The following is a 144,179-nucleotide window of genomic DNA, read 5'->3' as shown; positions in this document are numbered from 1 at the left end:
TGTAATTGGAGTGGTTGGTGCTTTATGTTGGGTACCTGTTTCTCCTTGTTGTTTATTAATTGATATACCCAATTAGCACATTCCATTCCCTGATTATACAGATGTCATTTATAGGATGGTGCTTATCCTCTTGGTTGGTTTAATCACATAGTGTTCACACATATCCAATAAGCTGATCAATAATATACACTTTATTTCAGATTGTATAAAAACAGTTAGGCCATAAGCCTTGTGTCGGCCATTACCACTTATAACCACAGGAGGCATCTCTTGTGCCTGCTACTACCACTTACAACCATAAGGGGCATCTAGATATCCCTATCTAAAAATAAAGGGTGAGGTAATGTTATAAAAAGAACATGACTTCATGTAAAATCCCCTACCCCGACGCCATATTGGAAAAATTACAATAAAAAGGCCTGGCAGGCTAGCACATTGGAGCATCAAGCCTGAAACTCTACTGAGACGATTGAGGCCTAGCAAGAGACTACCTTCCATTGTGATTCTGAAACCCAAGAGAGGTAATTTGCAATTATTCTGGGTGAATTCTTTGACAATTAGTCTATGCAAACGTTAAAGACTTGTCTTTTTAAACTTCAGCAGTTTTTTGAGTTTTTAGAGAACTTTTTTCTATGCTATAAGTTTTACTTATTATAAGTTTTACTATTCAAATGCAATTGCAAGCTTAGAAGCAATTAACAAGCTTTGAAGGATTAAGATATATCTACTTTAAGTTCTTCATATAAGAATAGAACTTCATATATAAATTTTTAAGGATAAAGATATATTGTGTGTACTATACACTGTTCAATCTCGAGACAACAACAATCGGTGAAGGATAAAAGCTACAGCAGAATATTTGCTATATTGAAATGGACTCTTTTAACTAAAGGAACTTTGAAAATGTATTTTTGGATAAAAATGTATTTTTATGATGATTGACAACAACTGGAGAGATGTATATTCCTGTATATAAACGCTTTATCTATTTTTCTTAACAAGATCATTTTATAAAATTCAACAGCTGAGTGTTGCGTTTTTCTTTCAGAGGTAAAACTGTTAACCTATAAATATTCTGTTTATAGTGAGCACGCACCCACTTCTGTCTAATTTTGGTTATGACGCTTTAAAGGCTGGTCCTTTACTGAGTTGGTAATCATTTTAAGCAGATATCGATCAGATATTTGACAGCCAGGTCCTGGGAGTGGGGATGTCATCAGCTCTGAGGAGGAGGAGGATGCATCTGCGGGCCTTGCTAGAAGGATCAGCATCGCAGGCATGGGCAGGATCACAAGTGGGCGTGGTATGCAGGCCACACAGCGTGCTGATCAGGAGATGAGTTCTGCCAGTGCCAACACCAGCCGCACCAAGAACCCCCCCCCCCCCCCCAACCACCACAGGGAGACCAGCGGCAGCAGCACCTTCCAGCCGAAGGGGCAACTTCACCTTCCCAATGTGGAATTTTTTCACCCTTCCATATTTGGAGTGCAAGTATGCCACCTGCAACCAGTGCCGCAAGCAGCTCAGCAGAGGGAAGGAGCCCTCTGCGTTTGGCACCACCTCTCTGGTCAACCACCTTGCAGGGAAACACTTTCACGAGCATGAGGAGTTCGTGAAGTTGAAGGAAGCTGGCAGTGGCAGTGGCAGACCCGCCACCACTGCGAAGCCGTCGGCAGCAGGAGTGCGTCAGCAACGCAGTGCTCCTCCTCCCTCTGCAACTCCTGCCGCCGACACTGAGCCCTGTTCTGGCAGCCAGTCCTCAGTGGCCTCCTCTGCTCCCTCCACTGCTTCCCGTGCCAGCAAAAGACCTCGCCAGACCCTGCTCAGCGACACCTTTCAGGGGGTGGTCAGGGTTCTGCCTCCCAGCAGCCGTCGCGTGCGTCAGCTGAACGGCTTGCTGGCATGGGCCATGTGCTCCCAACTCCTGCTTTATTCCCTTGTGCAGGAGGGGAGCGACATGCGTGCGCTCCTGATGTGTGCAGCCCCCGATTGGCCAATCCCCAGCCGACATTATATTGCACGCACGGCCATCCCTGCACTTCACCGCTCTGTGATGGCCAATGTCGGGAGAGGGCTGGAGCACGCGTTGGGTCAACGGGTCCACGTCACCATGGACTCATGGAGCAGCCGGTTTGGGACAGGCCGCTATCTGTCCTTCACCACGCATTGGGTCAGCTTGGTGGAAGGGGGTGAGGAGGGGGGAGCAGCATCGGGCACTGTCAGAGCAGCAGCAGCACCAACAACGCAGTGGGTGGTGCCACCATGCAGGGTCAGCAGGACAGCAGCAGGTTCCTCTGCTCCGCTTCCATCCTCCGCCACACCAGCCCAAACCCCCCGCCTCAGCAGCAGCGTGAAGCCCCGCCACTGCCAAGCGCTGCTGTAATTGGTCAGCCTGGGGAAGACCAAACTGACGGCGAACCACGTCCTGGCCAAAATCCGAGAGCAGGAGAGGAATTGGCTGACCCCCAGAGGCCTCAGAGTCGGAGAGGTGGTGTCCGACAATGGGGCAAACCTGGTTGCTGCCATCAGCAGGGGAGACCTGACCCACATCCCCTGCCTGGCGCACGTCCTGAACCTGGTAGTCCAAAAGTTCCTGCGAACCTACCAGGTGATGAACCGACTCCTTGAGGCGGCAAGGAAGGTTGTGCGTCACTTCCGGCACTCGCCTGCAGCCGTGGCAAGCCTGGAAGAGGTGCAGAAGGAGCTGCACCTGCCACAGCACCGGCTCATGCTCGATGTTCCAACTCGCTGGAACTCCACCCTGGCGATGTTGGAGCGTCTGGTTGAACAGAGGCAGGCTGTCAGCCAGTATGTCGCACGAGCAACAGTTGCCTCCCTCACTGCAACTGGGCGTGCCGCCACCAACCTCCCATCCATCATCTCCACGGAGGACTGGGGGCACATGCAGCAGGTGTGCTCAGTCCTGGCACCCTTCCTGCAGGCCACCAACATGGTGAGCAGGGACCATGCAATGGTGTGCGAGTGGGTCCCCTTGGTGTGTGTGCTGGACAGGGCCCTGTATGCACTGGTGGAAGAGGGAGCGGCAGCCTTGGACCAGCAGGAGCTGCAGGCAGCTTCACAGGCCACCTCTGAGGAGGAGGGCTAGGAGTTGGTGGAGGTCCCTGACCTTGCTGCTGATGAGGGGGAGCAGCAGAGCGCAGCTGGACTGGTGCGGGGGTGGAGAGAGGATGAGGTGGAGGAGGCAGAGGAGGACAGCAATTTCGGCTCTGGGGCTGCCGATGATGTGCCAACAGACGTGGCCAGACTGTTCCCAATGGCAGCACACATGCTGAGGTGCCTGCGCAAGGACCCAAGGGTGATCCAGATGAAGCAGAGGGAGGACATCTGGATGTGCATGATGCTGGACCCACGTCTGAAGGAGAAGCTCAGCCAGTTCCTGCCTGCAGGAGGAGACCGTGCGCAACAAATGAGGGATTTGCAGCTGTCCCTTGTTGAGCGTTTGGAAGAAGCCTTCCCTCAGACATCCACCCCCACTGTCCAGCCAGCACAGAGGCAGCAGCAGGTGCCTGCATCCACCAGCAGCAAGCGCTCGCGCACCACAGACCTGCTGTCTCTGACCCAAGAGCTCTACATGAGTAGAGCTGCCAAGGACTAGAGAGGAGGTGCCTGCAGCAGCATCCTTCTCCAGTCACAGGCAGCGCTTGACCCACATGGTGGCTGACTACATGGGGTCCTTCAGCGGGCTTGACAGAGTGGCCCCTGTTGATCCCATGGAGTATTGGGTCAAGCACCTGCCGATCTGGAGCGAGCTTGCGCAGTACGCCCTGGAAGTGCTCTCCTGCCCCCCTTCCAGCGTACTGTCAGAGCGTTGCTTCAGTGCAGCCGGTGGAGTCATCACTGAGAAGTGATCTCGTCTGTCTCACAAGTCTGTGGACAGACTGACGTTTCTCAAAATGAACCAGGCTTGGGTGGAAGGCGAATTCATGGCCCCTGTTGTCGGCGAGAGGGGTACATGAAGTGACAACTGGCACACACACACACACACCTGCTGCTGCTGCTGCTGTTATATTTCATCCTGCTGTCTGTGTCTCCACTGCCAGGGAACACATTACAAGGTGCTGCTGCCCAAGCGCCACCAGCTATTACGCTCAACAATAGCTGGCTGCATTAATTTGGAAAAAAAAAATTGTAATTATTTTAGAGGTGTCCGGGTTGAAAACTGTGCTGTCCCAATTGTGTATTGGACACAATGTGGGCTTCACGACCGCTGTCTGGAACCTCATGCTGTGTATTTACGGCCCTGGAACCACCGCTAGGACCCAGGGCCTACTATGTCTCGCTGCCTGCCCTCCTGCCTGCTGCCAAATGCCAGTCTGCCACACACACCTATCCTCCTCACGCTGCCTGCTGTTATATTTCCTCCTGCTTTCTGTGTCTCCTCTCCACTGCCAGGGAACACGTTACAAGGTGCTGCTGCCCAAGCGCCACCAGCTATTATGCTCAACAATAGCTGGCTGCATTAATTTGAAAAAAAAAAATTGTAATTATTTTAGAGGTGTCCGGGTTGAAAACTGTGCTGTCCCAATTGTGTATTGGACACAATGTGGGCTTCACGACCGCTGTCTGGAATCTCATGCTGTTCATTTACGGCCCTGGAACCACCGCTAGGACCCAGGGCCTATTATGTCAGTCACATCACACTGCCTGACACACATTACTCCTCCTCCTGTAGCTGCATTGAGCTTCTGCTGTCTGTGTGCTGCTACCACTGCCAGGGAGAACAGAAGAACTATTTTCTACTGCCACCTGCCCACCCACTCTCCTACCGAGTACCGACCGACTATTACCACACACTACAAATAGCTGCAAGCCTGCAACTACTTCCTCCTCCTGCTGAAGTCTGTGTTTTACCACCGCCAGGGTACACAGAAAAAGGTGCTGTGGCTTGCAATGTGCCACTACCTACCTATTATGCCATCAACACAAATATAACTATGGTGTTATTAAAATAAAATATTTCCACAAATGAAGTAAAAAAAAAATATTACAAAACAAAGGAAAACAAAGACACATAATATAATGATAGAGAAGAAGAAGAAGAAGAAGAAGAAGATGAAGAAGAAAAGATATAGAAGAAGAAGATATAGAAGAAGATGAAGAAGATGAAGAAGATATAGAAGAAGAAGATATAGAAGATGAAGAAGATATAGAATAAGAAGATATAGAAGAAGAAGAAGAAGAAGAAGAAGAAGAAGAAGAAGAAGAAGAAGAAGAAGAAGAAGAAGAAGAAGAAGAAGAAGAAGAAGAAGAAGAAGAAGAAGAAGAAGAAGAAGAAGAAGAAGAAGAAGAAGAAGAAGAAGAAGATATAGAAGAAGATATAGAAGAAGAAGAAGAAGATATAGAAGAAGAAGATATAGAAGAAGAAGAAGAAGATATAGAAGAAGAAGATATAGAAGAAGAAGAAGAAGAAGATATAGAAGAAGAAGAAGACGAAGAAGAAGAAGAAGAAGAAGAAGAAGACGAAGAAGAAGAAGAAGAAGAAGAAGATGAAGAAGATATAGAAGAAGATGATGAAGTAGAAGAAGAAGAAGGAGATATAGAAGAAGAAGACGAAGAAGATATAGAAGAAGAAGAGGATATAGAAGAAGAAGATATAGAAGAAGAAAATATAGAAAAAGAAGATATAGAAGAAGAAGATATAGAAGAAGAAGAAGATATAGAAGAAGAAGAAGATATAGAAGAAGAAGAAGATATAGAAGAAGAAGATATAGAAGAAGAAGAAGAAGATATAGAAGAAGAAGAAGATATAGAAGAAGAAGAAGAAGAAGATATAGAAGAAGAAGATATAGAAGAAGAAGATATAGAAGAAGAAGATGAAGACGACGTAAATGAAGACTTCCAACAACCATTTTGGACACACCTTCTCATGCAAACACTTTTCATGAAGTTAATTTACTTTTTTTGAGACCTTTTTATAACTACTACATCACCACATAATCACTTGATGTTTTTCTTCATAAAAAGGTGGTTTCATGCATCATTGACCTCCAATACAAGTTTTACAAGCTATTTAAGGCCAGCTCGAATATTTTACTCGACTACAGACTCGGATAGTGACGTCGGATATCCGAGGTCGAATCGGATATTCGATTACATCGGATATTGAACTTCGAGTGAATTCAGATAGTTTACTATCCGAATTCGACCAAACTCGAATAGGATAATGAGGTATCCGAGCAACACTGGTAGACAGTAGAATTCATGGTTCCATCTATCACAGCAAGCCTTCCAGGTCCTGAAGCAGCAAAACAACCCCAGACCATCACACTACCACCACCATATTTTACTGTTGGTATGATGTTCTTTTGCTGAAATGCTGTGTTACTTCTACGCCAGATGTAACGGGACACGTACCTTCGAAAAAGTTCAACCTTTGTCTCGTCGGTCCACAAGGTATTTTCCCAAAAGTCTTGGCAATCATTGAGATGTTTTTTTAGCAAAATTGAGACGAGTCTTAATGTTCTGTTTGCTTAAAAGTGGTTTGTGCCTTGTATATCTGCCATGCAGGCTGTTTTTGCCCAGTCTCTTTCTTATGGTGGAGTCATGAACACTGACCCCAATTGAGGCAAGTGAGGCCTACAGTTCTTTAGATGTTGTCCTGGGGTCTTTTGTGGCCTCTCGGATGAGTTTTCTCTGCGCTCTTGGAGTAATTTTGGTCGGCCAGCCACTCCTGGGAAGGTTCATCACTGTTCCATGTTTTTGCCATTTGTGGATAATGGCTCTCACTGTGGTCCGCTGAAGTCCCAAAGCTTTAGAAATGGCTTTATAACCTTTACCAGACTGATAGATCTCAATTACAGTACTTTTGTTTTCATTTGTTCCTGAATTTCTTTGGATCTTGGCATGATGTCTAGCTTTTGAGGTGCTTTTGGTCTACTTCTCTGTCAGATAGCTCCTATTTAAGCGATTTCTTGATTGAAACAGGTGTGGCAGTAATCAGGCCTGGGGGTGACTACAGAAATTGAACTCAGGTGTGATAAAGTTATTTTTTAACAAGGGGGGCAATCACTTTTTCACACAGGGCCATGCAGATTTGGAGTTTTTTTTCTCACTAAATAATAAAAACCATCATTTAAAACTGCATTTTGTGTTCAATTATGTTATCTTTGACTAATAGTTAATGGTTTTTGATGAGCAGAAACATTTAAGTGTGACAAACATGCAAAGGAATAAGAAATCAGGAAGGGGGCAAATAGTTTTTCACACCACTGTATATTTTTTTGTAACTTGAATTTTATTGAGTTTTGAAAGTTTAAACAAACAGAGTTACAGACATAACAACTTAGATTAGCTGATACAAGCATCTGTTGAAAAAATCGTATGATACATAACTGTAACTTGTAATCTTAAATGAAGATAAAATTAAAAAATAAGTACAAAATAAAAGAAAAAGAGAACCAAATGAACAGCAAAAAAAAGATAACAGCATATAGAATTTGAGTTACCAACCTACCGGTATATGTTTCATATCAGAATGGTGTACCAGAGGTGGCATCTGTATTAAAAAAGAACTATGTCTAGAGAAAAGGAGACCTACAGATATGTTGTGGAGGATATTACCAGGGATGCTCGGATGTGCCTCATCCACGAATTCGGAAATCCGCGTGGTTGCAAAAAAAAATCCGCATTCGGCCCCGCCGCATGCGGATTTTCGTCCGCGTCCACGCAACCACGCGGATTTTCTGCCGTGAATAGCGTAATCACGCGTGGATTCCCGCCCGGAGGCGGATTTTCTTTAAACGTTAATAACAAAGCCCCCATACATGCTACAATCCCCCAAATTGCATGGATTATCAAGGCGATAAGGGGCAACATAACTTCAACATAAAAAATTCCAAAAAAAATTTTTTTCTAGAGAAAATGGATTTTAAAGTGAAATCAACACTTTAAATGGGGCTATTAATTGGTAATAAGTGGTTTTAAAAAGGGATTTACGCGTTAAGCAGTCAAAGAGCTGAAGGCGAGTTCCAGTGGCACTTGGCGGCGAAGGTACCACTGGAGGAGGATGAGTTGCTGACGCCAAAAAGGCCCCAGAGAGGTTTTTGTAATTTTTTTTTTTTTTGCAGCAATTAGCAATGACATCGCAGCAGAGTTGTCAGTGGACACGGGCAGTGTGAACGCAAAGTGCAGTGGTGGTAGCGACTGAGTCAGGAGAAGGACTATGCGGGCGGTCAGTTCAGCAGCGCAGAAGGACCACGGCAACATACTGGTAGTAGTAGTAGCAGCACAGCGTCATAGTGCTGGCCAAAAAATTAAATGCACCCGGTGACCCGGGCAGTGTGAACGCAGACAGAGTACATTGGTGGAAGCGAGTGAGTCAGAAGGAGGAGGACAATGCCGGCGGTCAATTCAGCAGCACAGAAGGACCATGGCAACATACTGGTGGTGGTAGTAGTAGCACAGCGTCAAAATGTCCATGAGTACGTCAGGTTCCATTTGCTCAACCACCACACGGGGACCAGAAACTTTAAAATATTTGGACAATGGCGTCCGCTGACTCGGCCCAGGCTTTGCTGCCCCCCTTTCTGCTGCATCACGACCACGTACAGCTGGGCGTCCTCTCCTTGGACGTGGAGCAGTCCCAGAAGTGGCTGAGGCAATTGAACTCCCTTTCCTCTTACCCCGCGAAACCCTGCCAGACATGTTGCTAGTAATGAATCACTGGATGCAGTGGGCACAGCAGTGGGCACTGAATATACAACTAGGTCACTGAAGGATGCAGTGGGCACAGTACAAGGTCACTGAAGGACGCAGTGGGCACAGCAGTGGGCACTGGATATACAACTAGGTCACTGAAGGATGCAGTGGGCACACAAGGATGTCACACTGTGTAATGAGATGCTCATATGCCAGCGAGCGAGCAGTGGGCACTGGGCACGGCACAAGGTCAGACAGAATGAATGAACAGCGCTGGCAGAGAGTGGCGGCGCCGGCGGTGTGACCAGTGCTGGGCCGAAATTACGCATTAGCGTAATTACGCATCGTAATTCACTACAAATGCACCGTAAGCGTTACGTGTAAGGTTACGGTATTACGCGTAATTAATTACGCGTAGACCGTGGGTTACGTTGTTACGCGTAACAAATTACGCGTAAGACAGTAAACTCCCATTGAAATTACACAGTCTGCCGTAATCGCGTAATATTACGCTCCCGTATAATATAAAAAAGCCGCCGACTTTAAGGGTTAATAGCAAAGCCCCCTTAAGTGCTAAGAGCCTCAAATTTGGAGAATATATTAAGGAGATCAGAAGGAATAAGAGGAAAATTTTTTTTTCAAAAAGACCTTATAGTTTTTGAGAAAATCGATGTTAAAGTTTCAAAGGAAAAATATATACATTTAAAAACCCGCCGACTTTAACGGTTAATAGCAAAGCCTGCTTAAAATTTAGGAACACCAAATTCACAGGGTATATTAAGGGGATCAGTGGGGATAAGAGGAAATTTTTTTTTTTCAAAAAGACCTTATAGTTTTTGAGAAAATCGATTTTTAAGTTTCAAGGGCAAAAATGTCTTTTTAATGCGGAAAATGTCAGTTTTTTTTGCACAGGTAACAATAGTGTTTTATTTTCATAGATTCCCCCAAGTGGGAAGAGTTTTACTTACTTCGTTCTGAGTGTGGGAAATATTAAAAAAAAACGACGTGGGGTTCCCCCTCCCAGACCTCTTTAACCCCTTGTCCCCCATGCAGACTGGGATAGCCAGAATGCGGAGCACCGGCCGCGTGGGGCTCCGCACCCTGACTATACCAGCCCGCATGGTCCATGGATTGGGGGGTCTCGGAAGGGGAGGGGCAGCCAAGCTTTCCCCTCCCCCTCCGAGCCCTTGTCCAATACAAGGACAAGGGGCTCTTCTCCACCTCCGATGGGCGGTGGAGGTGGAGGCCGCGATTTCCTGGGGGGGGGGGTTTCATGGTGGCATCGGGGAGTCCCCTTTAAAAAGGGGTCCCCCAGATGCCCACCCCCCCTCCCAGGAGAAATGAGTATAGAGGTACTTGTACCCCTTACCCATTTCCTTTAAGAGTTAAAAGTAAATAAACACACAAACACATAGAAAAAGTATTTTAATTGAACAAAAAACATAACCACGAAAAAAGTCCTTTAATATTTTTAATTAACCATTAATACTTACCTGTCCCTTTAAAAGCCATTTCCCACGCAATATCCTCGGAAATATACTAATCAGTTACAATGTAACAAAGTTTTTACTGTTATTTGTTATTATTTGTTACTTTGTAACTCCACCGCACCCGACGTCACTCGCCGCTCACCCGCCGGCCCCGCATACACTAACGCTAAGTCCCCGCCGGCTCCAGCCGTCCACTCCGCCCACACCTGTCACCCATATACATGCTGGCACCCATGGGTGCCAGCATGTATATAGGTGACATGTGGGAGAGGCGGGGAGGGCAGCGGAGCCGGCGGGGACTTAGCGTCCTGAACCCGACAGAGCTCTGAGCTATATAGCTCAGAGCTCTCGAAAGCATCTTTGTATTTGGGCTCCAAGGAGCCCCATTGGTCCTTAGCAGACCAATGGGGTTCCTTCTGATTTGACAGACAGAGCTGGGGCACTCTGATTGGCCTGCAATGTGTCACTTCCGCATAGTTTGACGCATTTCCGCAAACCACGACTTCAGCACCGGGTTTCACGAGCGTGAATGCGGATTTCTGTCCGCATTCACGCAAAGCCGAAGTAGATTTTCGTGGTTGAAAATCTATTCACGGATTTTCGTGTCCGAGGCGGAATGCATCAAAATGGTCGTGAATCCACGCGTAAGCGTGATCACGACCTGGCGGTGAGCACCAATAGATATTACCAGAGAGGGGAACTAGTTATAGACCCTAATGGACTCCTACATAGGTAGGGTTAGGGACAATCATGTTCCTGGGCTGATCATTGTTAGCTGTATAACCTGGGGGTTTGGACCATTTAATATTAGTTAGATAAGGAGACTTTTCCCCATACTTCTTTTATTTGAGAGATCTTTCTGCTCTACACAGACTTTTTTCAAAGTACATCTGGAAAAACAAGGCAGTAAGAATATCTTATAAAAAAATCACAAGGGATAAAAAATATGGGGGGCTGGCTGCACCGGACCTCTTTAAATACTACCAAGCTATACTATTAGGTAGAATGTTGGAGTGGAGGCAAGGAAAATGTAATAAAATATGGGTTATGATGGAATATGAGAGCGTGAATATGCAAGACGTATTGTCCTGGGACAAAATACGAATTAGGCGAGCAGTAAAGAGGACAGACCATTTATTACTTCCACTCTGAAAGCAATTTTAAATGATATTAAAAACAAAATCGCAGACCCCCCCCCCCCATTAGTGTTAATTCAAAATAGTTCAGAATTTGCCCCGGCAAGAGAACCAGGCAGGTTAAAAAAGAATAAATTAGAAGAAGACACAAGAATAATTGACCTAGTACAAGGAATAGCGCCAGCCACTAATTTTGGAAAGCTACAAATACAAAATTTTCTTGCAAGACTAAAAAAAATGCTGGATCAATAAGAGACAAATTGAATAAATTAGAATTTTTTTTTTTAGAGAAAGCGGTCCCTGAGAATATGCTATACTGGTTATATGACCATCTGGGGTCAATAAGGTATGAATACAGGACAATGTGGTACTGTGATAAATGGGAAAAGGAGCTTGGAGATAAATTAGATGATCTTGAATGGGATAAGATTATCTCATACATCTGGTTACCTAGAAACACTAGCATTCAGCTACTACAATTTAAAATCGTAACCAGATGGTACTTCACTCCTGAGAAACTATATCAAAGAAAATTAAAAGAAAACAACCACTGTTGGAAATGTGACGCTGAGATGGGGAATCTATCACACATGCTATGGCACTGCCCAATAATACGATCTTTTTGGGCAGTAGTAGAGCTATTTATAAAAAAAATATATTGTCTCAGATGGTGTTATAAATGCCATGGTAGCAATTTTCAGACTTACCGTATATACTCGCAAGCAAGCCGAATTTTGGACCCACAAAAAGTGGGTCAAAAGTTGGGGGGTCGGCTTGCTTGCGAGTGATGTGCCTAAGGGTCGTCGTCGCACCCCCCGCCCTCTCCCACCCGCTCTCCCCGCGGCCACTGCTATTACCTTAGCTCCGCGGCTTCCTATTCCCCTGTCCTGCTCTTAATTAAACAGCAGCTCGCCCCACGGTGGCTGCTGCGTGATGATGGAGGAAGTGCAGAGAGAGGTTCCCATAGTAACCAGTAAGCCGCTTTCTGCGACTTCCTCCATCATCACGCAGCAGCCACCGTGGCCGTGGGGCGAGCTGCTGTTTAAGAGCAGGACAGGGGAATAGGAAGCCGTGGAGCTAAGGTAATAGCAGCGGCCGCGGGGGGAGCGGGGGGGGGGACGCTAAACTCTCTATCCTGGGCATGATACTAGCTATCCTGGGTACAATACTAGCTATCCTGGGCACGATACTAGCTATCCTGGGCACTATACTAGCTATCCTGGGCACTATGCTAGCTATACTGGGCACTATACTAGCTATACTGGGCACTATACTAGCTATACTGGGCACGATACTAGCTATCCTGGGCACTATACTAGCTATCCTGGGCACTATACTAGCTATCCTGGGCACGATACTAGCTATACTGGGCACTATACTAGCTATACTGGGCATGATACTAGCTATCCTGGGCACTATTATAGCTATCCAGGGCACTATACTAGCTATCCTGGGCACTATCCTGGGCACGATACTAGCTATCCTGGGCACGATACTAGCTATCCTGGGCACTATACTAGCTATCTTGGGCACAATACTAGCTATCCTGGGCACTTTACTAGCTATACTGGGCACTATACTAGCTATCCTGGGCACTATACTGGGCACTATACTAGCTATACTGGGCACGATACTAGCTATCCTGGGCACTATACTAGCTATACTGGGCACTATACTAGCTATCCTGGGCACGATACTAGCGATCCTGGGCACTATACTAGCTATCCTGGGCACTATACTAGCTATCCTGGGCACTAGCACTATACTAGCTATCCTGGGCACTATCCTGGGCACGATACTAGCTATCCTGGGCACGATACTAGCTATCCTGGGCACTATACTAGCTATCCTGGTCACTATACTAGCTATCCTGGGCACTTTACTAACTATACTGAGGCACTACCTTCCCATACTGGGCACTATACTGGGACACACTGGGGGGGATCACGCGGCCAGCATTTCCTACCCCCGGCTTATATGAGGGTCAATCATTTTTTCCTGGTTTTTCAGGCAAAAGTTGGGGGGTCGGCTTATATGCGGGTCGGCTTGCTTACAAGTATATACGGTAGTCAAAAAGGGAAAAACAAGACAGTGGAAATTTATTATACAGTATATTCTTTCACTAGCATCAAAAACCATTATAGTAAGGAACTGGAAATCCACAAACAAACCCTTCAAAAAAGAATGGATACATTTATCATCACATTTGCTACTGACAGAGTCAGGGGAGGAGAGAGAATCGGAGGGTGAGCCATATAAAAACTTTCGGATAGCTAGAGAATTGTGGGAAAAGGCAAGGGAAAAATATAATGAGAGAGAGGAAAGAATAAAAAATATGGGATAGTAGGGCAGTCTTCGGTTGACCTGGCTGGCCCTCTGTTTTTTTTTTTTTCTGTTGCTTTTGGCCGTGGCCCCTGGGCGGATGTAGGGGGGGATCGGGTGTCTTTGACGTCGGATTTGATGGGATTGGATACATGGTTGCTTGGGCGAAGATTGGGAGAGAGAAAATGAATTGAAAGGAAGCGAATGGATGTAAGTAATGAATGGTTAGTGTGCAAGTCTAGGAGTTTGAATGAAACTTGGAGTACATCATTTGAAAGGTGTAATATGAATCTAGAGACTGGGGCCATTTCGACCCTTTGTCTCTTCTGTCTTTTTCCTTTGTTTTTATATACGATCAAGAATTAATAAATTATCAAATCATGATGCAAAATAAACCCAACACAAGAGAGCTTCGGTGAAGCACAATTATTCTAGTTGGGTACAGTACAAATATGTACGCTTCATTAATTCTAAGGAAGAAATAGCATTAATTCTTCCAAGTGTCTATTTCATATTGTCACATCTTTCATGTATTGTTTAGGGAGCTGAACAATACTAGGATTTGTGCAATAAAGGAGGAATTGTTTTATCCAGGGGCATAACTACAGGGGAACATCTCCTGCAGCCGCAGGGGGGCCCAGAGCTGCTAGGGACCCCAACTCTAAATTTTCTCCCTCTGACAAAGGAGTCCATCTTCCAGACAAGGTGTATTTGTAGCTACGCTTGTTATGGGTGTGAAGATCACAATGTTCATACTTTTTATGACCCTTGCAAGATGGGCCCCAGGTTTTGAGGGTCACCAGGGGTTAGCAATGGAATAGTGTTGGGCGAACAGTGTTCGCCACTGTTCGGGTTCTGCAGAACATCACCCTGTTCGGGTGATGTTCGAGTTCGGCCGAACACCTGACGGTGCTCGGCCAAACCGTTCGGCCACATGGCCGAACTAAGAGCGCATGGCCGAACGTTCCCCGAACTTTCGGCTAGCGCTGTGATTGGCCGAACGGGTCACGTGGTTCGGGCCCGAACGCGCTCTGATTGGCCGAACGGTCACGTGGTTCGGGTAAATAAATACCCAAACCACGTCATATCTCCGCCATTTGTCTGTGGGTTTAGCTTTGGGTAGGCAGGCAGGGTAGTTCGCTCTCCAGCCACGCTAGCCAGGGTCCCTGCCAGTCATTGTGTGTCGCTGCTGGGAACAGTAGTACACCGCTCGCTCAGCCACACTATATATAGCATTGTTTACTGCCACTGTGTACCTCGCTCAGCCACGCTATATATAGCATTGTGTTTTCTGACACTCTGTGTACACGGCTTAGCCTGGCTATATAGCATTGTGTGTACTGCCACTGTGCACCTCGCTCAGCTACGCTATATATAGCATTGTGTTTTCTGACACTCTGTGTACACGGCTTAGCCTGACTATATAGCATTGTGTGTACTGCCACTGTGTACCTCGCTCAGCCACGCTATATATAGCATTGTGTTTACTGCCACTCTGTGTACACGGCTCAGCCAGACTATATAGCATTGTGTGTACTGCCACTGTGCACCTCGCTCAGCCACGCTATATATAGCATTGTGTTTTCTGACACTCTGTGTACACGGCTTAGCCTGACTATATAGCATTGTGTGTACTGCCACTGTGCACCTCGCTCAGCTACGCTATATATAGCATTGTGTTTACTGCCACTCTGTGTACACCGCTCAGCCAGACTATATACCATTGTTTACTGACACTCTGTGTACACCGCTCAGCCAGACTATATAGCATTGTGTGTACTGCCACTGTGTACCTCGCTCAGCCACGCTATATATAGCATTGTTTACTGACACTCTGTGTACACGGCTCAGCCAGACTATATAGCATTGTGTGTACTGCCACTCTGTGTACACGGCTCAGCCAGACTATATAGCATTGTGTGTACTGCCACTCTGTGTACACCGCTCAGCCAGACTATATAGCATTGTGTGTACTGCCACTCTGTGTACACGGCTCAGCCAGACTATATAGCATTGTGTGTACTGCCACTCTGTGTACACCGCTCAGCCAGACTATATAGCATTGCGTACTCTGCCAGTCAGTGTGTATATTGCTGGGATCAGTAATACTCCACTCACCGCCAACCACTATATGAGCTCACCATGAGTTCCTCAGAGACCTCCGCTGTGAGCAGCACTCCCAACAACAGCAACAGCCAACGCCCCACGCAAGCTATAACATCCACCCCAGCAGCCAGTGGTCAGCAGCAGCCCTCTCCGGAGGAGAATGTTGTGTCCATCGGTCCGTCGCCAGAACGATTAATGAGGGCTGCCATTGAGGAGATGATGGGGCCTGATGTGCAGGAGGAGGTCTGGCTCAGGCCAGCATCCCAAGTTAATGTTGAGGACGATGAGGGGTCTGTGTCTGGGGATGTTGGGGTGGCAGAGGTGGTGGGTGGGTCAGACTCGGGAGAAGAGTTGTATGATGAGGATGATGATCGGGACCATCTGTATGTGCCTCAGAGTCCGACCCCGGAAAACATGTTGTATCGTGTGTTTAGGTACTAAAATCTGCGTTCCCACATCCCAGTACTGCCCGCAGTGCCCGGGTCCACGGATCCATATAATTTTTTGGGCAGCACTATCAAACTGTGGTACTATGAGTGAGTTGCCATGGTCCTTCTGTGCTGCCTGTCACACTCACATCTGCCTGCAGATGGATTGTTCAACACAGCTACGCCATCTGACATGTAGTCCTGGACCTTGACCATCTTCTCCAGGCGATTGGTGTTGGAGGACGTGGAACTGCCCGATTGCTGTTCTGTGGGCTGCTGCATGGGTGTCAGAAAATGTTCCCACTCCAAGGACACTGCCAATACCATTCCCTTTTCGGCACTAGCAGCAGCTTGTGTTCTTTGCTGCCCTCCTGGTCCTCCTGGGTTTGCTGAAGTCAGTCTGTCGGCGTACAACTGGCTAGAGAAGGAGGAGGATGTCAATCTCCTCTCTAAAGTCTCCATCCTCAAGGGCCTGCTGGAATTGTTCCATTTTTGACCTGTCTGACACTTTGACACTTTCTTCAATCAGTTTTTTAACATTGTGTTTGTATAAACTGGGTATAAACCCAGTAATTGGTGTTGTCCAGATTCCAGAATAATGAATAATAATGAATAGTGAATAATGCACGAGCCGCGTTCAATGCAGTCTAGCATGAATTGAGCCATGTGTGCCAGAGAGTCCTGCCAGACTCCTCTGTCTTCATGTTCTTGTAAGCGTTGTGATTGTTGTGATGCACCATATTCGTCACCAGCATCACTTTCTTCCTCTTCTGCTGTCCTTTCCCGCTAAATTGTGGAAGTCCAACGTGCACCGCTCTGTCCCTCGGCAGTGGGGGCATCCAATTCCTGCTCCAACTCCAGCTGTTCCTCGTCCTGTTCTTTGTCATAGCTGGGACCAGCGTTTCCTGAGGCAGGTTGCCTGATGTTGGTATCATCACGCTGATCGTTTTCATCTTCAGAATCCCCCACTTGCATCATGCCAGCGGTTTCCATCTTCAACATTGATTTCTTCAGTAAACACAGCAGTGGTATTGTAATGCTGACTGTAGAGTTGTCACTGCTCAGTCACGCAACGTGGATTGCTCAAAATTTTGGAGGACTTGGCAGAGATCCAACATGGTGGCCCAATCAGATCCACAGAAGCTTGGTAGCTACTAGCTGCTGGAATGCGCCTCGGCACTGCGCAAAAGCGTGCTAGCATGTGCAGCGTAGAATTCCAGCGCGTAGGCAGGGACATCACCCAGCGAGCGATGGTGCGCTAGATTGAAGCGCTCCTGCATCTCTTGGTGAGTCCTTCAGAAGCGGTACTGGACTTTTAACAATGTTTTTTTTTTTTTCCTTCAACAGAAGATCTGCCACGTTGGAGTGAGGAGGACGCCGCCGACCCCGACACCAAGCTGAACCCCGGCGAACTCCAAGCAGAGGATCTTCAGGAACCCTCAAGGCTTTGAGCAAGCTGAGGAGGATCAGCAGTCCCGACGAGACCTCTCCTCATATGCGACTGAGTGCAGTGGAGCTCCCCAGAACAACCTCTCAGTTGTCACTTTGTCACTGGTCACTTTGTCACTTTGTCACTTTGTCATTTTGTCAGTTGTCACTTTGTCACTGGTCACTTTGTCACTTGTCACTTTGTCATTTTGTCACTTGTCACTTTGTCACTTGTCACTTCTCACTTTGTCACTTGTCACTTTGTCATTTTGTCACTTGTCACTTTGTCACTTGTCACTTCTAACTTTGTCACTTGTCACTTTGTCATTTTGTGACTTGTCACTTTGTCACTTGTCACTTTGTCATTTTGTCACTTTGTCATTTTGTCACTTTGTCACTGGTCACTTTGTCACTTGTCACTTGGTCACTTGTCCAGATGATCTCGGTACACCTCCTGAGATTCAAATTCCTGCACACATTGCTCTGGGATTTGGGTGTGATGAATGATGCATCTAACTGGCCACCGGAGGCAATTAAGGCCTTCAAAACATTGAAAGCAGCTTTCTGTTCCGCCCCCATTTTGCGTCATGTTGAGTTGTTGACGTCATGTTCATCCTCGGCCTCGCCTTGCATTTCAGTGTGAGGTGCATTTTCCACAGAAAAAGGTTGTGAATCCGGGCACAACATTTGTGGCTGTTCCATTGACCTTTCACAGGTAGAAGATTGTGGGGGTGGGAATAGCTCCTCCGAATAGCCCATTGTGTCCTGAAAACTACTCATTGCATTGCTTTGCGCACACATTTTTTTGTCCTCATGCAAGGCCTGAGTTGCACCTGAAAGCGTGGCCTTCTCCTCCTGCGCCTCCTCCTGTTCCATCACGTCTGCTGCTGCTGGGTTAGCGTTGACGCCCGGTCCCTGTTTATTGAACCTCTTATCTTTATTACATTTATGACTGCATGGCGGTAAAAAGCATGCTATCCGCACGCTTCTTGTCCTCATGCAAGGCCTGGGTTGTTGTGTCTCAAAAAGCATGGCCTTCTCCTCCTGCGCCTGCTCCTGTTCCATCACGTGTGCTGCTGCTGCTGGGTTAGCGTTACCGGTCCCTTTTCCTGGAACCTCTTCTCTGTATTACATTTATGACTGCATGGCGACAAAAAGCATGTTACCTGTGCAAAGAAACATGACATTTTCCACATTTAAAAGACAGTTTTTCCTTTGAAACTTTACAATCAATTTTCTCAAAAACTATAAGCTCTTTTTCAAATATTTTTTTTCCTCTTGTACCCACTCCCAAGGTGCACATACCCTGCTAATTTGGGGTATGTAGCATGTAAGGAAGCTTTACAAAGCACGAAAGTTCGGGTCCCCATTGACTTCCATTATGTTCGGAGTTCGGCGCGAACACCCGAACATCGCGGCGATGTTCGGCGAACGTTCGCGAACCCGAACATATAGGTGTTTGCCCAACACTACAATGGAAGGGGTGGGAACATTGGGTGCCCATCACAGTTGTGCTGGAGGTGCCTATGATTCATAGTTACACCTGCGGTTTGGCCTGTTACATGTTTACACAAATAAATTTGGGGTTTATGGTTCCTAAAATGTTTCAACAAGTTCTCATCTGTTTATATTTCATTAACACAGATGAAAATGTTGCCCTGAAAGGTCAAGCAGCTCAGTCCTCTACCTACAATATTGACAATGCTGCCAATAAAGCTATTGATGGAAACTTGGACTCCAACTTTCTTTCTGGTTCTTGCGCCTGCACCAACAATGATGTCTCCCCCTGGTGGAGGGTGGACTTACTGCAGCCCTGCAAAATCTCCAAAGTCATAATCACCAACAGAGGAGACTGCTGCTGGGATCGGCTGGCCGGTGCCAGTATCCTTATCGGGAACTCTACAGAAAACAATGGAAATAATAATCCAAGGTAATGTTTACTATTTGTGTAACTTTTATTTTACATAAGGATAAAGCAGGTGTGTATCTACAAACTGTGGTGCTTCACTTACTTAACCTCCTTAGCGGTAATCCCGATTTTAGCCCGGGGTAAGCCAGCCACGGAGGATTTCTCAGCCCCTGGTTGGCTCCATGCCAATTCACTGCTACCTGCCGCGTTAGAGGCCCCCCCAGAGACCCCTTGCGCAGCCTGGCCAATCACTGCCAGGCTTTGCTAAGGGTGGTTTGAGACTCCACCAGACACCATGACATGGATGACGTCATCCCGATCGTCGCCATGGGAACGGGTAAGCCAAACAGGAAATCCCATTCTGAACAGGATTTCCTGTTTGCTCTGATCGACGGAGGCAATCGGAAGGGGTGGGAGGATGCCGCTGCACAGCGGCTATCATGTAGCTAGCGCTAGGCTAGCTTCATGATTTAAAAAAAAAAAAAAATTAAAAAGTGCTGCGCCGCCACCCTGGTGGATTTAATAGAACGCCAGGGGGTTAAGGCCCCAGGTAAAATGTATTATTGATATTAGTAATAAAAGAAGTTTTATGTTGCTGCATTCTGTAGTCTCAGAGGCTCGGGAAAAGAGGTGGGTTTTTAGCTTATTCTGAACCCCTCTGTGACTGCCTAACGCAGGATGGCGACCACAGAGTGGCTCCATTGTTCCTCGATCATGCGCCAGCAAGGGATATCGTGATGCGGAAGATTTAAAGGGGATAACGGTCAGATGCTGTATTGTTGTGTGATGGGACAATAAAAGTGCAAGTTCCTTAACCTGGTCTGTGTGCGGAATTTTCTTCATGATCTATTAACTATCAAGGGACCCCAACAACCCATCCCTGTGTTAGGTAGCCTGATGTGTGTCCCAGAATTACTAATGAAGATGAGTCCCCAAGTAATATTAGATAGCCAGAGGTAGTGACAAGTATTATATAGCCAGATGTGCCCCTCAATATTAGGGAGCCAGATGTGCCCGCAGTAATTGGACACAAAGGTGCCCCCTAGTATCACGTAGCCTGAAGTGCAACCCAGTATTAGGTAGGCTGAGGCGCACCCCAGTATTATCTAATCAGATGTGGTCTCTAGCATTTGGTAGCCACATATGCACCTAGTGTTAGGTAGCCAGACATGCCCCAAGTATTGGGTAGCCAAAGATGCCCCCAGTATCACGTGGCCTAAGATACAACCCAATATTAGGTAGCCCAAAGTGCACCCAAGTATTATGTAGCCAGATGTGCCCCCAGTATTAGGTATCCAGGTGTGCTCTCCAGTTTTAGGTAGCCAGATGTGCCCCGCAGTATTACGCAGCCTGTGGGGCACTCTAGTTTTAGGTAGCCAGATGTGCCCCGCAGTATTATGTAGCCTGTGGTGCATGCTAGTATTAGGTAGCCAGATGTGCCCCGCAGTATTATGTAGCCTGTGGTGCATGCTAGTATTAGGTAGCCAGATGTGCCCCGCAGTATTATGTAGCCTGTGGTGCATGCTAGTTTTAGGTAGCCAGATGTGCCCCGCAGTATTACGCAGCCTGTGGGACACTCTAGTTTTAGGTAGCCAGATGTGCCCCGCAGTATTATGTAGCCTGTGGTGCATGCTAGTATTAGGTAGCCAGATGTGCCCCACAGTATTATGTAGCCTGTGGTGCACTCTAGTATTAGGTAGCCAGATGTGCCCCGAAGTATTATGTAGCCTGTGGTGCATGCTAGTATTAGGTAGCCAGATGTGCCCCGCAGTATTATGTAGCCTGTGGGACACTCTAGTATTAGGTAGCCAGATGTGCCCCGCAGTATTATGTAGCCTGTGGGACACTCTAGTATTAGGTAGCCAGATGTGCCCCGCAGTATTATGTAGCCTGTGGGGCACTCTAGTATTAGGTAGCCAGATGTGCCCCGCAGTATTACGTAGCCTGTGGGGCACTCTAGTATTAGGTAACCAGAGGCAGCACCTAAGGAGGTCACATTGGCAACCCTATCTGCACTTACTACACATCCTTTTATTGTCTTCCCTTTGCTATGTTGTTACAGCTGTGCAGTGATCTCCTACATACAGAACAGTGGCGCTCTGACCTTCCAGTGTAACAATATGGTTGGACAATATGTGAACATCGTCATCTTTGGGCAGCACCAATTCCTCCAGCTGTGTGAAGTTCAGGTGTTTGGGGTGCCGGCTGGTAAGTTGTGTTCGTCCTCGGATAATAATGGACCTATAGCTTCTGGAAGTGGCTAATTAAATACCGTACATTATATTCAATGCATGGTAAAAATCATTTTTTTTTTTTGTAACATGAATTTTATTGAGTTTTGAACGTTTAAACAAATCATTGACACAGAGACTTAGATCAACGAATGGGAACAGCGTTCTATATATTAATCTGTCCTCTAACAGGCCACAACGAGTACCCGTGCAGGAATGAGTGGCACCAGTACACGGCAGTGGACACATATTTACGCCCCTGTGCAGAAACTGAAGTCCTGTGGGGCGTAGATATACTGCCACAAACTGATGTAATTGTTCACTGCCACTAATGATTTATAGCCAGGCAGTCACGTCAGTAGCTTTCCCTTTCCGACGCCAATGCAGGACTATACCATTGTATAGTAGGGAGGCATCTGTTATTGATGGTAAGAGCTGCCGTTATTTGAATCCCCTCTGGGCAGCTTATTTACCTTTCTCCGCCTTGTAACTGCACTAATGTGCAGTTACTCTGCTCACAGCAGCTGCCGTACAGCGTAGAACGCAGCCTCCTCCGTACAGCGCTGGCTGTGTGCGCTGTGTGGTGATTCGATGCCCAGCCGCCAAGGACCCCTTTCACTAAGCTGGCAATGAAACGGACACCTATTGTTGTCTGTTTCTATGGCAACCCGATCGGCTTCTGCACTGCGTAGTCCTTGGTGGCCGGGCAGTGAATCACCACACAGCGCACACAGCCAACGATGTACGGAGGAGGCTGTGTCCTAAGCTTTATGGCAGCTGCTGTGAGCAGAGTAACTGCACATTAGTGCAGTTACAAGGCGGAGAAAGGTAAATAAGCTTCCCAGAGGGGATTCAAATAACGGCAGCTCTTACCATCAATAACAGATGCCTCCCTACTATACAATGGTATAGTCCTGCATTGGCGTCGGAAAGGGAAAGCTACTGACGTGACTGCCTGGCTATAAATCATTAGTGGCAGTGAACAATTACATTTATATTGGACTATATACTGTGCCATAACATTACTACAAAGAGACATATGTATGTTAAAGGGTCTGAAAAAGATCAAATTAGCAATAGTGCCCCTTTAATGCCGCCCAGTATTTCAGTGGCAGCAGGATGAGCCGTTATTCAGCTCTCCCCGCGCCCAGCTGACTGAGTGATGGGATAATGTTATAACATACACATGGGCATACGCATGGGGTGTTTTTCACATTCTTGCTATGCTATAGTAACTTGCAGTAGTTTGCATTACATAGTTTGCATTACATACACAGATTTGAGGGTTTTTGTATCTATTTAACCACCACAAATCCTATTTTAAAATTTGAAATGAACAACTGCTGATATAAGTTATAGCCACATGCTTGCTTCCCGGCAGTCTAAGCAGAGAGACACAACTAACATTAACATTTAATCTGGGATAGAAGGAAGACGCTCGCATTGCATTTCTAAGAAAGTTATATAGCATTCATTTTTTCCAAGTTTCTTTTTCTATACTGCCAGAAATCATGGGGCCCCCTTGTGAAAATTTGGATGACCCCCACCAGGGGCCCACTCGGGTCCATTTAGGGGGGCAGGAGGGATCACAGCATGAGGGGAGAGCATGGCCACCTACATCAGCGGGGATGGGGGACCACTCCCCCTCACCTCGGGCTCTCCTCTCAGTGCCCCTTCCAGCATCAATCACTGGCAGCAGCAGAGGGCAGGAACACATACCTCCATGTGCTTCACCGCGGAGGTCCGATTTCTAAGTGCATCACGCTACTTCCTGATAAACAGGAAGTAGTGTGAGACACTTTGAGAGCGGAACCTGCGCCGGTGCGCAGAGAGGCCCCAGAGCCCCCCGCGGGTGCAGGGGCTTCAGCCACTATTGTTATGTCACTGTATACTGCCCATATTTTCATATATAGAAAGTGCCCAACTTATGAAAACATGCCAATACGGACGACTCGCCAACCCGTCACTATGACATCATCTTGGCACCTGCTCCCTGTCCTGCGCTCTCCCAGGCCAGGTTATACTGCAGTATGTGCAGCGGAAGCACCGCTTCTCTCACCTGCTCCAGGCACCTCTAGTGATGAGCGACCTCCTCTCACCCTGTAGTGCTGGCCCTTCCTCCTGTATGTCATGTATAATTACACAACACAGGAGAAGATGGCACTAGGATAGGCATTCAAGGTGTGAAGAAGTCTCTCATCACTGGAGATGCCCAGAGCAGGTGAGAGAAGGGGTGCGTCTGCTAAGCATAGTCTCCACTGCAGTATAACCTGGGCTGGGGGAGCATAGGAGGGGAGGACAAAAGGAGGCAAAAAAGGGGGACCGGAGGACAGAGGTAGCACAACACAGAGGAGGGGCATAGGTGGAACATATGGGGACACTGAGGGCATAGGGGAGTGGAAAGAGGCACAGGGATAAAGAGGTGACACAATGGGGGGCAGAAGTGACAAAGAGGAGCATATAAAAAAAGACGGCCTAAAAATGTGGGTGCTCAGGAAAGGAGATAGTAGAATATTGGTAAATTTACCAATATTCTACTGTTTTCTAGAAAAAGATGAAAGTAAGATGTCAGTAATTAATACTGATATTTTACTACAGTTAAACGTAACCCTAATCTTACACTGAGCACACTCACTACCGATGCCTAACCTTAACCAGCCCCCTACAGCTTACCTTAACCACCGCCCACATGGCTGACCTTAACCACCCACAGCTAACTTTAACCACCGCCCACATGGCTGACCTTGACCATCCCCAACAGCTAACCTTAACACCACATAACTTGGCTAACCTTAACTAACCCCGCCCCCCAAGGCTAACTTTAACCAATCCCCCATCAGAGCTAACCTTTACCAACACCCCCCCCCCCAAATAACATTGACCAACCCCCCACTGATATTTAAAATGGGGCTTATGGCTGCGCCCTATCCTTCAGCCTTCCAGATGGAAAATGGAAAGAGGAACAGAGATGACAAAGAGGGGGACAATGGAGGCATGGGGGCAACAGAGGTGGCACAAAGGTAGACACTGGAGATGCAGGGGGCAAAGAGGATGTACAGTGAAGAGAGAAAACCCAATGTTTTGACTTATGGACAGATTCAAGATGTAAGCAAACCTACAGTCCCATCTTGTTTATCCAGGGCTACCGATATTATGTTGGGTGCTGAACACAACTGCTAGGATTTGTGCTATGAAGGTGGTATAGTTTGCCCTGTTACATGTTTACACAAATAAAGTTGGGGTTTTTGGTTTCCAAAAAATATTTATTTTTCACCTGCTTATTTTATTAATGTAGGTGGAAATGTTGCCCTCAAAGGTCAAGCAGTACAGTCCTCTACCTACAATGCTGTAAGTACTGCCAATAAAGCCATTGATGGAAACTTGGACTCCAACTTCGCTTCTGGCACCTGTGCCTGCACCAACAATGATGTCTCCCCCTGGTGGAGAGTGGACTTACTGCAGCCCCATAAAATCTCCAAAGTCGTCATCACCAACAGAGCGGACTGCTGCTGGGATCGGCTGGCCGGTGCCAGTATCCTTATCGGGAACTCTTTAGAAAACAATGGAAATAATAATCCAAGGTAATGTTTACTATTTGTGTAATGTTTTTTACTTAAAGAGAACCCGAGGTGGGTTTGAAGAATATTATCTGCATACAGAGGCTGAAACTGCCTATACAGCCCAGCCTCTGTTGCTATCCCAAACCCCCCTAAGGTCCCCCTGCACTCTGCAATCCCTCATAAATCACAGCCACGCTGCTGACAAACAGCTTGTCAGAGCTGGCTGTGTTTATCTCTATAGTGTCAGTCTGCTGCTCTCCCCGCCTCCTGCAGAACTCCAGTCCCCGCCTGCATCCCTTCCCTCCATGCTGATTGGAGGGAAGGGACGGGGGCAGGGACCGGAGCTATGCAGGAGGCAGGGGAGCAGCTGAGACTGACACTACAGATGTAAACACAGCCTCACAGCACGGCTGTGATTTATGAGGGATTGCAGAGTGCAGACGGACCTTAGTGGGGTTTGGGATAGCAACAGAGGCTGGGCTGTATAGGCAGATCCAGCCTCTGTATGCAGATAACATTCTTTAAACACACCTCGGGTTCTCTTTAAGGATAAAGCAGGTATGTATCTACAAACTATAGGGCCTTACTTGCCTAAGGCCCCAGTTAATCCATATTAATGATAGTACTAATAAGAAAAGTATTTTTATGTCACTTTTCTTCCTGCGTTCTGTAGTCTCAAAGGTTCGGGGAAATAGGTTAAGCCCCTGCAGCCCCAGAGGGACCAGAGCGATCAGGGAAGCCCAACTGCTAAACTTCCCTTCCACCAATACAGGGTCCATCCTTTAGGTCAGGTGTTTTGTGGCTACACTTTTATGGGTGTGAAGATAATGATGGCCACACTTGTTTTATGGCCCTGGCAAGATAGGCACCAGGCTGTGAGGGTCACCAAGGAGAGGCCAGGGAAAGAATGTGAACATTAGGGGGCACCATCAAAGCTTTGCTGGGGGGGGGGGCATGATGTGCAGTTACACCACGGGGAGGGAGTATGGGAAAGGAATAGACCGAAGTCCTAATTGAGCCCATAAAAACCATTTAGGTGCACCTCAAATAGTATTAGATAGAAAGTGAAGCCCCCCATATTAGGTAACCAGATGTGCCCCTTAAGGTAGCCAGAGGTGCACCCCCAAATAGTATTAGATAGACAGAGGAAGACCCCAGTATTAGGTAAACAAATGTGGTCTCCAGTAAAAACAACTCAAGGTGCATCCCAGTGTTCCCAACTCAAGGTGCCCACAGTATGATGTAGCCAGATGTGCCCCAAAATAGTATTAGGGAGACAGATGCTGCCCCTAGTATTATAGAGCCTGAAATATGCCTAAGTATTCAGCATGTGGTGACACATATTATGTACCCCTCAGTATCAGGTATCCAGGTGTGGTCTCCAGTTTTAGGTAGCCAGATGTGCCCCGCAGTATTATGTAGCCTGTGGTGCACTCTAGTATTAGGTAGCCAGATGTGCCCTGCAGTATTATGTAGCCTGTGGTGCATGCTAGTATTAGGTAGCCAGATGTGCCCCGCAGCATTATGTAGCCTGTGGTGCACTCTAGTATTAGGTAGCCAGATGTGCCCTGCAGTATTATGTAGCCTGTGGTGCATGCTAGTATTAGGTAGCCAGATGTGCCCCGCAGCATTATGTAGCCTGTGGTGCATGCTAGTATTAGGTAGCCAGATGTGCCCCGCAGCATTATGTAGCCTGTGGTGCATGCTAGTATTAGGTAGCCAGATGTGCCCCGCAGTATTATGTAGCCTGTGGGGCACTCTAGTATTAGGTAGCCAGATGTGCCCTGCAGTATTATGTAGCCTGTGGTGCATGCTAGTATTAGGTAGCCAGATGTGCCCCGCAGCATTATGTAGCCTGTGGGGCACTCTAGTATTAGGTAGCCAGATGTGCTCCGCAGTATTACGTAGCCTGTGGTGCATGCTAGTATTAGGTAGCCAGATGTGCCCCGCAGTATTATGTAGCCTGTGGGGCACTCTAGTATTAGGTAGCCAGATGTGCCCTGCAGTATTATGTAGCCTGTGGTGCATGCTAGTATTAGGTAGCCAGATGTGCCCCGCAGCATTATGTAGCCTGTGGGGCACTCTAGTATTAGGTAGCCAGATGTGCTCCGCAGTATTACGTAGCCTGTGGTGCATGCTAGTATTAGGTAGCCAGATGTGCCCCGCAGTATTATGTAGCCTGTGGGGCACTCTAGTATTAGGTAGCCAGATGTGCCCCGCAGAATTACGTAGCCTGTGGGGCACTCTAGTATTAGGTAGCCAGAGGCAGCCCCTAAGGAGGTCACATTGGCAACCCTATCTGCACTTACTACACATCCTTTTATTGTCTTCCCTTTGCTATGTTGTTACAGCTGTGCAGTGATCTCCTCCATACAGAACAGTAGCGCTCTGACCTTCCAGTGTAACTATATGGTTGGACAATATGTGAACATCATCATCTTTGGGCAGCACCAATTCCTCCAGCTGTGTGAAGTTCAGGTGTTTGGGGTGCCCTATGGTAAGTTGTGTTCGTCCTCGGATAATAATGGACCTATAGCTGCTGGAAGTGGCTAATTAAATATTGTACAATACATTATATTCAATGCATGGTAAAAATATATATTTTTTTGTAACTTGAATTTTATTGAGTTTTGAAAGTTGATATGTTTCATATCGGAATGGTGTACCAGAGGTGGCATCAGTATTAAAAAAGAACTATGTCTAGAGAAAAGGAGACCTACAGATATGTTGTGGAGGATATTACCAGAGAGGGGAACTAGTCATAGACCCTAATGGACTCCTACATGGGTAGGGTTAGGGACAATCATGTTCCTGGGCTGATCATTGTTAGCTGTATAACCTGGGGGTTTGGACCATTTAATATTAGTTAGATAAGGAGACTTTTCCCCATACTTCTTTTATTTAGGGGATCTTTCTGCTCTACACAGACTTTTTTCAAAGCACATCTGGAAAAACAAGGCAGTAAGAATATCTTATAAAAAAATCACAAGGGATACAAAATATGGGGGGCTGGACCTCTTTAAATACCACCAAGATATACTATTAGGTAAAATGTTGGAGTGGAGGCAAGGAAAATGTAATAAAATATGGGTTATGATGGAATATGAGAGTGTGAATATGCAAGACGTATTGTTCTGGGACAAAATACGAATCAGGCGAGCAGTAAAGAGGACAGACCATTTATTACTCCCACTCTGAAAGCAATTTTAAATTATATTAAAAACAAAATTGCAGACACCCCTCCCCCCCCCCCCCCATTAGTGTTAATTCAAAATAATTCAGAATTTGCCCCGGCAAGAGAACCAGGCTGGTTAAAAAAGAATAAATTAGAAGAAGACACAAGAATAATTGACCTAGTACAAGGAATAACGCCAGCCACTAATTTTGGAAAGCTACAAATACAAAACTTTCTTGCAAGACTAAAAAAAATGCTGGATCAATAAGAGACAAATTGAATAAATTCGAATTTTTTGTTTAGAGAAAGCGGTCCCTGAGAATATGCTATATAGAGATGTCGCAAACGGTTCCAGGCGAACTTTGGGGGTTCGCGTTCGCCTGCATTAGGCGAACTCTTGCGGAAGTTCGATTCGCCCCATAATGCTCTATTGAGCAAAACTTTCACCCTCCATATCACTGTCAGCAGACATGTTATTGCCAAACACACTGCTCTCAGTGCTGGAGGACCTTCCCACCTCCAAGCTAGGTCCTTATACCATTTGACTCAGTTGTCTGCCTACACTAATTAATTATGGGACAGCTGGTACACACTCTGCTAGGGAGATTTTAATTGCCCTCCTCCGTCCTACCGGAGGGAGGAGGGTCTCTTCTGCCAGGGAATTATACTATTTAGGGATGGTCGGAAATGCCAATTTCCGATTCCGCGGTAAATCCGCATTCCGCCATTGCCAAATACCGATTCCGCTTTCCGCTACCAATTTCCGCATTCCAATGCGGAATTTCCGCCGGAAATCGCGGAAATTCCGCCCGACTTTAACATCGATTTTCTCAAAAACTATAAGGTGTTTTTGAAAACTTTTTTTTGCATCTTGTTCAGGAGATTCTGCTTAATAAACCCTGAAAATTTGGTGTTTCTAGGACTTACGGGTGCTTTGCTATTAACCGCTAAGGGTGGCGGATTTTTACTGAAATGTAAAAGCAGAAAATAGGCAGATGCGGATTTTCTGCATTTTTACATTACAGTAAAAATCCGCTGACTTTAGCAGTTAATAGCAAATCCCCCTTAAGTCCTAGAAACACTAAATTTTCAGGGTTTATTAAGCAGAATCTCCTGAACAAGATGCAAAAAAAAGTTTTCAAAAAGACCTTATAGTTTTTGAGAAAATCGATGTTAAAGTCGGGCGGAATTTCCGCGATTTCCGGCGGAAATTTCCGCGATTTCGGGCGGAAATCCGCCTAACACACTTGCATTACCGATTTCCGCATTCCGATGCGGAAATGCAATTTCCGATCGGAATTTCGGAAATTGCATTTCCGTGGAATCCGAATGAGCATCCCTAATACTATTTTAAAAACCAGTATACATCATACCGTAGCTGGGAATCGAACCCAGATCTCACTGTGTGGTGGGCAAGCCACCCTAACCACTGTACCACTACAGTAGTAAGTGAAGCTTGCCTAAAATTTACCATTTATGCTCAATGCAATAGAAACAGGTTGCTTACAGGGAACCTTAACTGAGAGTGATATGGATGTTTCCTGTAAACAATACCAGTTGCCTGGCAGTCCAGCTGATCTTTGTGACTGCAATAGTGGCTGAATCACACCCTGAAACAAGCATGCAGCTAATCCAGTCTGACTTCAGTCAGAGCACCTGATCTGCATGCTTGTTCAGGGGCTGTGGCTAAAAGTATTAGAGACACAGGATCAGCAGGCGATTCAGGCAACTGGTATTATTTTAAAAGGAAAAATCCATATACTTCTCCGTTTAGGTTCCCTTTAAGGATTTGTAGCATAAAAGCCAACTCACATTGGCTGGGATTTAAACCTGGGTCTCACTGTGTGGTGGGCAAGCATACTAACCACTGTACCAACAGAAGCTGGTCTCTGCTTGCAAACTTTGTTTTTTAGCAACCACTAGACTACTACAATCCTTGCCTCTGCTTCGCAACTATTAGTAACTACTAGTCTACTAGCTACTATCAGTGAACTCCTTACGTCTGCGTAAACTTTTTAAACACCGCTGTACTCTGCCTGTGTGCAAGATGCCAATGTATGAAACTTTTTAAATACCGCAACTTTTTTAAATACCGCTGTACTCTGCTTGTTTGTAAGATGCCAATGTATGAAACTTTTTTAATACCACTGTACCCTGCTTGTTTGAATAGATGCCACTGTATGATACCTGCACTGTATGGTACTACCACCTATTGTAGATCCGAAACACTGCTGCGAGTTTTCCGTGCTGTTTCAGGACCGTACCTACTCTTACTTGTCTTGTGACGTAATTTGGCACCTATTGCCAAATTACTACTACTGCCGCACTGCAAACTATCACTCTGCTGCACCCCCCCCCCCCCCCTGCAATCTACCACCCTGCCGCACCCCCACCCACCCCCCCTGCACCTCCGCCAGGCCTCCCCCCACCCCCCCACGATGCAGGCCCAATCCCCCCCCCCCACCCACCGCACAATCCTCAGCAGAGCTGAACTTGCACACTGGGAGCACACATCGAGCAATGCATTCCCTGAGGCTACTAACCTAGAGAAGGCGATCTGGGAGCATGTTGACCTCCTCATGTGGAAATATGCGCTAGGTCACAGGAGAAAGTGCCACAGGGGGAAGCGGGCAGGAGTACAGGTGAAACTGAAAAAGAAAGGGTTGCGGTCACCCATTCCATCCATCCTCCTTGCCAACGTCCGCTCCCTCCCAAATAAGCTAGATGAAATTCAGTTACTGAGCCACAAGCCCTCGGTCGAAAAGAACACCCCTGTTCTGTGCTTTACAGAGACGTGGCTAAACGTCAGCATCCCGGATGATTCTCTGCACCTGCCAGGCTTCAACCTCCTTCGTGCGGACAGAGACCCCACCGCATCTGGGAAAAAGAGGGGCGGAGGGGTCTGCTTCTATATCAGCTCCAAGTGGTGCCGAGACTTGACCATCCTGACCAAAAGCTGCTCTCCAGACCTTGAAGTCCTCCTAATCAACTGCAGGCCATACTACTCGCCGAGGGAATTTGCCTCTTTCGTACTCGCCGGGGTCTACATCCCCCCCGACGCGAACGTCAAGTGTGCCACACGTACCCTAAGTGACATCATCGCGAAATGGGAAACGACCCTGCCGGACTCCCTCTTCATCATCATGGGGGACTTCAACCAAGCCAACCTCCACACAGAGATGCCACGCTACGTTCAGCATATCACATGCCCAACCAGGAACCAGAACACTTTGGATCATTGCTATACCATCCTCAGGGGCGCTTACAAGGCTGTCTCTCGAGCAGCCCTCGGCAACTCGGACCATTGCCTCATCCAACTGATCCCTACCTACAAAAGGCGACTTGAGAACTCAAAACCAACCCTCAAGTCAACCAAGAAGTGGACGACGGAAGCAAAGCTAAAACTACAGGCCTGCTTTGACTGCACCGACTGGTCAGCCCTTGCCCCACCGACCGGTGACCTAGATGAATGGACAGATAGCGTCACATCCTATATCAACTTCTGCGAAGACATGTGCATCCCGTCAAGGTCCTACAGGGTGTACCCCAACAATAAACCCTGGTTCAACAACAAGCTTCGTCTGCTACGAAGAGCCAAGGAGGGAGCCCACAAGAGTGGCAACCTTGAGGAATTCAGGAAGGCCAAAAACACCCTCAACAAAGAACTGAGAGCGGAAAAGAGAAGGTTCTCGGATAAACTGCGGCTGAGTCTCTGCTCCAACAACTCGCGCGAAGTCTGGAAAGGTCTCAAGGTGGCCACAAACTTCAAGACCCCCCCTCACCACATGACTCCCAGCGCTAAGCTAGCGGAAGACCTGAATAGGTTTTACTGTAGATTTGAAGACTCCAAAGTAGATGTACCCCACGACCGGGTGCCACCGGTCAGGACCTCCCAGGTCCATACTAGCCCAGGTCCAGCCGCACTGATGGTTTCTGAGGCCGAGGTTCTGAGACACCTTAAGCTACTCAATCCTAGGAAAGCTTCGGGCCCAGACGGTGTGTCAAACCTCTGCCTGATAACCTGTGCAGACCAACTGGCCCCAGTCCTCACTTCTCTGTTCTCACAATCCTTAAAGGAACACAGGGTTCCCTCTTGCCTAAAAATCTCCACAATCATCCCCATCCCAAAGAAAGCAGGCGCCACTGACCTAAATAATTTCAGACCGGTCGCACTAACCTCAAACATCATGAAGGTCTTCGAGAGGCTGGTCCTTTCCCACCTGAAACTCATCACCAAGGAGCTGATGGATCCCTATCAGTTTGCCTACAGGGCCAACAGGTCTGTGGAGGATGCCATCAATATCAGCCTGGAGCACGTTCTGAGTCACCTAGACAGACCAAACACCTATGTCAGGATCCTCCTCCTGGACTTCAGCTCCGCCTTCAATACTATCAGCCCCGACATCCTCTCGGACAGGCTAGCTCTCCTCAATGTGCATCCCAGCCTCTGTCACTGGCTGAAGGACTTTCTCTCAAACAGGACTCAAGCAGTCAAGCTGGGCACCTTCTCCTCGCAGATGCGAGTCACCAACACGGGTGCCCCCCAGGGCTGCGTCCTGTCCCCTATGCTGTTCTCGCTGTACACAAACTTCTGCATCTCAACGGACAGCTCGGTCCAGGTCATCAAGTTCGCGGATGATACCACCATCCTTGGTCTCATAGAAGGAAGCGACGAACGAGCCTATCGCCAACAGATTGCGGATATCTGCAACTGGTGCAAGGCAAACAAGCTTGTACTGAACACAGCCAAAACCGCAGAACTGATCATTGATTTCAGAAAAGGCCGTCCCGAACTCCCCCCGGTCCTCATTGAAGGCACGGAGGTGGCCACGGTCCCGCACGCACGTTTCCTAGGCACCACCATATCCAGCAATCTAAGGTGGGAGGCAAACGCCACAATGGTACAGAAGAAAGCGCAACAACGGCTGTTTTTCCTACGACAGCTGAAAAAGTTTGGAATGTCGCAAGACATCATGACCTGCTTCTACACTGCTGCCATTGAATCAATAATTGGCTCTTCCATCATCGTGTGGTATGCAGGGGCCTCTGTGAACGACAGGTACAGGCTACAAAGAGTCATAAAGTCTGCCGAAAGGATCATCGGTACTCCCCTCCCACCACTCAACACTCTCTACTCGTCCAGACTACGCTCAAGGGCCGCTAGGATAGCAAGTGACCCCACCCACCCTGGAAACCGCTATTTCAGTCTCCTCCCCTTGGGCCGCCGCTACAGGTCCTTACCCACCAGGACCACCAGACACAGGAACACCTTCTTTCCACAAGCCATCGACCTCCTCAACGGTCCCCCCCTAGCCCCATTGCTTACACCCGGGAAGTAGCCCGCCCATGGCACATCACCTTAACAAACCTAGAGCTATCCAACTACGCTACTGCCCTCCTGTACTAATACTGTTTTAAATTGTATATCTGTTTATGGTAAATGCATATCTGTATATCTGTATTACTTGTCTTGTGTATATCTGTTTAAATGTGTATCTGTATATCTGTAATTACCTGTCTTGTGTATGACTCGAGCCCTGCCTGTGCCAAAAACAATTCCAGGTGCAACCCCTGCACTTGGCCAATAAACTTGATTCTGATTCTGATTCTGATTCTGATTCTGAAAATTTACCATTTATGCTCAATACAAGAGAAAAAGTAGACAAGACAAATAACGTTTATAAGACAGAGCTAAGATTTGAACTCTGGTCTCCTGTGTCAGAGGCAGAGCCCTTGACCATTACACCATGCAGCCACTGCTTACAGATATGTAGCGAGACATGGCCTTGTCTTTTGTGTTCAACAGTTGTCAAGAGAAAAATTAGAAAAGATAGCAGTGTTAGGAAGACTTGCCTAAGGTCTCCTACTGAATAGGTGCTGGCTTTCTATACAGACAGAGCTGAGATTTGAACTCTGGTCTCCTGTGTCAGAGGCAGAGCCCTTGACCATTACACCATGCAGCCACTGCTTACAGATATGTAGCGAGACATGGCCTTGTCTTTTGTGTTCAACAGTTGTCAAGAGAAAAATTAGTCAAGATAGCAGTGTTAGGAAGACTTGCCTAAGGTCTCCTACTGAATAGGTGCTGGCTTACTGAACAGACAGAGCTGAGATTTGAACTCTGGTCTCCTTTGTCAGAAGCAGCGCCCTTATCCATTACACCATGCAGCCACTGCTTACAGATATGTAGCCAGACATGGCCTTCTCTTTTGTGTTCAACAGTTGTCCAAAGAGAACCCCAGATAGCCAGGTAGATTCATATCTCTCTCTCTTCCTAACACTGCTACTGCCTATAGAGCATGCCCTAGTGGCTGCAGCTCTGGTGCTTTGAGTCCGCCAGGAGAAAAGTGTGATATAAATGTTATTTGTCTTGTCTACTTTTTCTCTTGTATTGAGCATAAATGGTAAATTTTAGGCCAGCTTCAGTTGGTACAGTGGTTAGTGTGCTTGCCCACCACACAGTGAGACCCAGGTTTAAATCCCAGCCAATGTGAGTTTGCTTTTATGCTACAAATCCTTAAAGGGAACCTAAACGGAGAAGGATATGGATTTTTCCTTTTAAAATAATACCAGTTGCCTGAATCGCCTGCTGATCCTGTGTCTCTAATACTTTTAACCACAGCCCCTGAACAAGCATGCAGATCAGGTGCTCTGACTGAAGTCAGACTGGATTAGCTGCATGCTTGTTTCAGGGTGTGATTCAGCCACTATTACAGTCACAAAGATCAGCTGGACTGCCAGGCAACTGGTATTGTTTACAGGAAACATCCATATCACTCTCAGTTAAAGAGAAACTCCAACCAAGAATTGAACTTTTTCCCAATCAGTAGCTGATACCCCATTTTACATGAGAAAGACAATGATTTTCACAAACAGACCATCAGGGGGCGCTGTGTGACTGATTTTGTGCTGAAACCCCTCCCACAAGAGGCTCTGAATACCGCGGTACTGCTGGCAAACTGCCACAATGTAACAATGTTCAGAGACAGGAAATAGCTGTTATTAGCTGTCTAACAGACAGAGCAGCTAGAAACAGCTAAATAACCTGCCCACAGTAACAATGTCACCATGTAATACATGTCAGAATGTGAATCTGGGAGAGGAAAGATTTTACAATGAGCAAACACTGACTAAATCATTTATACATAATTATGGTAAAAAATGAAGCACTTTTTTTACTACATTATTTTCACTGGAGTTCCTCTTTAAGGTTCCCTGTAAGCAACCTGTTTCTATTGCATTGAGCATAAAGGGTAAATTTTAGGCCAGTTTCACTTACTACTGTAGTGGTACAGTGGTTAGGGTGACTTGCCCACCACACAGTGAGATCTGGGTTCAATTCCCAGCTACGGTATGATGTATACTGGTTTTTAAAATAGTATAATTCCCTGGCAGAAGAGACCCTCCTCCCTCTGGTAGGAGGGAGGAGGGAATAGGTAGAAGGGGAGGAGGCCGAGGCCAATTAAAATCTCCCTAGCAGAGTGTGTAGCAGCTGTCCCATAACTAATTAGTGTAGGCAGACAACTAAGACAAATGGTATAAAGGACCTTGCTTGGAGGAGGGAGGGTGGGCGAGTCCTCCAGCAGTGATGTATATTTCACTCAATCAGGTGTGCCTCCAGGTATTAGAGCTCTTGAAACACTTTTTCTAGCTGGTAGAATTTTTTCAAATTTTCAAAGTTCGCCTCCCCATTGAAGTCTATTGCGGTTCGCGAACTTTTTCGCGAACCGAACCTTTCGCGGAGGTTCGCGAACAGCGTTCGCGGAAGTTCGCGAACAGAGTTCGCGAACCGAAAATCAGAGGTTCGCGACATCTCTAATGCTATACTGGTTATATGACCATCTGGGGTCAATAAGGTATGAATACAGGACAATTTGGTACTGTGATAAATGGGAAAAGGAGCTTGGAGAGAAATTAGATGATCTTGAATGGGATAAGATTATCTCATACATCTGGTTACCTAGAAACACTAGCATTCAGCTACTACAATTTAAAATCATTACCAGATGGTACTTCACTCCTGAGAAACTATATCAAAGAAAATTAAAAGAAAACAACCACTGTTGGAAATGTGACACTGAGATGGGGAATCTATCACACATGTTATGGCACTGCCCAATAATACGATCTTTTTGGGCAGTAATAGAGCTATTTATAAAAAAATATATTTTCTCAGATGGTGTTATAAATGCCATGGTAGCAATTTTCGGACTTAGTCAAAAAGGGAAAAACAAGACGGTGGAACTTTTACTATATATTCTTTCACTAGCAGCAAAAACCATCATAGTAAGGAACTGGAAATCCACAAACAAACCCTTCAAAAAAGAATGGATGAATTTATCATCACATTTGCTACTGACAGAATCAGGGGAGGAGGGAGAGCCATATAAAAACTTTCGTATAGCTAGAGAATTGTGGGAAAGGCAAGGGAAAAATATAATGAGAGAGAGGAAAGAATAAAAAATATGGGATAGTAGGGCAGTCTTCGGTTGACCTGGCTGGCCCTCTGTTTTTTTTTTCTGTTGCTTTTGGCCGTGGCCCCTGGGCGGATGTAGGGGGGATCGGGTGTCTTTGATGTCAGATTTGATGGGATTGGATACATGGTTGCTTGGGCGGAGATTGGGAGAGAGAGAATGTATTAGAAGGAAGTGAATGGATGTAAGTAATGAATGGTTACTGTGCAAGTCTAGGAGTTTGAATTAAACTTGGAGTACATAATTTGAAAGGTGTAATATGAATCTAGAGACTGGGGCCATTTTGACCCTTGGGGCTTGATTCACAAAATGGTGCTGTAACGATCGGTGTCAGCACACAGAGAGAATCTGATTATTGGTGATCTGCAGTATCACCAAGAATACAGATATATACCCGATTATTGATGATCTGCAGAATCACCGATAATCCAAGTATAACTAACCTCTGGACACCTATATAGTGTGAGTGTTTGGTGCAACAGTAATGACTTTGAGTGGGACCACCCGAGGAGCAGGTGGTCTTTGGCAGTATGGGCGATACCGCCCTCTGGGAAGTGCAAAAACCTTCCAGCAGCCTGAGACGTCCAAAGAGGTGGAGCCCCAGGCTGAAAGTAGGAAGGACCTGTGAGTGAGTGACACCTGAAAGGTGGATGTCACTAGCAGGTCTGGAGACTATCTCTAATGGAGAGAGATAGCTCTCAAGGTCGGGCAAGCCAGGTCGGCAACACACGGACAGACAAGGTACAGAGACAGAAGGCTGATTCGGTATCCAAAGGGTTGGCAACAGATAATCAGATATGCGTAGGTACCAAATCAGAAAGCAGAGGGATAGTCAGAAATGCAATAGGTCATAACAGATATCAAAACAATGCTGTAACGATCGGTGAAGCACAGAGAGGATCTGATTACCGGTGATCCGCAGTATCACTGGGAATACAGATATATACCACATTATAAGTGATCTGCAGTATCACCGATAATCCGATATACCAGCTAACCTCTAGTTCACCTGAGTAGAGTGTAGTGTTTGGTGTAACAGTAACACTTAGAGGACTAGGCCTCAGTGCAGTGCACAGATTCCTTCCGAAGACCTGAACTCTCCAAGGCGGGGGGAGTCAGGTCGAGAGTAGGAAGGATTATCTGAAAGTGACTCTCAGGAGGAAGTGTCACTAACAGGACGGGGAACCACCTCCAATAGTGAGGTCGGTTCTCGAGGTCGGACAAGCCAGGTCGTAAACACACGGACAGATAAAGTACAGATTCAGAAGGCAGAGGCAGTGTCTAGGTACAGGGAGGGTTCAGCAACAGGGTATCAGAAATATTGAGGCACAAGATCAGGAGGCAGAAGCAGAGTCTAAGGACAAGCCGGGGTTCGGCAACAGAGTATCAGAATGGCAAGGTACAAGCTCAGAGTTCAGGAGGATAGTCAGGCAGGCAAAGGGTCATAACAGATAATCACAATCAAACTAGTACTTTAAGCTATCAAGAGAATCTAGCTAAAGGTCCGTACACACGCCGGACTGGAGGCAACGATGGGTCCATCGCTGCCTCCCGCTGGGTGGGCGTGCCAATGACAGTCCGGCGCGTGTACGCACTGTCGGCGCACTGATACGGCTGTTTCTGAGCGATCCGCCGGGCGGATCGCTCAGAAACAGCCGTATCAGTCCACCGACAGTGCGTACACATGCCGGACTGTCGTTGGCACGCCCACCCAGCGGGAGGCAGCGACGGACCCATCGTTGCCTACAGTCGGGCGTGTGTACGGACCTTTAGTGTAGGATTACAGCTCCAGCTGGTCCCGGCACACTTAAGGATCTGACTAAAGGTCTGAGTGCTCCCACGTATGTGATCGCAACGCCAGACAACCAGCAACTGAGCAGCTAGTAGTATATATACACAGAGATCTCTCCAGCACCTCCCTAAGTGCTGGACTAATGAGGAGTGGAGCCAGAGTTAGCTGACCAGCCTGGTCAGCTGACTCACTTCTGGCTGTCATATAATCCATGCCTGAGTGCGTGCGCGCGCGTTACTCTAAACCTAGAGGGACTACGTGTCCCAGCCACACCAGCACCGCTCTGCAGTGTCTCCGCACTGGGGCTATGCGCGCTAACCGCCGCGTCCAACGCGGCGGTTTCTCCGCGCTCCGCCATGCCCTGCACGGAGACAGCCGCCTCACACTGAGAGGAGGCGGCTGGCTCTCCGTGTCCAGCCATACTGTGCGCGGAAAGAGCCGCCTCCCGCTGACTCATGGCGGCGGCTCTTCCGCGCTTCTTCACAGTACCCCCCCGAGAAGTGGACTCCGGACAGCTCCTTCCAGGCTTTTCTGGATGTAAGGCATGAAACTCCTTCCTTGACTTGTCCAGATCAGATCAGATGCGACTCCCCGGAACCCATTGTCTCTCCTCAATGCCGTACCCTCTCCAATGTACCAGATATTGCACCGAGTTCTGTACAATGCGCGAGTCTAATATTTTCTCCACTTCATACTCGGGTTGGTCATCCACCAACACCTCCTGTGTGGGGGAGTGGAACCCACATGGACTGCAGGTTTCAGCAAGGATACGTGAAGAGTTTTTACACCCCCGCATGCGTGCAGGAAGATCAATGGCATAAGTTACGTTGTTGATTTTCTTAGTTACAGAAAATGGACCCACAAACCTGGGGCCCAGTTTGGCAGATGGCTGCTTCAGGGTCAAGTGACGTGTGGACACCCAGACTAAATCCCCTGGCTGAAACTTCCATTCCAAGGAACGTTTCTTGTCCGCTTGACCCTTCTGACTTTAAAACGCTTTCTGCAAATTCTCTTTAACAATTCCCCAATTGTCCCTGGGTGACCTCTGCCAATCCTCCAGTGCTGGAAACGGAGTGGAGGCCACTGGTAATGGGGAGAATTTAGGCAACCTCCCGGTTACTATCTGAAACGGAGAGTACCCCGCGGAGGAACTTTTCAAGTTAGTGTGTGCGAACTCCACGAAAGGCAAAAACTTGACCCAATCGTTCTGCGCCTCCGCAACATAACACCTCAAAAATTGCTCCAAAGACTGGTTGACCCTCTCCGTTTGCCCATTGGTCTGTGGGTGGTAGCCTGATGAGAATGACAGCTCCATGCCCATTTGGTGACAAAATGCCCTCCAAAATCCAGACACAAATTGGACTCCCCTATCTGACACGATGTTTTCCGGAATGCCATGCAGCCGGAAGACGTGAATGATGAACAATTCGGCCAATTCCTGAGCCAAGGGGAGTCCTTTCAGGGGCACAAAATGGGCCATTTTGCTAAAGCGGTCGACTACCACCCAAATGACCGACATGCCTTCAGACCTGGGCAATTCCCCCACAAAATCCATGGACAGGTGGGTCCATGGCTCACTCGGGGTGGGCAAAGGCTGTAACCTTTCCACAGGTGCCAGCCGGGAGGGTTTACTCTTAGCACATACCGCACATTCCCTGACATATTCCTTGCAGTCTGTTGCCATAGAAGGCCACCAAGGACACCTGGCAATCAGATCCTGCGTTCTGGAAGCTCCAGGGTGACCAGCATTCTTATGGGCGTGGAACATTTGTAGAACCTGTAGGCAAAATGGCAGTGGGATAAACAAAACCCCCTCAGGTTTTCCCTCAGGGACATCCTGCTGAAAGGGACCCAGAACCTTTGCCCAATCTTCCCAGGTCTCTGTGGCTGCTAACACTAACCTCTGCGGGATGATGGACTCAGAAGCAGGGGGCTGTGCTGTCTCTTGTTCAAAACATCTGGACAGGGCATCTGCCTTGATGTTTTTGCTGCCTGGAGTGTACGTGATTATAAATCTGAACCTCGTAAAAAATAAAGACCAACGGGCCTGACGGGGGCTTAGTCTCTTAGCCCCCTCGATGTATTCCAAATTCTTATGATCAGTGTAAACTGTGATCGTATGTTCTGCCCCTTCTAACCAATGGCGCCATTCTTCAAATGCCAATTTAATGGCCAGAAGTTCCCGGTTGCCTATATCGTAGTTTCTTTCTGCCGGTGAAAACCTACAGGAAAAATAGGCGCATGGATGTAATCTGCCCTGCAACCCTGACCGTTGAGACAGCACCGCCCCCACCCCAACCTCCGAGGCATCGACCTCCACAATAAAGGGAAAGGACGTGTCTACATGCCTCAAAATAGGCGCTGAGCAAAACAATTTTTTCAGGTGCGAAAAGGCTGCCACAGCCTCAGGGGACCAGTGGTTGGTATCTGTCCCCTTTTTTGTGAGACTGGTAAGGGGGGCAATTATCGTGGAGTACCCCTTTATGAACCTCCTATAGTAGTTCGCAGAACCCAAAAATCTCTGCAGGGCTTTCAACCCCACTGGCTGTGGCCATTCTAAGACAGCTGTGACCTTGGCAGGATCCATTGACAGGCCCGAGGTGGAAATCACATACCCTAGGAACGTGACAGTGGTCACCTTAAAAATACACTTCTCCACCTTGGCATAAAGCATATTTCGTCTTAATTTTTCCAGTACAAATTTAACGTGGACCCTGTGCTCGGAGAGGTTGTTGGAGTAGATTAGTATATCGTCAAGGTATACTAGTACAAATCTACCCAACACCTCCCTGAATACCTCGTTGATTAACTCCTGGAAGACGGCTGGTGCATTACACAACCCGAAGGGCATCACTAAGTACTCGTAATGCCCGTCGGGTGTGTTGAAGGCCGTCTTCCATTCATCGCCCTTTCTAATGCGGATCAGGTTGTATGCACCCCTTAGATCTAATTTTGAGAAGATCTTAGCGTCTGTGACCTGCGTGAATAAATCGTCTATCAATGGTAACGGATAACGATTCTTCACCGTGATTTTATTCAGGCCACGGTAATCAATGCAAGGTCGGAGACCTCCGTCTCTTTTCTTAACAAAAAAGAAACGGGCCCCCGCACGCGACCGGGAGGGGCGAATGAACCCTTTGGCGAGATTGTCACGGATGTACTCCTGCATAGCCACTTTTTCTGGACCAGACAAATACAGGTGACCCCTCGGGGGCATACAACCGGCACGGAGATCGATGGGGCAATCGAAAGGGTGATGAGGAGGTAACTTATCAGCAGCCTTGGGACAGAATACATCCGAGAATTCAGAATATTGCTCGGGAACACCCTCCACATGAATCTTGGTCTGACCTAATGTCACTTTCCCTAGACACTGTTGGGAACAGAAGTCTGACCAACTGGTTAATTGTCCTGCAGCCCAATTAATCAGTGGCGAATGGAGCTGCAGCCAAGGCATACCTAGGACAATTGTGGAGGTAGTCATGTGTAAAACAAAGAAACTTAAACCTTCTTTATGCAGAACCCCAACAATGACTCCCACCTCTGGTGTCTGAGACAGCGGACGGTCCCTTTGTAGCGGGGAGTCGTCCACGGCAGTAACCTGGATAGGTGGTTTTACTGGGGTGAGTGGAATGCCCAACTTCTCTGCAAACTCTGAAAAATTAGCCATGGAGCCTGAATCAACAAAGGCCTCCGTGGCTTCAGATTTGTCCCCCCACGTAATCGTACAAGGAAGGAACAAACGTTTTTCTTTTAGGGGTGTGAGTTGGGCGCCTAGGGTGTCACCCCTTACAACTCCTAGGCGGTAGCGTTTCCCGGCTTATTCTTATTCGGCTTAATGGGACAGTCTCATACCCTATGCCCCCCTCCACCACAGTACAAACATAACTGTTCCGACATTCTCCGTCTTCTCTCCACCTGTGTCAGTTTAGAACGACCGATCTGCATCGGCTCAGGTGGAGGCAAGACCGGAGAAGATGAGACAGAAGGAGATAGAGTTATTAGGGGTTCAGCGGGAGGCGCTGCGTAAGAAGTCAACCTGGCACGATGACTGCCCCTAGTCTGTCTCTGATGGCGTAGCCTACGGTCGATTCGAATGGCCGATGAGATGGCCTCATCGACTGTCTTTGGCTCGGGTTGACTTAACATTAGGTCGGAGACCTCATCCGACAACCCAGACAGGAAGTAATCTAACAGGGCATAGGTGTCAAACCTGGCCGTAACTGACCACCTACGAAATTCGGCCGCGTAATCTTCGACTGGACCCTTGCCTTGCCGTAAAAGCTTGAGCTTCTGCTCAGAGGTCGCAGCAAGGTCTGGGTCATCGTAAATTACTGCCATGGCTTTAAAGAATTCCTCTACTGAGGTCAGAGCTGTGTCTCTAGGGGGCAGGTTATATGCCAAGGTCTGAGAGTCACCGGCCAATAAAGTTTTGATAAACGTGACTCTCTGGACCTCAGTACCAGAGGATTGGGGTCTCAATTCAAAATACGATAACAATCTACTCCTAAAATTGCGGAAGTCAGATCTGTGGCCTGAGAACCTCTCGGGTACGGGCATATGTATGTCCACGCTAGGAGGGGACCGCACCTCATCCACTGATGTCTGGAGGGTTCGTACCGACCCTGACAGGGCCTCAATCAATGCTTTATGTTCACCCAGCACTCGATTGACATTGTCCACCGAAGTGGAAAGTTCCCCCAGAGGACCAGTGCGTGGGTCCATTTTGTTTTTTGGTCTGGCGTTCTGTAACGATCGGTGAAGCACAGAGAGGATCTGATTACTGGTGATCTGCAGTATCACTGGGAATACAGATATATACCAGATTATAAGTGATCTGCAGTATCACCGATAATCCGATATACCAGCTAACCTCTGTTCACCTGAGTAGAGTGTAGTGTTTGGTGTAACAGTAACACTTAGAGGACTAGGCCTCAGTGCAGTGCACAGATTCCTTCCGAAGACCTGAACTCTCCAAGGCGGGGGGAGTCAGGTCGAGAGTAGGAAGGATTCTCTGAAAGTGACTCTCAGGAGGAAGTGTCACTAACAGGACGGGGAACCGCCTCCAATAGTGAGGTCGGTTCTTGAGGTCAAACAAGCCAGGTCGTAAACACACGGACAGATAAAGTACAGATTCAGAAGGCAGAGGCGGAGTCTAGGTACAGGCAGGGATCGGCAACAGGGTATCAGAAATATCGAGGTACAAGATCAGGAGGCAGAAGCAGAGTTTAAGGACAAGCCGGGGTTCGGCAACAGAGTATCAGAATGGCAAGGTACAAGATCAGAGTTCAGGAGGATAGTCAGGCAGGCAAAGGGTCATAACAGATAATCACAATCAAACTAGTACTTTAAGCTATCAAGGGAATCTAGCTAAGTGTAGGATTACAGCTCCAGCTGGTCCCGGCACACTTAAGGATCTGACTAAAGGTCTGAGTGCTCCCACGTATGTGATCGCAATGCCAGACAACCAGCAACTGAGCAGCTAGTAGTATATATACACAGAGATCTCTCCAGCACCTCCCTAAGTGCTGGACCAATGAGGAGTGGAGCCAGAGTCAGCTGACCAGTCTGGTCAGATGACTCACTTCTGGCTGTCATATAATCCCTGCCTGAGTGCGCGCGCGCGCGTTACTCTAAACCTAGAGGGACTACGTGTCTCAGCCACACCAGCACCGCTCTGCGGTGTCTCCGCACTGGGGCCATGCGCGCTAACCGCCGCGTCCAACGCGGCGGTTTCTCCGCGCTCCGCCATGCCCTGCACGGAGACAGCTGCCTCACACTGAGAGGAGGCGGCTGCCTCTCCGTGTCCAGCTATACTGTGCGCGGAAAGAGCCGCCTCCCGCTGACTCATGGCGGCGGCTCTTCCGTGCTTCTTCACAAATGCCTAGTCTTGGGTGTGAGGTCTGTGGTCTCCACACCCTGGAACTAGTCTGGAGTATAATATGATGGAACACAGTATCCCTAGTCTTGGGTGTGAGGTCGTGGTCTCAACACCCTGGAACTAGTCTGAAGTATAACACAAAGATAATACAGAGTCCCTAATCTTGGGTGTGAGGTCCGTGGTCTCAACACCCTGGAACTAGTCTGAAGTATAACACAATGATACACAAAAGTAATCTGGCTCAGTGTGAATTCCCAGGTCCTCCTGGTTCTAACACACTGTAAGATCTAACTAAGGTCTGAGTGCTTCCACGTAAGTGTTCGCAATGGCAGACAACCTGAGACTGACCAGCAGTAACTATATATAGAGCGGCGCTCTCTGGCACCACCCATCAATGATCAACCAATAGTCACTTGCTCTGAGGTCAGCTGACCAACCTGGTCAGCTGATCCCTCCTTGGTTGTCATAAAGGTTCAGCCTCTCAGCGCGCGCGCGCATATTCCTCAATCTGTGTGAACTAACAGACCCAGCCACACCAGACGCACGCTGCTGCGTGCAAACCGCCGCGCTGGAGGCGGAATCAGCCGCCCCGCTGTCAGTACACGCGGCCGATTTTTCCGCGTTCTATCACAGGTGCTAACTGTTAGCACGCCTGTGAAAACCCCCTTAGCACGTCTAAACGAGCTTTTCGCGCGCAAAACTTTACGCACGCAAAACTTTATGCGCGTGTAACGATTGGTGTCAGCAACACAGATTTTTCTGATTATTGGTGATCTGCAGTATCACCAATAATACAGATGCTATACCTGATTACGTGGTGATCTGCAGAATCACCAATAATACTAGTATAGCTAGACACAGGGCACCTAATGTGGTATTGTGTTTGGTGCAACAGTAATTGGAGAAGTTATCTCCTGAGGAGCGGGAGATACAGACAACACTGCAGGCAAGGATCCCCTGAGGGGCAGGGGATTCAGACTGCACTGCAGCCAGTGGACACCTGAGAAGCAGGGACCACTGACGGTGTTTGAGAGTATGATCACCTGAAGAGCAGGGGATCAAGATTAAGCTATAGCCTAGGATCCCCTGAGGAGCAGGGAATGCAGACTGTACTGCAGCCAAGAATTCCCTGAGGAGCAGGGAATTCAGATTGTACTGCAGCCAGTGGACACCTGAGGAGCAGGGACCACTGACTGTGCTGCAATGGTGGTCACAGGTGGAATGAGTGATTAAGACTGTACTGCAGCCAGTGGACCCCTGGGGAGCAGGGACCACTGACTGTGCTGCAAGATGATCTCCTGAGGAGCAGATCAACAGACAGTACAGCAAGGCTGATCACCAAAGGGTTAGGTGTCAGCCCTTAAGAATTCCCTCACTAGTGGCAAGACCCACCAGTGAGGGCAGAAAGGCCAAACAAGCAAGGTCAGCAACGAACGGACAGATATAGTACAGAGGCGGAAGATTGATTCGGTATCAAGGTACAGGCAGTGTCGGCAACAGTTATCAGATAGGCAGAAGTCCTGAATCAGTAAGCAAGAGAGTAGTCAGGAAGGCGAGAGATCATAACAGATAAACAGTAGAAATATAGCAATATCCTAGTCTAGGTGTGAAGTCCTTGGTTTCAACACCTGGGAACTAGACTAACAGATGAACAGTAGCAATATAGCAATATCCTAGTCTAGGTGTGAAGTCCTTGGTTTCAACACCTGGGAACTAGACTAACAGATGAACAGTAACAATATAGCAATATCCTAGTCTAGGTGTGAAGTCCTTGGTTTCAACACCTGGGAACTAGACTAAAGAATGGTACACAAATCTATAATACAATAGTACTTAAAGCTATCAACGGAATCTGACTAAGTGTGAATTCCCAGCTCCGGCTGGTTCTAACACACTGTAAGATCTGACTAGAGTCTGAGTGCTCACATGTAAGCAATCGCAACAACAGACAACTCGCAACTGACAGGCAAGACCTATAAATACCCAGAGCACTCCACCGCGCCACCCCAGTCACTAAGCCAATCCGGAGCATAGCTGGAGTCAGCTGACCGGCTTGATCAGCTGACTCCCCTTTTACTTGCATAAAGGTCCTGTCGTCTGGCACGCGCGCGTGCATAGCTCTTAATCTGTGTGCACTAGAAGGACCAGGCGAACCAGTAGCGTGTAGCTGCACGGCAGAAGCCGCCGGCTGGAACGCGGAGATGGCCGCCATGCCGCTTGCCCATGCGGCGGCATCTCCGCTATTCTTTACAGTACCCGTGAGGAGTGGACCCCGGACACTTCCTGAATCCTACCCAGCTTCTCAGGGTGTAAGTCATGAAACTCTTCCTTTAACTCTTCAGCATGCATGCGACAATCCGGCACCCAAGTTATTTCCCCCAGACCATAACCCTTCCAATGGACCAGATACTGCACTGAATTTCACAGTAATCGAGAATCCAACATCCAAGGCCGGGCCGAGGCATAGGCTGGAGAGGCTCCAGCCTCAGGGCGCAGTGAAGGAGGGGGCGCAGAATTCATTCAGCTGTCTTTCCTAATTGTGTTTGAAGCAGAAAGAAATAAGAAAAGGGGATACATGGCAGTGACTGCAAGCCAGATAACTAGATATTAAGGTGTTGGGGAGGTTGTGGGCCCATGGGGGCCTCTTAGTCTAATAGCAATCAGTGTGTGATGGCTAGGGTGGCAGGGATGGAGGGGCGCACTTTGGTGTCTCAGCCTTGGGTGCTGGAGGACCTTGTCCCGGCTCTGCCAACATCTTCTCAATCTCGTACCCAGGTTGGTCATCAACCACCACGGGGGGGAGAGGAATCCACATGCCCCGCAGGCTTCAACAGGGAAACATGGAATGATCTCACAACTCTCACGCTGGGTGGGAGATCAATCGCATAAGTGACCTCATTAATCTTTCTGGACACAGGATATGGGCCTACAAATTTGGGTCCTAAATTAGGTGATGGTTGTTTTAACGCTAATCGCAGAGTAGATACCCACACCATGTCCCCTGGGGAAAACCTCCACTCCACCGACCGTCTCCTATCCGCCTGTTTCTTCTGAGTCTGGAAGGCTCTCCCCAAATTTCTCTTAGCACAAACTGAGCACTCTCTCACAAACTCTTTACAATCAATTGCCATAGTAGGCCACCATACACATCTGGCCATTAACTCCAGAGTCCGAGCTGCCCCGGGGTGCCCAGCATTCTTATGAGAATGGAATCATTGAAAAAGCTGTAGGCGAAAAGGAAGTGGCACAAACACAACCCCCTCAGGCTTCCCCTTTGGAATATCCTGTTGATAAGGTTACAGAGTAGCCGTCCAGTCCTCCCAGGTTTCGGTAGCTGCCAACACCACCTTTTGAGGTAGGATGGTCTCAGGGGTTGAAGGCTGAACTCTCCCTGACTCAAAACACCTAGATAGAGCGTCTGTTTTGACGTTCTTACTACCTGATGTATACGTTACAGGTGACCGAGAAGGACAGATGGAGCCCTTGCCCAAGTCTTTCTTAACCATCCTGGCGGTCTATTAAAAACCGCCAGGGGGCAGCGCAGCCGTTTTTTTTATTTTTTAATTTTTTAAATCATGTAGCGAGCCTAGGGCTCACTACATGATAGCCGCTGCTCAGCGGCATCCCCCCAGCCCGGCCGATCGCCTCCGGCGATAGGCAATCAGGAAATCCCATTCAAAGAATGGCATTTCCTGGAGGGCTTCCCCCGTCGCCATGGCGACGGGGCGGGATGACGTCACCGACGTCATGGACGTCGTTATGTCTAAGGGAGACCAGATCCACCCCTTAGGGTTACCGCCAGGAAGGTTAATGGATTCCCGCATTACCAGTCTCCCAGGTCCCGACAGACTATGAAGAGGACCTCTAGGAGGCATACAACCAGATCCCAACTCCACGGGACAATCAAAACTCTGGAGAGGCGAGAGCTTATCTGCAGACTCCGGACAGGACACGTCAGCGAATTCTGTACACTGCATTGACACCCCTTTGACCTGTATTTTGATAGCGCAAACGGCAACTCTCTCCAAACAATGCTGATGACAATGGGTTGACCAGCTCTGTAGCTGACCTGAAGCCCAGTCAATCCGAGAAGAGTGGAGCTGCAACCAGGGCATACCAAGAATAATGGTAGAGGTTGCCATTGGCAGAACAAGGAACTGTAACTTCTCTTTATGTAACACCCCTATATTACACAATAATAAGTGGGTTTGGAAAAGAGTCTGTCTACACTGTAATGGCGAGTCATCCACCGCCGTGACCAGAATCTGCCGGTCTAAAGGAAGTAAGGGAATCCCCAATTTTTTTACAAAATTATAATCTATAAAATTGGCTGCAGAGCAAGAGTCCACAAAGGCTTCTGTGGATCTGTTCTGACCCTCCCATGTAATGGAACAAGGAAGGAACAGACGATTATTGTTTAACCTGCTGGGCGGTCTGGACGAGCACAGCTCGTCCAGTACCGCCGGAGGCTGCCGCTCAGGCCCTGCTGGGCCGATTTGGCTGAAATAAAAAGCAGCACACGCAGCCGGCACTTTGCCAGCCGCGTGTGCTGCCTGATCGCCGCCGCTCTGCGGCGATTCGCCGCGAGCAGCGGCGAAAGAGGGCCCCCCTAGCCGCCTGAGCCCTGCGCAGCCGGAACAAAAAGTTCCGGCCAGCGCTAAGGGCTGGATCGGAGGCGGCTGACGTCACGACGTCGGCTGACGTCGATGACGTCACTCCGCTCGTCGCTATGGCGACGATATAAGCAAAACAAGGAAGGCCGCTCATTGCGGCCTTCCTTGTTTATTCTGGGCGCCGGAGGCGATCGGAAGATCGCCTCCGGAGCGCCCTCTAGTGGGCTTTCATGCAGCCAACTTTCAGTTGGCTGCATGAAATAGTTTTTTTTTTATTAAAAAAAAACCCTCCCGCAGCCTGCCTGGCGATCTTAATAGAACGCCAGGCAGGTTAAAGATAAAGACTGCTCGCCTATGGTATGACCTCTGACTACCCCTAGGCGGCAGCATTCTCCCGACTTTTTAGGACACTTCTGGACAACGTGATCCTCCTCAGCACAATATAGACAGAGTCTTTCTGACCTTCGACGATCCTTTTCCACTTGCATCAACTTAGAGTATCCGATCTGCATCGGCTCGTCTGGAAGTGACGAGGGTGGAGAGGAGTCGTATGAGACAGATCTAATAGCATTCCTACCACGAATCTGTTTCTGGTAGCGCAAGCGGCGATCTATCTGCACGGCCAAAGAAATTGCTTCGTCTACAGATTTGGGCTCAGGATGTCCTAACATCAGATCATAGACTGCATCAGACAATCCTGCCAGGAAACAGTCTAATAATGCATATGTTCCCCATCTAGCTGACACGGCCCACTTCCTGAACTCAGCGGCGTAAACCTCAACCGATTTACGACCCTGCCTGAGCATCTTTAGTTTCCTTTCAGCAGTGGAAGCAATATCCGAATCATCATACTGTATATAATGGCCATGGCCTTAAAAAATTCCTGAACTGAGGATAACGCCTCATGGTCTGCATGAAGGCTATATGACCGGGGCCCCAAGGCCAATATGCGATACCTGGAGGGGAGTGCAGGTGGGCCTGAACCTCTCACACCCAGGCTCTGGACCTCTCACATCCAGAAAACCCACCAACACTGCTAAATTCAACACACAAAAGCAATAGAACACAGCAGTACATGCATCCAGCTACATTTAAGTGGTCAGCAGGTGCTCGTCAGCCAATCAGGATGCACTGTCATACACCCTTTACCTGCCATACCACATCTAGCAGCCATTAGCATTCAGGTGGGAGGCTTCAGTTGGACGCCATCGCAAGATTGCGTCGCTAGCAGGACCGCCCCGTGCAGGCATCCCTCCCACAGGGGTCCCTCCCTAACCGCACACCTGTCCGCCATGTCCTAGAGCTGAAAGAAAACGTTTAAAAACACACGATTGGTTCGCACGATGGCCAGAGGCCCCGGGCCTCTCTCACTGGCCGGGGCCCCAAGGCCAATATGCGATACCTGGAGGGGAGTGCAGGTGGGCCTGGACCTCTCACACCCAGGCTCTGGACCTCTCACATCCAGAAAACCCACCAACACTGCCTCCATACTGAATGCTAAATTCAACACACACAAGCAATAGAACACAGCAGTACATGCATGCAGCTACATTTAAGTGGTCAGCAGGTGCTCGTCAGCCAATCAGGATGCACTGTCATACACCCTTTACCTGCCATACCACATCTAGCAGCCATTAGCATTCAGGTGGGAGGCTTCAGTTGGACGCCATCGCAAGATTGCGTCGCTAGCAGGACCACCCGATGCAGGCATCCCTCCCACAGGGGTACCTCCCTAACCGCTCACCTGTCCGCCATGTCCTAGAGCTGAAAGAAAACGTTTAAAAACAAACGATTGGTTCGCACGATGGCCAGGGGCCCCGGGCCTCTCTCACTGGCCGGGGCCCCAAGGCCAATATGCGATACCTGGAGGGGAGTGCAGGTGGGCCTGGACCTCTCACACCCAGGCTCTGGACCTCTCACATCCAGAAAACCCACCAACACTGCCTCCATACTGAATGCTAAATTCAACACACACAAGCAATAGAACACAGCAGTACATGCATCCAGCTACATTTAAGTGGTCAGCAGGTGCTCGTCAGCCAATCAGGATGCACTGTCATACACCCTTTACCTGCCATACCACATCTAGCAGCCATTAGCATTCAGGTGGGAGGCTTCAGTTGGACGCCATCGCAAGATTGCGTCGCTAGCAGGACCGCCCCGTGCAGGCATCCCTCCCACAGGGGTCCCTCCCTAACCGCACACCTGTCCGCCATGTCCTAGAGCTGAAAGAAAACGTTTAAAAACACACGATTGGTTCGCACGATGGCCAGAGGCCCCGGGCCTCTCTCACTGGCTGGGGCCCCAAGGCCAATATGCGATACCTGGAGGGGAGTGCAGGTGGGCCTGGACCTCTCACACCCAGGCTCTGGACCTCTCACATCCAGAAAACCCACCAACACTGCCTCCATACTGAATGCTAAATTCAACACACACAAGCAATAGAACACAGCAGTACATGCATGCAGCTACATTTAAGTGGTCAGCAGGTGCTCGTCAGCCAATCAGGATGCACTGTCATACACCCTTTACCTGCCATACCACATCTAGCAGCCATTAGCATTCAGGTGGGAGGCTTCAGTTGGACGCCATCGCAAGATTGCGTCGCTAGCAGGACCGCCCCATGCAGGCATCCCTCCCACAGGGGTACCTCCCTAACCGCTCACCTGTCCGCCATGTCCTAGAGCTGAAAGAAAATGTTTAAAAACCAACGATTGGTTCGCACGATGGCCAGGGGCCCCGGGCCTCTCTCACTGGCCGGGGCCCCAAGGCCAATATGCGATACCTGGAGGGGAGTGCAGGTGGGCCTGGACCTCTCACACCCAGGCTCTGGACCTCTCACATCCAGAAAACCCACCAACACTGCCTCCATACTGAATGCTAAATTCAACACACACAAGCAATAGAACACAGCAGTACATGCATGCAGCTACATTTAAGTGGTCAGCAGGTGCTCGTCAGCCAATCAGGATGCACTGTCATACACCCTTTACCTGCCATACCACATCTAGCAGCCATTAGCATTCAGGCGGGAGGCTTCAGTTGGACGCCATCGCAAGATTGCGTCGCTAGCAGGACCGCCCCGTGCAGGCATCCCTCCCACAGGGGTCCCTCCCTAACCGCACACCTGTCCGCCATGTCCTAGAGCTGAAAGAAAACATTTAAAAACACATGATTGGTTCGCACGATGGCCAGGGGCCCCGGGCCTCTCTCACTGGCCGGGGCCCCAAGGCCAATATGCGATACCTGGAGGGGAATGCAGGTGGGCCTGGACCTCTCACACCCAGGCTCTGGACCTCTCACATCCAGAAAACCCACCAACACTGCCTTTATACTGAATGCTAAATTCAACACACACAAGCAATAGAACACAGCAGTACATGCATCCAGCTGAAGCCTCCCACCTGAATGCTAACGAGCACCTGCTGACCACTTAACGAGCACCTGCTGACAACTTAAATGTAGCTGGATGCATGGACTGCTGTGTTCTATTGCTTGTGTGTGTTGAATTTAGCATTCAGTATGGAGGCAGTGTTGGTGGGTTTTCTGGATGTGAGAGGACCAGAGCCTGGGTGTGAGAGGTCCAGGCCCACCTGCACTCCCCTTCAGGTATCGCATATTGGCCTTGGGGCCCCGGCCAGTGAGAGAGGCCCGGGGCCCCTGGCCATCGTGCGAACCAATCGTGTGTTTTTAAACGTTTTCTTTCAGCTCTAGGACATGGTGGACAGGTGTGCGGTTAGGGAGGGACCCCTGTGGGAGGGATGCCTGCACAGGGCGGTCCTGCTAGCGACGCAATCTTGCGATGGCGTCCAACTGAAGCCTCCCACCTGAATGCTAATGGCTGATAGATGTGGTATGGCAGGTAAAGGGTGTATGACAGTGCATCCTGATTGGCTGACGAGCACCTACTGACCACTTCAATATAGCTGGATGCATGTACTGCTGTGTTCTACTGCTTGTGTGTGTTGAAGGCTATATGCCCAGGTTTGAGAATCACCTGACAACAGGGTCTTTATGAATGTTACCCTTTGAGACTCAGTTCCTGACAAGGTAGGCCTCAACTCAAAATAAGTCAACACACGATTCCTGAAATTCTGAAAGTCAGATCTATGGCCAGAAAACTTTTCAGGTACGGACATGCAAAGGTCCGTGACTGGAGGGGATCGCACTGTATTTATAGTCAATTGAAGTTCCTGAACAGCCCCAGACAGTTGTGTAATCTGGGTTTGTTGATTAATATTCACCCCGGAAAGACCGTTTACCGCGGTGGTCAGGACTTCAACATGACTACGCAGTGCGTCCATAATGTTTGGTCTGCTGTTCTGTAACGATTGGTGTCAGCAACACAGATTTTTCTGATTATTGGTGATCTGCAGTATCACCAATAATACAGATGCTATACCAGATTATGTGGTGATCTGCAGAATCACCAATAATACTAGTATAGCTAGACACAGGACACCTAATGTGGTATTGTGTTTGGTGCAACAGTAATTGGAGAAGTTATCTCCCGAGGAGCGGGAGATACAGACAATACTGCAGCCAAGGATCCCCTGAGGGGCAGGGGATTCAGACTGCACTGCAGCCAGTGGACACCTGAGGAGCAGGGACCACTGACTGTGCTGCAAGATGATCTCCTGAGGAGCAGGTGATCAACAGACAGTACAGCAAGGCTGATCACCTAAGGGTTAGGTTAAGAATTTCCTCACTAGTTGCAAGACCCACCAGTGAGGGCAGAAAGGCCAAACAAGCAAGGTCAGCAACGAACGGACAGATATAGTACAGAGGCGGAAGACTGATTCTGTATCAAGGTACAGGCAGTGTCGGCAACAGTTATCAGATAGGCAGAAGTACCGAATCAGTAAGCAAGAGAGTAGTCAGGAAGGCGAGAGATCATAACAGTTAAACAGTAGAAATATAGCAATATCCTAGTCTAGGTGTGAAGTCCTTGGTTTCAACACCTGGGAACTAGACTAAAGAATGGTACACAAATCTATAATACAATAGTACTTAAAGCTATCAATGGAATCTGACTAAGTGTGAATTCCCAGCTCTGGCTGGTTCTAACACACTGTAAGATCTGACTAGGGTCTGAGTGCTCACACGTAAGCATTCACAACAGCAGACAACTCGCAACAGACAGGCAAGCCCTATAAATACCCAGAGCACTCCACAGCGCCGCCCCAGTCACTCAGTCAATCCGGAGCATAGCTGGAGTCAGCTGACCGGCTTGATCAGCTGACTCCCCTTTTACTTGCATAAAGGTCCTGTCGTCTGGCACGCGCGCGCGTAGCTCTTAATCTGTGTGCACTAGAAGGACCAGGCGAACAAGTAGCGTGTAGCTGCACGGCAGAAGCCGCCAGCTGGAACGTGGAGATGGCCGCCATGCCACTTGCCCATGCGGCGGCATCTCCGCTATTCTTTACAGCGCATAAAAGTTTACGAGCGCAGGGCGATCCGCGCGAAGTGCCCATTAAAGCCTATAGACTTAGCGCGTGCATAGGACTTGCGCGCACAAAACTTTGCGCGCGGTAGTTAGCGCGTGATCTGATTGACAAAACCGGTACTAACCTATTTAGCACCCTGGTTAGCGCGCCTAAAGACTTTAGACATGCTAAGTAGGTTAGCACCGCATAAAGAATCAAGCCCTTTGTCTCTTCTGTCTTTTTCCTTTGTTTTTATATACAATCAAGAATTAATAAATTATCAAACGATGAAGCAAAATAAACCCAACACAAGAGAGCTTCAGTGAAGCACAATTATTCTAGTTGGGTACAGTACAAATATGTACGCTTCATTAATTCTAAGGAAGAAATAGCATTAATTCTTCCAAGTGTCTATTTCATATTGTCACATCTTTCATGTATTGTTTAGGGAGCTGAACAACACTAGGATTTGTGCAATAAAGGAGGAATAGTTTTCTCCAGGGGCATAACTACAGGGGAAGATCTCCTGCAGCCGCAGGGGGGCTCAGAGCATCTAGGGGACCCCAACTCTTACTTTACTCCATCTGAGAAAGGAGTCCATCTTTCAGACAAAGTGTATTTGTAGCTACGCTTGTTATGGGTGTGAAGATCACCATGTTCATACTTTTTATGACCCTTTCAAGATGGGCCCCAGGTTGTGAGGGTTACCAGGGGTTAGCAAGGGAAGGGGTGGAAACATTGAGGGCCCATCAAAGTTTTGCCGGGAGTCCTCATGATTCATAGGTACACCTGTGGTTTGTCCTGTTACATGTTTACACAAATAAAGTTTGGGGTTTATGGTTCCTAAAATGTTTCAACAAGTTCTCATCTGTTTATATTTCATTAACACAGATGGAAATGTTGCCCTGAAAGGTCAAGCAGCACAGTCCTCTACCTACAATGCTGACAGTGCTGCCAATAAAGCTATTGATGGCAACTTGGACTCCAACTTCCTTTCTGGTTCTTGCGCCTGCACCAACAATGATGTCTCCCCCTGGTGGAGGGTGGACTTACTGCAGCCCTATAAAATCTCCAAAGTCATAATCACCAACAGAGGAGACTGCTGCTGGGATCGGCTGGCCGGTGCCAGTATCCTTATCGGGAACTCTACAGAAAACAATGGAAATAATAATCCAAGGTAATGTTTACTATTTGTGTAACTTTTATTTTACATAAGGATAAAGCAGGTGTGTATCTACAAACTGTGGTGCGTCACTTACTTAAGGCCCCAGGTAAAATGTATTATTGATATTAGTAATAAAAGTAGTTTTATGTTGCTTTTCTACCTGCATTCTGTAGTCTCAGAGGCTCGGGAAAAGAGGTAGGTTTTTAGCTTATTCTTAATCACTCTGCGACTGCCTAACACAGGATGGCGACCACAGAGTGGCTCCCTTGTTCCTCGATCATGCGCCAGCAAGTGATCTCGTGATGCGGAAGATTTAAAGGGGATAACGGCCAGCTGCTGTATTGTTGTGTGATGGGACAATAAAAGTGCAAGTTCCTTAACCTGGCCTGTGTACGGAATTTTCTTCATGATCTATTAATGAACTATCAAGGGACCCCAACAACCCATCCCAGTGTTAGGTAGCCTGATGTGTGTCCCAGAATTACTGATGAAGATGAGCCCCCAAATAACATTAGATAGCCAGAGGTGATGACAAGTATTATATAGCCAGATGTGCCCCTCAATATTAGGGAGCCAGATGTGCCCACAGTAGTTGGACACAAAGGTGCCCCCTAGTATCACATAGCCTGAAGTGCAACCCAGTATTAGGTAGGGCGAGGCGCACCTGAGTATTATCTAATCAGATGTGGTCTCCAGCATTTGGTTGCCACATATGCACCTAGTACTAGGTAGCCAGACATGCCTCAAGTATTGGGTAGCCAAAGATGACCCCAGTATCTTGTGGCCTAAGATACAACCCAATATTAGGTAGCCCAAAGTGCACCCAAGTATTATGTAGCCAGATGTGCCCCCAGTATTAGGTATCCAGGTGTGGTCTCCAGTTTTAGGTAGCCAGATGTGCCCCGCAGTATTACGCAGCCTGTGGGGCACTCTAGTTTTAGGTAGCCAGATGTGCCCCGCAGTATTATGTAGCCTGTGGTGCATGCTAGTATTAGGTAGCCAGATGTGCCCCGCAGTATTATGTAGCCTGTGGTGCATGCTAGTATTAGGTAGCCAGATGTGCCCCGCAGTATTATGTAGCCTGTGGGGCACTCTAGTATTAGGTAGCCAGATGTGCCCCGCAGTATTACGTAGCCTGTGGGACACTCTAGTATTAGGTAGCCAGATGTGCCCCGCAGTATTATGTAGCCTGTGGGGCATGCTAGTATTAGGTAGCCAGATGTGCCCCGCAGTATTATGTAGCCTGTGGGGCACTCTAATATTAGGTAGCCAGAGGCAGCCCCTAAGGAGGTCACATTGGCAACCCTATCTGCACTTACTACACATCCTTTTATTGTCTTCCCTTTGCTATGTTGTTACAGCTGTGCAGTGATCTCCTCCATACAGAACAGTAGCGCTCTGACCTTCCAGTGTAACGATATGGTTGGACAATATGTGAACATCGTCATCTTTGGGCAGCACCAATTCCTCCAGCTGTGTGAAGTTCAGGTGTTTGGGGTGCCGGCTGGTAAGTTGTGTTCGTCCTCGGATAATAATGGACCTATAGCTTCTGGAAGTGGCTAATTGAATACTGTACTTTATATCAGGGATGCTCGGATGTGCCTCATCCACGAATTCGGCAATCCGCGTGGTTGCAAAAAAAAATCCGCATTCGGCCCCGCCGCATGCGGATTTTCGTCCGTGTCCACGCAACCACGCGGATTTTCTTCCGTGAATGGCATAATCACGTGTGGATTCCCGCCCGGAGGCGGATTTTCTTTTAACATTAATAACAAAGCCCCCATACATGCTACAATCCCCCAAATTGCATGGATTATCGAGGTGATAAGGGGCAACATAATGGCTTTTAAAGACAAATCACCACTGTAAATGGGGCTATTAATTGGTAATACGTGGTTTTAAAAAGGGATATACGCGTTAAGCAATCAAAGAGGTGAAGGCGAGTTCCAATGGCACTTGGCGGCGAAGGTACCGCTGGAGGAGGATGAGTGGCTGACGCCAAAAAGGCTCCAGAGAGGTTTTTGTAATTTTTTTTTTTTTTTGCAGCAATTAGCAATGACATCGCAGCAGAGTTGTCAGTGGACACGGGCAGTGTGAACGCAGAGTGCAATGGTGGTAGCGACTGAGTCAGGAGAAGGACTATGCGGGCGGTCAGTTCAGCAGCACAGAAGGACCACGGCAACATACTGGTAGTAGTAGTAGCAGCACAGCGTTATAGTGCTGGCCAAAAAATTAAATGCACCCGGTGACCCGGGCAGTGTGAACGCAGACAGAGTACATTGGTGGAAGCGAGTGAGTCAGGAGGAGGAGGACTATGCGGGCGGTCAATTCAGCAACACAGAAGGACCATGGCAACATACTGGTGGTAGTAGTAGCAGCACAGCGTCATAGTGCTGGCCAAAAAATTAAATGGTCAATTATGGAGAAAAGAAAAGAAAAAAACCGCAGGGGTACCAGGAGCCCTTATGGTGTATTACCTTCAGATAAGGGAATAAAAATTAAGAGTAAATATACTCACAAGTGTAGGTTGCTTAGAGGCAACCACTTGTACAGGCTTGTGGGGAAGTCCCGTCCCCACTCGGTCTTTATAGTGATCGGTCGCTGCTCCTTAGAAAAAGGCTTCACTTCTCGTCGGTCGTGAAGGACCCCACGCGTGGGGTAATACAGGATTGTTTTTCGAAGGGGGTAGGAGGCGCCCGTATAGTGTGTTGAGTGTTCCCTTTGTACAAGGAGACTCCACTTGATAAATGGTTAAGAGGGTTTATTTAGCACAATAGACAACGCGTTTCGCGGTCCAAGCCGCTTCTTCAGGTCAATTACAGGTGCTTTTAAAACAAATAAATGAAATTAAATAAAATTAAATAAAAACAATAAAGGAAGCACAATAAAAGAAAACATAATAAAAACTTACTGGCAGGGCACTTGGAGTAAAATATGCATACTGACATATGATGATATAGACATATATAGACATATATACATATATAAATTGATGATACGTTAAGTTACAACGACAAACTGTTGGGATCCCTAGGATCCGGTAATGAGTAGCAGTAATATACGTTTACAATGAATACAAGTAGTAGTAGTAACGATATCGAGGTTCACAGGTGTACGTTAGCTCGACCGCTTTCTGTTATGTTGATAGGTGGAGGCGGAAGGAGGTATATATGTGGTTTTTTGTGGGATCTACATCAAGGGTAGATTATATATATGCGGTAGTAGATACTGTGGAGGTAGGGATGGTCCTAGAGGGAAGGAGGGAGGGGGGGGGGGGGGAAGAGAGAGATGATTGCTGCGAGTAGAATAGCTGTGAGTGGGACTGCTACGAGTAGGACCTAATATAGGGCATCAGCAACACACTTATGAACACACTTATGAACATAAATTCTATATGAGTTAGAGATATAGTTAAGGTTTACAGATTGTGTATACAAGGAAAGGAATGATCAATTCCCGCAATGTAGTAAATTCAATCCCACCAATAATACTTCATCAGTCCCGAGAATTGTGGGAGCCTGGATGGGAGTAAATTACTAGTATCCTAAACTCTGCTTCTAATCTTCTTATCAGTGGGTGAGGGGGAGGGGAGAGAGAATATTCTCTAATACTATGTGGTAGGTAGGATATTGAGGTATATGATTCCTATTAATGATATAGTGGATGGAGAGTCCGTTCCTCTTCCGGAATAGATACATTCTTAAACGCTCACTCACAGAGCCACCGGCTTGGCGCTCTGGCTCTCCGGGCTCTCTGATAAGGTAAGATACTCTACACACCCACATGGGGCCCCCACTCAAATCCTATAGCCTGTACTTAATGCAGTACAGATTCCGACCCTAAGAGGATCCGTAGTACTAGCCCTTAGACTACCCCCTCTGCTCACTACTATACCCCAAGAGGTGACACATATATATATATATATATATAATAACATATTCCCTGTGACCCCTCCAGCTCTATCTACACCTCCTGGGCTATCCCGTGTGTCTCACTAGGACACACTGGGGTGCCCTCACACATATCCTAGATACCCACTTTGACCTCAATTGGTCTAACCCAGTGTCTCCTTTCCAGCAATATTGGGAAGAATACTCCCCCCACGACCTCATTAAGTATAGGAGGTACCCCAAATCCCGCCCCCCACCCCATCCCCTGTGGACAACGTATATTAGGTCCTACTCGTAGCAGTCCCACTCACAGCTATTCTACTCGCAGCAATCATCTCTCTCTTCCCCCCCCCCCCCCCTCCCTCCTTCCCTCTAGGACCATCCCTACCTCCACAGTATCTACTACCGCATATATATAATCTACCCTTGATGTAGATCCCACAAAAAACCACATATATACCTCCTTCCGCCTCCACCTATCAACATAACAGAAAGCGGTCGAGCTAACGTACACCTGTGAACCTCGATATCGTTACTACTACTACTTGTATTCATTGTAAACGTATATTACTGCTACTCATTACCGGATCCTAGGGATCCCAACAGTTTGTCGTTGTAACTTAACGTATCATCAATTTATATATGTATATATGTCTATATATGTCTATATCATCATATGTCAGTATGCATATTTTACTCCAAGTGCCCTGCCAGTAAGTTTTTATTATGTTTTCTTTTATTGTGCTTCCTTTATTGTTTTTATTTAATTTTATTTAATTTCATTTATTTGTTTTAAAAGCACCTGTAATTGACCTGAAGAAGCGGCTTGGACCGCGAAACGCGTTGTCTATTGTGCTAAATAAACCCTCTTAACCATTTATCAAGTGGAGTCTCCTTGTACAAAGGGAACACTCAACACACTATACGGGCGCCTCCTACCCCCTTCGAAAAAATTAAATGCACCCGGTGACCCGGGCAGTGTGAACGCAGACAGAGTACATTGGTGGAAGCGATTGAGTCAGGAGGAGGAGGACAATGCGGGCGGTCAGTTCAGCAGCACAGAACAGAAGGACCATGGCAACATACTGGTGGTAGTAGTAGCACAGTGTCACAGTGCTGGCCAAAAAATTAAATGCACCCAGTGACCCGGGCAGTGTGAACGCAGAGTGCAGCAGTGGGAAGCGACTGAGTCAGGAGGAGGAGGACAATGTGGGCGGTCAGTTCAGCAGCAGCAGCACAGAAGGACCATGCCAACATACTGGTGGTAGTAGTAGTAGCACAGTGTCATAGTGCTGGCCAAAAAATTAAATGCACCCGGTGACCCGGGCAGTGATAACACAGACAGAGTGCATTGGTGGTACCGTGGTAGCGACTGAGTCAGGAGGAGGAGGAGGACAAAGCGGGCGTTCAGTTCAGCAGCAGCAGCAGCAGCACAGAAGGACCATGGCAACATACTGGTGGTAGTAGTAGCAGCACAGCGTCATAGTGCTGGCCAAAAAATTAAATGCACTCGGTGACCCGGGCAGTGTGAACGCAGAGTGCAGCAGTGGGAAGCGACTGAGTCAGGAGGAGGAGGACAATGCGGGCGGTCAGTTCAGCAGCAGCAGCATAGAAGGACCATGCCAACATACTGGTGGTAGTAGTAGTAGCACAGTGTCATAGTGCTGGCCAAAAAATTAAATGCACTCGGTGACCCGGGCAGTGATAACGCAGACAGAGTGCATTGGTGGTACCGTGGTAGCTAATGAGTCAGGAGGAGGACAAAGCGGGCGTTCAGTTCAGCAGCAGCACAGAAGGACCATGGCAACATACTGGTGGTAGTAGTAGCAGCACAGCGTCATAGTGCTGGCCAAAAAATTAAATGCACCCGGTGACCCGGGCAGTGATAACGCAGACAGAGTGCATTGGTGGTACCGTGGTAGCGACTGAGTCAGGAGGAGGAGGAGGACAAAGTGGGCGTTCAGTTCAGCAGCAGCAGCACAGAAGGACCATGGCAACATACTGGTGGTAGTAGTAGTAGCACAGTGTCATAGTGCTGGCCAAAAAATTAAATGCACCCGGTGACCCGGGCAGTGATAACGCAGACAGAGTGCATTGGTGGTACCGTGGTAGCGACTGAGTCAGGAGGAGGAGGAGGACAAAGCGGGCGTTCAGTTCAGCAGCAGCAGCACAGAAGGACCATGGCAACATACTGGTGGTAGTAGTAGCAGCACAGTGTCATAGTGCTGGCCAAAAAATTAAATGCACCCGGTGACCTGGGCAGTGATAACGCAGACAGAGTGCATTGGTGGTACCGTGGTAGCGACTGAGTCAGGAGGAGGAGGAGGACAAAGCGGGCGTTCAGTTCAGCAGCAGCAGCACAGAAGGACCATGGCAACATACTGGTGGTAGTAGTAGCAGCACAGCGTCATAGTGCTGGCCAAAAAATTAAATGCACTCGGTGACCCGGGCAGTGTGAACGCAGAGTGCAGCAGTGGGAAGCGACTGAGTCAGGAGGAGGAGGACAATGCGGGCGGTCAGTTCAGCAGCAGCAGCATAGAAGGACCATGCCAACATACTGGTGGTAGTAGTAGTAGCACAGTGTCATAGTGCTGGCCAAAAAATTAAATGCACTCGGTGACCCGGGCAGTGATAACGCAGACAGAGTGCATTGGTGGTACCGTGGTAGCTAATGAGTCAGGAGGAGGACAAAGCGGGCGTTCAGTTCAGCAGCAGCACAGAAGGACCATGGCAACATACTGGTGGTAGTAGTAGCAGCACAGCGTCATAGTGCTGGCCAAAAAATTAAATGCACCCGGTGACCCGGGCAGTGATAACGCAGACAGAGTGCATTGGTGGTACCGTGGTAGCGACTGAGTCAGGAGGAGGAGGAGGACAAAGTGGGCGTTCAGTTCAGCAGCAGCAGCACAGAAGGACCATGGCAACATACTGGTGGTAGTAGTAGTAGCACAGTGTCATAGTGCTGGCCAAAAAATTAAATGCACCCGGTGACCCGGGCAGTGATAACGCAGACAGAGTGCATTGGTGGTACCGTGGTAGCGACTGAGTCAGGAGGAGGAGGAGGACAAAGCGGGCGTTCAGTTCAGCAGCAGCAGCACAGAAGGACCATGGCAACATACTGGTGGTAGTAGTAGCAGCACAGTGTCATAGTGCTGGCCAAAAAATTAAATGCACCCGGTGACCTGGGCAGTGATAACGCAGACAGAGTGCATTGGTGGTACCGTGGTAGCGACTGAGTCAGGAGGAGGAGGAGGACAAAGCGGGCGTTCAGTTCAGCAGCAGCAGCACAGAAGGACCATGGCAACATACTGGTGGTAGTAGTAGCAGCACAGCGTCATAGTGCTGGCCAAAAAATTAAATGCACTCGGTGACCCGGGCAGTGTGAACGCAGAGTGCAGCAGTGGGAAGCGACTGAGTCAGGAGGAGGAGGACAATGCGGGCGGTCAGTTCAGCAGCAGCAGCATAGAAGGACCATGCCAACATACTGGTGGTAGTAGTAGTAGCACAGTGTCATAGTGCTGGCCAAAAAATTAAATGCACTCGGTGACCCGGGCAGTGATAACGCAGACAGAGTGCATTGGTGGTACCGTGGTAGCTAATGAGTCAGGAGGAGGACAAAGCGGGCGTTCAGTTCAGCAGCAGCACAGAAGGACCATGGCAACATACTGGTGGTAGTAGTAGCAGCACAGCGTCATAGTGCTGGCCAAAAAATTAAATGCACCCGGTGACCCGGGCAGTGATAACGCAGACAGAGTGCATTGGTGGTACCGTGGTAGCGACTGAGTCAGGAGGAGGAGGAGGACAAAGTGGGCGTTCAGTTCAGCAGCAGCAGCACAGAAGGACCATGGCAACATACTGGTGGTAGTAGTAGTAGCACAGTGTCATAGTGCTGGCCAAAAAATTAAATGCACCCGGTGACCCGGGCAGTGATAACGCAGACAGAGTGCATTGGTGGTACCGTGGTAGCGACTGAGTCAGGAGGAGGAGGAGGACAAAGCGGGCGTTCAGTTCAGCAGCAGCAGCACAGAAGGACCATGGCAACATACTGGTGGTAGTAGTAGCAGCACAGTGTCATAGTGCTGGCCAAAAAATTAAATGCACCCGGTGACCTGGGCAGTGATAACGCAGACAGAGTACATTGGTGGAAGCGACTGAGTCAGGAGGAGGAGGACAATGCGGGTGGTCAGTTCAGCAGCAGCAGCACAGAAGGACCATGGCAACATACTGGTGGTAGTAGTAGTAGCACAGTGTCATAGTGCTGGCCAAAAAATTAAATGCACCCGGTGACCCGGGCAGTGATAACGCAGACAGAGTGCATTGGTGGTACCGTGGTAGCGACTGAGTCAGGAGGAGGAGGAGGACAAAGCGGGCGTTCAGTTCAGCAGCAGCAGCAGCAGCAGCAGCACAGAAGGACCATGGCAACATACTGGTGGTAGTAGTAGTAGCACAGCATCATAGTGCTGGCCAAAAAATTAAATGCACCCAGTGACCCGGGCAGTGTGAACGCAGAGTGTAGTAGCGACTGAGTCAGGAGGACAAAGCGGGCGGTCAGTTCAGCAGCTCAGAAGGAGGACCATGGCAACTTACTGGTAGTAGTACCATAACACCAAAAAATTAACCAAGGTAGGCACTAGGCAGGTAGTAACTGTCTTTATAAAGGCAGGCATAGTTAACAACAGCACATGCAGCAGCCACTTCATGTCCCCCTGTGTCCGACAATAGGGGCCAGGAACTCACCTTCCACCCAAGCCTGGTTGATTTTCAGTAAGGTGAGTTTGTCCACAGAGGCGTGGGAGAGCCGAGAACGCTTCTCTGTGACCACGCCACCGGCCGCACTAAAGCATCTCTCTGAGAGGACACTGGAAGGAGGGCAGGATAGGAGTTCCAGGGCGTACTGGGAAAGCTCGCTCCAGATGTCCAGTCTCTTGACCCAGTACTCCAAGGGGTCCACGGGGCTGTCGGTGTCATTGAGCCCGCTGGATGCAGTGGTGCTCAAATACCCCTTTTTAAAATTCGAGTTTGGTCGAATTCGAATAGTAAATTATTCGAGGTCAGTCGAATATTCGAGTCGAATAATTTTTACTATTCGATTCGACCTCGGACTTCGAGCTGACTATTCGAGTCGGTATTCGAGCTCATTATTCGAGCTGACTATTCGAATTGGCCTTAAATAGCTTCCAACACTTGTTTTGAGGGTGAATGATGCAAGAAACGTCTTTTTTTCCAAGTAACAACAGCAAGTGATTATGTGGGGATGTTCCTTTAAAAAAAAAAAGGTGGAAAGAGAAGTTGTGTCCAGAATTTTGTTCAGTACTGTATATACTTCTTCTTCTTCTTCTTCTTCTTCTTTATCTTCTATATCTTCTTCTTCTATATCTTCTTCTATATCTTCTTCTTCTTCTTCTATATTGTCTTCTTCTTTTTCTTCTTCTTCATCTTCTTCTTCTTCATCTTCTAATCTTCATCTTCTTCTTCTTCTTCATCTTCTTCATCTTCTTCTTCATCTTCTTCACCTTCTTCTTCTTCTTCTTCATCTTCTTCTTCTTCTTCATCTTCTTCTTCTTCATCTTCTTCTTCATCTTCTTCTTCTTCTTCTTCATCTTCTTCTTCTTCATCTTCTTCATCTTCTTCATCTTCTTCTTCTTCATCTTCTTCATCTTCTTCTTCTTCTTCTTCATCTTCTTCATCTTCTTCTTCTTCATCATCTTCTTCTTCTTCTTCTTCATCTTCTTCATCTTCTTCTTCATCTTCTTCATCTTCTTCATCTTCTTCATCTTCTTCTTCTTCTTCTTCTTCTTCTTCTTCTTCTTCTTCTCCTTCTCCTTTTTCTATATCGTCTTCTTCTTCTTCACTTATTTCTCTTTCCATTTTTTTTTTTAAAGAAATGCAGCTATTTTTGAGCGTAACAAATAGCTGGTGGGCGCACGAATGTTGGAAGCGCCATTGTATGTGCTCCCTGGCAGTGGAAACACACAGACAGCAGGAGGTAAATTCAGCAGCAGGAGAAGGAGGATGAGTGTGTGGCAGCAGGCAGTCAATGAGGCAGGCAGCGTGACATAATAGCCCTGGTACCTAGCGGTGATACCAGGGCTGTAAATAAACACAACAGGAGGTCCCAGACAGCGGTCGTGCAGCCCACATCGTGTCCAATACACAACTGGGACAACACAGTTTTCAACCCGGGCACCTCAGAAAAATTAAACCTTTCTTTTTTTAATGGTTTTTTGGTTTTGGTTTTACAACCAATTACACAGATATAGCTATTATTTGACGTAATAGCTGGTGGCAGAGTGGCAGCAGAAGGTAATTCTGTGTACCCTGGCAGTGGGAAACACAGACAGACAGCAGCAGCAGCAGGAGGAGGAATGGAGGAGGAGCAGTGTGAGTGTGGCAGCAGGTAGGCAGCGTGACATAATAGCCCTGGTACCTAGCGGTGATACCAGGGCTGTAAATAAACACAACAGGAGGTCCCAGACAGCGGTCGTGCAGCCCACATCGTGTCCAATACACAACTGGGACAACACAGTTTTCAACCCGGGCACCTCAGAAAAATTAAACCTTTCTTTTTTAATGGTTTTTTGGTTTTGGTTTTACAACCAATTACACAGATATAGCTATTGTTTGACGTAATAGCTGGTGGCAGAGTGGCAGCAGAAGGTAAATCTGTGTACCCTGGCAGTGGGAAACACAGACAGACAGCAGCAGCAGCAGGAGGAGGAATGGAGGAGGAGCAGTGTGAGTGTGGCAGCAGGTAGGCAGCGTGACATAATAGCCCTGGTACCTAGCGGTGATACCAGGGCTGTAAATAAACACAACAGGAGGTCCCAGACAGCGGTCGTGCAGCCCACATCGTGTCCAATACACAACTGGGACAACACAGTTTTCAACCCGGGCACCTCAGAAAAATGAAACCTTTTTTTTTTTAATGGTTTTTTTAGTTTTGGTTTTACAACCAATATAGCTATTGTTTGACGTAATAGCTGGTGGCAGAGTGGCAGCAGAAGGTAATTCTGTGTACCCTGGCAGTGGGAAACACAGACAGACAGCAGCAGCAGCAGGAGGAGGAATGGAGGAGGAGCAGTGTGAGTGTGGCAGCAGGTAGGCAGCGTGACATAATAGCCCTGGTACCTAGCGGTGATACCAGGGCTGTAAATAAACACAACAGGAGGTCCCAGACAGCGGTCGTGCAGCCCACATCGTGTCCAATACACAACTGGGACAACACAGTTTTCAACCCGGGCACCTCAGAAAAATTAAACCTTTTTTTTTTTTAATGGTTTTTTTAGTTTTGGTTTTACAACCAATATAGCTATTGTTTGACGTAATAGCTGGTGGCAGAGTGGCAGCAGAAGGTAATTCTGTGTACCCTGGCAGTGGGAAACACAGACAGACAGCAGAAGGGCAGTACACAGCAGCCCACTGTAGGTGTAAAATGTGTGGCTGCAGGCGACGTAATAGTCAAAGTGAACCAGGCTGGCTTAGTGAGCAGGAGCCAGGAGGTGGTAAAGGGTGGTAAGGCACATTAACGATGGTTCTAAGTTCCGGCAGCCAGTTCTTGTCCCCCTCTCGCCGACAACAGGGGCCAGGAACTCGCCTTCCACCCACGCCTGGTTCATCTTGAGAAACGTCAGTCTGTCCACAGACTTGTGAGACAGACGTGAGCGTTTCTCGGTGACCACGCCACCAGCTGCACTGAAGCAGCGCTCGGACAGCACGCTGGAAGGGGGGCAGGACAGCACTTCCAGGGCGTACTGCGCCAGCTCGCTCCAGATCTCCAGGCGCTTGACCCAATACTCCATGGGATCAACAGGGGCATCGCTGTCAAGCCCGCTGTAGGACCCCATGTAGTCAGCCACCATGCGGGTCAGGCGCTGGCTGTGACCGGAGGAGGATGCTGCTGCATGCACCTCCTCTCTAGTCACTGCTGCCGGAGCCTCCACAGTCCTGTAGAGCTCGTGGCTGAGAGACAGCAGGTCTGTGGGGCGCTTGCTGCTGGATGCAGGCACCTGCTGCTGCCTCTGTGCTGGCTGCTGGACAGTAGGGGTGGAAGGCTGGGGGAAGGCTTCCTCCAAGCGCTCAACAAGGGCCTGCTGCAAGCTCCTTATTTATTGCGCTGGGTCTCCTCCTGCAGGCGGCAGGAACTGGCTCAACTTCCCCTTGAGGCGTGGGTCCAACATCATGCTGATCCAGATGTCCTCCCTCTGCTTCATCTGGATCACCCTGGGGTCCCTGCGCAGGCACCTCAGCATGTGTGCTGCCATTGGGAAGAGGCGGGCCACGTCTGCTGGCACATCGACGGCAGTGCTGCTGTCCTCATCCTCCTCCTCCTCCTCTGCCTCGTCAGCCTCATCCTCTCTCCACCCCCGCACCAACTCAGCTGCACTGTGCTGCTCCCCCTCATCAGCAGCAAGGTCAGGGACCTCCACCAAGTCCTCCTCCTCCTCCCCCTCAGAGGTGGACTGTGCAGCTGCTTGCCGCTCCTGCTGGTCCAAGGCTGCCGCTCCCTGTTCCAGCAAAGCATCGAGGGCCCTGTTCAGCAGACAAACCAGGGGCACCCACTCGCAGACCATAGCATGGTCCCTGCTCACCATGTTAGTGGCCTGCAGAAAGGGAGCCAGCACTAAGCACACCTGCTGCATGTGCCTCCAGTCATCATCGGGGACGATGGACGGGATGTTGCTGGTCTTGTCCCTTCTCTGAGCGGCGGAAACAGTGGCCAGGGCAAGGTACTGGTTGACAGCGTGCTTCTGTTCAACCAGACGCTCCAACATCGCCAGGGTGGAGTTCCAGCGAGTCGGAACGTCAAGGATCAGCCGATGGCGTGGCAGCTCCAGCTCCTTTTGCACGTCTTCCAGGCTCGCACAGGCTGCAGCCGAGCGCCGGAAGTGACGCACAACGTTCCTTGCCGTTTCCAGCAGTTCGCCCATCCCCTGGTAGGTGCGCAAGAACTTTTGCACCACCAGGTTCAGCACGTGGGCAAGACAGGGGATGTGGGTCAGGTTTCCCCTGTCTATTGCGGCAACCAGATTGGCCCCATTGTCGGCCACCACCTCTCCGACTCTGAGGCCTCTGGGGGTCAGCCAAATCCTCTCCTGCTCCTGGAGTTTGGCCAACACATGGGTTGCCGTCAGCTTGGTCTTCCCAAGGCTGACCAAGTGCAGCAGCGCTTGGCAGTGGCGGGCCTTCACGCTGCTGCTGAGGCGGGGGGTTTGGCCAGGTGTGCCGGAGGATGGCAGAGGATCGGAGGAACCTGCTGCAGTTCCCCTGACCCTGCGGGGTGGCACCACCCACTGTGTTGCTGCTGCTGCTGTGCCCGCTGCTGCTCTCCCATCCTCACCCCCTTCCACCAAGCTGACCCAGTGGACAGTGAAGGACAGGTAGCGGCCTGTCCCGAAGCGGCTGCTCCAGGAGTCCATGGTGACGTGGACCCTTTCACCAACCGCGTGCTCCAGCCCTCACTCCACATTGGCCATCACAAAGCGGTGCAGTGCAGGAATGGCCTTGCGGGAGAAAAAGTGTCTGCTGGGGAGCTGCCAGTCTGGGGCTGCGCAAGCAAGCAGCGCACGAATGTCGCTCCCCTCCTGCACGAGCGTGTACGGCAGGAGTTGGGAGCACATGGCCCGTGCCAGCAAGCCGTTCAGCTGCCGCACGCGACGGCTGCTGGGAGGCAGAGCCCTAACCACCCCCTGGAAGGACTCGCTCAAAAGGCTCTGGCGTGGCCTTTTGCTGGCACGGGAATCAGCAGACACAGCGGAGGAGGCCACTGAGGACTGGCTGCCAGAACAGGCCTCAGTGTCGGCGGGAGGAGTTGCAGAGGGGGGAGGAGCAGTGCGTTTCCGCACTCCTGCTGGTGCTGCTGCAGGAGCAGGAGGGCGGGTGGCTGCTGTTGCTGCTGCTGCTGCTGCTGAAGGCTGTGCAGTGATGGGTGTGGTGCCACTGCCAGCACCAGATGCTTTCAGCCTCTGGAACTCCTCATGCTGGTGGAAATGTTTCGCAGCAAGGTGGTTGATGAGCGAGCTGGTGCTGAACTTTAAGGGGTCTGCACCTCTGCTCAACTTCCGCTGACAGTGGTTGCAAGTGGCGTACTTGCTGTACACAGTGGGCATGGTGAAATATCGCCAGATTGGTGACAGAAACATCCCCCTACGGCATGGAAGCGCTGCTGCCTGTCTCCCTGTGGTGGTTGGGGGGGGGGGCTTGGGTGCGGCTGGTGGTGGTACTGGCAGATGCTGCTGCTGCTGAGCCTGAGACACCAGCAGGCTGTGGGACCTGCCTACTGCTGCCAATGCTTGCAATGATGCGCCTCCTTGCAAGGCCCACAAGAGCATCCTCCTCCTCCTCCTCAGAGCTGCTGAGGACGACATCCCCTGGAGGTGGTGGCACCCAGTCTCTGTCTGTCACCGGGTCATCATCATCCTCCCCCTCCTGAAACATGTCCTGCTGGGATGATGACCCCCCAAACTCCTCTCCTGATGCATGGATGGGCTGCTTGACTGTCGCCACAGTCTTGCTGTCCAATCCCTCATCCCCCAAAGTGCCCATCAGCATCTCCTCCTCAAAATCGCCAACAACAGCAGACAATACCCTGATGGTGCCTGGGGTAAAAAGACTGCTGAGTGACAGGTCGGCGACTGACGGTGAACTTGCCTCCTCCCCAGGCCCTGCTGGGCGGCTGCTGCGAACAGGGGTGGTGGTGGTGGTGGTGGTGAGGGTGGAGGCCTCGGATGCAGAGCTGATGGCGGGCTGCTCATCCTCCGTCATCAGTTGCACCACAGTGTCTGCATGCTTTTCCTCAATGGGACGTTTCCAACCCGGCTGGAGGAAAATCGGAGCAGGTGCTACACGCTGCTGCTGCTGTGTCTCTGCAGCGTGAGTTGCAGATGCTCCTGCTGGGCGGCGCCCAAGGCGTCCACGGCCAGTGGCTATGGGAGGAATGTTAGCCACTGACGCTGCTGCTGCAGAACTGTGCATGGTGGCGCGGCCGCGGCCTGCCACAATGCTGCTCCCTCTCCTCCTGATTCCCTTGCTGCCCTTCCCCTTGCCCAAACCGCGCTGGCTGCCACTTCCAGACATCTTCGATGTTTTGGGCGTATAGACAAAAGTTTTTTAAAAGGGCGGGTGAAAAGTGGGGTACTTTAATGGAGTGGGTTGGTGGGTGAGGTGACTGAGTGAGTGTCCCTAGTACAGTAAGTAAGTAGTAACAGTCAGGAAGTACAACTAGCAGTTACAATAATCAGTAGTAATCACAAGTAAATTTAGTGTGTGTACACTACAGACAGTGAGTGCACGCACGCGCAAACACGCGCAGGAGCTAGCCTATGAACAGTGACTGAGTGAGTGTCCCTAGTACAGTAAGTAAGTAGTAACAGTCAGTAAGTACAACTAACTAATTACAATAATCAATCAGTTATCAGAAGGAAATAGAGTGTGTGTAGTGTGTGTACACAGACAGTGAGTGCACACACGCAGGAGCTAGTCGCCTATGAACAGTGACTGAGTGTCCTAGACTCCTAGTACAGTAAGAGTAAGTAGTAACAGTAAGTACAACTAACTAATTACAATAATCAATCAGTTATCAGAAGGAAATAGAGTGTGTGTAGTGTGTGTACACAGACAGTGAGTGCACACACGCAGGAGCTAGTAGCCTATGAACAGTGACTGAGTGTCCTAGACTCCTAGTACAGTAAGAGTAAGTAGTAACAGTAAGTACAACTAACTAATTACAATAAGCAATCAGTTATCAGAAGGAAATAGAGTGTGTGTAGTGTGTGTACACAGACAGTGAGTGCACACACGTAGGAGCTAGTAGCCTATGAACAGTGACTGAGTGTCCTAGACTCCTAGTACAGTAAGAGTAAGTAGTAACAGTAAGTACAACTAACTAATTACAATAATCAATCAGTTATCAGAAGGAAATAGAGTGTGTGTAGTGTGTGTACACAGACAGTAAGTGCACACACGCAGGAGCTAGTAGCCTATGAACAGTGACTGAGTGTCCTAGACTCCTAGTACAGTAAGAGTAAGTAGTAACAGTAAGTACAACTAACTAATTACAATAAGCAATCAGTTATCAGAAGGAAATAGAGTGTGTGTAGTGTGTGTACACAGACAGTGAGTGCACACACGCAGGAGCTAGTAGCCTATGAACAGTGACTGAGTGTCCTAGACTCCTAGTACAGTAAGAGTAAGTAGTAACAGTAAGTACAACTAACTAATTACAATAAGCAATCAGTTATCAGAAGGAAATAGAGTGTGTGTAGTGTGTGTACACAGACAGTGAGTGCACACACGCAGGAGCTAGTAGCCTATGAACAGTGACTGAGTGTCCTAGACTCCTAGTACAGTAAGTAGTAACAGTAAGTACAACTAACTAATTACAATAATCAATCAGTTATCAGAAGGAAATAGAGTGTGTGTAGTGTGTGTACACAGACAGTGAGTGCACACACGCAGGAGCTAGTAGCCTATGAACAGTGACTGAGTGTCCTAGACTCCTAGTACAGTAAGAGTAAGTAGTAACAGTAAGTACAACTAACTAATTACAATAATCAATCAGTTATCAGAAGGAAATAGAGTGTGTGTAGTGTGTGTACACAGACAGTGAGTGCACACACGCAGGAGCTAGTAGCCTATGAACAGTGACTGAGTGTCCTAGACTCCTAGTACAGTAAGAGTAAGTAGTAACAGTAAGTACAACTAACTAATTACAATAATCAATCAGTTATCAGAAGGAAATAGAGTGTGTGTAGTGTGTGTACACAGACAGTGAGTGCACACACGCAGGAGCTAGTAGCCTATGAACAGTGACTGAGTGTCCTAGACTCCTAGTACAGTAAGAGTAAGTAGTAACAGTAAGTACAACTAACTAATTACAATAAGCAATCAGTTATCAGAAGGAAATAGAGTGTGTGTAGTGTGTGTACACACTACACAGACAGTGAGTGCACACACGCAGAAGCTAGTAGACTATGAACAGTGACTGAGTGTCCTAGACTCCTAGTACAGTAAGTAGTAACAGTAAGTACAACTAACTAATTACAATAAGCAATCAGTTATCAGAAGGAAATAGAGTGTGTGTAGTGTGTACACACTACACAGACAGTGAGTGCACACACGCAGGAGCAGCTAGTAGCCTATGAACAGTGACAGTGAGTGTCCTAGTACAGTTACAGTATATAACTACAATACTAATACAATCAGTAGTAAAGGACAGCAGAAATACTGGTATAGATGAGAGAAATAAACAGAGGACAGGAGAGAACAGCTGCCCACACAGGCAGGCCCTGAGGCCTAAAGCTGTAAGCGTGCAGCAGCTGTCTGAGTCTCTCTCTATGTAACACAAAAGCTACTAACTAAAATACAATGTCTAACTAACTAACAACAATATAGGTGTGTATAGGAGGTGTATGTGAGCAAAAACGCTAGGTAAATGACCACAATAGAGCTCTTGCTAAGCCAAAGCACAAAGGAGCAACTCTCTCTCTGTACAAGTCTCAGGCAAGCACGGAGAAACCTAACATGGCGGCCGCTATTTATAGGGTAGGGGCTGGCCAGGGTCCCCCTCTGTGATTGGCTGCCGTCAGAGGGCCTGGGAGCCCTCTGATTGGCTCTAAGGACATCAATCTGGGCTATGACGCTATTCGAGCTCGGTACCGAGCTCGAATAGCGCCGGTTTGCTCGAATAGCTCGAATAGTGAATGGGCTATTCGAGTGTACTCGAATAGCCCATTCGAATAGCTACAGCTATTCGGAGCTCGAATACCGAGCTCGAATAGCTGAAAAAGAGCTCGAATATTCGAGCTACTCGAATATTTGAGCTCTGCTGAGCACCACTGGCTGGATGACCCCATATAGTCAGACACCATGGTGGTCAGTCATTGCTTGTGCTGGTTGGTGGTGGATGCTGTGGCGGGCACCTCTGTTCTGGGCTGCTGCACTGCATACAGGCTCTTGCTTAAGCTCTTCAGGTCTCCGGGGCGCCAGTTGCTGCTGCTGCTGCTGGTGCTGGTGGTTGTTGTTGTGCTGCTAGTGGCAATGGCAGGCACCTCTTGCTGGCTTGGCAGAGCAGTTACAGTGGGGGTGGAAGGCTGGGGGAATGCTTCCAGTAGTCTGCGCACAAGGGCCTCCTTCAACTCCCTTGTGCGTTGCTCGGTGGTGGATGGCGTCATTAAAGAGAAACTCCAACCTAGAATTGAACTTTATCCCAATCAGTAGCTGATACCCCCTTTTACATGAGAAATAGAATGATTTTCACAAACAGACCATCAGGGGGCGCTGTGTGACTGATTTTGTGCTGAAACCACTCCCACTAGAGGCTCTGAATACCGCGGTACTCCTGGCAAACTGCCACAATGTAACAATGTTCACAGACAGGAAATGGCTGTTTAGAGCTGTCTAACAGCCAGAACAGCTAGAAACAGCTATATAACATGCCCACAGTAACAATGTCACCATGTAATACATGTCAGAATGTGAATCTGGGAGAGGAAAGATTTTACAATGAGCAAACACTGACTAAATCATTTATACTTAATTATGGTAAAAAATGAAGCACTTTTTTTACTACATTATTTTCACTGGAGTTCCTCTTTAAGTCTCCCAGCTTCCCCTTCAGACGGGGATCAAGCATCAAGGTAATCCAGATGTCCTCCCTTGAACGCATCTGGATCACCCGGGGGTCCCTGCGAAGGCAGCGCAACATGTGCACAGCCATGGGAAACAAGTGGGCCCTGCCAGCAAGATCTTCCTCGTCCTCGCCATTGTCCCATAACGCATGCCTGTCCTCTTCCTGTGCCATGTCGTTGTCCTCCTCAAACCGCCATCCACGTACAACGCCTGCTGCACTCTGCTCCTCCTCCTCCTCCTCATTCAGGTTAGGGACCTCCAACTCTTCCACTACCTGCTGTGAGCCCTCCTTTGAGCTGGACTGTGCTGCCATCTGCTCCTGTTCTTCCAACTGCCTCAGGGCTTCATCCCCACGCTCAATTAAATTGTCCATTGCCTGCTCCAGTAGACAAACCAAGGGCACCCACTGGCACACAGAGGCCCGCTCCTCACTGACCATCTTGGTTGCCTCCAGGAAGGGACTCAGCACCAGGCATACTTGCTGCATCAGTGTCCACTGAGTGGCAGTAATCATGGGGACTTGCTGGTTGCTGGGGACACTTGGGTCTAGCATGTAGGCCCTAAGAGCCAGCCTGTGCTGACACAGCCGCTCCAACATGGCCAGAGTCGAATTCCAGCGAACTGGCATGTCGTTGATCAGCCGGTGTTGTGGCCTTCCATACTGCTGCTGTAAGGTGGACAAGAGTGCAGAGGCAGTGGCTGACAGGCGGAAAAAGCGTACCACCGCCCAGGCATCCTGCAGCAGCTCGCTCATCCCCTGGTAGGTGCGCAAGAAGCGCTGCACCACAAGATTGAGCATGTGGGCCAAGCAGGGGATGTGCTGGAGGTTTCCCTGCTGCACTGCTGCCACCAGGTTGGCCCTGTTATCGGCTGCCACATAACCCACTTCCAGGCCTCTGGGGGTCAGCCACCTCCGCTCCTGCTTCCTGAGGGCGGCCAGGACTTTGGTGGCCGTAAGCCTCTCCTTCCCCAGATCCCGCATGGTGGCACCACTAGCTGGGCTGATGCGCTCTTGTCCTCCCTCCCTTCCATCAGTGTCACCCAGTGGGCCGTAAAGGACAGGTAGCGACATGTCCCAAATCTGCTATTCCACGAGTCCATGGTCACATGGACCCGCTTGCCCACAGATTAGTCCAGGGAACGGGCCACGTTTTCCACCGCAAACTTGTGGAGTGCTGGGATCGCGCTCCTGCTGAAATAGTGGCGACTGGGGACTTGCCACTCGGGGATGCCAAATTGGAGCAGCGTCCCCATGGCGCTCCCCTCCTGCACCAGGGAGTAGGGAAGCAGCTGTGATGCCATGGCCCGGGCCAGCAAGCCATTTAGTTTGCGGATCCGCCTGTGGCTTGGAGGCAGAGGCTTGGTCAGACCCTGAAAGGTGTCGCTCAGCAGGGTCTGACGACGCTGGGATGCAGGGGAGACAGAGGAGAGAGACGAACACTGGCTGCCAGCCTCAATGTCTGTGTCCTGAGTAGCCGAGGTGGAAAAGCGCTTGCGTGCTACTACTGCTGCTGCTGTGGGGGATTCACGACCCTGAGGGAGGGATGATGCTGCTGCGCTGGTGGGCCTTCTGCTCTCAGGAACCCCTGCCAGCAGTGCCTGCTTCCTCTTAAAGTCCGCATACTCGCGGCAGTGGCGGCTTCTCAGGTGGCCCTGGAGGGATGAGGTACCCATCTTGCTCAGACTTTTCCCACGGCTTAATCTTTTGCTGCATAACTTGCACACCGCATACCTTTTGTCATCAGTACATTCGTCAAAGCAATCCCACACTGGTGACTTTAATTTACTGCAGCCCTCACTAGCAGAGGGTGCAGCGGAACAATGTGTGGTAGTAGTTGCCGGGAGTTGCATGGTGGTGGTGCCGGCTGAAGCAGTGTCCTGTCTACTTCCTCCATGCCCACTGCTGCCGATGCTCCTGCCCCTGCCTGACATATGGCGATATCCTTGCCTAGGCCGAGGTGACTCGTCATCCTGCTCTGACCATTCTTCCACGGACTCAGCAGGCTGCACATAGTTAGGGTCCACAACGTCGTCATCATCAGCAGCATCATCATAATCCAGCTCTTCCTCTGACTCCCCCGCCTCCTCTTCTGTCCCTACATCCCCAGACACAGACCCCTCTTCTTCATCACCAGAACTCAACAACGCTTGTGATTGTGGCCCGATCTCAATCTCTGCCACATCAGTCCCCAGTAAGTCCTGAGCTTCTTGCATCAGCAGGTTCCCAGATGCCGGACTGAGGGACAGAACGCTGTCATCCTGGGAGGGCTGCTGACCAGTGGGTGCTGGGGTGGATGTCACAACAAGCGTGGGACGTTGGCTGCTGCTGCTGCTGCTGCTTGGAGTGGTGCTCACAGTAGAGGTCTGGGAGGAAGTCATGATGTCCATGATTACGTCAGGTTCCATTTGCTCAACCACCACACGGGGACCAGAAACGTTAAAATATTTGGACAATGGCGTCCGCTGACTTGGCCCAGGCTTTGCTGCCCCCCTTTCTGCTGCATCACGACCACGTACAGCTGGGCATCCTCTCCCTGGACGTGGAGCAGTCCCAGAAGTGGCTGAGGCAATTGAACTCCCTTTCCTCTCACCCCGCGAAACCCTGCCAGACATGTTGCTAGTAATGAATCACTGGATGCAGTGGGCACAGTACAAGGTCACTGAAGGATGCAGTGGGCACAGCAGTGGGCACTGGATATACAACTAGGTCACTGAAGGATGCAGTGGGCACAGCAGTGGGCACTGGATATACAACTAGGTCACTGAAGGATGCAGTGGGCACAGTACAAGGTCACTGAAGGATGCAGTGGGCACAGCAGTGGGCACTGGATATACAACTAGGTCACTGAAGGATGCAGTGGGCACAGTAAAAGGTCACTGAAGGATGCAGTGGGCACAGCAGTGGGCACTGGATATACAACTAGGTCACTGAAGGATGCAGTGGGCACAGCAGTGGGCACTGGATATACAACTAGGTCACTGAAGGATGCAGTGGGCACAGTACAAGGTCACTGAAGGATGCAGTGGGCACAGCAGTGGGCACTGGATATACAACTAGGTCATTGAAGAAAGCAGTGGGCACAGTACAAGGTCACTGAAGGATGCAGTGGGCACAGCAGTGGGCACTGGATATACAACTAGGTCACTGAAGGATGCAGTGGGCACAGTACAAGGTCACTGAAGGATGCAGTGGGCACAGCAGTGGGCACTGGATATACAACTAGGTCACTAAAGGATGCAGTGGGCACACAAGGATGTCACACTGTGTAATGAGATGCTTATATGCCAGCGAGCGAGCAGTGGGCACGGCACAAGGTCACTGACAGAACAGCACTTGCTCAAACAACAATGGCCTAGAGATAATCCTCTCAGCACCACAGTCTAGCAAGGACAGAGCTTTTACATCATGGCCGCCGCTTTATATTCAGGAGGGGAGGGCATAGCTCCCCTCCTGTGATTGGTTGCTAGGGCCTGGCTGGGGCCCTCTGATTGGCCTGCAATGTGTCACTTCCGCATAGTTTGACGCATTTCCGCTAACCACGACTTCAGCGCCGGGTTTCACGAGCGTGAATGCGGATTTCTGTCCGCATTCACGCATAGCCGAAGCAGATTTTCGTGGTTGAAAATCTATTCACGGCTTAGCGTGTCCGAGGCGGAATGCGTCAAAATGGTCGTGAATCAACGCGTAAGCGTGATCACGACCTGGCGGTGAGCACCACTGCTTTATATTTAATGCATAGTAAAAATCATATTTTTTTTTGTAACATGAATTTTATTGAGTTTTGAAAGTTTAAACAAATCATTGACACAGGGACTTAGATCAATGAATGGGAACAGCGTTCTATATATTAATCTGCCCTCTAACGGGCCACAACGAGTACCCGTGCAGGAATGAGTGGCACCAGTACACGGCAGTGGACACATATTTACGCCCCTGTGCAGAAACTGAAGTCATGTGGGGCGTATATGTACTGCCACAAACTGCATAGATATACTGGGGCGTAGATATACTGCCACAATAATTTGATAATGCAATAACATAAAATACTCCTTCATGCTTAAAATTTTTCCCACAATCCTTCAGGGCAAAGGTGAGACGTAGCCCCTCCCAGGAACAGGAACAGACAGCACTTCCCCTATAAAAAAGTCACATGGTTAGTCCACCCTCAGTGCTGTTTGTTCCTGCGTCCAGGCAGGTCAGCATCTCCCCTCTGGGTGAAGCCTGTGTGCTGGGCTGCAGGTGGATCCTTCTGGGTGGCTGAGACTGTGGTACTGAGGCAGTCTGGCCATGCGCCCCAGGCTGGATCTTTACTGGGGTTTGCCTACCTTTCTCTCCCGCTACCAGGGAGAGCAAGAGTGGAAGGCGTGGGTTCCCTTTGGCGGCCTTGCGGCAGAGGAGCAGGACGGAGGTAAGCCAGCGGCCATGTGGAGCGCATTGCGGCCATTAGGATGCTTGGCCGCGTCCGGATGCGTAATTTCCGGCGGGTATGCCGGATGTAGCAATTTGTAGAGCTGGTTCATTACTCCTTCTGAACCTCCGGTCCGCCCCTCATCCAATTGCTGCAGGCCGGATATGTTTTAAAGGGGAGGCTGCGCAGGCCTGTTTGCACTGTTGCTCAGAGGGAGTTTGGTCCTGCGCTGGACATGAAAGTTTGGAGACATGTCAGACGCTGAGAGGATTGAGAGCAACCAGGCCACCCAGAAGGTGAGATAATGGCTTCTCTTTCTGGGCTAAATGTGCTAAAGCTGTACAGAGTTACATGCCTTGTTGGTTTTGTTTGTTTGCAGGCCAAAACTGAGGCTGCTGCTAAATCTGCTGAGGCTGCTGCTGCAGATAAGCATAGGCTCCCTCCTAATTATAAGAGATGCCCTTTGTGCAATTTTAAGCTAATGTTGCCCTATGCAAAGACTCTGTCAGTTGTGCATAGAGAGGGTTATGAGGGAGGAGCCCGTTCACTCTGTTCAGAATACATTGAGATCCTTTAGAGAGGAGATTAATGCTTCATTGGAATCAATTAAAGAGAATCTGTATTGTTAAAATCACACAAAAGTAAACATACCAGTGCTTTAGGGGACATCTCCTATTACCCTCTGTCACAATTTCGCCGCTCCCCGCCGCATTAAAAGTGGTTAAAAACAGTTTTAAAAAGTTTGTTTATAAACAAACAAAATGGCCACCAAAACAGGAAGTAGGTTGATGTACAGTATGTCCACACATAGAAAATACATCCATACACAAGCAGGCTGTATACAGCCTTCCTTTTGAATCTCAAGAGATCATTTGTGTGTTTTTCCTTTCCCCTGCATCTCTCATGCACTGAAGTTTCAGGCTGCTCGTTTCTTCCTGCAAACAGCTTTGCCCTTGTTTGTAATTCTTCAGTATGTGAAAGCCCAGCCAGCTCAGAGGACAATTTATCCAGCTTGTAAAAGATAAGAGAGAAGAGAGAAGCTGCCCTAATCTAAATAATACACAGGCAGTGTGTATAGAGGGGCCTGGAAGGGGGAGTTCATAGCAGAACCACAACACTGAAGAACTTGGCAGCCTTCCAGACACAGGCCGACAAGTCTGACAGGGGAAAGATACATTGATTTATTACAGACTGTGATAGCAGAAAGTGCTGCAGTAAGCCAGAACACATTAGAATAGCTTTTTGAACTTGTAGGATGATAAAAAACAGGATGCAATTTTTGTTACAGAGTCTCTTTAAGTCCTCATTATTGAATGCTAATCCATCTACTTCTCAGGTTGCTGTATCTGGAGTATCTGTGACTGAGGTTGATGTTAGTCAGGCTGAGTTTGCAGCTAGTTCTGAGGATTCAGACATTAGAGAAATAAAATATGAGTCTGTTCCAAAGTTTAAATTCCGTATTGAGGATACGGAGGCGTTGATTGCTGCCATTAATTACTCTTTTGGAGTTGAGTAAGGATGTGGTAGCTAATTTGTCTATTCATGATCAATTATACAAAGCTAAAGGATCCACTTGATAAAAAAGTGGATGCTTATTTGAAGAGGTCTTTGGAGGCTAGTGTGGCTATGTTTAGGCCGGCTGTTGCCTCTACATGTATGGTCAGAGCTTTGGAGCTGTGGATTAATCAACTCAGAGCTAATATACTGGCACCTGTTGAGCATTTGTTGAATTCTATTGCGATTCTCATTAAATCTGCTGCATATTTAGCTGATTTCTCGGCTGAGGCAATTAGGTTTACACCCACTGCTGAAATTAATGATCAGCTTTGGAAAGTACATCGAACAAACAGAAATTTTTTTTTTCCTAAAAAGAAAAAAGCTGTTGCAACTAAAGTTTTTTTTTGTGTGATCAAAAAAATGCCTCTAAAGATCAGAGAAAAGGCAGAAAGTGGACTTCTGACAAGTCCGGGAAAAGGGGCTTTAAATATAAAGCTCCGAAGATCCAGTCAAAATCCCAATGACTCGTGTCAGGCGGTGGGGGGAGGCTAAGATGCTTCTCTCTCAGGTGGGCAAAAGGGGCAAAAAGCCTGTTTATTTGCCGAACAATAAAGTTTGGTTACCAAATAGTTTGCACTCCATCCATCGTCAAGATTTGTGGTCTCAAAGGCCCCAGGAGATCCCACTCTGTTTCCAAAAATTTTGAGTATATTGCAAAACATGCTAAAACAGAATGTATTTTATCCTGTGCCGGATCAAACAATCCGAAACAGTCTGTATGCATGTTGGATTATGATGACTCTGTACAAATTAACAAGCTGACACATCATTGCATTCCAGCGGTTCTGGAGGTGTGTGTAGCTGCTAAGGGTAACAATGGTTAATTTGCATATATTCAGCAGTGATGCACTGGGAGACATCTCAAGCTCACTCCAACCTGAATTCTTGTAAATTCTTTCTGTTTTAGGAAAGCAAACTTTTTTGCTTTTCTTAGCATTTTAGTAAGAGGGCTTTTAGGACCATTGTAGCCTCTTACACACTCTGAGTTCTGGGTCACCATGAGCTTGCTGGTTAGTCTGTATCCTGTGCCAGTAAAGGAACAAAAGCAATGCTTCTGTTTCACTATTTTTGTAGTAAAAAAGTCGTCGGGCAAGTTCCGCCTGATTCTGAACCTAAAAAGACTTAACCTGTTGTGAGACAGAAAAAGTTCGGATGGAATCCATTTTTTCAGTAAGGGAGCTACTGTTTCCAGGGGCCTTTATGGCATCTCTTGATCTAAGAGATGCATATTGGCATTCACCAAAAATCGCAAAAATTCTTAAAGTTTGCAGTTGGAGTAAATAGGAGGGTAGAACACTACCAGTATTTTTGCCTTTCATTTTGGGATCACTTCTGCCCCAAGAGTGTTCACAAAGATGCTGGGAGAAGCATTGATTCCGTTAAGAGAGCAGTCGATTTTAATCATTCCGTGTTTAGACGACTTGCTTATTCTCGGAAGTTCAGCAGATCAACTGACAAACCATTTAAATCTGGTATCGGAACATCTCCGATCCCTAGGTTGGATTATCAACCTAGAGAAGTACTCTTTGATTCCAAGTCAGAAAACGCCTTTTCTAGGCATGCTAGTGGATTCATTAAAACAGAGGATTTTCTTTCCTCCGGAAAATATCCTAAAGATAAAATTGGCAGTGAAATCATTACAGAGGGAAGACAAGGGGCTCGATTCACCAAGCGGTGCAAAGTGTTAGCACCGTGGTGAAAAGGCCCTCTTCACGCCTAAAGTCACTTTAGGCATGATAAGAAGGGCTTCGCGCGAAGTTTCCGCGCGTAAAGTTTTGCGCGCGCTCCCGCGTGCGTGCGCGCGAAGCGCCCCGCACTTCGCGCGATGCGCCCATTAAACCCTATGGGACTTTGCGCGCGCGCCTGTGCGGGTGCGCGCGCAAAACTTTGCGCGCGATAACTTCGCGCGAAGTGCAGGCAAAAACGGTGCTAACTCAGTGGTGAAGAGGTCATCACGCCTAAAGTCCTTTAGGCGTGATAACTGGGTTAGCACCGCTTGGTGAATCGAGCCCAAGGTTTTCCTAAGGATGATTTTGTCTTTGCTGGGATTGATGTCATCCACAATGGTGGCAGTACCCTGGGCACTGGCGCACATCAGGAAGTTGCAGAGTTTCCTTCTAGGAAATTGGGACGGTCGTCCATAAACATAAGATTTCAAAGTCACAATTCCTCAAACTGTGGTGTTGTCTCTGCAGTGGTGGTTGGAGGAATCCAACCTTGTGAAGGGAAGACTTTGGAATGAGCCTGTAGACAAGGTAATTACTACGGATGCAAGCGCTTGGGGCTGGAGAGCTCGTATAGCTCACAGAGCCTTTCAAGGGAAGTGGACAGAACTGGAGTCTGAGGTCATCCAACTGGAGGGAATTAAGGGCAGTAAAGCGGGCCTTATTTCAGGCGTGATCGATACTGTCACAGTCCAATGTTCTGATCCACTCTGACAATGTTACGGCAGTAGCGTTTTGTCAACAAACAGGGAGGCACGAGATCCCTGTTGTTGCAAGAAAAAGTAGAGGAGATCTTGTCCTGGGCAGAAAAGAATGTGTTATCCTTGAGAGCTGTTCGTCGACTCTCGAGGGAACACTCAATATAGAGGCAGACAAACTGAGCAGAAGCAGGATTCTGTCATCAGAGTGGTCTCTAAACAGAGAGAGGTGTTCCCAGACATCACAAAACGATGGGGAACACAGTCAATCGATCTGTTCACAACAGAAGACCATGCCCAGATTCAGAGTTTCTTCTCCCTCAATCCAAGAAAGCATATATCTGGGGGTGACTGCATTCATTCAGGAGTGGAATTTTCCACTTCGGTATGCATTTCCTCCTCTCAATTTGATTCCGGCAGTTATCAGCAAGAGGTTGTCAAAATCGGATGATTTTGATTGCACCTTAGGGGACCCTTGGAGACTTCCTTGCAGGCCAGATCTGCTGCTGCAAGGGAACCTGTGGCATCCACATCCAGGCAGATTGAATCTGTCAGTCTGGATCCTTACTCAAAAAATTGGGAGTATCTGACAAGGCAGCCTCTACATTGATTGGTATCCGTAAAGAAGTTACTAGGAAGATCTACTTGAAATACTGGAAAACTTTCCATCTTTGGCTGTCCGGCTTTAAGTTTGATAGCCTGTCAGTTCCAGCAGTCCTGGATTTTCTTCAGGAGGGTTGGGATAAAAATGTTTCTGTAAGTACGCTTAAAGGGACTCCGAGCTCAAGTAAAAAAAGAAAGTTGTACTCACCCGGGGCTTTTTCCAGCCCAGTGCTGGTCGGGAGGTCCCACGACGGCGTCCTGGCTCCTCTCCTAGTCCCCGCTCCGGAATGGCTGACCGGCCGCAGCCCGGGCGACACTCTGCTGAGTGTCGCGCTGTTCCTTCTGCGTATGACGCGGCTGACGTCACACGCCGGCCGCCTCGCGTCATCACGCCAGCCGGCGTGGCTGTACGGCGCATGCACTTTAATTGCGCATGCGCAGTACTTTCACGCCGGCCGCCGTGATGACACGAGGCGGCCGGCGTGTGACGTCAGCCGCGTCATACGCAGAAGGAACAGCCCGACACTCAGCAGAGTGTCGCCCGGGCTGCGGCCGGTCAGCCATTCCGGAGCGGGGACTGGGAGAGGAGCCAGGACGCTGTCGTGGGACCTCCCGACCAGCACTGGGCTGGAAAAAGCCCCGGGTGAGTACAACTTTTTTTTTTACTTGAGCTCGGAGTCCCTTTAAAGTGCAGATTGCTGCTTTATCTGCTTTTTCAGTTATCCCCTTGTCTTCCTCTCCTTTTGATAGTGAGGTTTCTGAAGGCTTTTTCTAGGAAACTGCCAGTTTATAAACCATACGTTTCTCTTGGGATTACCAGGGGTGTTAAAGTGACTGTCTAAAGGTTCCTTAGAGCCTCTTAAAGACAGTTCTTTTATATCTTACATTAAAAACAGTATTTTTTAGTAGTCATCACTACAGCCAGAAGGGTCAGTGAGCTACAAGCTTTGTCTATGAAAAGTCCTTACTTTCAGGATACATTAGGGTTACAGACATATCCAGAGTTTTGTCCGAAGGCTATGTCTAGGTTTCACAGGTCGCATGATATTATTTTGCCTACATTCTGTGTGAATCCAAAGTGTGGAAAAGAGAGGATTTTTCACTCATTAGATGTTAGAATATGTGTTCTGGAATATTTGAACAGAATTTCAGATGTCAGGAAGACAGATTCTTTGTTTTATTTTCAGGAAAAACTGTAGGTCAGAGAGCTTCTAAATCTACTATAGCTAATTGTATTAGGTTAGCTATTATAGAAGATTACAGAGTTATGGAAGTGAGGCTCCTGCTTCATTTAGAGTGCATTCTACTAGAGCCAGGGCAGCTTCTTGGGCTAATAATGCAGGGGCTTCGCCTGAGCAAATATCTAAGGCAGCAACGGGGTCAAGCTTTTCTATGTTCATCCGTCATTACCGAATAGAGTTGGGCCGAACGGTTCACCTGCGAACGGTTCCACGCGAACTTCCGTGGTTCGCGTTCACGTCCCGCAGGCGAACCTTTGCGGAAGTTCGGTTCGCCCCATAATGCACATGGAGGGTCAACTTTGACCCTCTACATCACAGTCAGCAGGCCCAGTGTAGCCAATTAGGCTACACTAGCCCCTGGAGCCCCACCCCCCTTATATAAGGCAGGCAGCGGCGGCCATTACGGTCACTCGTGTGCCTGCGTTAGTGAGAGTAGGGCGAGCTGCTGCAGACTGTCTCTCATAGGGAAAGATTAGTTAGGCTTAGCTTGTTCCTGGCTGCATACCTGTTCTGTGAACCCACCACTGCATACCTGTACTGTGAACCCACCACTGCATACCTGTTCTGTGAACCCACCACTGCATACCTGTTCTGTGAACCCAACACTGCATACCTGTTCTGTGAACCCACCACTGCATACCTGTACTGTGAACCCACCACTGCATACCTGTTCAGTGAACCCACCACTGCATACCTGTTCTGTGAACCCACCACTGCATACCTGTTCTGTGAACCCACCACTGCATACCTGTACTGTGAACCCACCACTGCATACCTGTTCTGTGAACCCACCACTGCATACCTGTTCAGTGAACCCACCACTGCATACCTGTTCAGTGAACCTGCCACTGCATACCTGTTCTGTGAACCCACCACTGCATACCTGTTCTGTGAACCCACCACTGCATACCTGTTCTGTGAACCCACCACTGCATACCTGTTGTGTTCAGTGAACCTGCCACTGCATACCTGTTCTGTTCAGTGGACCCGCCACTGTATACCTGTTCAGTGAACCCACCACTGCATACCTGTTGTGTTCAGTGAACCTGCCACTGCATACCTGTTCTGTGAACCCAACACTGCATACCTGTTCTGTTCAGTGGACCCGCCACTGTATACCTGTTCTGTTCAGTGAACACGCCACTGTATACCTGTTCAGTGAACCCGCCACTGTATACCTGTACTGTTCAGTGAACCCGCCACTGCATACCTGTTCTGTTCAGTGGACCCGCTACTGTATACCTGTTCTGTTCAGTGAACCCGCCACTGTATACCTGTACTGTTCAGTGAACCCGCCACTGCATACCTGTTCTGTTCAGTGGACCCGCTACTGTATACCTGTTCTGTTCAGTGAACCCGCCACTGTATACCTGTACTGTTCAGTGAACCCGCCACTGCATACCTGTTCTGTTCAGTGGAGCCGCTACTGTATACCGGTTCTGTTCAGTGAACCCGCCACTGCATACCTGTTGTGTTCAGTGAACCTGCCACTGTATACCTGTTCAGTGAACCCGACACTATATACCTGTTCAGTGAACCAGCCACTGCATACCTGTTCTGTTCAGTGAACCCGCCATTGCATACCTGTTCTGTTCAGTGGACCCGCCACTGTATACCTGTTCTGTTCAGTGAACACGCCACTGTATACCTGTTCAGTGAACCTGCCACTGCATACCTGTTCTGTTCAGTGAACCTGCCACTGCATACCTGTTCTGTGAACCCGCCACTGTATACCTGTACTGTTCAGTGAACCCGCCACTGCATACCTGTTCTGTTCAGTGGACCCGCTACTGTATACCTGTTTTGTTCAGTGAACCCGCCACTGTATACCTGTACTGTTCAGTGAACCCGCCACTGCATACCTGTTCTGTTCAGTGGAGCCGCTACTGTATACCGGTTCTGTTCAGTGAACCCGCCACTGCATACCTGTTGTGTTCAGTGAACCCGCCACTGTATACCTGTACTGTTCAGTGAACCCGCCACTGCATACCTGTACTGTTCAGTGAACCCGCCACTGCATAACTGTTGTGTTCAGTGAACCCGCCACTGCATACCTGTTCTGTTCAGTGAACCTGCCACTGCATACCTGTTCTGTGAACCCGCCACTGTATACCTGACCTGTTCTGTGAACCCGCCACTACATACCTGTTCTGTTCAGTGAACCTGCCACTGCATACCTGTTCTGTGAACCCGCCACTGTATACCTGTTCTGTTCAGTGAACCCACCGCATCAGTGCGCATACCTGTGCAGTTAAGTGAACCCACCTACCTACGTGAGTGCACGCAGTGTGATATACCACTCCGTGCATCCCCGTTATGGAAAAAACAGGTAGAGGAAGAGGTAGTGCCAGAGCCAGAGGAAGGCCACCCGGCAGGTCTGCGCGAGGTCGTGTAAATGTAATTTCGTGTGGACCTGGCCCACAGTACAGTGCTCGGAAGAAGGCACGTCCCATCACCTCCCAAGATTGTCAGGACGTGGTTGAGTATTTAGCGACACAGAACACCTCATCTTGCTCAGCCACCAGCGCTACTACCAGCACCACTTCCGCTGCATTTGACACTTCGCAAGAATTATTTAGTGTTTTGAAATCACTGATGCACAGCCATTGTTGTTACAGCCAGATGAATGTTCACCAGCTCATATGTCTGAGTTACTCGGCAACACTATGGATGTAACGTGTAAGGAGGATGAAGGACCTACTGATGGTGCATGTTTGGATTTGTCTGAGGCAAGCGAAGCTGGGCAGGATGATTACGATGATGACGATGATAGGGATCCTCTGTATGTTCCCAATAGAGGAGATGAAGAGGGGGACAGTTCAGAGGGGGAGTCAGAGAGTAGTAGGAGGAGAGAAGTTGCTGAAAGAAGCTGGGGCAGCTCTTCGTCAGAAACAGCTGGTGGCAGTGTCCGGCACCATGTATCGCCACCTATGTACAGCCAGCCAACTTGCCCTTCAGCATCAGCTGCTGAGGTCCCCATAGTGCCCACATCCCAGGGTGGCTCAGCGGTGTGGACATTTTTTAATGTGTGTGCCTCAGATCGGAGCAAAGCCATCTGTTCGCTCTGCCAACAAAAATTGAGCCGTGGAAAGGCCAACACTCACGTAGGGACAAGTGCCTTACGAAGGCACCTGGAGAAAAGGCACAAACAGCAATGGGATGGCCACCTGAGCAAAAGCAGCAGCAGCACACAAAAGAAAAGTCACCCTCCTTCTCCTCTTCCTCCTTCAGGTGCATCATCTGCTTCTGCCGCTTTCTCCCTTCCACCTTCACAGGCACCCTCCTCCACTCCGCCTCTGCCCTTGAGCGGTTCCTGCTCCTCTGCCCACAGCAGCAGTCAGGTGTCCGTGAAGGAAATGTTTGAGCGGAAGAAGCCAATTTCGGCCAGTCACCCCCTTGCCCGGCGTCTGACAGCTGGCGTGGCGGAACTGTTAGCTCGCCAGCGGTTACCATACCGGCTGGTGGACTCTGAGGCCTTCCGTAAATTTGTGGCCATCGGAACACCGCAGTGGAAGATGCCAGGCCGCACTTATTTTTCGAGAAAGGCCATACCCCAACTGCACCGTGAAGTTGAGAGGCAAGTGGTGTCATCTCTTGCGAAGAGCGTTGGGTCAAGGGTACACCTGACCACGGATGCCTGGTCTGCCAAGCACGGGCAGGGCCGCTACATTACGTACACAGCCCATTGGGTCAACCTGGTGGTGAACAATGGCAAGCAGGCGCAGCAGACCAAATTGTGACACCTCCACGGCTTGCAGGCAGGCCTCCTGCCACCTCCTCTCCTCCTGCTACATGCTCTTCGCTGTCCTCCTCCTCCTTGGCTGAGTGGCAGTTTTCCTCTCCAGCTACACAGCCCCAGCTCCGCAGGGCCTATGCTGCATGCCAGGTACGACGGTGTCACGCCATCTTAGACATGTCTTGTCTCAAAGCGGAGAGTCACACTGGAGCAGCTCTCCTGGCTGCTCTTAAGAAACAGGTGGATGAGTGGCTGGCCCCGCACCACCTGGAGATAGGCAACGTGGTGTGCGACAACGGCAGCAATCTGCTTGCCGCTTTGCATATGGGGAAGCTGACACACATACCCTGCATGGCACATGTCATGAATCTAGTTGTTCAAAGATTTGTGGCAAAGCACCCTGGCTTAGCGGATGTCCTGAAGCAGGCCAGGAAGGTCTGTGGGCATTTGAGGCGGTCTTACACAGCCATGGCACGCTTTGCGGAAATTCAGCGGAAAAACAACATGCCGGTGAGACGCCTCATTTGCGATAGCCCGACTCGCTGGAATTCGACCCTGCTCATGTTCTCCCGCCTGCTAGAACAGAAGAAAGCCGTCACCCACTACCTCTACAACTACAGTAGAATGAAACAGCCTGGGAAGATGGGGATGTTCTGGCCCGACAACTGGACACTGATGAAAAATGCATGCAGGCTCATGCGGCCGTTTGAGGAGGTGACCAACCTGGTGAGCCGCAGTGAGGGCACCATCAGCGACTTAATTCCCTACGCTTACTTCTTGGAGCGTGCTGTGCGTAGAGTGGCGGATGAAGCTGCGAATGAGCGTGACTAGGAACCATTACGGCAGGAACAGGCATGGGACCAATTTTCATCAGACCCAGCTGTTTCCTCAACACCTGCGGCAGCACAGAGGGGGGAGGAGGAGAAAGAAGAGAAGTCGTGTGCAGAAGATGAGTCAGACTCAGAGGATGATGAGCAAGGTGTTTCTTTGGGGGAGGAGGAGGAGGAGGGGACGGCAGCAGGAGAACACCCGCAGCAGGCGTCGCCGGGGGCTTGTGCTGCTCAACCTTCCCGTGGTATTGTTCGCGGCTGGGGGGAGGAGGTTGACTTACGTGACGTCACTGAGGAAGAGCAAGAGGAGATGGAGGGTACTGGATCTGACTTTGTGCAGATGTCGTCTTTTATGCTGTCCTGCCTGTTGAGGGACCCCCGTATAAAAAACCTCAAGGGGAATGAGCTGTACTGGGTGGCCACACTACTAGACCCTCGGTACAGGCACAAAGTGGCGGACCTGTTACGAACTCACCTGAAGGTGGAAAGGATGCAGCACATGCAGAACCAGCTGTCAACTATGCTTTACAATGCCTTTAAGGGTGATGTGACAGCACAACGCCAGCAAGGTACCACTGCCACTAATCCTCCTCCCGTGTCCACGCAGTCAAAGACAGGACACTCTAGCGATCTCATGGTTATGTCGGACATGCGGACGTTCTTTAGTCCAACGCCTCGCCGTAGCCCTTCCGGACCCTCCACCAACGCCTGGAACGGCAGGTAGCCGACTACCTGGCCTTAAGTGTGGATGTAGACACTGCTGTGAACAGCGATGAGGTACCCTTGAACTATTGGGTGCGCAGGCTTGACCTGTGGCCAGAGCTGTACCAATTTGCCATCCAACTTCTCTCCTGCCCTGCCCCAAGCGTCCTGTCAGAAAGGACCTTCAGCAGCGCTGGAGGCATTGTCACTGAGAAGAGAAGTCGCCTAAGTCACAAAAGTGTTAAGTACCTCACCTTTATCAAAATGAATGAGGCATGGATCCCGGAGGGCTGCTGCTCGCCCCAAGACTAAGTCAGTCCCCGCACACACAGCATCTCTGCCTGCACGCCGTGTGACTGGCTGCCTGGCCTGCCCCAAGAAGACTAAGTCACTCCCAGTCCCTCCACACAGCATGTCTGCCTGCAGGCCGCTTGACTACCTTCTCCGCCACCACCAACAGGGTCCGGGACTCCAGGCGGATTGCTGAATTTTTTAGGCTGCTGCTAGCAGCGGCCGCTGTAATAATTTTTCTGGTGCGTGTACATGACTGCCTAATTTTTCTGGCTGCACTGCGGGCAGCTGCAACAACAAAAGAAAAGGCATGTACATGCGCCCATTCCCCTTCGTGATCATTACCTTGCCGTGGTGAAGGGGCTTGCGTATCACAATGAAGCAATGACCGGCGCCTAGATGAGTGTCTCGGGGGGCACACAAAAGATAATAAGGTCGTTGCTTCATTGTGGTCAGACCAAATTTGATCAGCTGGACAGTAACTGTTCTGTCATTCAGCTACATCAGCCAGGCAACCATATGGGCTGTAAAGCCACCAAAACCTGCACTCTCGCCATGGTGCGCACCAGTCCAGCACGGCCGTCACTACACAAACAGCTGTTTGCGGTGCGTTACACGGTGAGTTTGGTGTGTCAGTGTGAAGCAGTACCTTAATTACACTACCTGATTGATGTATACACATGCAAGATGTTTTAAAGCACTTTAGGCCTGTCATTTAGCATTCAATGTGATTTCTGCCCTTAAAACGCTGCTTTGCGTCAAATCCAGATTTTTCCCCGGGACTTTTGGCATGTATCCCACTCCGCCATGCCCCCCTCCAGGTGTTAGACCCCTTGAAACATCTTTTCCATCACTTTTGTGGCCAGCATAATTTTTTTTTTTTCAAAGTTCGCATCCCCATTGAAGTCTATTGCGGTTCGCGAACTTTAACGCGAACCGAACCTTCCGCGGAAGTTCGCGAACCCGGTTCGCGAACCTAAAATCGGAGGTTCGGCCCAACTCTATTACCGAATTGATGCAATGTCTGCACACGACCAAGCGTTTGGTAGAAAGGTTCTCCAAGCAGTGGTCCCACCCTGAGGTTGTATTACTTGTTAATCGTCTCACCTTTGCCCTGAAGGATTGTGGGAAAAAAGCAAAGTTAGTACCTGCTAACGTTGTTTTGAACAATCCTTCAGGGCAACGATCCCACCTGGGTGTTAATTGTCTGTGTCTGATAGTTGCACGGTTATGGGTTAGTGGAATGTTCACCTGTCGGTACTTGGCTAAACGCACTGAGGGTGGACTAACCATGTGACTTTTTTTATAGGGGAAGTGCTGTCTGTTCCTGTTCCTGGGAGGAGCTACGTCTCACCTTTGCCCTGAAGGATTGTTCAAAACAACGTTAGCAGGTACTAACTTTGCTTTTCAAAGAATTTATGCTGGAGAATTGAATTATCTCAACTGTAGGGAAGTATTTATTGAGTTGTCTTGCAGGATTTTATTTCACCTCTCTTCCTTTCCTAGAGGAACCTGGCACTTAACTGAAGAGCTAACTCTCAGCTGTCTCAAGCTGAGGAGCATTCTTTATAAAGTAGACTCTCTTTATAGTGAACTCCAAGTGACGTTGCAAAGTAGTTTACTATATCAGAAATGTACTATAACAGAAATCGGTGGTGGTGCTTTTGAAATAGTCCATGCAGGCCCAGAGTAGTGTGCAGATAGCGAGCAAGCCAGCCCACCCATCAATTATGGCTCACGGGTCTCTGACTGATGTATGAAGCATGCCCCGCCTACCTTTCACTATAGCGGACACAGAAAACCACAGGGACCCAAAAACAGATTTACTATAACAGAAACTCTATTATATCCAGGTAGTGTTGGGCGAACAGTGTTCGCCACTGTTCGGGTTCTGCAGAACATCACCCTGTTCGGGTGATGTTCGAGTTCGGCCGAACACCTGACGGTGCTCGGCCAAACCGTTCGGCCACATGGCCGAACTAAGAGCGCATGGCCGAACGTTCCCCGAATGTTCGGCTAGCGCTGTGATTGGCCGAACGGTCACGTGGTTCGGGTAAATAAATACCCGAACCACGTCATATCTCCGCCATTTCTCTGTGGGTTTAGCTTTGGGTAGGCAGGCAGGGTAGTTCGCTCTCCAGCCACGCTAGCCAGGGTCCCCCCCAGTCATTGTGTGTCGCTGCTGGGAACAGTAGTACATCGCTCGCTCAGCCACACTATATATATAGCATTGTTTACTGCCACTGTGTACCTCGCTCAGCCACGCTATATATAGCATTGTGTTTTCTGACACTCTGTGTACACGGCTTAGCCTGGCTATATAGCATTGTGTGTACTGCCACTGTGCACCTCGCTCAGCCACGCTATATATAGCATTGTGTTTTCTGACACTCTGTGTACACGGCTTAGCCTGACTATATAGCATTGTGTGTACTGCCACTGTGCACCTCGCTCAGCCACGCTATATATAGCATTGTGTTTTCTGACACTCTGTGTACACCGCTCAGCCAGACTATATACCATTGATTACTGACACTCTGTGTACACCGCTCAGCCAGACTATATACCATTGTTTACTGACACTCTGTGTACACCGCTCAGCCAGACTATATACCATTGTTTACTGACACTCTGTGTACACCGCTCAGCCAGACTATATACCATTGTTTACTGACACTCTGTGTACACCGCTCAGCCAGACTATATACCATTGTTTACTGACACTCTGTGTACACCGCTCAGCCAGACTATATACCATTGTTTACTGACACTCTGTGTACACCGCTCAGCCAGACTATATACCATTGTTTACTGACACTCTGTGTACACCGCTCAGCCAGACTATATACCATTGTTTACGGACACTCTGTGTACACCGCTCAGCCAGACTATATACCATTGTTTACTGACACTCTGTGTACACCGCTCAGCCAGACTATATACCATTGTTTACTGACACTCTGTGTACACCGCTCAGCCAGACTATATACCATTGTTTACTGACACTCTGTGTACACCGCTCAGCCAGACTATATACCATTGTTTACTGACACTCTGTGTACACCGCTCAGCCAGACTATATACCATTGTTTACGGACACTCTGTGTACACCGCTCAGCCAGACTATATACCATTGTTTACTGACACTCTGTGTACACCGCTCAGCCAGACTATATACCATTGTTTACTGACACTCTGTGTACACCGCTCAGCCAGACTATATACCATTGTTTACTGACACTCTGTGTACACCGCTCAGCCAGATTATATAGCATTGTTTACTGACACTCTGTGTACACCGCTCAGCCAGACTATATTGCATTGTTTACTGACACTCTGTGTACACCGCTCAGCCAGACTATATACCATTGTTTACTGACACTCTGTGTACGCCGCTCAGCCAGACTATATACCATTGTTTACAGACACTCTGTGTACACCGCTCAGCCAGATTATATAGCATTGTTTACTGACACTCTGTGTACACCGCTCAGCCAGACTATATTGCATTGTTTACTGACACTCTGTGTACACCGCTCAGCCAGACTATATACCATTGTTTACTGACACTCTGTGTACACCGCTCAGCCAGACTATATACCATTGTTTACTGACACTCTGTGTACACCGCTCAGCCAGACTATATACCATTGTTTACTGACACTCTGTGTACACTGCTCAGCCAGACTATATACCATTGTTTACTGCCACTCTGATTCTGCTGGGAACAGTAGTACACCGCTCGCTCAGCCAGACTATATAGCATTGTGTTTACTGCCACTCTGTGTACACCGCTCAGCCACACTATATAGCATTGCGTACTCTGCCAGTCAGTGTGTATATTGCTGGGATCAGTAATACTCCACTCACCGTCAACCACTATATGAGCTCAACATGAGTTCCCCAGAGACCTCCGCTGTGAGCAGCACTCCCAACAACAGCAACAGCCAACGCCCCACGCAAGCTATAACATCCACCCCAGCAGCCAGTGGTCAGCAGCAGCCCTCCCCGGAGGAGAACGTTGTGTCCATTGGTCTGTCGCCAGAGCGATTAATGAGGGCTGCCATTGAGGAGATGATGGGGCCTGATGTGGAGGAGGAGGTCTGGCTCAGGCCAGCATCCCAAGTTAATGTTGAGGACGATGAGGGGTCTGTGTCTGGGGATGTTGGGGTGGCAGAGGTGGTGGGTGGGTCAGACTCAGGAGAAGAGTTGTATGATGAGGATGATGATCGGGACCATCTGTATGTGCCTCAGAGTCCGACCCTGGAAAACATGTTGTATCGTGTGTTTAGGTCCTAAAATCTGCGTTCCCTCCCAGTAGTGTTGGGCGAACAGTGTTTGCCACTGTTCGGGTTCTGCAGAACATCACCCTGTTAGGGGTGACTATATAGCAGACTATATAGCATTGTGTTTAATGCCACTCTGTGTACACGGCTCAGCCACACTATATAGCATTGTGTTTACTTCCCCTCTGTGTCTGCTGGGAACAGTAGTACACCGCTCACCCGCCACTGTATAGCATTGTGCTCTGTGTCGCTGCTGGCAATAGTGGTACACCGCTCACCCACCACTGTATAGCATTTCTGTACTGCCACTGTACTGCTGCCAGTCAGCGTGTACTTTAAGGATAAGTGAAATGAGGAAGAAATCCGGTGAAAGAGGGAGGGGCAAGGGAAGAGGTGTTTCCCCTGACGGTTCACGTACAGGCCACAGGGGAGCACCCAAGAAAACCCACTCAATACCGCCCATGTTGTCCAGGACAACAACCCTCACAGATCCAAAAGAACAGGACCAGATAATTACTTGGATGACCTCTCAAGCGTCCAGCAGTGGGTTAAGCAGCACCAGCACATCACGCACGAGGTCCGAGTCCTCAGCCAGTTACAAGGAGCCAGTGGGCACAAAGCTGACACAACCGGCAGCGACACCACGCACACAACTGCCAGATAACCAGACGACGTTGGAGTGAGCTGCGCAGAGGTTGTTCTGGGGAGCTCTACTCCACGGCGGCGGCCCCCCACAATGACATATGACGAGTTTGAGGAGATGGAAGAGGAGGGTATGGACAATGTGGACATAGACCCAGATTTTGTTTGTGAACGAGAACATCGCCGTCGTAGCAGCAGCACAGATGAGTCTGTTGAGGAACCCACTGCTGCACGAGTTCGCCTTGTGCCACAAGGTAGGCGGCGCGCAATTTCAGGCACCGCAAGCATGGAAGTTCAAGTGAGAGGCAAAAGAGGCGCAAACAGAAATCGCCAGCAAGGCAGGTGCTCCAAAGTCTGGGCTTTCTTTGAAGACTGCACTGAGGATGTTACCATGGCGATTTGCAAGGTGTGCAAGACCCGCCTGAGCAGGGGGAAAAGTATTAACGACCTCTCCACCACCAGCATGAGCCGCCACATTGTATCCAAACATCCCACTCTGTGGGCAAACGCGGCAGGACAGGGTACCACCAGCAACACTGCCTCCCTTGGGTTCACCAGACTCACCACCAGACCCGCCTCAGCAGCAGCAGTAGCCCAGCCATTGCGTGGTTCACAACATTCACAAACATCAGACGATGCTGACACTGTCACTTTCCGGACTAGTGCTCTTGAGGTCTCCCAGTGTTCATCAAACACAACAACCAACAGCCCTTCGGTGTGCAGCCCTACGGTTGAGTTGTCTGTCTCTGAGATGTTTGAGCGCAAGAGGAAATTGCCAGCAAATGACCCCCGGGCCGTGGCAGTAACAACCAGCCAGCATAGCCAAGGTTCTGGCCTGCGAAATGCTGCCATATCGAGTGGTGGAGACAAACAGCTTCAAGGGCATGATGTCAGTGGCCATCCCACGTTACGTGGTTCCCAGCCGCTACCACTTTGCGCGCTCTGCAGTGCCTGAGTTGCATGAGCACGTGGTCAGCTAAATAACCCGAAGCTTGAAGAATGCCGTTGCCTGCAAGGTTCACCTCACCACTGACACCTGGACGAGTGCGTTCGGCCAGGGTCGATACATCTCCCTTACCGCGCACTGGGTGAACCTTGTGGAGCCTGGCAGCGATTCCTCACCTGCTACGGCGCGGGTGTTGCCCACGCCGCAAACAGCTGCACCGCCGTCCCTCCCACTGGATAACAACAGCAGCACCTACCTCTCTGACTCCTTCTCCTCCAACGCATCTCAAAGCTGTACCTCATCCGAAAACGCTAACCCAGCACCAGCAGCAGTAGGATCGTGGAAGCAGTGCAGCACAGCTGTTGGCATGCGTCAGCAAGCGTTGCTGAAGCTGATCTGCCTTGGGGATAAGCAGCACACAGGGGAGGAAATTTGGAGGGGAATAAAGAAACAGACGGATTTGTGGCTGGCACCGCTGGACCTGAAACCGGGCATGAAGCTAGACACCTGGCACGAACTGGCAATGTACGCAATAGAGGTGCTGGCTTGCCCGGCAGCCAGCGTTATGTCGGAACACTGTTTCAGTGCTGCCGGAGGCATCGTCACAGATCGGCGTATCCGCCTCTCCACAGAAAATGCAGACCGTCTGACTCAAATTAAAATGAATCAATCCTGGATTGGAAACGACTACGCAACACTCCAGGACCCCAACCAAGTAACATGACCAATGAACATCTGGGATGGTTTAGCGTTTCCGGTCCCTGTTTATTGAACCTCTCATCTGTATTACATTTATGACTGCATGGCGGCAAAAAGCATTGCTGCTATATCCGCACGCTTTTTGTCCTCATGCAAGGCCTGGGTTGTTGTGTCTCAAAAAGCATGGCCTTCTTCTCCTCCTGCGCCTGCTCCTGTTCCATCACGTGTGCTGCTGCTGCTGGGTTAGCGTTGCCGCCCGGTCCCTGTTTATTGAACCTCTTATCTTTATTACATTTATGACTGCATGCATGGCGGTAAAAAGCATGCTATCCGCACGCGTTTTGTCCTCATGCAAGACCTGGGTTGTTGTGTCTCACAAAGCGTGGCCTTCTCCTCCTGCGCCTCCTCCTGTTCCATCACGTGTGCTGCTGCTGCTGGGTTAGCGTTGCCGGTCCCTGTTTATGGAACCTCTTATCTTTATTACATTTATGACTGCATGGCGGTACAAAGCATGCTATCCGCACCCTTTTTGTCCTCATGCAAGGCCTGGGTTGTTGTGTCTCACAAAGCGTGGCCTTCTCCTCCTGCGCCTCCTCCTGTTCCATCACGTGTGCTGCTGCTGCTGCTGCTGGGTTAGCGTTGCCGGTCCCTGTTTATGGAACCTCTTATCTTTATTACATTTATGACTGCATGGCGGTACAAAGCATGCTATCCGCACGCTTCTTGTCCTCATGCAAGGCCTGGGTTGTTGTGTCTCACAAAGCGTGGCCTTCTCCTCCTGCGCCTCCTTCTGTTCCATCACGTCTGCTGCTGCTGGGTTAGCGTTGCCGTGTGGTCCCTGTTTATTGAACCACTTATCTTTATTACATTTATGACTGCATGGCGGTACAAAGCATGCTATCCGCACGCTTCTTGTCCTCATGCAAGGACTGGGTTGTTGTGTCTCACAAAGCGTGGCCTTCTCCTCCTGCGCCTCCTCCTGTTCCATCACGTCTGCTGCTGCTGGGTTAGCGTTGCCGCGTGGTCCCTGTTTATTGAACCACTTATCTTTATTACATTTATGACTGCATGGCGGTACAAAGCATGCTATCCGCACGCTTCTTGTCCTCATTGCAAGGCCTGGGTTGTTGTGTCTCAAAGCGTGGCCTTCTCCTCCTGCGCCACCCTCCTCCTGTTCCATCACGTGTGCTGCTGCTGGGTTAGCGTTACCGGTCCCTTTTCCTGGAACCTCTTATATGTATTACATTTATGACTGCATGCCGACAAAAAGCATGTTACCTGTGCAAAGAAAACAGACATTTCCCGCATTTAAAAGACAGTTTTCCCTTTGAAACTTTAAAATCGATTTTCTCAAAAACTATAAGCTCTTTTTGCTAATTTTTTTTTCCTCTTGTACCCACTCCCAAGGTGCACATACCCTGTAAATTTGGGGTATGTAGCATGTAAGGAGGCTTTACAAAGCACAAAAGTTCGGGTCCCCATTGACTTCCATTATGTTCGGAGTTTGGGTCGAACACCCGAACATCGCGGCCATGTTCGGCCTGTTTGGCCCGAACCCGAACATCTAGATGTTCGCCCAACACTATATCCAGGTTTACTATACCAGGAATTACTACCATACACTTATAATGGTGCTTGACCGGGACCTGAACATGGAGTTTACTTTACCCAAAGTGTTACTATGTCATAGTGTACTATAATGAGCTTATACTGTTATACCTTGGGTGAGTCATGTAGAGGCTAATGACATTTCCCTGGTTCTCAAATGGATCCTCTGGACAAAGCAGGCCGTATTGGTGCACTCTACCCCTCGCTGCACCTGACCAATGATGATTGTAATCAGCTAATTACAATTACGCACATTTGTCACTGAAAATTTCCCAATTTCGTCTGTACGTAATTATGATTTATACATTTCATTGATTTCGTATAGTCATTCGTAATTTTGCATAACATTTTGTGCTGACTTTGGCAGTGAATAGCAAAGCCTCCCTACACTCTATTGACACCAAAATTGCTACATATGTTAAGGAGAATAGTGGGTACTAGTCAAACATTTTTTCCCCAAAAAAGACCTTGTAGAAAATGGATTTAAAAAATGCAAAGGAAAAATAGTTTTTAAACTCAGAAAAATGACAGTGTAAAAAGCATTTTTCTTTGCATTTTTAAAATCGATTTTCTCAAAAACGACAAGGTCTATTTAAAAAATTGTTTTTGTACCCACTAATCTCCTTAACACATGTAGCAATTTTGGTAGCAATAGCATGTATGGGGGGCTTTGCTTTTAACCACTCAAGTCGGCACAAAATTATGCGAAAATTACATTAAATATTACGCGAAATTATGATATATCACTATTACATACGAAATTACGATTTCCCCTGAAATTTCGCATTATGATTTTGATGCGTAATTGCAAATTTTGATGTGAAATTTCACATGTGCAAAATTTCGGCACACTGCTGCACCCGACCTTGGTGCTGCCATAGATATAACATTATCACGTCTATCGTGGTAAAGTGGGATTTCAAATTCAATTCAGATGCCGGCAATCACCGGACCCCAAATGGCTTTTCCCTCTGAGTTGCCACGACACGGAGGGGAAATTGTACTTAATGCCGCCCGGTATTTCAGTGGCAGCAGGATGAGCCGTTATTCAGCTCTCCCCGCGCCCAGCTGACCGAGTGACGGGATAATGTTATAACATACGCATGGGCATACGCATGGGGTGTTTTTCACGGAAGCGGGAAAAAAGGGCGCAGGCCGCTAGTGGACAAAAAGGGAGCCGCCATTCACTCTCATAATAAATAACGTTTAATGGGCGCCGAGCAGGAAAAAAGGGCGCAGGACATAAATAACGTTTACAAACGGCGCCAGTAGATTTTTAATGATTTATAAGTGTGCTTGTGGTGATTTACGTTTATAAAATGCACCCGTGCCGAATAACGTTTATAAAAATACTAAACATATTTATCTTATTTAACTAATTAAAACATTATTTAAAGTTTTATCCCTTACTGTTTCTAAAACATTATTATTCACAAAATAAAGCGATCAGTACGTAACGTAAATTGCTAAATATTTTTTGCATCCACAATTAGTAAAACATTATTATCCACATAATAAAGGGGGGTCTTAGGTTTAGGCACCACCAGGGGGGTCTTAGGTTTAGGCACCAACAGGGGGGTTTTAGGTTTAGGCACCAACAGGGGGGTCTTAGGTTTAGGCACCAACAGGGGGGTCTAGGGGTTAGGGGTAGTTACAGGGAGGGTTACTTAGACACCAACAGGGGGGGGGGGGGTCTTAGGTTTAGGCACAAACAGGGGGGTCTTAGGTTTAGGCATCAACAGGGGGGTCTTAGGTTTAGGCACCAACAGGGGGTCTTAGGTTTAGGCACCACCAGGGGGGTCTTAGGTTTAGGCACCAACAGGGGGGTCTTAGGTTTAGGCACCAACAGGGGGGTCTTAGGTTTAGGCACCAACAGGGGGGTCTTAGGTTTAGGCACCAACAGGGGGGTCTTAGGTTTAGGCACCAACAGGGGGGTCTAGGGGTTAGGGGTAGGTACAGGGAGGGTTACTTAGGCATCAACAGGGGGGTCTTAGGTTTAGGCACCAAAAGGGGGGTCTTAGGTTTAGGCACCAACAGGGGGGTCTTAGGTTTAGGCACCAACAGGGGGGTCATAGGTTTAGGCACCAACAGGGGGGTCTTAGGTTTAGGCACCAACAGGGGGGTCTTAGGTTTAGGCAGGAACAGGGGGGGTCTTAGGTTTAGGCACCAACAGGGGGGTCTTAGGTTTAGGCACCACCAGGGGGGTCTTAGGTTTAGGCACCAACAGGGGGGTCTTAGATTTAGGCACCAACAGGGGAGTCTTAGGTTTAGGCACCAACAGGGGGGTCTAGGGGTTAGGTGTAGGTACAGGGAGGGTTACTTAGGCACCAACAGGGGGGGTCTTAGGTTTAGGCACCAACAGGGGGGTCTTAGGTTTAGGCACCAAGAGGGGGGTCTTAGGTTTAGGCACCAACAGGGGGGTCTTAGGTTTAGGCACCAACAGGGGGGTCTAAGGGTTAGGGATAGGTACAGGGAGGGTTCTGTGTAAGAGTAGGCTTAGGTATAGTTTTAGTAAAATTTTAGTAATAATTACTAATGTTTTACAACACTTATTACGAACGTAGTTATATTTATATCATCGTTATAAAGAATATTTTCAGATTTTATTATAAGAACAAACCATAAATGAAGGTTATTCACAATAATATACAATTATAACAATTGAACATATATTATTGTTTTCTTAATAAACGCAATTATAAGTTTAACTTTTGAAACAGGGAAGATTAACGTATTCACAATTTCCGATTTCATAAACATTATTTAATGATTTATAAATTTGTTAAACATTATTTGTAAATGAAATATAGCACACTATTTTTATAAATGCTATTAAAAATTAATTGTTAATTAGCGTTTACACCCCGCGCCCTTTTTGTCCAGGCGCCCTTTTTGTGCGTACGCGTTTTTCACATTCTTGCTATGCTATAGAAACTTGCAGTAGTTTGCATTACATAGTTTGCATTACATACACAGATTTGAGGGTTTTTGTATCTATTTAACCACCACAAATCCTATTTTAAAATTTGAAATGAACGACTGCTGATATAAGTTATAGCCACATGCTTGCTTCCCGGCAGTCTAAGCAGAGAGACACAACTAACATTAGCATTTCATCTGGGATAGAAGGAAGATGCTCGCATTGCATTTCTAAGAAAGTTATTGTAACGATCGGTGAAGCACAGAGAGGATCACACACGGATAGATAAAGTACAGATACAGAAGGCAGAGGCGGAGTCTAAGGTACAGGCAGGGTTCGGCAACAGGGTATCAGATATATCAAAGTACAAGATCAGGAGGCAGAAGCAGAGTCTAAGGACTAGCCAGGGTTCGGCAACAGAGTATCAGAATGGCAAGGTACAAGATCAGAGTTCAGGAGGATAGTCAGGCAGGCAAAGGGTCATAACAGAAAATCACAATCAAACTAGTACTTTAAGCTATCAACAGAATCTAGCTAAGTGTAGGATTACAGCTCCAGCTAGTCCCGGCACACTTAAGGATCTGACTAAGGGTCTGAGTGCTCCCACGTTGTGTTCGCAACGCCAGACAACCAGCAACTGAACATCCTGTAGTATATATACACATAAAGCTTCCCAGCACCTCCCCAAGTGCTGGACCAATGAAAAGTGAAGCCAGCGTCAGCTGACCAGCCTGGTCAGCTGACTCACTTCTGGCTGTCATATAATCCCTGCCTGAGTGCGCGCGCGTCACTCTAAACCTGGAGGGACTATGTATCCCAGCCACACCAGCACCGCTCTGCGGTGCCTCTGCAATGGGGCCATGCGCGCTAACCGCCGCGTCCAATGCGGTGGTTTTTCCGCGCTCCGCCATGCCCTGCACGGGGACAGCCGCTTCAGACTGAGTGGAGGCGGATTCCTCCCCGTGCTCTGCCACGCCGTATGCGGAAAGAGCCGCCTCCCGTTGACTCATGGCGGCGGCTCTTCCGCGTTTCTTAACAGTTATATAGCATTAATTTTTTTTCCAAGTTTCTTTTTCTATACTGCCAGAAATCATGGGGCCCCCTTGTGAAAATTTGGATGACCCCCACCAGGGGCCCACTCTGGTCCATTTTGGGGGGGCAGGAGGGATCACAGCATGAGGGGAGAGCATGGCCACCTACATCAGCGGGGACGGGGGCCACTCCCCCTCACCTTGGGCTCTCCTCTCAGTGCCCCTTCCAGCATCAATCACTGGCAGCAGCAGAGGGCAGGAACACATACCTCCATGTGCTTCACCGCGGAGGTCCGATTTCTAAGTGCCTCACGCTACTTCCTGATAAACAGGAAGTAGCGTGAGACACTTTGAGAGCGGAACCTCCGGCGCAGAGAGGCCCCAGAGCCCCCTGCGGGTGCAGGGGCTGCAGCCACTATTGTTACGTCACTGTATACTGCCCATATTTTCATATATAGAAAGTGCCCAACTTATGAAAACATGCCAATACGGACGACTCGCCAACCCGTCACTATGACATCATCTTGGCACCTGCTCCCTGTCCTGCGCTCTCCCAGGCCAGGTTATACTGCAGTATGTGCAGCGGAAGCACCGCTTCTCTCACCTGCTCCAGGCACCTCTAGTGATGAGCGACCTCCTCTCACCCTGTAGTGCTGGCACTTCCTCCTGTATGTCATGTATAATTACACAACACAGGAGAAGATGGCACTAGAATAGGCATTCAAGGTGTGAAGAAGTCTCTCATCACTGGAGATACCCAGAGCAGGTGAGAGAAGGGGTGCGTCTGCTAAGCATAGTCTCCACTGCAGAATAACCTGGGCTGGGGGAGCGTAGGAGGGGAGTACAAAAGGAGGCAAAAAAGGGGGACCGGAGGACAGAGGTAGCACAACACAGAGGAGGGGCATAGGTGGAACATATGGGGACACTGAGGGCATAGGGGAGTAGAAAGAGGCACAGGGGTAAAGAGGTGACACAATGTGGGGCAGAAGTGACAAAGAGGAGCATATAAAAAAGGGGGCCTAAAAATGTGGGTGCTCAGGAAAGGAGACAGTAGAATATTGGTAAATTTACCAATATTCTACTGTTTTCTAGAAAAAGATGAAAGTAAGATATCAGTAATTAATACTGATATTTTACTACAGTTAAACGTAACCCTAATCTTACACTGAGCATGCCTAACCTTAACCAGCCCCCTACAGCTTACCTTAACCACCACCCACATGGCTGATCTTATCCACCCACAGCTAACTTTAACCACCGCCCACATGGCTGACCTTGACCATCCCCAACAGCTAACCTTAAAGCTAAATCTACACGCAGCGATCCGGCGGCTCGATTAGCCGCCGGATCCCCTCTTCCGCGTCCCCCGGATTCGATACCTGCTCGTCCCCGCGCTGCTTATCTTCCGCTCGATTCCCTGCCATTGTCCCCTCGCGGGGAACGAGCAGGGAATCGGCGGTAGCAAGATCCGACCTGTCAGATCTTATCAATTGAGCCGCATCGGAGGCTCGATTGATAAGTCACATCGCCTCCACATCTCCCCGTGTAGACGGGGCTTAACACCACATAACTTGGCTAACCTTAACTAACCCTACCCCCCCAAGGCTAACTTTAACCAATCCCCCATCAGAGTTAACGTTAACCAACACCCCCCCCCCCCCAAATAACCATAACCAACCCCCACTGATATTTCAAAAGGGGCTTATGACTGATGACTGCGCCCAATCCTTCTGCCTTCCAGACGGAAAAGGCAAAGAGGAACAGAGATGACAAAGAGAGGGACAATGGAGGCATGGGGCAACAGAGGTGGCACTAAGGTAGACACTGGAGATGCAGGGGGCAAAGAGGATGTACAGTGAAGAGAGATAACCCAATGTTTTGACTTATGGACAGATTCAAGATGTAAGCAAAACTACAGTCCCATCTTGTTTATCCAGGGCTACCAATATTATCTTGGGTGCTGAACACAACTGCTAGGATTTGTGCAAGGAAGGTGGTATAGTTTGCCCTGTTACATGTTTTCACAAATAAAGTTGGGGTTTTGGTTTCCAAAAAGTATTTATTTTTCACCTGCTTATTTTATTAATGCAGGTGAAAATGTTGCCCTCAAAGGTCAAGCAGTACAGTCCTCTACCTACAATACTGTAAGTACTGCCAATAAAGCCATTGATGGAAACTTGGACTCCAACTTCGCTTCTGGCACCTGTGCCTGCACCATCGATGATGTCTCCCCCTGGTGGAGGGTGGACTTACTGCAGCCCCATAAAATCTCCAAAGTCGTCATCACCAACAGAGGAGACTGCTGCTGGGATCGGCTGGCCGGTGCCAATATCCTTATCGGGAACTCTTTAGAAAACAATGGAAATAATAATCCAAGGTAACGTTTACTATTTGTGTAATGTTTTTTACTTAAAGGAAAACTTAAGTCTGACATTATATATCTTATAAAGGTATTACCGTGTAGCATTCTTATGGCGCTTCCTTATGGCACAAAAACCGCCGCTGTGCAAGCCTTAGATCGGCTTTTATCCTCTCCATTATGATTTTTAATTTATTCAAAATGGCGCTGCTGGGCGGAATTCCTTCCGGGTCAGCCAGCGCTCCTTCCCTGCTATGTCACTACTCACGCTGGGTGTACTCGCGTGGTAGTTGTACTGCTGGCTCGTGCACATCCAAAGCTGCTATAGTGCACGAGCCGAAAGTTCCCAAAGTGCAGCTCCCGAGGAGGGGAGTCCCGAGTCCCCTGGAGCATGTCCCCTGTCCCAGTCCCCTGGAGCGTGTCTCATATATATATGTGCTCACATTGTTGCTAAATGTGAGCGGACGAGAAAGCGAGCGTGCGCGCGCAACCCGCGCAGCACACCATGCGTGCACGTGCGCTCCCTGCGAGCACGCGCGCGCCCTTAGCCAAGATACTACTGCTCGCGCAGCTCAGGAACTTGGAGCATGGCGGGCGGAATTAGGACCCAGCGCAGGAGGGAGTCTCCTACTGTTTATGATCCTGGGTCATTCGGCGACAGGCGCCGACAGGGGAGACTGACGGGGAGAATTGCCAGACAATGGAGGGCTGCACGAGATAAAAGACACTGCAGTAAGTGTCTTATGATAGTAATCCGTCATTGTGTATGTTAACAGAGGGTTTTTTTTTACTTAAGTGTTTCTTTAAGGATAAAGCAGGTGTGTATCTACAAACTATAGGGCCTTACTTGCCTAAGGCCCCAGTTAATCCATATTAATGATAATACTAATAAAAAAAGTATTTTTATGTCACTTTTCTTCCTGCGTTCTGTAGTCTCAAAGGTTCGGGGAAATAGGTTAAGCCCCTGCAGCCCCAGAGGGACCAGAGCGATCAGGGAAGCCCAACTGCTAAACTTCCCTTCCACCAATACAGGGTCCATCCTTTAGGTCAGGTGTTTTGTGGCTACACTTTTATGGGTGTGAAGATAATGATGGCCACACTTGTTTTATGGCCCTGGCAAGATAGGCACCAGGCTGTGAGGGTCACCAAGGAGAGGCCAGGGAAAGAATGTGAACATTAGGGGGCACCATCAAAGCTTTGCTGGGGGGAGGAGCATGATTTGCAGTTACACCACGGAGAGGGAGTATGGGAAAGGAATAGACCAAAGTCCTAATTGAGTCCATAAAAACCATTTAGGTGCACCTCAAATAGTATTAGATAGAAAGTGATAAGAAATATTAGGTAACCAGATGTGCCCCCTTTAGATAGCCAGAGGTGCACCCCCAAATAGTATTAGATAGACAGAGGAAGACCCCAGTATTAGGTAACCAGATGTGCCCCCTTTAGATAGCCAGAGGTGCACCCCCAAATAGTATTAGATAGACAGAGGAAAACCCCAGTATTAGGTAAACAAATGTGGTCTCCAGTAAAAACAACTCAAGGTGCATCCCAGTGTTCCCAACTCAAGGTGCCCACAGTATGATGTAGCCAGATGTGCCCCAAAATAGTATTAGGGAGACAGATGCTGCCCCTAGTATTATAGAGCCTGTGGGATATGCCTAAGTATTCAGCATGTGGTGACACGTATTATGTACCCCCCCAGTATCAGGTATCCAGGTGTGGTCTCCAGTTTTAGGTGCCCCGCAGTATTATGTAGCCTGTGGTGCACTCTAGTATTAGGTAGCCAGATGTGCCCTGCAGTATTATGTAGCCTGTGGTGCATGCTAGTATTAGGTAGCCAGATGTGCCCCGCAGCATTATGTAGCCTGTGGGGCACTCTAGTATTAGGTAGCCAGATGTGCCCCGCAGTATTATGTAGCCTGTGGGGCACTCTAGTATTAGGTAGCCAAATGTGCCCCGCAGTATTATGTAGCCCGTGGTGCATGCTAGTATTAGGTAGCCAGATGTGCCCCACAGTATTATGTAGCCTGTGGTGCATGCTAGTATTAGGTAGCCAGATGTGCCCCACAGTATTACGTAGCCTATGGTGCATGCTAGTATTAGGTAGCCAGATGTGCCCCGTAGTATTACGCAGCCTGTGGGGCACTCTAGTATTAGGTAGCCAGATGTGCCCCGCAGTATTATGTAGCCTGTGGTGCATGCTAGTATTAGGTAGCCAGATGTGCCCCGCAGTATTATGTAGCCTGTGGGGCACTCTAGTATTAGGTAGCCAGATGTGCCCCGCAGTATTACGTAGCCTGTGGGACACTCTAGTATTAGGTAGCCAGATGTGCCCCGCAGTATTATGTAGCCTGTGGGGCACTCTAGTATTAGGTAGCCAGATGTGCCCCGCAGTATTACGTAGCCTGTGGGACACTCTAGTATTAGGTAGCCAGATGTGCCCTGCAGTATTATGTAGCCTGTGGTGCATGCTAGTATTAGGTAGCCAGATGTGCCCCACAGTATTATGTAGCCTGTGGGGCACTCTAGTATTAGGTAGCCAGATGTGCCCCGCAGTATTATGGGGCCTGTGGTGCATGCTAGTATTAGGTAGCCAGATGTGCCCCGCAGTATTATGTAGCCTGTGGGGCACTCTAGTATTAGGTAGCCAGATGTGCCCCGCAGTATTATGTAGCCTGTGGGGCACTCTAGTATTAGGTAACCAGATGTTCCCCGCAGTATTATGTAGCCTGTGGTGCATGCTAGTATTAGGTAGCCAGATGTGCCCTGCAGTATTATGTAGCCTGTGGGGCACTCTAGTATTAGGTAACCAGATGTGCCCCGCAGTATTATGTAGCCTGTGGGGCACTCTAGTAGTAGGTAACCAGATGTGCCCTGCAGTATTATGTAGCCTGTGGGGCACTCTAGTATTAGGTAGCCAAATGTGCCCCGCAGTATTATGTAGCCCGTGGTGCATGCTAGTATTAGGTAACCAGATGTGCCCCACAGTATTATGTAGCCTGTGGGGCACTCTAGTATTAGGTAGCCAGATGTGCCCCGCAATATTACGCAGCCTGTGGGGCACTCTAGTATTAGGTAGCCAGAGGCAGCCCATAAGGAGGTCACATTGGCAACCCTATCTGCACTTACTACACATCCTTTTATTGTCTTCCCTTTGCTATGTTGTTACAGCTGTGCAGTGATCTCCTCCATACAGAACAGTAGCGCTCTGACCTTCCAGTGTAACGATATGGTTGGACAATATGTGAACATCGTCATCTTTGGGCAGCACCAATTCCTCCAGCTGTGTGAAGTTCAGGTGTTTGGGGTGCCCTATGGTAAGTTGTGTTCCTCTTTGGGAAATAATGGACCTATAGCTGCTGGAAGTGGCTAAATAAATACCGTACATTATATTCAATGCATGGTAAAAATAATGTGATGCTTTATATGCAATAACATACAATATTCCCAAATGCTGGAAACTCCAGATAAAGCTTTTTTTTTTGTGTGATTTGTTTGCATATAAAGGAGATGATCCATGAATCTTACCAGAAAATGTATTACTTTTATTTCATTTATTAATTCTAAGGAAGAAATATCTTTCATTTTTCCAAGTGTCTATTTCATATTGTCACCTCCTTCATGTATTGTTTGGGGAGCTGAACAACACGGGGATTTGTGCAATAAAGGAGGAATAGTTTTCTCCAGGGGCATAACTACAGGGGAACATCTCCTGTGGCCGCAGGGGGGCCCAGAGCTGCTAGGGGACCCCAACTCTTAATTTTCTCTCTCTGAGAAAGGAGTCCATCTTTCAGACAAGGTGTATTTGTGGCTACGCTTGTTATGGGTGTGAAGATCACAATGTTCATACTTTTTATGACCCTTGCAAGATGGGCCCCAGGTTGTGAGGGTTACCAGGGGTTACCAAGGGAAGGGGTGGGAACATTGGGTGCCCATCACAGTTGTGCTGGAGAAGCCTATGATTCATAGGTACACCTGTGGTTTGTCCTGTTACATGTTTACACAAATAAAGTTGGGGTTTATGGTTCCTAAAATGTTTCAACAAGTTCTTATCTGTTTATATTTCATTAACACAGATGAAAATGTTGCCCTGAAAGGTCAAGCAGCACAGTCCTCTACCTACAATGCTGACAGTGCTGCCAATAAAGCTATTGATGGCAACTTGGACTCCAATTTCCTTTCTGGTTCTTGCGCCTGCACCAACAATGATGTCTCCCCCTGGTGGAGGGTGGACTTACTGCAGCCCTATAAGATCTCCAAAGTCATAATCACCAACAGAGGAGACTGCTGCTGGGATCGGCTGGCCGGTGCCAGTATCCTTATCGGGAACTCTACAGAAAACAATGGAAATAATAATCCAAGGTAATGTTTACTATTTGTGTAACTTTTATTTTACATAAGGATAAAGCAGGTGTGTATCTACAAACTGTGGTGCGTCACTTACTTAAGGCCCCAGGTAAAATGTATTATTGATATTAGTAATAAAAGTAGTTTTATGTTGCTTTTCTACCTGCATTCTGTAGTCTCAGCGGCTCGGGAAAAGAGGTAGGTTTTTAGCTTATTCTTAATCACTCTGCGACTGCCTAACGCAGGATGGCGACCACAGAGTGGCTCCCTTGTTCCTCGATCATGCGCCAGCGAGTGATCTCGTGATGCGGAAGATTTAAAGGTGATAACGGCCAGATGCTGTATTGTTGTGTGATGGGACAATAAAAGTGCAAGTTCCTTAACCTGGCCTGTGTGCGGAATTTTCTTCATGATCTATTAATGAACTATCAAGGGACCCCAACAACCCATCCCAGTGTTAGGTAGCCTGGGGTGTGCCCCAGAATTACTGATGAAGATGAGCCCCCAAATAACATTAGATAGCCAGAGGTGATGACAAGTATTATATAGCCAGATGTGCCCCTCAATATTAGGGAGCCAGATGTGCCCGCAGTAGTTGGACACAAAGGTGCCCCCAAATATCACATAGCCTGAAGTGCAACCCAGTATTAGGTAGGCCGAGGCGCACCTCAGTATTATCTAATCAGATGTGGTCTCTAGCATTTGGTAGCCACATATGCACCTAGTATTAGGTAGCCAGACATGCCCCAAGTATTGGGTAGCCAAAGATGCCCCCAGTATCATCTGGCCTAAGATACAACCCAATATTAGGTAGCCCAAAGTGCACCCAAGTATTATGTAGCCAGATGTGCCCCCAGTATTAGGAATCCAGGTGTGGTCTCCAGTTTTAGGTAGCCAGATGTGCCCCGCAGTATTACGCAGCCTGTGGGGCACTCTAGTATTAGGTAGCCAGATGTGCCCCGCAGTATTATGTAGCCTGTGGTGCATGCTAGTATTAGGTAGCCAGATGTGCCCCGCAGTATTACGTAGCCTGTGGTGCATGCTAGTATTAGGTAGCCAGATGTGCCCCGCAGTATTACGGAGCCTGTAGGGCATGCTAGTATTAGGTAGCCAGATGTGCCCCACAGTATTACGCAGCCTGTGGGGCTCTCTAGTATTAGGTAGCCAGATGTGCCCCGCAGTATTATGTAGCCTGTGGTGCATGCTAGTATTAGGTAGCCAGATGTGCCCCGCAGTATTACGTAGCCTGTGGTGCATGCTAGTATTAGGTAGCCAGATGTGCCCCGCAGTATTATGTAGCCTGTGGTGCATGCTAGTATTAGGTAGCCAGATGTGCCCCACAGTATTACGTAGCCTGTGGGGCACTCTAGTATTAGGTAGCCAGATGTGCCCCGCAGTATTATGTAGCCTGTGGGGCACTCTAGTATTAGGTAGCCAGATGTGCCCCGCAGTATTATGTAGCCTGTGGGACACTCTAGTATTAGGTAGCCAGATGTGCCCCGCAGTATTATGTAGCCTGTGGGGCACTCTAGTATTAGGTAGCCAGAGGCAGCCCCTAAGGAGGTCACATTGGCAACCCTATCTGCACTTACTACACATCCTTTTATTGTCTTCCCTTTGCTATGTTGTTACAGCTGTGCAGTGATCTCCTTCATACAGAACAGTGGCGCTCTGACCTTCCAGTGTAACAATATGGTTGGACAATATGTGAACATCGTCATCTTTGGGCAGCACCAATTCCTCCAGCTGTGTGAAGTTCAGGTGTTTGGGGTGCTGGCTGGTAAGTTGTGTTCGTCCTCGGATAATAATGGACCTATAACTTCTGGAAGTGGCTAATTGAATACTGTACTTTATATTTAATGCATGGTAAAAATCATATTTTTTTTTTGTAACTTGAATTTTACTGAGTTTTGAACGTTTAAACAAATCATTGACACAGGGACTTAGATCAACGAATGGGAACAGCGTTCTATATATTAATCTGCCCTCTAACGGGCCACAACGAGTACCCGTGCAGGAATGAGTGGCACCAGTACACGGCAGTGGACACATATTTACGCCCCTGTGCAGAAACTGAAGTCCTGTGGGGCGTAGATATACTGCCACAAACTGCATAGATATACTGGGGCGTAGATATACTGCCACAATCTATATATATAATAGAGTAAGTGCCTCAACCTTCAAGCAAGAAGAAGAAGTAGCGCCCTGCCCCCAGGGCTGGTCCAAGCAAGAAGAAGGGGCTGGTCCAAGCAAGAAGAAGAAGTAGTGCCATATCAAACCAAGGGTGAAAAGGGATAATTTGCATATTTAGTAGCAGTGCATTGTGGGTAACCACAAATGTTCACTTATAGCTGAATTATTGCAGATTTGCTTCTGTTTTAAGAAGGCAAATTACACCAAGCTTTGCTTTTTTTAGTAGGAGGGCTTTTTGGTCCCTTTTATCCCCCTATACATTCTTAGTAGTTTGGGTTATCCTGAGCTGCTTGGTTACTCTGTTGTACTGGTCCAAGCCCTATCTCATACAGCCTTATCAATCCCTGCTATTTACTGATGAGGACCAAAAGTCTGAAATAGGCTGTCACATGTGGGTTTGATATGACTGTGTAAAATTTAAAGCTATAAGGCCATGATTCACAATGCAGTGCAAACTGTTTAGCACAGGTGTGTTAAACATTTAGCACGTGAAGTGCCATTCGCGGACTTTTGCGCGCGCAAAGTGCCACGAATTGCGCGATCCCGGTCTGTTGCGCGCGCAAAGTGTCCCAATAAGCGGCAAATTGCGCGCACAAAAGTCAGCGAACGGCACTTCACGTGCTTAACAGTTTGTGCCGCTTTGGCTATCATTCATGAAAGTGCTGTCGGTATGGAGAATCAGTGCGGGAAAACACCGCTGGCGGTGTTTTAGACTTCTGGGTGGGCATTCATAAAAATGTATCCATGTGCGGTAGCAGTCCGGAGATTCCCCGAACTAGGCTGGTGGTAGGCAGGCGGTAGGCTTGCGGAGACACGGAAGCTGCCGAGTTGATACATTTCTCCGTGTTCCGCTCTGCTGCAGCTGCCTGGGAGGTCTGTGTGTCTCCATTCACTTACATTGGTATCGCCACATCAGAGGGAGCGGTACTTCCCGACCTCACACCGCTTGCGTAAATCTTTATGAATTAACATTTTGTTACATTTGTACCGATAATCACCGCACAAGGCGGTGATTTATCACTCTGCTCGGTAGTGTCATTTTTTCATGCGGAAAGAGGTTTTATGAATGCTGACTTTGCAGAGTGGTCGGTAAAGTCAGCTGTTTTAAGCATTTCCGCATGCGGAAATGCATTATGAATGATAGCCTTTGTGAATCAGGCTTTGTGAATCAAGGCTTGCTTGACTTACCAAGGGTGAAAAGGAATAATTTGCATATTCAGTAGCAGTGCATTGTGGGTAACCACAAATGTTCACTTATAGCTGAATTATTGCAGATTTTCTTCTGTTTTAAGAAGCCAAATTACACCAAGCTTTGATTTTTTTTTAGTAGGAGGTCTTTTTGGTCCCTTTTATCCCCCTATACATTCCGAGTGGTTTGGGTCACCCTGAGCTGCTTGGTTACTCTGTTTTACTGGTCCAAGCCCTATCTCATACAGCCATTTCAATCCTTGCCATGTACAGATGAGGACTAAAAGTCTGAAACAGGCTGTCACATGTGGGTTTGATGTGGATGTGTTAAATTTAAAGCTGTATGCTTGCAATACACCAGTGGTTCTGGATGCTTGCTTGGCTTACCAAGGGGGAAAAGGCATAATTGGCAGTAGCAGTGCATTGTGGGTAACCACAAATGTTCACTTATAGCTGAATTATTGCAGATTTCCTTCTGTTTTAAAAAGACAAATTTCACCAATACAGTGGGCGGCATTGCAGGAAGTGATGACAGTGGAACGCACGATGGAACACGGAAGAGGTGAGGTATCCCCGCCCGCTGCCTCTTACTAATAGTGACGGCTGCTACTGTGCTTAAGCAGGAGGGGGTGCGCACATGGGGGACCCAGGTGAGGGAGGGGGGGTTCCTGCTGAGCTTAAGCTGGAGGGGGAGTGCACATGGGGGACCCAGGTGAGGGGGGGTTCCTGCTGAGCTTAAGCTGGAGGGGGAGTGCACATGGGGGACCCAGGTGAGGGGGGGGGGGGTTCCTGCTGAGCTTAAGCTGGAGGGGGAGTGCACATGGGGGAGCCAGGTGAGGGGGGGGGGTTCCTGCTGAGCTTAAGCTGGAGGGGGAGCACACATGGGGGACCCAGTTGAGGGGGGGTCCGACCCCCCTCCCCGCCACTGTGCCCAATACTCTCTTCCTGCCTGCTACCCCCTTATGCGGCGTATGCTACGCCACGGGTCGGCTAGTAATTTGATAATGCAATAACATAAAATACTCCTTCATGCTGAAAATTTCAAAGAATTTATGCTGAAGAATTGAATTATCTCAACTGTAGGGAAGTATTTATTGAGTTGTCTTGCAGGATGTTATTTCACCTCTCTTCATTTCCTAGAGGAACCTGGCACTTAACTGAAGAGCTAACTCTCTGCTGTCTCAAGCTGAGGAACATTCTTTATAAAGTAGACTCTCTTTATAGTGAACTCCAAGTGACGTTGCAAAGTAGTTTACTATATCAGAAATGAACTATAACAGAAATTGGTGGTGGTGCTTTTGAAGTAGTCCATGCAGGCCCAGAGTAGTGTGCAGATAGCGAGCAAGCCAGCCCACCCATCAATTATGGCTCACGGGTCTCTGACTGATGTATGAAGCATGCTCCGCCTACCTTTCACTATAGCGGACACAGAAAACCACAGGGACCCAAAAACAGATTTACTATAACAGAAACTCTATTATATCCAGGTTTACTATACCAGGAATTACTACCATACACTTATAATGGTGCTTGACCGGGACCTGAACATGGAGTTTACTATACCCAAAGTGTTACTATGTCATAGTGTACTATAATTAGCTCATACTGTTATTCCTTGGGTGAGTCATGTAGAGGCTAATGACATTTCCCTGGTTCTCAAATGGATCCTCTGGACAAAGCAGGCCGTATTGGTGCACTCTACCCCTCGCTGCACCTGACCAATGATGATTGTAATCAGCTAATTATGATTATGCACATTTGTCACTGAAAATTTCCAAATTTCGTCTGTACGTAATTATGATTTATACATTTCATTGATTTCGTATAGTCATTCGTAATTTTGCATAACATTTTGTGCTGACTTTGGCAGTGAATAGCAAAGCCTCCCTACACTCTATTGACACCAAAATTGCTACATATGTTAAGGAGAATAGTGGGTACTAGTCAAACATTTTTTCCCCAAAAAAGACCTTGTAGAAAATGGATTTAAAAAATGCAAAGGAAAAATAGTTTTTAAACTCAGAAAAATGACAGTGTAAAAACCATTTCTCTTTGCATTTTTAAAATCGATTTTCTCAAAAACTACAAGGTCTATTTAAAAAATTGTTTCTTTACCCACTAATCTCCTTAACACATGTAGCAATTTTGGTAGCAATAGCATGTATGGGGGGCTTTGCTTTTAACCACTAAAGTCGGCACAAAATTATGCGCAATTTCACGAAAATTACATTAAATATTACGCGAAATTGTGATATATCACTATTACATACGAAATTACGATTTCCCCTGAAATTTGCATTATGATTTTGATGCGTAATTGCAAATTTTGATGTGAAATTTCGCATGTGCAAAATTTCGGCACACTGCTGCACCGACCTTGGCGCTGCCATAGATATAACATTATCACGTCTATCGTGGTAAAGTGGGATTTCAAATTCAATTCAGATGCCGGCAAGCACCGTGTAACACCTCCGAAATGCTTTACCTGTAAAGAAATCCTCCAGACACCAATCAAGTTCTTTTTAAGAAATATTTGTATTAAATCATAAGTATAAAAAGTTCAGAGACAAAACACATTCATAAGCTTCTCTTTTAGCAGAAAGAGTATAGGTAGGCCTATTATATATCTTCAGCCTGCTAGGATCAGGCCTAGTTCAAGAAACAAATATGCGATACAGTTTATTAGCATTAACTTGCAAGAAATGTTCTCACACAACACTGCATTCTGCCGCTGTCTTTTTAAGGTTTCTTCCCCACTGTCTCCTCAGAATCTTGTCTGCCAGCTGCTGTCACACTATCTCTCCAGACACTACACTGCAGTCTTCACTCTTTCTCTTTAATCCTGTCACTTGTTTCTCTGTCACACTTTTGTATGCATTGCTGTGCTGCTGTCTCTGTGTCACTGTCGTGTCTCTGCTGTTTTCTATTACCTCTCTCTGTTACAGGTAATTTTTACTTTCTCTTCTGGCTTATCTCTCCAGTATCATTGCTCTTTATTGGCCTGTAGTTGTGAGTGGTCGTCGCTCTCCTCTCCTCTAATGTCTGCAGCTTGCTTTCTCTTCCTTGATTTAGTTTTAAGTTGTGCTCCCTTGTCTGTGGCTGTGCCTTGCTCAGTCTGTCTCACAAATCACTGCTCTCTTTTTGTGCCTCTCCTCCATATCATCACACATCAAGCTAATTTCTTGCTGCATCATCAACTCAGTCCCCACGGCTACTTGACTCCTCCCCCTCACCAGCCTTCAACTGCCAAAACCTGTTACATGCTGGGCAGCTTCTTTACAGCAGCACTTTCCACAAAAACGAAATGCATATTTAACTCTTGGTGTGTGTCTGTTGCAATGACACACACACAGGGTTACATTCATCCCCTTTTTTTCAAATTGTAGTCCCTACAATTTTTCTTTTAACCAAGTCACAGTGTCAACATATGATCCGAACTGTTCAGGAAGCGGGGAATGTTGAGTATTTTTCCATTTTGACTCGTGGTCAATTTCTGTTTGTGGAAAAACTCTTTGCTCGTCCTTCTCTGAGTTCTCAAACTCTTTGTCTTGAGCTACCTTAACACTTGTTAGTGGAAGGGTTTCTAATGCTCGCTGAGTCCTTTTATAACGTTTGAGCCGTTGAGGTTGGGGCATCGGTTGCCAATACGATTCAAATTCCTTTCTTCGAGACGTATCTGTTCTATGTTGTAATACTTCCTCTCCTACTAAGAAGTCATTAATCATTACTTTCTGACTAGGTCCTGGTTTTTCTTTATTTATCCGACTACTTTCACAGTCTTCAGCCTTCTGATGGCCTAAATCGTCTGATGCTCTACCCTGAGCATGAATAATAGGTTCATCTGGATTCTTTCTTTTGTTTCCTTCATTAGTTCCAGGTTCCAGAAAGCTTCCAGTATCACTTGTTGTTCTTCTCGGTTGAGGAACAGATGAATCTAGATCACACCTCTGTCTAAATTCTTCATATAAAGTAGGTTGTATAGGGTATTTTGCTCCTCCTTGTTTCTGGCTGTACAAGAAGCTCTCCAAGTGATAATCACCATAGTTTCCCTGAGGATTATATGGTCTCCAACATCTTGCACCCTTGCTACCTTGAACCGGAGTTCCACCAGGACCAGTTAAATTAGCGGCTTCTGTACCTTTCCTTCCTTCCACAATGTCAAATTCAACCAATTCTCCATCTCTTACACTGTGAAAATAATGCCTGCGGTTGTTCTTCTTTATGGCAGACCAGTGCACAAACACATCTTCTTTGGTGTCATTCCGATTTAAAAATCCGTATCCATTTCGCACATGAAACCATTTGACAGTGCCTAGAACTTTGGTTGTGATGACCTTATTTTTTCTCTTTAGCTTATCTTCCTTCCATTTCTCTGAGGCCTTCTTGTTTTGTCCTGCCATGCGGACCACCACTGCAGAATTCCTTGATTTTCTCTGAAAGCCTCTTCCACAGTCTCTCGCAGTGTGATCACTATGGTGACAGATCCAACATCCTGATTCCTCTGTGTTATCTCTATATCTCCACCTTGGATAATCTCTTTTAAATCCATTTTTCTCCATGTATAGTTTCACTTTGGTCAACTCTTCACTTAGTTCTTTGAGTGTTGTTTTTACTTCTCTCAATTCCCCCTCAGTATTCTTGGTTTTGACTTCAACTGCTGAATTCTTATGAGTAATCATAGTGGTGTTTTGTTGCAGTGTTCCCAGCTGATTGGCTTCTTCCTCCTGACTGAGCTTGATAGCTAAGCTTTGAAGTTTCTGGAAATTCAAACTTGGATAATATTCTACTTTCTGTTTTAAGGATCTTTTAATAAAGTTGCTCCTTAATCCCCATATAAACTGATCTCTCAGCCACACAGCAGAATCTGTGGTAGTTTGTCCTCTTTCCTTTTCCTCTTTTATCTGTAGTCCACTCATTATCTCTTGTAAGGCATTGGCGAACTGAGGAATATTTTCGTTATCCTTCTGAATTCTGTCAACAAATCTCTTTCTCCACAAATGCAGGTCTGTAGGATCTCCATATATGTCTTCCAATACCTCGATAATTTGTTTCAGCGATACTGGTGTGGGCAATTTAGCATTAATTACTGTTCGTTGAGCATCTCCCTCCAAAGTTATAACTGCTATTTCCATATGCAGCTCTATGGGCACTTTATAAGCCTGCACAGCACTCTCTATTCTTTCACTCCACTCTCTCAGGGCCATATTATAACCATTGAACCTTGGTAGATACGTAGCTAACATCCCAATAGCAGTCATGGTAAACACTGATGTGTAGCTTGCTGACCATTCTCCTGCAGCCTGAGTAGCTGAAGCATCATTTCTGGTGGGTAGTGTAGGCTGAGACTCCATCTTCCAGTTTTAAGGCACTTAGGTAATATCCTGCCGACTGTACGCCAAATGTAACACCTCCGAAATGCTTTACCTGTAAAGAAATCCTCCAGACACCAATCAAGTTCTTTTTAAGAAATATTTGTATTAAATCATAAGTATAAAAAGTTCAGAGACAAAACACATTCATAAGCTTCTCTTTTAGCAGAAAGAGTATAGGTAGGCCTATTATATATCTTCAGCCTGCTAGGATCAGGCCTAGTTCAAGAAACAAATATGCGATACAGTTTATTAGCATTAACTTGCAAGAAATGTTCTCACACAACACTGCATTCTGCCGCTGTCTTTTTAAGGTTTCTTCCCCACTGTCTCCTCAGAATCTTGTCTGCCAGCTGCTGTCACACTATCTCTCCAGACACTACACTGCAGTCAGTGGCGTAGCTACAAACCTCTGGGCCCCGATGCGGAATCTGGATGTGGGCCCCCCCCCCCGGCAACAACAGCCCCCCCTCCCCCGACAACACCCGACGGATGCACACACATATCAAAATCCCTATAGCCAGCTATAGGTACCCCCAGTATAGGTAGTCAGGCATAGGTAAGCCAGTATAGTTGCCCCCGGTATAGGTGAGATAGGCAGGCGCCGCCGGTATAAGTTAGATAGATAGGTGCCCCCAGTACAGGTTAGCTAGGTGGGTGCCTCTAATATAGGTAGCCAGAATAGTTGCCCCCAGCGTAGGTTAGATAGGTAGGTGCCCCCAGTATAGGTTAGTTAGGTAGGTGCCTCCAATATAGGTAGCCAGTTTAGTTGCCACCTGTATAGGCTAGCTAGGTGCCCCCAATACAGGTTAGATAAGTAAGTGCCCCCAGTATAGGTTAGATTAGGTAGCTGCCCCCCAGTATAGGTTAGATTAGGTAGCTGCCCCCCAGGATAGATTAGGTAGCTGCCCCCAGGATAGATTAGGTAGGTGCCCCCCAGTATAGGTTAGATGAGGTAGCTGCCCCCCAGGATAGATTAGGTAGCTTCCCCCCAGGATAAATTAGGTAGCTGCCCCCCAGGATAGATTGGGTAGCTGCCCCCCAGGATAGATTAGATAGCTGCCCCCCAGGATTAGGTTAGAATAGGTAGGTGCCCCCCAGGATAGATTAGGTAGCTGCCCCCCAGGATTAGGTTAGATTAGGTAGCTGCCCCCCAGGATAGATTAGGTAGCTGCCCCCAGGATAGATTAGGTAGGTGCCTCCCAGTATAGGTTAGATTAGGTAGCTGCCCCCCAGAATAGATTAGGTAGCTGCCCCCAGGATAGATTAGGTAGGTGCCCCCCAGTATAGGTTAGATTAGGTAGCTGCCCCCCAGGATTAGGTTAGATTAGGTAGGTGCCCCCCAGGATAGATTAGGTAGCTGCCCCCAGGATAGATTAGGTAGCTGCCCCCCAGTATAGGTTAGATTAGGTAGCTGCCCCCCAGGATTAGGTTAGATTAGGTAGGTGCCCCCCAGGATAGATTAGGTAGCTGCCCCCAGGATAGATTAGGTAGGTGCCCCCCAGTATAGGTTAGATTAGGTAGCTGCCCCCCAGGATTAGGTTAGATTAGGTAGGTGCCCCCCAGGATAGATTAGGTAGGTGCCCCCCAGGATAGATTAGGTAGCTGCCCCCCAGGATAGATTAGGTAGCTGCCCGTCCCCATAATGGAGGGGGGGGCCGCAGCCGCGGGGAGGGCAGCCCGACCTCTCCCTCCCTTCCTCTCCCCGGGGCCCCCCCTCAGATGCAGAGTAAGCGGCTAACGGAAGCGCTATAGGCAGAACTCACCTCCGTCCCTGGTTCCAATCGCCGCTGATCTCCTCTCTGGCTGGCTCTGCATAGATGCTTACACACGCAGCTTCCTGTTTAGCCGGAAGCTGCGTGTGTAACAACATCTATGCAGAGCCAGCCAGAGAGGAGATCAGCGGCGAGTGGAACGCAGGGAGGTGAGTTCTGCCTATAGCGCTTCCGTTAGCCGCTTACTCTGCATCTGAGGGGGGGGCCCGGGGAGAGGAAGGGAGGAAGAGGTCGGGCTGCCCTCCCCGCGGCTGCGGCTCCCTCCTACCAGCGCGAACGGGCGCATGGCCCTGCAAACGGAGATGGGCCCCCCGGGCCCCTCCCCCGCCTCCTCAGGAGCCGGGCCCGGTCGCCAAGGCGACCGCTGCGACCACGGGCCCTACGCCCTTGCCTGCAGTCTTCACTCTTTCTCTTTAATCCTGTCACTTGTTTCTCTGTCACACTTTTGTATGCATTGCTGTGCTGCTGTCTCTGTGTCACTGTCGTGTCTCTGCTGTTTTCTATTACCTCTCTCTGTTACAGGTAATTTTTACTTTCTCTTCTGGCTTATCTCTCCAGTATCATTGCTCTTTATTGGCCTGTAGTTGTGAGTGGTCGTCGCTCTCCTCTCCTCTAATGTCTGCAGCTTGCTTTCTCTTCCTTGATTTAGTTTTAAGTTGTGCTCCCTTGTCTGTGGCTGTGCCTTGCTCAGTCTGTCTCACAAATCACTGCTCTCTTTTTGTGCCTCTCCTCCATATCATCACACATCAAGCTAATTTCTTGCTGCATCATCAACTCAGTCCCCACGGCTACTTGACTCCTCCCCCTCACCAGCCTTCAACTGCCAAAACCTGTTACATGCTGGGCAGCTTCTTTACAGCAGCACTTTCCACAAAAACGAAATGCATATTTAACTCTTGGTGTGTGTCTGTTGCAATGACACACACACAGGGTTACAACCGGACCCCAAATCGCTTTTCCCTCTGAGTTGCCACGACACGGAGGGGAAATTGTACTTAATGCCGCCCGGTATTTCAGTGGCAGCAGGATGAGCCGTTATTCAGCTCTCCCCGCGCCCAACTGACCGAGTGATGGGATAATGTTATAACATACACATGGGCATACGCATGGGGTGTTTTTCACATTCTTGCTATGCTATAGTAACTTGCAGTAGTTTGCATTACATAGTTTGCATTACATACACAGATTTGAGGGTTTTTGTATCTATTTAACCACCACAAATCCTATTTTAAAATTTGAAATGAACGACTGCTGATATAAGTTATAGCCACATGCTTGCTTCCCGGCACTCTAAGCAGAGAGACACAACTAACATTAACATTTCATCTGGGATAGAAGGAAGACGCTCGCATTGCATTTCTAAGAAAGTTATATAGCATTAATTTTTTCCAAGTTTCTTTTTCTATACTGCCAGAAATCATGGGGCCCCCTTGTGAAAATTTGGATGACCCCCACCAGGGGCCCACTCGGGTCCATTTTGGGGGGCAGGAGGGATCACAGCATGAGGGGAGAGCATGGCCACCTACATCAGTGGGGATGGGGGCCACTCCCCCCTCACCTCGGGTTCTCCTCTCAGTGCCCCTTCCAGCATCAATCACTGGCAGCAGCAGAGGGCAGGAACACATACCTCCATGTCCTTGATAAACAGGAAGTAGCGTGAGACACTTTGAGAGCGGAACCTCCGGCGCAGAGAGGCCCCAGAGCCCCCCGCGGGTGCAGGGGCCGCAGCCATTATTGTTATGTCACTGTATACTGCCCATATTTTCATATATAGAAAGTGCTCAACTTATGAAAACATGCCAATACGGACGACTCGCCAACCCGTCACTATGACATCATCTTGGCACCTACTCCCTGTCCTGCGCTCTCCCAGGCCAGGTTATACTGCAGTATGTGCAGCGGAAGCACCGCTTCTCTCACCTGCTCCAGGCACCTCTAGTGATGAGCGACCTCCTCTCATCCTGTAGTGCTGGCACTTTGTAACCATTGTGGGATATCTCTGTGGTCAGCGCACAAGATGTGCGCTGACACTGCGGAAGTCCTCCACAAGCGTGTCAAGATACTAGAACACAGCTTTTGGTGCAAGCACCAGTAGAGGGGAATTCCCACCGGCAGATGGAGCTGTGGAGTGCAGAGGAATAAACCCTCTGCGCTGCCACAAATGTCAGATGGAAATTGTACGAAGAGAAGCAACACAAGGCAAGATAGCCCCCAAAGAGAGAGAGCATAGAGACAGAATCAATGTGTGTCCACCAAACTAGTCGCCATCCAGCGATGGTGAACACACAACGGTGGAAACGAAGTGGGAACTCAATCGTAAGAATGGCGATTGCCAAATAGTGACACCAGACTGAGCAGGACAGAGCACGAGAGTAGCAAAGGCACAGAAAACAACAATAAAAGATAAGGAAAATAACAAACGCTAACTAAACGCGAACACCGCACTCATTCGCAACAGCGAACATGTTTGCAGCGTGGTCTCCGCACGAAAAGCGCAACAGAGACAAGCACACCACCCTAACTAGCCACAAGTAGTGGTGCTCAAATACCCCTTTTCAAAATTCGAGTTAGGTCGAATTCGAATAGTAAATTATTCGAGATCAGTCGAATATTCGAGTCGAATAATTTTTACTATTCGATTCGACCTCGGAATTCGAGCTCACTATTCGAGTCGGTATTCGAGCTCATTATTCGAGCTGACTATTCGAAATGGCCTTAAATAGCTTCCAACACTTGTTTTGAGGGTGAATGATGCAAGAAACCTCTTTTTTTCCAAGTAACAACAGCAAGTGATTATGTGGGGATGTTCCTTTAAAAAAAAAAGTTGAAAAGAGAAGTTGTGTCCAGAAATTTGTTCAGTACTGTATATACTTCTTCTTCTTCTTCTTTATCTTCTATATCTTCTTCTTCTTCTTCTTCTTCTTCTATATCTTCTTCTTCTATATCTTCTTCTATATCTTCTTCTTCTTCTTTTATATTGTCTTCTTCTTCTTCTTCTTCTTCATCTTCTTCATCATCATCTTCTTTTTCTTCATCTTCTTCATCTTCTTCTTCATCTTCTTCTTCATCTTCTTCTTCATCTTCTTCATCTTCTTCATCTTCTTCTTCTTCTTCTTCTTCATCTTCTTCATCTTCAACTTCTTCATCTTCTTCTTCTTCTTCATCTTCTTCTTCTTCTTCTTCATCATCATCTTCTTCTTCATCTTCTTCATCTTCTTCATCTTCTTCTTCTTCATCATCTTCATCTTCTTCTTCATCTTCTTCTTCTTCATCATCTTCATCTTCTTCTTCTTCATCTTCTTCATCATCTTCATCTTCTTCATCTTCTTCTTCTTCTTCTTCATCTTCTTCTTCTTCATCTTCTTCATCATCTTCATCTTCTTCTTCATCTTCTTCTTCTTCTTCTTCATCATCTTCATCTTCTTCTTCTTCATCTTCTTCTTCTTCATCTTCTTCTTCTTCATCTTCTTCATCTTCATCTTCTTCATCTTCTTCATCTTCTTCTTCTTCATCTTCTTCATCTTCATCTTCTTCTCCTTCTTCTTCTTCTTCATCTTCTTCTTCTTCTTCTTCATCTTCTTCTTCTTCATCTTCTTCATCTTCTTCTATATCGTCTTCTTCTTCAATTATTTCTCTTTTCAAATTTTTTTTTTTAAAGAAATGCAGCTATTTTTGAGCGTAACAAATAGCTGGTGGCGCACGCATGTTGGAAGCGCCATTGTATGTGCTCCCTGGCAGTGGAAACACACAGACAGCAGGAGGTAAATTCAGCAGCAGGAGGAGGAGGATGAGTGTGTGGCAGCAGGCAGTCAATGAGGCAGGCAGCGTGACATAATAGCCCTGGTACCTAGCGGTGATACCAGGGCTGTAAATAAACACAGCAGGCAGGAGGTCCCAGACAGCGGTCGTGCAGCCCACATTGTGTCCAATACACAACTGGGACAACACAGTTTTCAACCCGGGCACCTCAGAAAAATTAAACCTTTTTTTTTTTTTTATGGTTTTGTAGTTTTGTTTTTACAACAAATTACACAGACAGATATAGCTATTTTTTGACGTAATAGCTGGTGGTAGAGTGGCAGCAGAAGGTAAATCTGTGTACCCTGGCGTTGGGAAACACAGACAGACAGACAGCAGCAGCAGCAGCAGGAGGAATGGAGGAGTAATGTGAGCAGCTATTGTTTGACGTAATAGCTGGTGGCAGAGTGGCAGCAGAAGGTAAATCTGTGTACCCTGGCGTTGGGAAACACAGACAGACAGCAGCATCAGCAGGAGGAATGGAGGAGTAGTGTGAGTGTGGCAGCAGGCAGGCAGCGTGACATAATAGCCCTGGTACCTAGCGGTGATACCAGGGCTGTAAATAAACACAGCAGGCAGGAGGTCCCAGACAGCGGTTGTGTAGCCCACATTGTGTCCAATACACAACTGGGACAACACAGTTTTCAACCCGGGCACCTCAGAAAAATTAAACCTTTTTTTTTTTTTTTTATGGTTTTGTAGTTTTGGTTTTACAACCAATTACACAGATATAGCTATTTTTTGATGTAATAGCTGGTGGCAGAGTGGCAGCAGAAGGTAAATCTGTGTATCCTGGCGTTGGGAAACACAGACAGACAGCAGCATCAGCAGGAGGAATGGAGGAGTAGTGTGAGTGTGGCAGCAGGCAGGCAGCGTGACATAATAGCCCTGGTACCTAGCGGTGATACCAGGCCGTAAATGAACACAACAGGAGGTCCCAGACAGCGGTCGTGCAGCCCACATCGTGTCCAATACACAACTGGGACAACACAGTTTTCAACCCTGGCACCTCAGAAAAATTAAACCTTTTTTTTTTTTATGGTTTTTTGGTTTTGTTTGTAAAACAAATTACACAGATATATAGCTATTGTTTGACGTAATAGCTGGTGGCAGAGTGGCAGCAGAAGGTAAATCTGTGTACCCTGGCAGTGGGAAACACAGACAGACAGCAGAAGGGCAGTACGCAGCCCACTGTAGGTGTAAAATGTGTGGCTGCAGGCGACTTAATAGTCAAAGTGAACCAGGCTGGCTTAGTGAGCAGGAGCCAGGAGGTGGTAAAGGGTGGTAAGGCACATTAACGATGGTTCTTAGCCAGTTCATGTCCCCCTCTCGCCGACAACAGGGGCCAGGAACTCGCCTTCCACCCACGCCTGGTTCATCTTGAGAAACGTCAGTCTGTCCACAGACTTGTGAGACAGACGTGAGCGTTTCTCGGTGACCACACCACCAGCTGCACTGAAGCAGCGCTCGGACAGCACGCTGGAAGGGGGGCAGGACAGCACTTCCAGGGCGTACTGCGCCAGCTCGCTCCAGATCTCCAGGCGCTTGACCCAATACTCCATGGGATCAACAGGGGCATCGCTGTCAAGCCCGCTGTAGGACTTAATGTAGTCAGCCACCATGCGGGTCAGGCGCTGGCTGTGACCGGTGGAGGATGCTGCTGCATGCACCTCCTCTCTAGTCACTGCTGCCGGAGCCTCTACAGTCCTGTAGAGCTCGTGGCTGAGAGACAGCAGGTCTGTGGGGCGCTTGCTGCTGGATGCAGGCACCTGCTGCTGCCTCTGTGCTGGCTGCTGGACAGTGGGGGTGGAAGGCTGGGGGAAGGCTTCCTCCAAGCGCTCAACAAGGGCCTGCTGCAAGCTCCTTATTTGTTGCGCTGGGTCTCCTCCTGCAGGCGGCAGGAACTGGCTCAACTTCCCCTTGAGGCGTGGGTCCAACATCATGCTGATCCAGATGTCCTCCCTCTGCTTCATCTGGATCACCCTGGGGTCTCTGCGCAGGCACGTCAGCATGTGCGCTGCCATTGGGAAGAGGCGGGCCACGTCTGCTGGCACATCGACGGCAGTGCTGCTGTCCTCATCCTCCTCCTCTGCCTCGTCAGCCTCATCCTCTCTCCACCCCCGCACCAACTCAGCTGCACTGTGCTGCTCCCCCTCATCAGCAGCAAGGTCAGGGACCTCCACCAAGTCCTCCTCCTCCTCCCCCTCAGAGGTGGACTGTGCAGCTGCTTGCCGCTCCTGCTGGTCCAAGGCTGCCGCTCCCTGTTCCAGCAAAGCATCGAGGGCCCTGTTCAGCAGACAAACCAGGGGCACCCACTCGCAGACCATAGCATGGTCCCTGCTCACCATGTTAGTAGCCTGCAGAAAGGGAGCCAGCACTAAGCACACCTGCTGCATGTGCCTCCAGTCATCATCGGGGACGATGGACGGGATGTTGCTGGTCTTGTCCCTTCTCTGAGCGGCGGAAACAGTGGCCAGGGCAAGGTACTGTTTGACAGCGCGCTTCTGTTCAACCAGACGCTCCAACATCGCCAGGGTGGAGTTCCAGCGAGTCGGAACGTCAAGGATCAGCCGATGGCGTGGCAGATCCAGCTCCTTTTGCACGTCTTCCAGGCTCGCACAGGCTGCAGCCGAGCGCCGGAAGTGACGCACAACGTTCCTTGCCGTTTCCAGCAGTTCGCCCATCCCCTGGTAGGTGCGCAAGAACTTCTGCACTACCAGGTTCAGCACGTGGGCAAGACAAGGGATGTGGGTCAGGTTTCCCCTGTCTATTGCGGCAACCAGATTGGCCCCATTGTCGGCCACCACCTCTCCGACTCTGAGGCCTCTGGGGGTCAGCCAAATCCTCTCCTGCTCCTGAAGTTTGGCCAACACATGGGTTGCCGTCAGCTTGGTCTTCCCAAGGCTGACCAAGTGCAGCAGCACTTGGCAGTGGCGGGCCTTCACGCTGCTGCTGAGGCGGGGGGTTTGGCCAGGTGTGCCGGAGGATGGCAGAGGATCGGAGGAACCTGCTGCAGTTCCCCTGACCCTGCGGGGTGGCACCACCCACTGTGTTGCTGCTGCTGCTGTGCCCGCTGCTGCTCTCCCATCCTCACCCCCTTCCACCAAGCTGACCCAGTGGACAGTGAAGGACAGGTAGCGGCCTGTCCCGAAGCGGCTGCTCCAGGAGTCCATGGTGACGTGGACCCTTTCACCAACCGCGTGTTCCAGCCCTCGCTCCACATTGGCCATCACAAAGCGGTGCAGTGCAGGAATGGCCTTGCGGGAGAAAAAGTGTCTGCTGGGGAGCTGCCAGTCTGGGGCTGCGCAAGCAAGCAGCGCACGAATGTCGCTCCCCTCCTGCACGAGCGTGTACGGCAGGAGTTGGGAGCACATGGCCCGTGCCAGCAAGCCGTTCAGCTGCCGCACGCGACGGCTGCTGGGAGGCAGAGCCCTAACCACCCCCTGGAAGGACTCGCTCAAAAGGCTCTGGCGTGGCCTTTTGCTGGCACGGGAATCAGCAGACACAGCGGAGGAGGCCACTGAGGACTGGCTGCCAGAACAGGCCTCAGTGTCGGCGGCAGGAGTTGCAGAGGGGGGAGGAGCAGTGCGTTTCCGCACTCCTGCTGGTGCTGCTGGAGGAGCAGGAGGGCGGGTGGCTGCTGTTGCTGCTGCTGCTGAAGGCTGTGCAGTGATGGGTGTGGTGCCACTGCCAGCACCAGATGCCTTCAGCCTCTGGAACTCCTGATGCTGGTGGAAATGTTTCGCAGCAAGGTGGTTGATGAGCGAGCTGGTGCAGAACTTTAAGGGGTCTGCACCTCTGACTCAACTTCCGCTGACAGTGGTTGCAAGTGGCGTACTTGCTGTACACTGTGGGCATGGTGAAAAAGCGCCAGATTGGTGACAGAAACATCCCCCTACGGCATGGAAGCGCTGCTGCCTGTCTCCCTGTGGTGGTTGGGGGTGGGGCTTGGGGGGCTTGGGTGCGGCTGGTGGTGGTACTGGCAGATGCTGCTGCTGCTGCTGCTGAGCCTGAGACACCAGCAGGCTGTGGGACCTGCCTACTGCTGCCAATGCTTGCAATGATGCGCCTCCTTGCAAGGCCCACAAGCGCATCCTCCTCCTCCTCCTCAGAGCTGCTGAGGACGACATCCCCTGGAGGTGGTGGCACCCAGTCTCTGTCTGTCACCGGGTCATCAACATCCTCCCCCTCCTGAAACATGTCCTGCTGGGATGAGGACCCCCCAAACTCCTCTCCTGATAAATGGATGGGCTGCTTGACTGTCGCCACAGTCTTGCTGTCCAATCCCTCATCCCCCAAAGTGCCCATCAGCATCTCCTCCTCAAGATCGCCAACAACAGCAGACAATTTACTCATGATGCCTGGGGTCAAAAGACTGCTGAATGACAGGTCGGCGAGTGACGGTGAACTGGCCTCCTCCCCAGACCCTGCTGGGCGGCTGCTGCGAACAGGGGTGGTGGTGGTGGTGGTGAGGGTGGAGGCCTCAGATGCAGAGCTGATGGCGGGCTGCTCATCCTCCGTCATGAGTTGCACCACAGTGTCTGCATGCTTTTCCTCAATGGGACGTTTCCGACCCGGCTGGAGGAAAATCGGAGCAGGTGCTACACGCTGCTGCTGCTGTGTCTCTGCAGCGTGAGTTGCAGATGCTCCTGCTGGGCGGCGCCCAAGGCGTCCACGGCCAGTGGCTATGGGAGGAATGTTAGCCACTGACGCTGCTGCTGCTGCTGCGGAACTGTGCATGGTGGCGCGCCCGCGCCCGCGGCTTGCCACAATGCTGCTCCCTCTCCTCCTGATTCCCTTGCTGCCCTTCCCCTTGCCCAAACCGCGCTGGCTGCCACTTCCAGACATCTTCGATGTTTTGGGCGTATAGACAAAAGTTTTTTAAAAGGGCGGGTGAAAAGTGGGGTACTTTAATGGAGTGGGTTGGTGGGTGAGGTGACTGAGTGAGTGTCCCTAGTACAGTAAGTAAGTAGTAACAGTCAGGAAGTACAACTAGCAGTTACAATAATCAGTAGTAATCACAAGTAAATTTAGTGTGTGTACACTACAGACAGTGAGTGCACGCACGCGCAAACACGCGCAGGAGCTAGCCTATGAACAGTGACTGAGTGAGTGTCCCTAGTACAGTAAGTAAGTAAGTAGTAACAGTCAGTAAGTACAACTAACTAATTACAATAATCAATCAGTTATCAGAAGGAAATAGAGTGTGTGTAGTGTGTACACAGACAGTGAGTGCACACACGCAGGAGCTAGTAGCCTATGAACAGTGACTGAGTGTCCTAGACTCCTAGTACAGTAAGTAGTAACAGTAAGTACAACTAACTAATTACAATAATCAATCAGTTATCAGAAGGAAATAGAGTGTGTGTAGTGTGTACACAGACAGTGAGTGCACACACGCAGGAGCTAGTAGCCTATGAACAGTGACTGAGTGTCCTAGACTCCTAGTACAGTAAGTAGTAACAGTAAGTACAACTAACTAATTACAATAATCAATCAGTTATCAGAAGGAAATAGAGTGTGTGTAGTGTGTACACAGACAGTGAGTGCACACACGCAGGAGCTAGTAGCCTATGAACAGTGACTGAGTGTCCTAGACTCCTAGTACAGTAAGTAGTAACAGTGAGTACAACTAACTAATTACAATATTCAATTACAATAATCAATCAGTTATCAGAACTTGGAAATAGAGTGTGTGTAGTGTGTACACAGACAGTGAGTGCACACACGCAGGAGCAGCTAGTAGCCTATGAACAGTGACAGTGAGTGTCCTAGTACAGTTACAGTATATAACTACAATACTAATACAATCAGTAGTAAAGGACAGCAGAAATACTGGTATAGAATAGAGAGAAATAAACAGAGGACAGGAGGACAGCTGCCCACACAGGCAGGCCCTGAGGCCTAAAGCTGTAAGCCTGCAGCAGCTGGCCTGTCTCTATGTAACACAAAAGCTACTAACTAAAATACAATGTCTAACTAACTAACAACAATATAGGTGTGTATAGGAGGTGTATGTGAGCAAAAACGCTAGGTAAATTACCACAATAAAGCTCTTGCTAAGCCAAAGCACAAAGGAGCAACTCTCTCTCTATGCAAGTCTCAGGCAAGGACGGAGAAACGTAACATGGCGGCCGCTATTTATAGGGTAGGGGCTGGCCAGGGTCCCCCTCTGTGATTGGCTGCCGTCAGAGGGCCTGGGAGCCCTCTGATTGGTTCTAAGGACATCAATCTGGGCTATGACGCTATTCGAGCTCGGTACCGAGCTCGAATAGCGCCGTTTGCTCGAATAGCTCGAATAGTGAATGGGCTATTTGAGTGTACGCGAATAGCCCATTCGAATAGCTACAGCTATTCGGAGCTCGAATACCGAGCTCGAATAGCTGGAAAAGAGCTCGAATATTCGAGCTACTCGAATATTCGAGCTCTGCTGAGCACCACTGGCCACAAGTAACACAAATGAGCACAAACAGACAAGACAGACAAATGAGGTAGCCAGTAGCAACCGCTGCTCCAGCTTACACTCCAGGAACTCAGATCAGAAGGATCCACAGCCGCTACCGCTAGAGGCTAGTGCGATCCAAACAAGACAGAGCGATTCGCTATTAACCGCTGCTGGCGACAGCACAATCGCGACAGACAAGACAGGACAGAATAGGCAGTACAAATATACACAAACTGAATGCACTAACTAGGAATGCAAGGAGCACTCCCCAAGAATTAACTATACTATGATAGCAGTGGCTGACACTCCAGGTGAGTCCAGCAGGAACAAACCTCTATGAGCAGCAAAGGACTCTGGGATCACATGGCATTTATACTGCAAGCCTTCAAAGGAGGCAGCTAGGCTGTTTGCATGACAAGTGTATGCAAATTGCCCAGCAGCAGAGCAGGTCTGAAACTTGCAAAGCACAGGCAGGTCTTTTTTCCAGAGACCTGCAGCCCTCAGACTTAAGGGATGGACAAACAGCCGTCTGCCCGTGCAGACAGCTGAGCAGACCGTTACAGTTAGTGTTGGGCGAACACCTGGATGTTCGGGTTCGGTAAAGTTCGCCGAACATGGCCGCAATGTTCGGCATGTTCGGGCCGAACCCCGAACTCCCCGAACATCCCGCTTTTAGGGGCCCTATGGGGTCGCAGGCATAAGGGGGGAGCATGCCCCGATCGCGGGGGGGGGGGGGTCGGAAATTCCCCCCACCCCCTCCGCTAGCGCTCCCCCCTCTGCCCGCTTCCCCATACAAAAATTTCAAGAAGTACCTGTGTCCGGTGGTAGTGGGTGGCTGGCAGTGGGCGGCACTATGAAGTGACTGACTGAGGAGGAGGAGTCCGGAGAGTGACGCTTTGAGGGAGGCCGGGCAGTGGGCGGATCAGCAGTAGTACGGTACTACTGCTGAACCGCCCGCTGCCCGGCCTCCCTCAACGCGTCACTCTCCGGACTCCTCCTCCTCAGTCAGTCACTTCATAGTGCCGCCCACTGCCAGCCAGGCAGCCACCCACTACCACCGGACACAGGTACTTCTTGAAATTTTTGTATGGGGAAGCGGGCAGAGGGGGGAGCGCTAGCGGAGGGGGTGGGGGGAATTTCCGACCCCCCCCCGCGATCGGGGCATGCTCCCCCCTTATGCCTGCGACCCCATAGGGGGGCAGTATTCGGCCGAACAGGGCCCTGTTCGGCCGAACAGGGGCCCTGTTCGGCCCTGTTCGGCGGCCATTAGAAGTTCGGGTCGAACCCGAACTTAAAAGGCCGAACACCATCAGGTGTTCGGCCGAACTCGAACATCACCCGAACAGGGTGATGTTCTGCAGAACCCGAACAGTGGCGAACACTGTTCGCCCAACACTAGTTACAGTACCCCCCCCCCCCTCTAGGGACGGATTTCAGACGTCTCTCAAAACTGATGTTACCAAAAAAATCTAACTAAAGACTCATGAAGGTCAGGTCAGCCCGACAAAGCCCAATTCCAGAGTCAATCCTCCCAAAACCGACCTAGTCGGAAACAGAAACCACCGAAACATGCCCATCAGTACAAACAAGTCTCAGCGTAACACCCATCAGAACTGTGAATGCCAGAGAACAAGCCATCAACACCCTCCAGGAAATACCCACCACCTTCCAGGGAGCGTCCAAAAATACCAAACCTGCCACAATACCTATTCGAAGTGTCCCTTTCAACAGAGAAGCCACTGTTGATCCCATCCAGGTCACCCAAAAAATTTTTTCCCAGAATCTTCCAGAACACTTTGAAGCTCCGCAGAGATCCCAAGAGGCCAGAACGCTCACCAGGCTCACATGGAGAACTACCAAGAACCCCTATGGAACCTATGATTATTCCGGATTCAGGATTACCAGGACAACCATCAAGATCAGGGCTGTCGGGGACCACTTCTGGGCATGCAGGCAGGCAGGCAACATCAGAGCATGTCTCCACCGGGGAAGCATCTGAGCATGCTGGTAACCGAGGCACACTTGGGCTTTCTGGGTCACAGAGCACACCGGGGTACACTAGCACAGGAGAAACCTCAAGACATGCCGGGGAACTGCCAACCTCAGAGTCCGATATGACAAGACCAAAACCAGGACCGGGCAGAAAATCATCACGAGTAATGGTCACAGGTACTGGTCTTCCAAAAGAAGACTCGGACTCAGACTCAGAAGCGTCCGTGACTATAATTGTATCTAACCAAAACTCATCATTGACCACGCATGACTGAAGCTCCACAAGAGCTGCAAAAGTGGTCAGTATAGCAGCGATGCCTACTGAAATGGGCAATATCTCAGACTGCCCTGCGGGGCAGGAGGCACCTCCTAAAAGTTCTTCACCCTTTGGGAGGAACTCGGAGACCTCCAGAACATAGGATAAAAGCTCAGGAGCATTGTTTCCCAAGTTTTCTGACAAAGAAATCAAGGATTCTGAACTATCCATGTTACAGGGCAAAACATCAAATACTTTTTGCGGACAGAGCAAATGTCCCATGGATGGTTCTACAATCTGCTGAAACTGAGTTTCATCTTCATGAACAGGATGCACAGGAATATCTACTGGAACACACACTGACTCCCTAACTCTAATCTCACTGCACGCAGAATTCTGCATAGCAGTCATACTAGACTGCAATTCAAAAATAGCAGAAAAACAGGTGAGAATAGTAGTGATACCTAGACGAGCCTCTAGGGTCACTGCAGAAGATTTTATGCAAGGCAATATTGACTCATCCAGAGTACTGGGTGGAAAGTCACTACTATCTTCAAAGTAAGAAAGGGACTCACAAATGTCAGTGCAAATGGGCCTCATGTTTTATTCATGGTACAGGGCAGGCTCAGAGAAACCTTCTCTGGACACAGCAAAGATGCTTCAGTATCAGATTCGCAAAACCAAAGTGCTGTCTCATTCTTAGACTCGGCTAACGATTTCGAATCCGAGGAGTCAGAACGCACAATTTGCGAATCCAAGATCACAATCGATTGCAAAACTGGACAATTCAAAGACAGGGATTCTGAGGTCTCCAGGCTGGATTGCTGGATCTCAAAACGTCAGCTGACAATGTGCTTTTATAAACATCAACTGAGTGAAGTACACGTTGTTCATTCAGAATTATTTTCCACATACAAATCAGCGGGCTCACAAAGTCCAATTCACACACCTTTTCTTTTATTAAGAAAAAAATACATATATCCAGGCACATTTGCAAAAAAATACATATATCCAGGAACATTTGCATGCGAGAGTGTGAAGGGTTAATAGATTTTTGCTGTTTTCTAGCCACACTCCCTTCAGCACCTCCCTTTCCTTAATAACTTATATAATGTCCTAACTAGAGGCGATGTGCCTGTATATATGTATTTTTTTCTTGTTACTGACCCCTGTGGCTAGAGTCTAATTCAGTGCACTCCCTCTTTCCCCTGTATGTGTTTGTCAGCATGCACACAGCTTATGCTGGTGTATGTGCATGGTGCACATGGATACATAACGTTAGCTCCCTTGTGCGATTGGTAAGATGCACTATCTGTCCCAGGAGAGGACGTCAGGATGTGTGCTCCTAATCCATTGATAGGTTTGATGCAATGAATGTGTTTGCATGTCTGCACTATGCATGTTACAGGGCCAGAGTTAGGACACCTATGTTTACCTGGGTACTTCTGCGCAATATAGGTGACTAAGCATAAGAATGCATTCTTCTGTGAACTAAGACCCCGGCTTTTAACTTAGCTGTAGGGAAGGGATAACAGTTGTGCCTGGATGAGTGAATCTGTAAATACATTTGTTTGAACATTTGCATACGAGAGTGCGAAGGGTTAATAGACTTTTGCTGTTTTCTAGCCACACCCCTTTCAGCACCTCCCTTTCCTTAATAACTTATTAATGTCCTAACTAGAGGCGATGTGCCTGGATATATGTATTTTTTTCTTGTTACTGACCCCTGTGGCTAGGGTCTAATTCAGTGCACTCCCTCCTTCCCCTGTATGTGTTTGTCAGCATGCACACAGTTTATGCTAGTATATGTGCATGGTGCACATATATACATAACGTTAGCTCCCTTGTGCGATTGGTAAGATGCACTATCTGTCCCAGGAGAGGACGTCAGGATGTGTGCTCCTAATCCATTGATAGGTTTGATGCAATGAATGTGTTTGCATGTCTGCACTATGCATGTTACAGGGCCAGAGTTAGGACACCTATGTTTACCTGGGTACTTCTGCGCAGTATAGGTGACTAAGCATAAGAATGCATTCTTCTGTGAACTAAAACCTTGGTGTGATGATTTGCTCAGCTGCCTGTGCAGGCAGGCAGCCTTTTGACCATTATGTAGGTTTGCATGCTGCAGGACTCTGGAAAGAAGAGCTTCTGTCAGTTTTGCAGCTTGTGCTTGCAGAGGAATTTGCATACGTTGTCATGCAAATTGCCTGGCCACATTCATTGGAGGTGTGTACTATAAGTACTATGTCTTTCCCACAATGCTTCGCTGGTCATAAGGATTTCGTCCTATGTAACACTCCTGGTGGGGTGTCAGCCATGCTCTTGGTTTGAAGATCAGCTTAGAGTAATTCCTGGAAACTGTGCTAGGCAGATTTCCCTAGTGCAGTCAGGATTGTTTATCTGTTTTGTTTGTCTGTTGCGATTGTCCTGTCCCAGCGGTGGTCGATAGGAAGTCGTTCTGATCTCTGTTCTTGGAGCATAGCTGGTGCAGCGGTTGCTACTAGCTATCTCTTCTGTACTACTTCTCTGGATCGTGCTAGCCACTTTTCGCTAGCGCTGTGGACCCTTCTGTTCTGTCTCCTGGGATCGCGCTAGCCACTTTTCGCTAGCGCTGTGGATCCTTCTGTTCTGTCTCCTGGGATCGCGCTAGCCACTTTTCGCTAGCGCTGTGGATCCTTCTGTTCTGTCTCCTGGGATCGCGCTAGCCACTTTACGCTAGTGCTGTGGATCCTTCTGTTCTGCTACTCTGTACCTGGATCACGCTAGCCACTTTTCGCTAGTGCTGTGGATCCTATCTCTCGCTTGTCCCTGTTTTCGTGTGTCTGTCTTGTCTGCTACGACCGCTTGCTGGAGGCTCGGTGAGGTAACCGTTAAGCAAGCGTTTGCATCCCCTGTTTCATGTTTGTCTGTCGATGGTTAGTTAGGCGTGCTTGTCTCTATTGTGCTTATCACGTGGAGACCGCGCATAACCGCGTGCAGTGTTGCGAATAAGTGCGGTGTTCGCGGTTAGCTAGCGTTTGTTATTTTACGCATCTTCTCATTGTATTATTTGCTGTGCCTTTGCTACCCTTGTATTCTATTCTGATCTGCCTTGTGTCCTGTCTGGCGATCGCACCTCTCGCGATCGCGTTCCTATTTCATATCTGCTGTTGTGTGTGCGCGGTCGCGGGGTGGCGACTGGATTGGCGCACACACATACAACCTGTCCCTTTGCTTTTTCTCATTCGCAATCGCCTCTCTTGCGATTGCATTCTGTGCTTCGTACAATTCCTGTCTGGCATTTGTGGAGGTACAGAGGATTGGTTCCTCTGCACTCCCCATCTGCCGACAGGAATTTCCCTTTACGGGTGCGTAGCACCTTTTGCTGGGTGCCTACAATTACACGCTTGTGGAGGATTTCCGCCGGGTCAGCACACGCGTTGTGCGCTGATCATGGAGAAAGTTCCACAATCGTTACAGTATGACCAGCCCAACCCAAAACCCCAGTGTAGACGGAATTTCTGATTTGTACGATTTTGTCGAGTTTGGGTCCTGTGTCTTTAAGAGCTTTAAAAGGCTAAATTCAGAGACCAAGGCGGAATTTCTTTCTGAATGTGTGAGGTTTTGCCTGAATCCCACCTTTCAGATTTCTGATCCGTCCACGTCGGCTCTTCTCTTTTCCTATGTGCTCTTAAAAGACGATTTGTTCACCTGGGCATATGATGTGCTAAAGACCAATTCTTGGAATAATAATCTGTATCAGTTTCTTGCAGTGATATTCTCTCACTGGTTTAAACTGCCTGGCTTACCACCTGCTCTGATTGATTGTGTAGCTGCTGATAAGTCAGCTGATCTTTCCCTTCCATGCAAAACCTTTCAGTATGACAATCAGTTCAATGTGTCAGTTGCCACTTCAGGTTTAAAAAAGCAGCCATCCAAAGCCTCTAAGTCTAAACGTAAAAGATCTAGGAAGGCTTCCCAGCGGAAAGATCCGTTGCCTAGTGTTGGGCGAACACCTGGATGTTCGGGTTCGGGCCGAACAGGCCGAACATGGGCCAGATGTTCGGCATGTTCGGCCCGAACCCCGAACTCAATGGAAGTCAATGGGGACCCGAACATGACGCAATACGGCCCCCCTATGGGGTCGCAGGCATAAGGGGGGAGCATGCCCCGATCGCGGGGGGGGTCGTAAATTCCCCCCACCCCCTCCGCTAGCGCTCCCCCTCTGCCCGCTTCCCCATAACAAAAGTTTGTTGAAAGTTAATACTAGTACCGGTGGCTGGCTGCTGGCAGTGGAGTGAGTGAGGAGGAGGAGTCCGCCTAGGACAGTGACGTGTTGAGGCCGGGCAGCGGGCGGTTCAGCGGTAGTACCCTTGTGGTACTTCCGCCCTTTCTCTGACCTCACGTCCTCTACGTGATGACGCATATGAGGGTACGCGTGACGCGTATCCTCGTATGCTTCATCACGTAGAGGACGTGAGGTCAGAGAAAGGGCGGAAGTACCACAAGGGTACTACCGCTGAACCGCCCGCTGCCCAGCCTCAATGCATCACTCTCCTAGGCGGACTCCTCCTCCTCACTCACTCCACTGCCAGGCCAGCAGCCAGCCACCGGTACTAGTATTAACTTTCAACAAACTTTTGTTATGGGAAGCGGGCAGAGGGGGGAGCGCTAGCGGAGGGGGTGGGGGGAATTTCCGACCCCCCCGCGATTGGGGCATGCTCCCCCCTTATGCCTGCGACCCCATAGGGGGGCCGTATTGCGGCATGTTTGGGCGAACAAGGCCCTGTTCGGCCGAACAGGGGCCCTGTTCGGCCCTGTTCGGCGGGCATTGAATAGTTCGGGCGAACCCGAACTAAAAAGGCCGAACACCATTAGGTGTTCGGCCGAACTCGAACATCACCCGAACAGGGTGATGTTCTGCAGAACCCGAACAGTGGCGAACACTGTTCGCCCAACACTACCGTTGCCCATAGCAACCACAAATAAAGAGGTTATTTCTGTCAAGTCTGAAATGGGCAAAACCATGCAGTATGATAATGATGTTTATAATGCATCTGCTGATCAGTTTCCAGTTTTTATGCCCCAATCCAAAGCTTATGTGGATCCTGCTATAGGTAGGATCGCACACTACATTAAAGCAGTTAAAAAATCTGTTCTTGTTCCTGAACTCCACCCCTATGGAGATTATCTGGATACTGGCCTGTTTGAACCCCCATTTGCTTCCTGGGATGTTGGGGCCTTGCTGGAGGAATTCAATTTTGATTGGAAAGCCTTTTGCGATTTTTACATCGCAAAAAGCGAAAATGTCTTGAATGCTTGTCTTGATTCTATGTACCTTCTGATTTATTCCGATGAATGTGACAAGGATGATGTGGATCTGGTGATCTATGTATGGCAAACGATTTTGGATGAGTTGCACACACACCAACCAATTGATTCCAATAAAGAGACATCGTTGTCGGATGATTGTTTCTGCCTTTCTGGGGTAAAGCATGAGAGTCTTGACTTTGTGCAATCTGAAATGAATGAGTATGCCGCTGTGGTTGATTCCTGTGCGAATCCTGAAGGATTCTCTCCTGACAGTGTGCAGTTTGAATCTGTGCGATCTGATGCCTGTTTCTCGGATGTTCCTGCAGATTGTGATCGGCATGAGTCTGCTGGTTTCCTCAAGGATGTGTGGGATCCTTTGTCATTTAGAAACAGATCTTTGAGATCTTCCATCTGTGACCCTGCTATGGGGAAAGTTTCTCGACTGTGCAGCGTCAAAAGTAAAATTAATGTGTCTAATAAAATTTCTTCTGTTGTTGTCGCCACTTCTTTTGCAAATGAATCTATGCCTTATTCTGTTCACACCTGTGAAGGCCTGTTGCCTAATGACAGTTGCTCCAGTGTTTCTGTCCCAGATGCCTTGCAGTCTGCTACGCAGATCGCAGAGGTTTGCGCTATGGAAGCATCAGTTCCGCAACCTAAAGCGATCTTGGATCCGCAAATTTTGCGTTCTGTCTCCTCGGATTCGACATCGTTAGCCGAGTCTAAGAGTGAGACAGCACTTTGGTTTTACGAATCTGACTCTGAAGCATTTTTGCTGGGTCCAGAGAAGGTTTCTCTGAGCCTGCCCTGTACCATGAATAACAATATGCTGTCCAATCACACTGACATTTGTGAGCCCCTTTCTTGTTTTGAAGAAAGTTCTGACTCTCCACCCTGTACTCTGGATGAGTCAATATTGCCTTGTACAATATCTCCTGCAGTGTCCCTAGAGGCTCGTCTAGGTATTGCTGCTATTTTCACCTGTTTTTCTGCAGTTTTGGAATTGCAAGCTAGTTTGACTGCTACGCAGAATTCTGGGTGCAGTGAGATTAAAGTTAGGGAGTCAGTGTGTGGTCCAGTGAATATGCCTGTACGTTCCACTCATGATGATGAAATTCAGTCTCAGTTTATGGTGGAACCTTCCCTGGGACATCTGTCCTGTTCTCAAAATAAAGTTCCAGTTTTGCCCTGTAACATGGATAGTACAGAATCCTTCTTAGAAAACTTGAAAAATGATGTTCCTGAGGTCTTGTTTGATGTTTTGGAGGTCTCTGAGTTCCTCCCAAAGGGTGCAGAACTTGTAGGAGATGTCTCCTGCCCCCCAAGTCCTTCTGAGGTGTTACCCTCTTCCGTAGGCATTGCTGCCTTGCTGGCTACCTTTTCAGCTCTGATGGAGCTTCACTCATATGTAGTCAATGATGATATTATTGTCACAGAAATTTCTGAATTTGTATCCGAGTCTTCTTTTGAAAGTCCAGTGCCTGTGACCTCCACTCATGATGGTTCTCTGCCCGGTACTGGTTTTGGTCTTGTCGTGCCGGACTCTGAGGTTGGCAGTTCCTCGCCATGTCCTGAGGTTTCTCCTGTGCTGGTGTACCCCAGTGTGCTCTGTGACCCAGAAAGCCCAAGTGTGCCTCGGTTACCAGCGTACTCAGATGCTTCCTCGGTGGAGACATGCTCTGATATGGCCTGCCTGCTTGCATGCCCAGAAGTGGTCCCTGAAAGTCTTGATCTTGATGGGTGTCCTTGTAATTCTGAATCCGGAATTGTCATTGGTTCCATGGGGGTTCTTGGTAATTCTCCATGTGAGCCTGGTGATTGTTCTGCCCTCTTGGGATCTCTGTGGAGCTTCAAAAGGTTCTGGGAGATTCCAGGAGAAATTTTGCTTGGTACCCCGGATAAGATCAACGGTGGCTTTTGTGTTGTAAGGGACACTTCAAACAGGTATTGTGGCAGGTTTGGTATTTTCGGACGCTCATTGGAAGGTGGCGGGTACTGTCTGGAGGGTGTCGATGGCTTCTTCTCTGGCGTTCACAGTCCTGATGGGTGTTATACTGAGACTGGTAGTACTGATGGGCATGGTTCGGTGGCTTCTGTTTCCGATGAGGTCGGTTTCGGGTGGACTGACTCTGGAATTGGACCTTGTCGGGCTGCCCCGACCTTCATGAGTCTTCAGTTTGAGTCTGTTGCTAATTGCAGTTTTGAGGGTCGTCTGGAATTCGAACCTGGAGGGGGGGGGGTACTGGGATGATTTGCTCAGCTGCCTGTGCAGGCAGGCAGCCTTTTGACCATTATGTAGGTTTGCATGCTGCAGGACTCTGGAAAGAAGAGCTTCTGTCAGTTTTGCAGCTTGTGCTTGCAGAGGAATTTGCATACGTTGTCATGCAAATTGCCTGGTCACATTCATTGGAGGCGTGTACTATAAGTACTATGTCTTTCCCACAATGCTTCGCTGGTCATAAGGATTTCGTCCTATGTAACACTCCTGGTGGGGTGTCAGCCATGCTCTTGGTTTGAAGATCAGCTTAGAGTAATTCCTGGAAACTGTGCTAGGCAGATTTCCCTAGTGCAGTCAGGATTGTTTATCTGTTTTGTTTGTCTGTTGCGATTGTCCTGTCCCAGCGGTGGTCGATAGGAAGTCATTCTGATCTCTGTTCTTGGAGCATAGCTGGTGCAGCGGTTGCTACCAGCTATCTCTTCTGTTCTGCTTCTCTGGATCGCGCTAGCCACTTTTCGCTAGCGCTGTGGATCCTTCTGTTCTGTCTCCTGGGATCGCGCTAGCCACTTTTTGCTAGTGCTGTGGATCCTTCTGTTCTGCTACTCTGTACCTGGATCGCGCTAGCCACTTTTCGCTAGTGCTGTGGATCCTATCTCTCGCTTGTCCCTATTTTCGTGTGTCTGTCTTGTCTGCTACGACCGCTTGCTGGAGGCTTGGTGAGGTAACCGTTAAGCAAGCGTTCGCGTCCCCTGTTTCATGTTTGTCTGTCGATGGTTAGTTAGGCGTGCTTGTCTCTATTGTGCTTATCACGTGGAGACCGCGCATAACTGCGTGCACTGTTGCGAATGAGTGCGGTGTTCGCGGTTAGCTAGCGTTTGTTATTTTCCGCATCTTCTCATTGTATTATTTGCTGTGCCTTTGCTACCCTTGTATTCTATTCTGATCTGCCTTGTGTCACGTCTGGCGATCGCACCTCTCGCGATCGCGTTCCTATTTCATATCTGCTGTTGTGTGTGCGCGGTCGCGGGGTGGCGACTGGATTGGCGCACACACATACAACCTGTCCCTTTGCTTGTTCTCATTCGCAATCGCTTCTCTTGCGATTGCGTTCTGCGCTTCGTACAATTCCTGTCTGGCATTTGTGGAGGTACAGAGGATTGGTTCCTCTGCACTCCCCAGCACCATCTGCCGACAGGAATTTCCCTCTACGGGTGCGTAGCACCTTTTGCTGGGTGCCTGCAATTACACGCTTGTGGAGGATTTCCGCCGGGTCAGCGCACACGTTGTGCGCTGATCACGGAGAAAGTTCCACAATCGTTACACCTGGCTTTTAACTTAGCTGTAGGGATAACAGTTGTGCCTGGATGAGTGAATCTGTGAATGCATTTGTTTGAACATTTGCATGCGAGAGTGCGAAGGATTAATAGATTTTTTCTTTTATTAAGGCGGAAGCAGAACTTATGCATGCTCTCATGACAGACTCACTTCTGGCAATGTAGTACTCACAAAAGGACTTTGAATCATTCTCCAATTCGTACACCAGCGCTTCGAGCTGCTTTTTCTGGAATGGGGGCTCCCATTCACACCTGACTAGGTCTGAACATTCATATTGAACAGGATTTGTAGAAGAAGTTGTGACAACACCATGAGAAACTTTATTCATCATATTAACCTTACTTTTGAAACTGCATAGTTTGGGAATTTTCCCCATAGCAAGATCATAGATGGAAGATCTTAAAGTAGTAATGGGAGAAGAAGATCTGTTTTTACATGACAAGGGATCCCACATCTCATTGACAAAACTTACACATTCATGTTAATCACCATCTGCAGGAACATCCGAGAAACAGGCTTTACATCGCATAGATTAAAACTTCACACAATCAGGAGAGAATCTTTCATGATTCGCACAGGAATCAAGCACAGTGGTACACCCATTCATTTCAGGACGAACAATATCCAGACTCACATGCTTTACCCCAGAAAGGCAGGAACAATCATCCGATAACGAAGTCTCTTTAATGAAGGCAATTGATTGGTATGTTTGCAATTCATCCAAAATCGTCTGCCACACACAAATCACCGTATCCACAAAACATTCGTCACACTCATCAGAGTCAATCAAAGCGTACTCCGAATCAAGACAAGCATAAAGAATCTCTGCGCTTTTTGCGATGTAAAAATCGCAAAAAGCCTCCCAACCAAATTCAAATTCCTCCATTAAGGCCCCAATTTCCCATGAGGCAAATGGTGGCTCAAACAATCCTGTATCAAGGTCAGATTCATATGGATCGGGATCAGAAATATGTATAGATTTTCTTACACCTTTAATATACCAAATAATTCTGCCTATCATAGGCTCCACAACGGCTTTTGCTTGGGGCAACAAAACCTGAGACTGAGAAGCCTCTAAGGGTTCATCACATTCAAGTGTGTTCCACATTTCAGACTTTATAGAAATAATATCTTTATTTGTAGTTGCTATGGGCAACGGATTTTCCAGCTGGGAAACCTTCCTAGATTTTTTACGTTTAGACTTAGCAGTTTTGGATGGCTGCTTTTTGGATGAAGGTGAACTGTTAATGCAAATCTTTGCAGGCTGAGAGATTTTGCACAGAGTAGATGGAACAGCTGACTAATTGGCAACTACACATTCATCCAGGGCAGGTGGTAAGCAAGGCAGCTCAAACCAGTAGGAGAAAATAAATGTAAGAAACTGATACAGATTATCATTCCAAGAATTGTCTTGCAAAATCTCATGAGCCCACACAAACAGATCTCCTTGCAACAGCACATAAGCTAATTGGAGAGCAGACATGGACGGATCAGTAGTTTGAAAGGTAGGATTCAGACAAAATTTTACACATTCAAAAAGAAAATCCTCTTTCATCTCTGAATTTAATCTTTTGAAACTTTTAAAGACATAGGAACCATACTCAGCAATATCGTACAAATCGGAAATTCCCTCTACACTGGGAATTTCGGTTGGGCTGCTCATAATGTAACGATTGTGGGATATCTCCGTGGTCAGCGCACAAGATGTGCGCTGACACTGCGGAAGTCCTCCACAAGCGTGTCAAGATACTAGAACACAGCTTTTGGTGCAAGCACCAGTAGAGGGGAATTCCCACCGGCAGATGGAGCTGTGGAGTGCAGAGGAATAAACCCTCTGTGCTGCCACAAATGCCAGATGGAAATTGTACGAAGAGAAGCAACACAAGGCAAGATAGCCCCCAAAGAGAGAGAGCATAGGGACAGAATCAATGTGTGTCCACCAAACTAGTCGCCACCCAGCGATGGTGAACACACAACAGTGGAAACGAAGTGGGAACGCAATCGCAAGAATGGCGATTGCCAAATAGTGACACCAGACTGAGCAGGACAGAGCACGAGAGTAGCAAAGGCACAGCAAACAAGAATAAAAGATAAGGAAAATAACAAACGCAAGCTAAACGCAAACACCGCACTCATTTGCAACAGCGAACGCGTTTACAGCGCAGTCTCCGCACGAAAAGCGCAACAGAGACAAGCACGCCACCCTAACTAGCCACAAGTAACACAAATGAGCACAAACAGACAAGACAGACAGATGAGGTAGCCAGTAGCAACCGCTGCTCAAGCTCACACTCCAGGAACTCAGATCAGAAGGATCCACAGCCGCTACCGCTAGAGGCTAGTGCGATCCAAACAAGACAGACAGATGAGGTAGCCAGTAGCAACCGCTGCTCCAGCTTACACTCCAGGAACTCAGATCAGAAGGATCCACAGCCGCTACCGCTAGAGGCTAGTGCGATCCAAACAAGACAGACAGATGAGGTAGCCAGTAGCAACCGCTGCTCCAGCTTACACTCCAGGAACTCAGATCAGAAGGATCCACAGCCGCTACCGCTAGAGGCTAGTGCGATCCAAACAAGACAGAGCGATTCACTATCAACCGCCGCTGGCGACAGCTAGTGTTGGGCGAACAGTGTTCGCCACTGTTCGGGTTCTGCAGAACATCACCCTGTTCGGGTGATGTTCGAGTTCGGCCGAACACCTAATGGTGTTCGGCCTTTTTAGTTCGGGTTCGCCCGAACTATTCAATGCCCGCCGAACAGGGCCCCTGTTCGGCCGAACAGGGCCCTGTTCGCCCGAACATGCCGCAATACGGCCCCCCTATGGGGTCGCAGGCATAAGGGGGGAGCATGCCCCGATCGCGGGGGGGGGGGGGTCGGAAATTCCCCCCACCCTCCGCTAGCGCTCCCCCCTCTGCCCGCTTCCCCATAACAAAAGTTTGTTGAAAGTTAATACTAGTACCGGTGGCTGGCTGCTGGCAGTGGAGTGAGTGAGGAGGAGGAGTCCGCCTAGGAGAGTGACGCGTTGAGGCTGGGCAGCGGGCGGTTCAGTGGTAGTACCCTTGTGGTACTTCCGCCCTTTCTCTGACCTCACGTCCTCTACGTGATGACGCATATGAGGGTACGCGTGACGCGTATCCTCGTATGCTTCATCACGTAGAGGACGTGAGGTCAGAGAAAGGGCGGAAGTACCACAAGGGTACTACCGCTGAACCGCCCGCTGCCCAGCCTCAACGCGTCACTCTCCTAGGCGGACTCCTCCTCCTCACTCACTCCACTGCCAGCAGCCAGCCACCGGTACTAGTATTAACTTTCAACAAACTTTTGTTATGGGGAAGCGGGCAGAGGGGGGAGCGCTAGCGGAGGGGGTGGGGGGAA

At 48.6% G+C, this 144,179-nt stretch overlaps 2 protein-coding genes across 2 annotated transcripts; one reads left to right on the top strand and one right to left on the bottom strand.

Annotated features, from left to right (window-relative positions):
• The first annotated feature begins 27,677 nt into the window (after positions 1–27,677).
• Positions 27,678–107,964, top strand: LOC137504622 (uncharacterized). Its single transcript, XM_068233204.1, has 5 exons — positions 27,678–27,765; positions 55,521–55,806; positions 57,156–57,301; positions 104,324–104,609; positions 107,763–107,964. Exons 1-5 carry the CDS (start codon positions 27,678–27,680, stop codon positions 107,962–107,964), a joined length of 1,008 nt encoding a protein of 335 aa, XP_068089305.1.
• A 6,871-nt stretch (positions 107,965–114,835) lies between these two features.
• LOC137571165 (uncharacterized) lies at positions 114,836–120,394 on the bottom strand. Its single transcript, XM_068279961.1, has 2 exons — positions 119,855–120,394; positions 114,836–118,072 (listed from the first exon to the last, which is right to left on the bottom strand). Exon 2 carries the CDS (start codon positions 117,668–117,670, stop codon positions 115,709–115,711), a length of 1,962 nt encoding a protein of 653 aa, XP_068136062.1. The 5' UTR covers positions 117,671–118,072; positions 119,855–120,394; the 3' UTR covers positions 114,836–115,708.
• Between the last annotated feature and the right edge of the window lie 23,785 nt (positions 120,395–144,179).

Source organism: Hyperolius riggenbachi, chromosome 4 (assembly GCF_040937935.1).
Source record: "Hyperolius riggenbachi isolate aHypRig1 chromosome 4, aHypRig1.pri, whole genome shotgun sequence".
In the NCBI taxonomy this organism is placed as follows: Eukaryota; Metazoa; Chordata; class Amphibia; order Anura; family Hyperoliidae; genus Hyperolius; species Hyperolius riggenbachi.
This window is presented reverse-complemented; position numbering and strand designations above follow the sequence as displayed.

Bases quoted from the DNA above. Each gene is read 5' to 3' on its own strand.
- LOC137504622 (XM_068233204.1), top strand. From the start codon at position 27,678: ATGGTTGGACAATATGTGAACATCATCATCTTTGGGCAGCACCAATTC. The intron at 27,766-55,520 runs GTAAGTTGTGTT...TCATTAACACAG, and splicing joins GGTGTTTGGGGTGCCCTATG to ATGGAAATGTTGCCCTGAAA. The intron at 57,302-104,323 runs GTAAGTTGTGTT...TTATTAATGCAG, and splicing joins GGTGTTTGGGGTGCCGGCTG to GTGAAAATGTTGCCCTCAAA.
- LOC137571165 (XM_068279961.1), bottom strand. From the start codon at position 117,670: ATGGAGTCTCAGCCTACACTACCCACCAGAAATGATGCTTCAGCTACT.